Source organism: Coccinella septempunctata, chromosome 4, assembly GCF_907165205.1.
Source record: "Coccinella septempunctata chromosome 4, icCocSept1.1, whole genome shotgun sequence".
NCBI lineage: Eukaryota > Metazoa > Arthropoda > Insecta > Coleoptera > Coccinellidae > Coccinella > Coccinella septempunctata.
In genome coordinates this window covers 29,820,227-29,953,352 of record NC_058192.1, presented here as the reverse complement: position 1 = coordinate 29,953,352, position 133,126 = coordinate 29,820,227, and the positions used below count along the sequence as shown (strand labels likewise).

Genomic DNA, 133,126 nt, shown 5'->3' with positions numbered 1-133,126 from the left:
ATACTACAGTCATCGGATGAACTTCAGACATATCAGTTGCCATGTTGTTATAACGATTTAGGCATTTGGTGGCTGCTATGGCTGAGCAACCAAATTAAAGGTGCTGCAACGATTCCTCCGCGTTGTTACACAGTCTACATTTTATCGTGTCTATCTGTTGTTTCAGGTATGTTTCATGTAATTGAGTGTTAACACTACCTGATCCTGTGTATCCCTTAGGTTGTGGATACAGATAACATTGTTTCAGTAAGATGTTTGATACCAGCAGGTCCACTTCTTCCTAGTGAAGGCTCTAGTATGAAATCTCGCATGCATGAATTTGCTTTTCATCTCTTGTCTTGTCTCTTGAGAAGCCGTGCGGATCGCTAGCCGAATTGGTGCATAAGATTGTTGTTATGTTGGAAATAGAACTTTATTTCATCTTCTTTTTTGTAGGCATGCTTTATCCAAGCAGATCAGCCCATGGCCGCCTTCTCAGTTGATATAGCCTTTCGGTCGCCGAGTTTGCGTGTATTATTGGGTGTTAATTGTACTAGGGTGGTTAAAATTTCTCTGTCCAAATGCAGTAGATCTGTGTTTAACCATGTCGAGACACCGGCGGTGTATTTAAATACTAGAAGTGCCCAGATGTTTAGCTTTCAGTTTGTTTGCACCTATATATAACTAAGTGCCAGCTATGCAACAACGTTGAAGAAACAATTTAACAACTCTCATCAGGATGCTCACAAATTGCTGGAACCAATTTTATCTGTTACGGCATAATGATATGGGAAAGGTAGTTCATCAGTTGATATGTCTCTGAGAAGGACTCCTTCAACACTTCACTCCACACCACTTGTATACCTCACACGCATTACCAGAGAGCGATAACATCTGTATACTGGGATTCAACGGTGGTGACGATTAGGGTGACCGGCCACTGAATGCGAAGTTGAGCGAAGCTGAGAGTTTTCAATGCTAATATAATCGACAAGCTACGAATCGAGTGACGTAGCTCATCATTTAACATTGAAAACGCTGAGCTTCGCTCAACTTCGCATTCGGTGGCCGATCACCCTTATGCATAATCAAAGATATCTTTGGCATAATCCCATAATCGACCAGACATGGTGGTGTGGAACAAAAAGAAAAGACAGCTTTGCTCATTGACTTCGCTGTGCCACAACTTATTGAGAGCTTATGGAAAGGAGACCATGGTTACATATAACTCAACTGAAATCACCTCTGAGGAGCGTAGTTTCCAATATTACGGCGATTGTGTTTGGACTCCAAACATAATCACGTGGATGCAGAAGACCGTCATATTGGAAACTACGCTTCTCAGGTTATTTCAGTTGAGTTTTGGAGGCAGATTGAGTTCTTCAATGTGTGCAACTGTTTTTCGATTAACTAGACCATGGCATTTATAATTGGAGGTATTATTCTAACAGATTTTAACTTCCACTTATGCCTCTCACCTGCCGAGCAAGGGCTTCGTATTTCGCGTATATCTCCTTTCCATAAGCTCTCAATAAGTTGTGGCACAGCAAAGTAAATGAGCAAACCTGTCTTTTCTTCTTGTTCCACACCACCCTGTCTGGTCGATTAAGATATCTTTGATTATGCATATTATCAAATATTCATAATCATTTAGCTTCTAATCTGTATTTAGAATTGCGGCAGTCTTATTTTGGCGAAAATAAGAATAGGCCCACGCCACTGCCGGCTATCCCTACTTCGAGCATCTTCGGGATTCCGCCACCTAGAAACATTGAACCAGAGACAAGAGAGTTTGTCTCTGATTGAACTCAACTTGTTTAATGCCTAGTCAGCCAACTTCACACCGGCAATCTAATCCACATACAACTAGTAGATCTAATCTAAAAATGGATCGTCAACGCCACGGGTATCGCGATCTAACCTATGACCTATGGCCGTGATAACATTGAAACCTCAGATTGGAAGAAATAACAAACACAAGGAATGGAATAATGGAAAATGAACATTTGTTGTTGGCTGTGGTTGTTGGAGTGAAATAATTGCTTAGTGTCGCCTATCAGGGTCATATTATACAGGATGGTCCAACGAAAACTCAACACCTTGATATTCCAACTTTAAAATGAATATGTATAAAATCGCTCGGATCCGTCAATTTCTGATTAGAGGGGGAACAACTATTCCGCTTTTTTCATCCCAGTAACTTCAATTCCTAAACGGGGGTGAGCAGAACCCCTTGATTTAGAATAGGGATTAGGAGTATTTCGATAACTAATTAGCTATCGCAAGATCGTATCGAGTACTATATGACCCTAAAATTTCACTTCAAAATATCTATCCATAATGAAATAACAGCAAAAATAGTGAAAGAGGCAATGTGGAATTTATCTCGAGAATATTGTTCGTATCCGACACATTTCAAAATTGTTTAGTGGTTATGTTGTCAGTTTTCTGTCCAAAAAATGTATTGAAATATTAATGGAAACAACAATTCCGAAGGAATTGTCGTTCCAATAATGTGAGTTTTTATCAAAAAAGAAATATCTTATTGATTTGTTTTTCCCAAAAGATCATGTTTTTGATTCACCTAAGTCTATCGTGAGTTTTTAAGAACGTTACAAGTGTATCAAAGCGATTGTAAATTTGAAGTAAAATTAAAATGGTATAGGTATCCCGAAGAAAAAAACTAGGGTGGAAATGATCAAATCATTTTTTAGAAATAACGACTATCTGCGCGAACAACAGCTGCTATTTTCAATGAAAGACATCCTGGAAAAAAATTATCCACTGCTTACAGTTACCAAATTCGGCGCTACTGGTTCAGTCGGAAACACAATGAGAGTGAATGAAAAAGAAGCGAGGGACGTGGCTGTCTTAGGTCATGTAGCATTGGATCCGATCTTCATTACTAGGAAATTGTTCGATATATCTGATGTACTATGCACTACAATTGTGAGAATCTTGAAACAACAAAAATTCCATCCTAATAAGATACGATTGGTTCAGGAACCGAATGGGGATGATCCCGTTCGCCGACTCCAGTTCTGTGAAGTGGTCAGTAAAATGATTAACTGTAGAGTCATTCGGGGTAACTGAGCGCAGTGGGTAAGTGTGCGCAGTGCGTATATCTCGACCATGCAATGTATGAAAGAGGGGTTCATTTGGGTGAAGCAAGGGCGCAGAATCGCCATATTAGTTTTTCATAGGAGTGCGCCGTGCCACGTTCCTTTAACTTTTTATTTGCAATCAATCAAATTCACTAGTTTCTTGTTAATTTTTAGCCTCTCTGCAAATTCTTCCAGGTCCAAATTCCGAGTCCGACAGTGTTAAGCAATATTTTATTCGATCATGGGCATATTAATCTAAATATATAATAAAAAATTTTAGGTTTCCTTAGATGCTTAACTCTATAAGAACGTCAATTCAAATTTTGGCTTACTGGGGAAAGTGTGCGCGGGTAAGTGTGCGCCTAGATTCATTATATGGGCATTAGTTCAGTGAGGAATAAATTATGACATTGTTGATTTTCTTGGTTAAGACTCGATCAATATTGTCCTATTTGTTCAGAAAAATATGAAGAGCCACCAACAGGGGCACTGCTTGTAAAAAGGCGCTTCTGAATTGACAATAAACAGCATTTCTCTAATATTGTAACATTTTGATGACATTATTTTGTAATTTGTCTTGATTGTGTGGTTCACAAAGCACTGCGTTCACTTACCCCGTGAGGGTGCGCACACTTACCCGCAATACGGGGCATGTGAACGCACTCCGACACTCTCTACTAAATTCTTTTTTGCGGAAATATAATTTTGTTTGTTTGCTTTTTGATGTTTTTTTATACATTAAAAAATTCTCTATCTTATGAGTATGTTTTAATTTTCCTAGCTTCAACATTTGAAACAGGGTATGGCTTGAAAGGCAAAAGTGCGCACAGTTGCCCCGAATGACTCTAATCAAAACTACATGTTCGATATCTGTTTTTCGGAGTGTTCATTTTACCTTAACGGCATTTTAAAACATAACTGCCGGTATTGGTCAGTATAAATCAAAGAGTATTTCGTGAGGTGCATACTCATCCTCCACAAAAATTAAATGTTTGGTCGGTATTTACGGAAATCGCATAATCGGTGCATCAGTTCTTAGATAAAAATTTTCCTCACGCTTGGATTGGAATATGCGGACACCCAGATCACCTGATCTGGCTCCACTGGACTATTTTCTATGCGGTCACCTGTAATCCAAGATTTACGCAACCCAGTCTGAGTCACTGGACGATTTGCGATCTTGGATCATTAATGAATGCCGTCAATTTACACCAGAAATCTCGAGTAATGTACGTAACGTTTTTAGCAAAACTTATTTCACTGCATCGAAGCGAATGGTGCCTATTTTCAGCATTAGACTAGTTTTCACCATGCACACTAAGTGTTAATTGTCCCTTAAAATGGACCCTTAACTTAAATTACATTGCGCATTTAACTGTCATTTAAATGGCTAAGCTAACACTAAATTTGAATGCTCCTGTAATGAATATTTGAGGGCAGGATTCTAACCTAAAATAATTTCTTGAACTGGCTGCAGAACTTCCCACTTTGGATTTTGAGAATTGAATGATGAATTCATTACTGAATACCAATCCTTTACTTTTACCTTTATTGTAATGCCATAAGTATTTTTATTTTCAAAGTTGTGTGTCAAATCATACTAAACTAAGGTTAACAACAAACTTTGTCGATTAGCACCACCTGCTTAGCAATCATTCACCGTATTCGCACTAACAGACATTTTTTTCACGTTCCTCTTTAACATTAATAAAACAAATTCGCATAAGACGTAGGTACCTACCTTACAAGGAAAGTGTTGTATATAAACTTAGGTACCTTTTGCTTGACAATCCTTATCATTATCAATAATAATGCTGATTTAATAACAAAGAGTTATTACTCGTTGATAATAATTAACTTTAAACGACGTTTAATTATGAGTTAAGTATACACCACAGAGAAAGTCTTCTGTCTCTGGTATACTCCAAAAGAGTCTCTTCCACTGTTTTACCTATCATTTCGTTAGAACTAGTCAAAATAAAGCGTTTGACAAAAAATCACATACAAAAAACTTTCAAAATCATTACTGATCCTAATACGGCCCTAGATCATTTGTTATTTGAATTATCGCAAATCAATAGGCTAAATGAAATTATTCCGTGATGCCGTGATGAGTTACTCAACCTCTGCAATCATATGGTTTCGTTTAGGATATTGGCCCGTTCTATATATACTAAGTTCGAAAAATACACTCCGTCGCCTCTCTCAACTCCTATTGTTCTTTTTATCGAGTTTAGTGGAAAAGATTCCATTAAAAGAACGGTATAGGAGTAGAGAGAGGCGATATGGAGTGTATTTTTCGAACATAGTAATAGAAGTTGCAATGAAAAGGGAAACTTAGAATTGCTGAATATGCCAAATTATTAATTAACTTGAACGATTTTATTTAATTAATTCTTGTTGGGTGTTCAGAAGCCTTTCTGTGGTGTCAAATTTTGCCATTTTGTTTATGTCCAATTTCACTTACACCCTGTTGTCGTTTCTTATAGTTTCAGGCTTAATATTATAATTCCCGAGAACCTACGTCTTTTTCTATACGAAACCAACCTGAAAACGCCTATTATTAATAGCACGAAAATCATTCTGCATATCCCGTAGGACGATCCGCAACCCACATTCGGTGCAAAATATAGTGAATTTTCAAAAATTCAAGATCAATTCGTTCCGTTTCCTCTAGTCGATAATGTTCATTTTCGCAAAACAGCCAAGCAAGATCAGCTGAAATTGACGTTACGAATAGTCTCTAAGTTCACTGCCAGCCGGTAACCGCCTGATTTGTACTTGATAGACTTATAATTACATTATTATCAACTTCAAATCCTTTTCATTGCTCAACTTTTGTTTTCCCAATTATCATGCCAGTTCGATACCAGGAGTTAAAAATGAGAATCTTTCAAAAGTTAGAGATATAGGCTATCAGCTGTTGCTGCCGTTAAGTGTCGTCCCTCACTTCACACGCTCAAGGGCCATTAAAGCACAGTATAGACACCATGGTGTCTATACTGTGATTAAAGCTACATTCACAATCAATTCACGTGCCGAAGTGCACTTCGGCACGGAAGCTTAGCAGATGGCGTTTTCCGTTACCATTCATAATGAAATTCAAGACAAAATTTCTTGCAAGTTGCAAACTATCAATTTGGCAAGGGATTTCGTGCCGGCTATAGATGATGCTGATGCTTATGTTTTGATCAGTTACATTTTTGATTCATTTGAGTATTTGGTTCCAAGATTATTGCGAATGGTGAATTTCGTGCCGAAGTGCACTTCGGCCCGCGAATTGATTGTGAATGCAGCTTTACACGGGGATATTTTCTCTCCTGTTTTTGGTCGAGAAATCGTATGCCATACTCGCAGGCGATAGAGGATCTGAAACTTATAGTTGTAATTTTTGACAAATGTGTTAGCATGACTCAAGTTCGATCATCGTATATTTGACAGAAGAAACTCTTCCCGTGTAAACGAGCCTTCAGCCTTTTTTGGGTTTTACATAAATGTTGGACCTAAAAATACAATATTGAATAAGATCAACTTCGAATCTGTCATATTTTCATGCCAGTTCGATACAGAAAGTTCATAATAATGAGGTATGGAGGCTCTACCCTCCATATAATGAGGATTCTTCAAATTTCAAAAGTGACTTAAGTGAGAGGTTATGTTAAGTTTAGTAAAATATCGAGCAATGAAATTCGTGATCAATTTACCTACTGTTCAAATTCAGAATTATTTTCAATACGCAAATTGTCCGGATTTGAAAAATGCGGTATAGGGCATAGTTCTAAATGTGTTTTAAATTTTTTTAGACTGAAATACTGCTCACAAATTCTTCAATTTTTATTAAAAACTAGCTGACCCGGCAAACCTAGTTTTGCCATTTAAATTATTTCTAGGGTAGATAATAATAACTAACTCATCGTGATTGCTCGATTGGTCGTAAAAAAAAGGAATGCCTTTTTTTCTGTTCTATACAATTTTTTGTGGGAATATTTTGTTATATAAACCTTGCCCTAACAATAATAAACAAAACAAAAAAAGAATTGTCCAATTTGGTGCGATCGTTTGAACAATAAAGCATTTTGAAGTAAACCATGGATCCTCTTTTATTAATATACATAGATACAATTGGAATGAACTGACTTGTTTGCATTATTCCATTCTGAAATTCTACTTTAAGATCGAAAAAAAATGTTTTTAGTTTTTGACTCCGTTTAATTTTTCGTTGCACAATTTAGAATGCATGAAAGCTTAAATGTTAATGATGCCATACCTACTGATCAATGACAATAGGTGCTAAGAAGTAAAAAATAACACTTACCCTTAACTATACTTACGTTTCACTTAAATCTGAAGGAGCTACAATGGAATGAAAAGATATAGTAAGCTCCTATCCACTTTTAGACTCCACGATTGCGCCCCAAAATTCATATTTAAATTCAAATATTACAACAGAATAATATGTGCCTTTTCAATCTGATAATAAATGAATTAAACTTTTAGATAAAATTGATATATATTCACTGGAAGAAATGAACCCACGTACAGGGTCACAGGGTGGGCAAATTTCGATGTTTTAGCACTACAGCTTTTAAACCAGTTTAGATAGACACAATCTGATACCTCATTCTCGTTCTCTTTTTCTGAGAAACTAACAAGAGTAGTAGTCATTTTTGGCCACCTTCTTTCGTTTCGAGTTATAAGCGAAAATTGAAAAAATGGCGATACCGAAATGAATTTATATCTCCGCTAATACTGATGATAGAGCTCTGAAATGAAAACATTATACAGGCACTTTTTTAAGTAGAATCCAGTGGCGTGCTTGCCTTTTAAGCAGGATTTTCAATTACGAGGCTATGACCCAAAGTTATGTTTTTTAAAAGGGAACACTAGATTTCTATGCAATTTTTTTAAAGCTTAATTTTCACTGATTTCAAAAATATATATCATCATATGGTTTGTATCAATATAAATATTAGAAAATGGTCAAATATCTATTTTTTCAATATTTCTATGGTTTCAACTTTTGACGAACACAGGAAAATAGAAATTCCCATAACAAGAGCAGTCTACTTCCGGCAATGTCGTTCTTTCTATGCTTTTTACCAATTTACACAAAATTTGAATTTTTGAGAAATTGAGTGAAAAGCATAGAAATGAAAGAACTAATAGAAGGAGACTGTGGTAATCATAAGATGCTACATTTTTCTATTCTCATCAAAAGTAGAAACCATAGAAATATTGAGAAACTAGGTTTTTGTCCATTTTCTATTATTGATATTGATAGAAACCATATGATGATATATATTTTTGGAATCAGTAAAAAATAAGCTTTCAAAAAATTGCACAGAAATCTAGATTCCTATTTAAAAAAACATAACTTTGGGTCATAGCTTCGTAATTAAAAATCCTGCTGAAAAGGCAGTCACGCCAATGGATTCTACTTAAAAAAGTGCCTGTATAATGTTTTCATTTCAGAGCTATATAATCAGTATTAGCGGAGATATAAATTTATTTCGAAATCGAATTTTTCACTTATCACTCGAAAACAAAAGAATGTGACCAGAAATGAATACTACTCTTGCTAGTTTCTCAGAAAAAGAGAACGAGAATGGGGTATCAGATTTTGTCTATCTTTACTGGTTTGAAAGCTGTAGTGCTAAAACATCGAAATTTGCCCACCCTGTACAATGCAATAAAAAACACAGGGAAAGTGTTAAATTAATTAAAGAAACACTAGAAAGCTATGAGAAGAACTTGAATCACTTGTGATTCTTCTGAAGTTCTGAAAATACAACAGAAAGCGAAAGAATATTTAGGTTATGTTATTTCGAAAACAAGAATCGATTTCAAGCGAATAACCCGTAATAACCGCGGTTATTGCTGGTTTTGCCCTTGGTTATGGCCCTTCACAACTTCTAACCTGACTTCAATAACCAGAAGTTTAACCCAGCTCTCGAGTATGGTTATCTCCGGTTATCTGCGGTTCAAAATGATGACGTTGAAGGGCTAGTTCATGACGTCACGATATTATAACCAATCATTATTGGTTATAATGATACCAAAAGCGCTTGAATGGCTGGTTATCTCGAGAATGAAAATCTCAATGCTCCCAAAATACCAACGAAAGCCAAAGTATCTAAGAGAGCGCCTTCAAATCTCCAAACTACAAAACCCTTCTACAAAAGAAAGATTCACATCTGCCGTCAAAGATAGCCTAACACCACCGGATTATAATGACGACATTGAGAGTCATTGGCTCCGCTTCAAGACATCTCTTACAAATACAGCAAAAGAAATACTGGGCACAGAACGCTCCCGGAAATCCCCAGACTGGTTCGCCGACAGCGAAACTCATACCGCACCTCTTTTGGAGGCAAAACACAAAGCGATGAGAACGGCAATTAACAAGCCCGGCGATGTTGCAGCCCAAAAGAGTCTTACAAACATAAAACGCGGGGTCCGTCAAGAAATAAGAAAAATCAAGGATAGCTGGTGGAAAGAAAAAGCTGGGGAAATACAAGCTTACGCCGATAACCATGATAACAGGCGTTTTTTCGAAGCTATCAAAACTGTTTATGGTCCAAGCAGAAGAGCTAACTTTCCTATAAGAGATGCTCATGGAGCTCTACTACCTGATGATAGAAAAATTCTAGAAAGATGGAAGGAGCATTACTCGCAGGTCCTGAATCAAAATAACGACTCGGATTTATTCATTTTAGACCTGCTCCCCGCGTATAGTCCGATGACATCGCTTGATGACGAAATCTCAATGTCGGAAATAATAAGTGCGATAAAAATTATGAAAAATGATGAGTCACCAGGTCTAGACAGCATTCCAGTGGAGGTATTCAAAGCCCTGGATGAAGATGTCAATAATCTACTAGCACTATTCAGCAAGATCTGGGAACAAGGAGATGTGCCACAAGACTTCAGAGACGCTTTAGTCATCAACCTCTATTAGAACAAAGGCGATAGGTCAAATTGCAACAATTACAGGGGCATATAGTTGCTTAGCGTGGCCGGCAAAATACTCTCGAAGATTATGGCTAATCGTCTGATTTCACCCTTAGAAAAGATTTTAGCTGAATCCCAGTGCGGCTTTCGACCAAATCGAGGTACTGTGGACCTAATTTTCACACTGCGACAGCTGCAAGAGAAGGCCCGTGAACAACAATCAAGGATCTATACAGCCTACATCGATTTAAGTAAGGCCTTCAACTCGGTGAATCGGAGAGCGCTATGGAAAATCATGGCCCGCCTTGGAGTACCCGAAAAATTCTTAGCAGTGTGTAAAAGCCTTCATACCAACAACACCGCTAGAATACAGCATAATGGCTCTACAACCGACCATTTCTCAACCAACTCTGGAATAAAACAAGGCTGCGCGTTAGCGCCTTTACTGTTCAATATTTTCGCCATTGCTGTATCGATAATTGCTGACATGAGTATGCCCGTAAGAGGTGTTGGGATGAGATTCAGATTTGATGAAGGTCTGTTTAACCTGAAGCGCCTCAGAGCAAAAACCCGTACCAAGTTTATCACGGAACTTCAATACGCAGACGACTGTTCACTCATCGCTAGCAGCCCAGAGGTTCCACAGATAATGCTGGACACCTATATACGAAGCCTTAGGCCTTAGACTCAATATCGACAAAACCAAAATCCTGGTAAGTCCGCCAGAAAGCCTTCAAACACATATCACCCTGGAGAATGAAACCCTAGAACAGGTCGAGCAGTTCAAATACTTGGGAAGCTTCATAAATACTAGGGCTAATCTAGACACGGAAATACAAAACCGTATCAATTCGGCATCACGGGCATTCTGAAAGCTAAAGGACAGAGTGTTTCAAAATCACGACCTCAATCTGAAGACCAAGACAGCTGTTTACAAAGCAGTGGTCCTCCCAACGCTTCTTTACGGAAGCGAAAGCTTCCTACAGGCGACATATTAGGCAGCTTGAACAAACGCAACAACGTCATCTAAGACAGATAATGCACATCAGATGGTTTCGAATGCAGAAGTCTTGCAACGGGCGAGTTGTACAACAATTGAGACTCAAATAACGAAGGCAGACTCAGATGGAGCGGCCACATTCTGAGGATGCAAGACACAAGACTCCCCAAAATAGCTCTATATGGCGAATTCACTGAGGGAGCCCGGAAACCAGGAGGCCAGTATAAGCGGTTTGAGGATACACTACATCAATCCCTAAAATTAGTTAATGCCAATCATAACTGGGAACAACTAGCGTTAGACAGGTCACAGTGGAGGTCTTTGGTACACAGTTATAATGCAGAATCGAGAAGGATACATTGGCGACCAGATCTGGTTGGTGCCTTGAGTGTGGAAGGATCTGCAGGTCTCGGTTAGATCTTTTTAGTCACAGGAGGGCACACAGTCGCAACTAGCCCTAAGAAATTACTTCTGTTCGCAATTTTTTTTTTTTTGTTCTTCTTTCTGTAGATTTATTCCCGGTAACGGGATGCAGTAATGGAATGGAATGGAATGTGTAAAAATCTCTGTATTGGATGAGAAATATATAAATTTACTCCATTTTTCCATCTAGCTATCTATTTCGATTAGTTTATATTTGATACTGTTTTTCTAGCGACCGTGGGGACGAGGCCGCGGAAGAGGACGAGGTTGAAGGGGACAAGGAAGACAGGTCCCTCTCGCCCCACTGAAGAGCCGTCTCCGCCAGCACCTGAAAACCCCGGTCTAGGGATAAGATTTTTTCAAATAAGCACCCCATTTTTTTTAGCCATAATGGTATCTACGTTGAAAAATAATATAGGTGTGCAAATAACATTATTGGCCTAAAATGAATTTTTTCATTCATATTCAGAATGGACCTTTTTCCGATCACATGCCGAATTTGAATTTTCTTTTTAATTGACGCTGTAAATTAATTGATCTGATAATGTTCAGTCAATGTTGTTTTTCACACCCAGATACATTACTTACGAACACCTTGAACATCTGAGATATGATGTTCATTCGTGCTTTATCAAAACTGCAGCTCTTGTTATTATTCCAAATATTTCGAAATTTCGAATTGGAATATTATCCGAATAATGTAATTTGCGCTCTATTTGTTATTTATTGTGGAAGTGGAAGGATTGTTGAAAGAACATATCGAAATTTCATCATTAAATATACCGAGTTACATAGAATGACGAAAGGTGAACTCAGAATTAATCGAATTCTGATGAAAATATGGGAGAATAGTTTAGCCGCACAAGAAGTTCAAAATTATTACTGCAAACAGACAACATTGGCATAGGTTATATTGAGAATATAAGAATAAAAAACCTTTAAAAAACTCTTGATCTGACCTTCGAATATTCATAATATATTGAGTATTAGTTGAGGAACTAATACTCAATGGTCTGACGAAGCGAAATTTACCCAACAAGGAATTTTCAACCGTCGGAATGAGCATTTTTAATATCAAATCAATCCTTCAGAGAAATTCAAAATCGATTTTCAATTTCGATTGAATATATTCTGCCTAATAATGGGTGACGAAGTTAGATATGTATTTCATTTAGGGAGAAAATTTAAACGCAAAGGGTTCTTCAGAATTTCAGTTGACGTTCGAAAATTTCTTAGATCAATTGGATTGCCTCTTGTGAAGGCATTCTATCGGTGGTTCCAAATGGATGGCGATCTAGCCCATCAATCAGATGTAAAATACATTATTTGAAGACCGTTGAAGGGGAAATAGGGTTTAATTTCTTTGACCATCTCGATCTCCGGATCTTACCCCACCAAATTTCTAATAATGGACTAGAATTGAGGAGAAAGTTTGCGCGGAAACGCAGTCTGTCCAATATTGAACATTTTTTCTGAATACGACTCACGTCCCGTTACCTTATGAAATAAGTGACTTATCACGACAATTCAATCACTAGTGGTATTACTACTTGTAATTTTTGAAAGAACGACAACTTCACCTTTATCAAGGAGCGATAAGGGAACCTGTGGTACGGAGAAATCCACTTTAAACTTACTCCAGACAATGCCGCCCTGAGAAGTTCATAAACTGATGGTGGGTTTAAGCTTAGGTACTAAGAAATCAGACCTAGGGAAGGAACCAATGAAAATTGCTACTTTTTTCAAGTATTAGTTCTCAGTAACTCCGCAAAAACCCATCAACAGCTCATGAACATCTCAGTGCACCATTGTCTAGTGGAAGTTCAGAGCAGAGTGGTAGCCTCGTTTACCTCTTTATTAAAGTAGTTCCCCTCGAAAAGGTGGAGAGGTTGTCGTTCCTTCAAGAACTTATCACGAATCACGAACATACCACTGGCCACTAAAAACGCAATTCGTATTTGCAACAACTAAAACCCAATCCTGTAAAAAAAATGTTTCTTTACTGATAATTTCATCTTGATTCAAATGACCTAAGAAATAAGAAAAATTACTACTTTTACAACTAAAACTGTTACATATACGAATATGTAAAAAATCATTTTTGTTTGGAACTCAATGTAGATTATTTTTATGGGTATATAATCATTGAGATCAATACTCAATGATAAAGATGTCTAAAAACATGGTGTATGCACTCGTCAATTTTTTAACGGAATGACATTAGACCAAATCGAAAATAAGAGATTCGTTTCGTGGCGGCGCCTCCATGTTCTATCCTTGTTCTATGAAAGAAAATCTAATGATACTCTCTCGCTTTATTTTGTTCTGCGTTGATATCGAACACAGATTACAGTCATCTTTGTGTTCCTGACCAATCAAAAAATCAAAAAGAAATAAACCAGACTATTTTCTCAGCTGTTAACGAATATTTGTGATTTACACTTGAGTTTTCGTTGTAAAAACGAATCTGCAGATATTTCAACACTATCGAAGGAGTACTTACTATTTTTCTTCAAGATAATTTCTGTTTGACAAATTGTATTCGTGAGGAAGGTGTGTAATTCAATATTTCCACAATCAGAAAGATTGTGAATGAAGAGTATGACAAAGAATTTCCTTCTATTGGGAGACCCAAAAAAGTGGTGGCATTTGAGAATTTCATGTTTGAGTGAATTAATGCGAAAAGTTTACTGCAGGATTTTCGATAAATGTCATCGGAGAATAAGTTCCCTAAAATGGATTTTTCTATTTTTCATTTGACTTGTCCTATACAATGTAAATGTCTTAAGGTACTAATAAATACCTAATTATTATAATTACATCAATGTATTAAGATGAATAGCCACAAATACGCGCAAGATGCCCTGTTACTTGTTTATTCATGTGAAATTTTTGTTCAACGGTGAAGTTGCATCTTTACATGAAACTTCCTTCAACTCCTTTTACTTATATTGATGCATTCTTGTAATTATCTGTTAATTCCTTTGGGAGATACCCATTCCCAACCACTGCATCATATGCATTTCATCTTCGGGTTGATTTTTTTTTAAATCTACAGCTGATGTAACCTCTTCCATCTTTGGCCAAAGAAGACATTCTTGTAATTATCTGTTAATTCTTTCGGAAGATATACCCACTGCATCATATGCATTTCATTCTCTAGTTAATATTTTTGAAATCTCCTCAAGCTACTGCATATTATGATATTATACTGATCTCTTATATTTTCCATGCAAATAACTGGATTTGGTATGACTTCAATCAGTTTGTATAAACTTCAATTATGTTTGTCACATATTTTCCGAAGAGATTCGACATTATGATAAAATACGTAATAACAGAAACTTTTACGTAGAACGGGCAACATAGCGTTGATTTAAAACCCAAAAATGTTTTGACAAGCTTCATAACCCCACATTTTCGTACTATACAGAGTGAAATGTGTCAAATTTCCATGGCCAACCGACTGCTAAAATAAAGTTGAATGAAGTATACCTTTCTCGAAAGTAATATACTTCATTCACTTATATTTTAGCAGTCGGTTGGCCATGGAAATTTGACACATTTCACTCTGTATAGTACGAAAATGTGGGGTTATGAAGCTTGTCAAAACATTTTTGGGTTTTAAATCAACGCTATGTTGCCCGTTCTACGTAAAAGTTTCTGTTATTACGTATTTTATCATAATGTCGAATCTCTTCGGAAAATATGTGACAAACATAATTGAAGTTTATACAAACTGATTGAAGTCATACCAAATCCAGTTATTTGCATGGAAAATATAAGAGATCAGTATAATATCATAATATGCAGTAGCTTGAGGAGATTTCAAAAATATTAACTAGAGAATGAAATGCATATGATGCAGTGGTTGGGGTATCTCCCGAAGGAATAAACAGATAATTACAAGAATGTTACATTCTTTAACAAAAATCATCTTGCATCAATATAAGTAAAAGGAATTGAAGGAACTTTCAAGTTAAGATGAACTTCACCTTTGAACAAAAATTTCACATGAATAAACAAATAACAGGGCGCGTATTTGTGGCTATTCATCTTAATACATTGATGTAATAATAATAATTATAGGTATTTATTAGTACCTTAAGACATTTACATTGTATAAGACAAGTCAAATGAAAAATAGAAAAATCCATTTTAGGGAACTTATTCTCCGATGACATTTATCGAAAATCCTGTAGTAAACTTGTCGCATTATTTCACTCAAACATAAAATTCTCAAATGCCACCACTTTTTTGGGTCCCCCAATAGAAGGAAATTCTTTGTCATCCTCTTCATTCACAATCTTTCTGATTGTGGAAATATCCAGCTGAAATATATGTCGTTTAGATTCAGATGAAACATTATAAAAATTCTCTTACATTGAATATGTTCGCTACCGTCTCACGTATTGTGGATTTTAGAATATCAGGGTATAACTATTTGAATGAGCGGACCTGAATTCTAAATAGCACTTCCCGAAACCCTGTCTTCTCTCTTTTTCAATCACTTTCGGCATTTTCGTAATGAAAATTTATATTAGTGGTGGCAACGGCGTTATGACATTAACGACATTTCATGAGTGGCAACCTAACTTCGTTCTAGTTACAAAAACTTGAGGAAATTATTTCATGGCCAACCGACTGCTAAAATAAATTTGAATGAAGTATACATTTTCACACATCAATAAGGGCCACGATACAATGAAAAGTTCTTTTCATTGTATCGTGAATAAGGGTTTATAAATAAAGCACATTCGCAAGTCGTAGGAATGCATTAAAATTATTTTCAAATATCAATTGACAACTGTCAATTCCTAAACAGCGCTACCTACAGTGGGAAGAACGAAACTTATCTTTTATTTTCGAAACGGAAAAAACAAAATCTAATCAGTGCATACACCATGTTTTTAGACATCTTATCAATGATATAACACTGTCCGAACTAAACCGCATCGTATTAGTTTTAGAGATAGTTAAGGAAAAGAAAAGCTACTCATAATGCGTTTTTATTGCTATCTGAAAATTCCACCTCTTGAGTGATGAACGGAATCTTAACGATTTGAACAATCGATTTGTTAACAGACATTATAGGGTCATCAGAGATTCACAAGGTCATGGCCTTAATGCGAAAAGTGTTGAATTATGTTCTTGCATTCTTGTAACTTCACCACCGCAAGTTACCGAAATTACAGATGCGGACACAGGATTCGAGTTTGGGAGGCGCACAACCCTCCCCCAATTTCTCACAATCCAAACTTCTGTTCTATTATAAAAAAGCACTTTTTTGCTGAGGCGCAGATATCTTTACGCTTTTTTTATTCTCAAGATATAGTAAAAAAACGGTTACCTGTCAATAACAAGAAAATAAAACAATATTTTCGTATTTAGAAATGTCTTCCAGATTCGAGATTTGGTGGACTAATCAAATCCACTGCTGAAAATTTTCTGGAAAGGGTGATATCATACGAAAATTTATTGCAAGCGAGGGATGAGCTTTTGGTCTTAGGGGAGGCACAACCCCCTGCACCATCCTGGATCCACTAACATCATGAGAGATATTGATAGTGTAATAAAACCACTATAGAAGGCGGCAATCTCAGATTGTGTTATATCTGCTTTCGTTAAGCTGAAGATGAAAGATTTTTCACTTTTTTTCAAAATAGTGCGCGTTAAGATATCTATATATCTTAACATCATACTGATTTCATGATCGGTTTGGAATATATATTTTATCAAAAAACTTGGAAATTAAAACAGTCCTTCATATTTCATGATTTCGAGTTTTATTTGCTAGTGGAAAGACAACAATGATGAAAACAAGTTTTTCCATTTCAAATATTCAACAATTCGAATACTCCTTATCAGTATTGACATCATATAAATCAACTATGTACAATAACATATTTTCTCTACCTGTTGTAATCCAACTTCATCCTGAATTATTTCTAGGTGAATCCTCAGCCACTAACTGATGTTTGTACGATGAGCTGAAAACAATTAAATGTTACTATGACCAACATTTGATGACAAAATTTGTGTTTTGAAAAAACATGTATTAATTACAATTAATAAGAACTAGCATGGCCAGGAGATCCACCTTGGAGGTAGATTCACCTTTACTGGCAGATTCGCCTTTCGTCTGTAGCTCGGGCCTACGGCCCTCGCGATACGCCTTTTGTTCGTAGCTCGATTCCCCTTTTATAAATATCTAGGCCAAAAACGTTTTTTCAAGAGTCCGATCGATTAAAGGCACCTCGTTCTGTGATCGCTGCCAAGATAATTCCGTCAAAACTGACGTTAACCTTTAAATCACACTCTGACATCGATTGTCAAAGTGCACTCACTTAATTTTCTCTGATAATCAATAGAAAATAATTTTTTCTACAAGCGTGCGCGTTCAACCTTTTTCCCGCACGCATTCCAAGTTGCAAAGAGTCACTTTCCCAAAACGTGCGGGAAAAACGCCTGCTATTTCTTTCCCGCACGCATTTGCGTGCGGGAATGGATTAGCAGGGGTTTTTCCCACACGCAAATATTATAGAATAAATTAAATTCTATCATGTTTCTATGCACAGAACGTCAACGATGAGAAACCCATAGTAATGACATGCAGAATTACGTCTGTCATTATATATGAATTAATCAAATGAGATATGATATGTTTCGTGAAATGGATACATTAATATATTTCAAGCGCTTGTAGAAAAAATATTGTTCCTAACTCTTGCGGAAAGCGTCTTGCCCGCACTCAACTGCTTACCCGAACTCTGCTTCGCATCGTTCGGGCAACGGCAGTTTCGTGCGGGCAAGTATCACTTTCCGCACTTGATAGGAAAATAACTATAATTTTGTTGAATGTCACTCGATTTTTAATAGACGTCAAAAATTTTCAAATTTCTTACGCTTTTTTAGGTAATTTCGTTCGGGCTCCGGGAAAAGAACAGGCCTATTTTAATTTCGAGTCCTTCGAGCTTAGTTCTACACCCGTCCTGGCTCTCGAGCTACCGCGGATCTCTCAAGCTAATCAAATCAGTTTGGTACCTTTTCGCGAAAATCGTGAATTTCGCGATTTTCTCACGAAATTTTCGGACACTTTTAGACGGGGTAAAAATACGATCTTGGCATTTTTGGAAAGCTTGATTCTTCCTCTAGATATTTACAGCCAGCATGTCCACGCGTCGCGCCTTCGGCGCTCGCCATTTCAAATTTCCCATACCCTCCCCCGACACTTCAACATGGCAAAAAATTTGATACGATTCAGTGATCATTTTTATCAACGTTATTATATTGATGATGATTTTTAAGATACAAAACGCAAATTTTTTAACACTATGACGAGATCATGAGCCTTTTGATGGCAAAAAAGTAATTTTCTTCGATAACAGAAAGTTTATGGCGGGATAATTAAAACTAACACACCAATATAGGATACAATACCAAATGAAATATGCTATGGAGAATTAAAATATTGAGGACTCTGAGTGCTTTCATTTTAATATTCCAAAGTAAATAAATTCCGCCTTATATTCCACTAGTTCTACCAAAATATCTTCTGTGCTCAGCAAGCGTAGGTATTAATCAGATTCTTGCTGTTTAGACCAGTTTTCATTATCCTTCTCAGTCTTCTAGTGAACTTCTCAGCTAATTCTTTCTTCATTCAATAGTTTTTTCACCATAGCAAGACAGAAGCCATGTGAGCTTATCAATTTACTATGATCATTTCAAACAATTGACAGAATTAACGACTAGGTTACGATTAGGTGGGGCGCAATTCTTGAGATTTGTAATAAAATTACGATACACATTTTTTTCCAACGAAAACAGATATTTTTCAGAGAGCCGAGGGCCACCTCATGTAACTGGAGGCATAAAACGGATGAGAAAGCAGAAGGGTTGGGTGCAATTATTATGATCTGTAATGAAATTATGCCCGAAACGGGATATTTTTCGAGGAGCCCACTCTTAAGCACGCGCTTCTGAGATAATCCGCCACAGAGTACTGTGAATCAAATAAAAAGGATTTTCCGAAATGGTTTTTTACTTCACTAGGGAAAATTAATTGATTTTTGGATAGAACTATCAGGGCGTAAAGACAACAACGACATGAGCAAAAATTACACCACATGCAGTGAGCAGTGCAATACTACAAATCAATTGAGAATTTTTCATCCACGAAAATTGTTATATGCGGGAAGCATCTCTTGCATGAAGAGCCGATTAAGAGGAAAATATGATATATGATGATATTACATGATTCTCCATTGCTATTTCTTCGATATATTCAGAAATGAAAAGGTCAAATCGTTGATCGGCGAGTCAAAGTTTTGTGAAACCTGCTCTGAATCTATTGTTCAGTTGATTAATGAACTGTATATTGTGCCATAAAGAAACCATATCATGAAGGAATAATAAAAAAGCATAAAGAAACTGCAAATACTCATTCTAGGCTAACATATAGGTCTTGTGAGGTTTTTTCAATTGTGGTTCTGAAAATTCTGTAACTAATATAATGGTATATTGATAAAATTGGTTCAGATTAATTTCTGATATAAATTGTACAAACCCACTAATCTTATCAATTCAAAACAATGAATAGTACAGAAATAAACTACTCCACATGAGTTAGGGATATCGACTTAAATTGCAAAAAATAAAGTTAAAATAAGATTTTTGTGATGAAAATTCATATTATTTCAAGTTCGAGTAAAATAACGAAATTTCATTCCCAGAGAATTCAAGCATTTTAAGACTATCAATACAATGTATGGCCTCCACAGGCATCAATAACAGCTTGATATCTTCTTTGTATACTACACACGAGGTTGTTGAACATTTCTTGAGGAATTTGGTTCCATAAACGGGGCAGAAGCTCTCTCAGATCATTTAAGGATTCTGGGGTAGGTTGATGATTACCTAATCTTTTTTGGAGCATATCCCATGCATGTTCTATGCGATTCAAATCTAGTGAGTGCGGAGGTATTGGTAAATGTGGAATACCAAGCTCCTCGCGAGCATTCTCAACTATGGCTGCACGGTGCGGTCTAGCGTTATCGTCTAGAAATTGAAAAGTTTCACCAATAGCACCGTGAAAATTTGGCACAACATTGTCAATGACATGCTCCCTATAGTGTAAGGCGGTCATATTCTCAGGACAAATGTGTAGATCTGTGCGCCCGTTGAAACATACCATAACGCTACCCCCTCAGAATGGATGGACTTCTTGGACACAGCGACGATTACGGGGTATGCGTGGGATTATCCATACCCATATTCTTCGAGCATCTGAAAATAGTCCATATCTGGATTCATCAGTGAAAAGGACACTACGCCATTGATCGTTCCAATTGATATGTTGCCTTGCCCATTACAGTCTTTGACGCTTATGGTCACGTGTTAACGGAACTCCTCTTAATGCACGTCTAGAACCTAGATTCACCTCTCTCAAACGTCGTCTTGATGGTTTCGATGGAAACTTGGACCCCATCTGCATTGAAGAGTATTCCGTAGCATTCTACAGATGTAGATGTAGAGTTTCTTCTCGCCGAAACGGTGATGAAACAATCTTGAGCAGGTAGGTGTTGTTTTTCGTCGCCCACCAAGCCTTGGTCTTTCCAACACGGAACCTGTCTCCCTGAACCTATTCCAAAGTCCAGATATCCCTAACTCTTGTGGAGCAGTTTAATACCTATGACTTATAACAGATCACCGTGAAGTTTTGTGTCCTATCCTATCTATGTCCTATGTCTATTCGTCGTCCATAATCATCAATTTCAAATAAAAAATATAGTAAATCCTATATATGCATACATATCCTAGAGATATTAGTGCGTTTCCTAACTCTATAATCTTTGTTGAATGTTCGATCGAGTCGCTCTTCACTTGATAGAAATTTATTTTAAATCGATAAGATATATTAAAACTACAACTTCCACTGAATACTATTAAGGTTCTGCAACAGTTGTTTCGTTAACAACAGGGACGGATCTGATATTTTTATGAGCGAGACGATTTAGAAATAACATCAATAATTCTTGATAAATCCTTTTATATAAAGATACTTATTGCACGAAGAGCAGAAGAACAACATAGTCGAAAAATAAAAAAAAAAACATATAACTGGTAGTCTATAATAATACCAGCCTGAATAAAAAACATCATAATATCTGTAATGAACGCTAACAGCAGATAAATCAGTTCTGTAAAATAGAGAGTGAAAACAATACATAATAATCAGAGTCTCTTATCTTCTACGATCCTTGTAAAATCTATTGATCACCTTCCCAATTTCAATGTCCCTATGGATATGCAAAAGGGCCAATCCAAATAAACCTAGGGTGACCAACAGGCTGACCGCGAAAGGTTGAATATTGGACCGTCAAATATTGTTGAGTTTTTTATTTTCATTTTGAACTTAGTGGCAATATTGCCGTTGAAAGTTTACACTCCAGGAAAAGATTTATTCAAAACATTTGATGAATTCATCACAGAATCCAACTTGAGTTATGATAAAATGGTATCGATTTCAATCGACATCGACAACGGTGCCCCAGCGATGATTGGCAAAGAAAAAGGATTGGTAAAGCGAATCCGGGATAAGAACGCAGGTCTCACATCTTATCAGTGCATAATTCACCAAACAGCCATTTGTGGAAAACTTTGTGCTTCACTGAAAGAAGTGATGGACAGCTTAATCAAATGGGGGCTACCGTTTTTTTGCTCACCAGTTGGCGCCTTTGTAGAGTGAGGTCCTGAACATAGACTAACTAATGCAAGATTTGTTTATCTACGATGACGGGGACTTGTCATTTCACAGATCATAATATTGGAGAAATTGAATATATGAATATTTGGTTACTAATCAATATCTTGTTCGTCATGTGTGTAAGTCCCTTTCTGACAATGATTTGACTTCACTTCTTTTATAGCATTAAACACGTAATATCAATAAAAGTATTATAGATATATGAAGACCACAAACTTAATATTAATCATATAGTTGAGTCTATGATTTGGACCTCACGCTACACTAGCACATCTAGCGGCGAATTCACACGCGGTAGCCCTCATTGATAAATTTTATGCTATCTCGTTCTGCTCTTCAGCACCGTCAGTTCAAGTAGTATGTCGACGCATACTGACTTACTGCAACACAACAATAATGTTCGTAGGCTGAGTACAGGTCAGGTTATTGAAAGGTTTTGGTGGATAAAAGAACAAGTGATCTCCTTTTTACAAGAATTGAATACACAGGAAGCAAGAAAGCTCCTGAACATTATAACAAACGAGCGCAATATGCTCTAAAAGACATTCGCAAATATTTGAATGCGCAAAACACAGAGTTACAAGGAAATGGGAAATTATTATGTGATCTCATACAAAGTGTTTCTCTTTGTTGTCGCAAGCTGGATATCTTTGAAGAAGATATTCCCAACAATTCTTGAATACAAAAAACAAGAACTCTGAAGGGGACATTGCAGTGTTCTTGAGGTTTCTGTCTGATCTCAAAAATGAATTTGCAACGGGATTCCAGGACTTTGTAGAGGTAGGGAAACTGTCTCAATTCCTCAAATCACCTATATTGGAATTGATTTTTCCATCGGAGAAGAAGCTATTTTGCTCTGACGAGGTCAAATGACACCGGAACCATGGTCAGCATCTGCTTTATTTCGGTGGAACTTACTCCATTTGGGGGCCCTGACGATGGCAAATTGTCTAGTTCAATTCAGATCGTAACACTTGATGATATTTATATCGGCGGGTGGTATGCATCTGAATTAATTGCCTTAAGCTACATTCACAATCAATTCGCGGGTCGAAGTGCAATTCCGTGCCAGTCTTGAATTTCATTATGAATGGTAACAGAGAACGCTATCTTCCAAGCTTCCATGCCAAGTGCACTTCGGCCCGCGAATTAATTGTGAATGCAGCGTGATCTTTCGATTATTCAATATTATATTTTGGCGAACCAGCCAGGGTATACGAAGTTCGGGAATTATCTGACTTGTCAACACTTCCACAAGATCCTTTGTTGCCTTCATCATTTAACTCCTTCAATATTGCAAAACGTAGAGCTTATCACGAATTATAATAAGATAACTAGGACAGTGGCGGCTCGAGCATATTTATCGCCAAAATTTTTGTTTCTCTTTCAATAATCTCTGAAGATAATCCAGAAAATAAAAAATGATTGAGAAATAACTATTTTAGCCCTGCATACCACTTGAAAAATAAACATGATTTCGGAACAAATATGAAAATAAGAACCGAAAATATGTATATATATATATATCAAATAAAAATACTCTAAAAATGCTTATCCATAAAATAAAATTGGAAAAACAAACAAAAGTGCATTCTAACGAAATTGAGAATTGCGAGAAATTAACATCAACTCGAGCGCAAACGATAGAATCGAGATATCCCGAACGATCATTCTTCGAGTCACCGAAGAGAGGCATTCTAGGGCATGGACCTATAATACCAAGTTAGTATTATACATCTATGTTCTAGGGTCGGCAGGGTCGGTGCCAGCCGGACCTACATGTCCTACACCGTGCGAAGTATTGAGCCAACAATATCAACTTTCATCATAGTTTTGGTCTTTATTCTTTGAAAAGTTCTTAAAAAATTGTCGGAATTTCATTAGTAGTATATATTCAGCACTCACGTTTATAAAAATTAACAAATACGATAAAAAATCGTTTTAAAAAACAGCGATCTCTTGTAATTTGTTATGTGAAACTGAAATTATCGGATATTGGCGGAGAAAATATTAAATAAGAGGCTTATTTAATTTTAATTGTTATCCGAATGAAATTCCAACAAAAATTATTCAAGTTTGAAGCAATTTGACTCATTGATATTAGCGCTCCTTCGATATGTTTACAATGCAGATCCTGCATGCCGTACTAGAATGAACAGAACGAACGGTCGGTCACTCGGTCGCTAGAGAAGGCGTCTGCGGCGCTGTCTTCATAGCTCGATTGGAGATGAGCGTATTTTGTCTACGGACCGAGTAGGATTTAAATTGAAACAGCGTATTTCAAAGAGTTCCATATTCCATTGATATCAGATATCATATACCTAATCTAATATATAAAATTCTCGTGTCATAGTTTTCGTTACCGTACTCCTCCGAAACGGCTTGACCGATTTTGATGAAATTTTTTGTGCTTATCCGGTATCTATGAGAATCGGCCAACATCTATTTTTCATCCCCCTAAATGTTAGGGGTAGTCAACCCCTAAATTTTTTTTTTATTTTTTAGACAAAATTTTTAATTTCTATTTTTTTATGATACAACATGGAAATTATTTATATGGCAAAACAACGTTTTCCGGGTCAGCTAGTATTTTCATAAAATTTATTGAGAGCTATGTAATGTTTGGAGAATTTCTAATACATTATTATTTTACACAAGTGAGAATTCACATTTTTGCTGCTCGCGAAATTTTGGGTCGGCACTGCCGACCCTGCCGTCCCTGACGGGCCGCCACTGAACTAGGAAGACCCTGATGTGACACTTTTTAGTAACCGTAGCGATCACCGATAATGAATTCGAAAGTTCTTCAATTTCATATCATTTCATAATTTTGGAAATTCCAGAGTCCTACTCTACTTTCGCCTTTTACCTTACTCTTCACTTCCTCTCCTATCTATAAGTATGTTAGATTGTTGAAGGAATATTATTTTTTCTAATAACGCGACGATGCTACAGTATTAGCGAAACAAATGTAAAAATATTCAAGTATTTTGTGGAAGTTATAGTTTTATGATTAATATTATTTCGTAAGGCAAAATCAACTACTAGCACCAGAGGAAGTTTAATATATTATCAAAATATATTACCGACTTATTCGTCTAGAACTAGTACATAGTTTTATTTCAACATAACAAAATTATGTGACTTACGAGTGGCAGACCTCTTGCTGATCAAATATTGTTCAGTTAAAACTCACCAGTTTTAGGTAACCTTAAGCTTTCATTATCCTGGACGGTGACCTCGTGCTGTAATTGCTTATAAGAGTATATAATATGCAATAACTTATCTTCTCCAACAGCTGGGTCAAAAAAACCTGGTAGCTGACTCTAAAAATAAATTGATATGAGGTTATGCTAATTCATTCGCAAACTATGTAACTGGATTTCTAGGAAGATATTTCTGTACCTTTGTATTCTCATGCAATACAATTTTGCTATCTTTCACTAAACATTGTACTGGTATGGTGACGTCAAGTATCTGAGTGTTCATTTCATTTGTTCTAGCATTTCTATCTGTAAAAATGAAAGTACATATTATCTCTATATTAATAAAAGAGGATCTATGGTTTACTTCAAAATGCTTTATTGTTCAAACGATCGCACCAAATTGGACAATTCTTTTTTTGTTGTGTTTATTATTGTTAGGGCAAGGTTTATATAACAAAATATTTCCAAAAAAAATTGTACAGAACAGAAAAAAAGGCATTCCTTTTTCTTACGACCAATCGAGCAATCACGATGAGTTAGTAATTATTATCTACCCTAGAAATAATTTAAATGGCAAAACTAGGTTTGCCGGGTCAGCTAGTAAATAATAATAAGAGGCATTCAGCCACGACTGCTGTCCGCAGTGCCGTTCCCCAATCTCTCGCATATCCTATATTAGGGTGATCTTTCTGCTCACATTTCTCTACCCCTCACCTTAACGGAGAAAGGGGAGCACAAACCCATGAAAATGGTGAGAAGCTTCGGAATGAAGTCGTTACATGGGGGTCGTCAGGGCATGTCTGGAGCCGGCGCTAGACAAAAACATGCGGGACTTCGGTGAGCCTGAAAACAATGACGGCAGGAAAGAGCTCTGACGACAAATTGATTTTGACTTGAGAAGATATATTGCCGAGTATGAAGAAACAATTTCTCTTCCTCGAATAGCAATTCTCCGACTCTAACATCCAAGGAACTATCAGTCGTGATTGACATCTTGAATAAGGATGTTTTAACCTTTACAGTACGAAAATTCATTGGAATATCTAAATCTAGTTTTTTACTATGCAGCACTAACAACAGCAGAAACCTTAGGGGTAAAAATTGACCGAAGAGACACTGATCATCCAATTATATATAAATTACATATGCCACGCCCAACTGAAGAAATCCTGAATAGGAAAAGGACACGCACAGAACAAGAGATGAATAATACTACAGCTCACCACTGTCTCGACACAGCAAAGCAGAAACAAACCCTGTATGCGTAACGTCTGAGGAGATATAAGAGCAATTTTAGCCGGAAAAGGGACAATAATTCAATTGAAAAGTAGGAAGAAACTTTCTACCTACTACTCACATCGCCTGATGGAGAAAATTAAAAGTTAATACCACAGACAACTCTCCAAAATACTCACGAATGATATAAATTTACATATGTCAAAAAAAAAAAGCTCACGATGAATGTGCATGAACGAAATGTCTGAATTGCTCAATATTTAATATTGTATAGCTTGAACTTCTCCAGACAGTGTGAACTGTCTTCATCAAATTTCAACCATTCATTACTTTCGGTACCAAAATAGAATAAGACCTTGTATATATGGCCACTAGGGCGTTAAAAAAAAACAAAAAAATTATTCTTTCTCGGAACCACGTTCAAAAGTTTCGTTTGAATGCCGAAATATGCCTTTGAAAATATGAGCCCTTAATATTAATATCGATTGAAATTTATTCTGGGAGGATTCTTCATTTCTTCATAAACTTAATATTAATATTTAGGTTGTCCGCAACGCACTTCTCGATTTTCCATTAGAATGACATTTTCATAACTTTTATTAACTATCAATTGCATTGCAATATCCTTTCTATATTTTGTAGACAATTTAACGCTCTACAAAAAAGGTCTGATGTCATTTTTCGATAAATGAACTCGAAAGTTATTCAAGGTCGAAGTTTAATTTACCCTCAATTAAGCCGTTTTTCTTAATGATTTTCCAAAATATTATGTTTTTTTGAAAAAAAGAGACCAAAACATTCGACAAAATATGAATTAGACTGTTAACCATTAATTGAAACGAATTTTATCAATGACAGTCCAAATTGGAAAATTCTTGTTTTTGAGAATATTAGCATCAATTGTTCAATTGGAATCATTTTTTTTTAACTCTGAGAATTTGGAAATAAACTTTGAGTTTGTTTTAAAACCTGTAATCTTATGAATTTGGGAGTATTATAAAGAAAACGGCTAAATTTGGGGTAAATTGAACTTTGCTCTTAAATAACTTTCGAGTTCATTTATCGCAAATGACATCTGCCTTTTTGTTTAGCCATAAATTCCCTAAAAAATATAGAGAGGATATTGCAATGAAATTTATCGTTCATTAGTTATAAAAATCAGAAGAAATTATTTTTCCTTGTGTTATTCTTATGGGAAATCGGAAAGTGCGATGCAGACAACCTAAACATTGATTTGAATGATTTTTTCAGAATTTGTAACGCTTTTTAGCATTTGTTGGATTATGTAGGTATACCTATTTCCAGTGCCGTACTCAGAAAAATCAATTTTGTCTGCTGATGTGAAAATGACCATTTTTTTTACATTAATTCGAAAGGCATAAACACAGGAATAGAATTCAATCGTTCAAATTTTTGAAAGTGTTATAATGATCAAAAAAATCATCTATGGGAACGCATGATCCTATTGCTTGGCCAGCAAGATCACCAGACCTCAGTCCGTTGGATTTTTTCCTATGGGGATATGCTAAAAATAAAATTCTCAAGATATCAGTCTTATATAGGGCTGATTTGGAGCAGAGAGTCAAAAACGCCATTAGGAGCATTTCCCGCCTTATCTTTTCATTTTATTTTATTTTAAAATTGATTATTCTTCTACAATGTGTTCGACAGTTTGGTTTTCACCGCACTCGAAGGAGGGGCTTGGACTCTTGCCCCATTTTTGTAAAGTGTAAGCGCATCTACCATGCTGCATGCTGAAGCACACTAGAATGTTCCGCACAATTTTTGTATTATATTATTTCTTGTTTTCAGTTTCTCTACTGTTTGTAATAAGCGCTCCTTAAACACACCTAGGTACTTTGGGTTTTTGTATGTATTAAAGTTGAACAAGTTTTATGCTCCTTTAATTTTTGTAAATTTAATATAAAATTAATATTTTTGAATTTGTGCATCTATGTGCATTTTTCCTTTTGGCAATATTACCGATGTTTGTTTTTTTCTTAGGGTAATTGGAAATTATAAATTATTAAATGGGTTTTTTTTTATTGTTATTTTCGCGCATCTTATGAGATAAAGGTGCGACAATGTCTTGAGATGGAATTGTGGACATATGTACCAGTATCGCCGCTGACTTAGCCAAGAAAGTGTGTTCGATTTATTCCGCTGTTCTCTTAAAGTTAAACTGATCTGAATTTCTCGCTAATGAAACAAATTCAAGTGTGGAGCAATTGGATTTCGCTACTCAACGCTGGCCAGCTCAACTCTTCACAGCACTCCATAGAGGTAAGTCGCATCTTTATTGCCGCTTTGTTTCACATTTTTTCCACCCAAGCAATTTCCAGTTGCCCTACAATTTATTCAAAAACATTACAGTTCGCTAACTCTTCTCGAGCAATCGAGTGGTCCTTCAGAATTCGCATTTTATTTTTGAGTTCGAAATCAGACCACTGAATATTTTTATACATTGGTCCCGATTCGAGCCGGATTAGCCAAAAGGCAAAATTAATACTTTTACCATCAGAAAAGTAGAATTTAATCTCGAATTTAATTTCAATTCCTTAATACAAAATTCAATTAGATTAAGGACTCATTCTTCAGGAGCCATATTCCACATATGTTCCTTATCAAAACTTGTTCGTTCCGTTCGGCCAAAATTTAAATCAAGCATCACGCATTTCGAGTTACTGTACCTGCGTGTTTCTATTGCTGCGTCAAATACATTTCTGCAACTAACCTGTTTCATGGTTTTGTTTATTACTGATACGTCAGAATTCGCAGATCGTGGATATCGAAACATCCCTTTGTTTGAGGTTTTGATTTCTTGAATGAAATCAAAATGGCTACAGCACTTAAAAAGATAGAAGCGCTTCGCAGTCTTCAGCTTAATCGTATGATCGGTCTTCATCGATTGGCTAAATTGTGTGAAGAGGATGAAACAAAAAGGTCGATATTTCAGGCTAGAATTTTGGATATTTCTGACATAAAAGAAACCTACGTGATGTATCAAAGTCAAATTATCGAGTTGCAGGCGCAAAGCGCAGAAAAATTAGACGAAGAGGTTAAAGCTTTTCAAGCCTTCGAAGATCTTTATTACGAGATTCAAGAAATAAATACGAGACTATTTGAATTTAAGGAGGAACCTCAGCGAAATTTGTCTCACACTTCCCCTTCCGCAGATTCAGATCGCTTCATGGCCTCTATAATGCCTAAGTTACGCTTAGTAGAATTTGATGGAGACATTACGAAATTCTCCACTTTCATAGATATGTATAACAGTTCGGTTCATAACAACCCCGCTATTCCCACGCACGCTAAATTTAATTTACTTCTTTCCTATCTCAAAGGATCGCCCCTAAATGTTGTGAAACATTTACCGATTACTGACTCAAATTATCAAATTGCTTATGATATTCTTCATAAACGTTATAACAATCCCCGCTTAACTGCACAAACTTATTGGCGCAGCATTATCAGTTTTCCGCCGCTAAAAAATGATGATCCAGAATCATTACGTACACTGTTAGATATTTTTTCTGAAAACTTAGAAGCTCTTAAACGACTTGATTACAACATTAAACATTGGTGTTTTCCGCTGGCTAATATTCTTCTAGATAAATTGCCTGATGTTTTATTATCTCGCTTTGAACTCGCTAACCAAACAGCTAATGTAATGCCAACTTATCAAAAAATATATGATTTTCTGGAGACTCAGTGTCATTCACTCTATTCACTTCATTCACGAAACAAACTTGGCAGCTCAAAAGTTAGTTCGCCCAAAACCTTTCATTCTACGAACACAAAAACCTTTCTTAGAGCTCAGTCGCCCCAAACTGGTATACGCGAAACAGAAAAATGTGTCTATTGCAAAGGCTTTCATTCAATCTACACATGTGCCGCTTTCAAAAATAAGACTGCTCATGAACGATATGAGATATCCAAAAATCAAAAACTTTGTCTTAATTGCCTCAGTAATAAACATGATACAAAAAATTGTCAAAGTTCAAACTTTTGTCGTCATTGTCCTGGAAATAAACGCCACCATACATTACTCCACTTTGAACGCCAAAATGCCCACAATAGTGTTCCTACTCAAAATCATCAAGTTACTCAAAGTCAGTCTTCGTCAACTTCCTCTGAATGTGGAGTTTCGAAAATCAATACCTCGAATACTTCTCAATCGCCTGCACAAAGCTTCACTCAATGTGGATTCACGTCAGCTCAATCACAAGTCTTATTATCCACAATACTGGTGAATATTCAGGATGTTCGCGGTAATTATCAATCAGTTAAAGCAGTTTTAGATTGTGGTTCTCAAACTACTTTCTGTAGTCAAAAACTAGCTCAACGTTTAGGTTTTCCAAAACGATCTAATCAAGTCAATATACAGGGTGTAGGTGGAAAAAATTTGTCATCCAATCTGGGATCTATTTTTATCAAAATTCGAAACATTTATCAGCCTGATATTTTTGTTACTACTCAAGCTACAATTCTGCAAAGAGTATGTCCTGATTTACCAGCAGAAAAAATTAATATTGAAAATTGGCATTTCATAAATGACTTACAATTAGCTGATCCAACTTTTTTCAAACCCTCGCAAATACATTTGCTCATCGGCATGGATTTGTTTCCGCAAATCATAAAAGGTGAAAAGATAATCAGTACCGATTCGAGTCATCCTATCGCCATGAACACGATTTTCGGTTATGTGTTAATGGGTCCTATGCCTTTGCAAACTCCTCTAAAGTCATATAACGCCGTGAATTCGTTTTTCTGTCATACTGACAACCAGTTGCTCACAAATTTGATTTCACAATTCTGGGATGTAGATTCAGCGCCGCAAACAATGTTGATGAGTCCAGAAGATGAAATTTGTGAAAAATATTACATTAAGACCGTATCTAGACATGAAAACGGTGTTTACACTGTTTCTTTGCCATTTAGAGATAATTTTCAGAAATCACCCCTCTTTCCTGATATGGAGCAGGTGGCTCTCGGTAGATTCTTGTCATTGGAAAAACGTCTCTTAAAAGATCCTGAAATGTATTCAGAATATTCCAAATTTATGCAAGAATATTTAGATTTAGGTCATATGGAACCTGTCATTGCAGATGAGCATGATCTCGATGATTATTTCATTCCACATTTCGCCGTGGTGAAACAAGAAGCTGTAACCACAAAATTACGTGTAGTTTTCAACGCAAGTGTACCTGATCCCACAACTCATTTGTCTCTCAATGATACTTTATTGCCGGGACGTAAATTACAGAAAGATATTGTCGAAATTTTACTTTTCTTTCGTATTCATCCTGTAGCTCTTACATGTGATATACAAAAAATGTATCGTGGTATTATGGTTGCACCGGAACATCAAAAATATCAAAAAATATTTTGGCGTTTCAATCCGTCCGAAAAAATATCGGTGTATAAGTTGCTCACCGTTACTTATGGTTTAAACTGTTCCCCATTTCTTGCACTACGTACGCTTCAACATTTAGCTGAATCAGAAATTTCTAACTTTCCTCTGGCCGCTGAGGTAATTCTTAACGAAACCTATATCGATGATATCACAACATCATGTGAGTCAACAGACAAAGCAATTGAGTTACAGAAGCAGCTCACTCTTCTTTTGAGCCAAGCTGGTTTTAAGCTTCATAAATGGGGTAGTAATGCACCAGAAGTTTTATCTCATTTAGATCCTTCACTTATTAATCCTCACATTTTAGATCTTGATTCTGATGACGTCACTAAAGTTCTCGGTCTCTGTTGGAATCCTTCAAGTGACGAACTCAGATTTAAAATTGTTACTGTTAAAGAGAATTGTAGCAAAAGAAATCTATTATCGCTCTTAGCTCGTTGCTATGATCCTCACGGTTACCTCACGCCTATAACTTTCACACTGAAGTATTTGATACAACAAATTTGGATATTGGGTCTAGAATGGGACCAAAGTCCTACTCCTGACATTATAAGGCAGTGGGATCTCTACCGTACAGAATTTCAATGTTTAGATAATTTCAAATTATCGCGGCATATCGATTTAACTAATGCGGATTCTATTGATTTGTGTGGTTTCTGCGATGGTAGCGAGAAAGGCTACGCCAGTATTATTTATCTTCGCGTTATAAAGGGTAGTCAATGTTATATATCGTTCGTAATGGCAAAAAGCCGCATAGCTCCTCTTAAAAAAGTTTTAACTATTCCTAGAATTGAACTCCTTGCCGCTGCTTTATTAGCAAAACTTCTGAAATATACTTATGAATGCTTAAAGAAAAAAATCCACATAAATAATATATATGCATTTTCTGACGCTTATATTGTCTTGCATTGGATCAAATCTCATCCAAGTAAGTGGAAAACATTTGTAGCTAATAGAATTGTTCTCATTCAGGAAAATATTAACGCAGAGCACTGGCATTACGTTCCTTCGTTCTTGAACCCAGCTGACGTCGCTAGTCGGGGGTGTTCACCCAGTGAACTTCTTAACCATTCGCTATGGTGGGCCGGACCTCCATTTCTGATGAAGTCATGTGATAAGTGGCCAACGATGTCTAATAAAAATTTAGATGTTTCGGAACATTCAGACAATGAAAAAAGAAAGCAAGTAGCTTTGATCGCTACTGAAATATCCACAAACTTCTTGGATAATTTACTTGAAAATAAATCAGATTTTTATGAAATTCAATATATTTTGGCTTCCGTACTACGCTTTTTAAAAAATTGTAAATTGCCTAAACTGGATCGAAAAGTATCTAATATTGATTCTCAAGATCTTTTTGATGCTTTGAAATGTTTGGCGAAACATGAACAATATAAATACTTTTCAGACATTATTTCTAACATAAGCGCAAATAAGAAATTCCCTAAACCTATTCGGAAATTAAATGTTTTTCTTGATAATGATGGACTTCTGAGGGTTGGAGGTAGAATTCAGTATGCATCTATTTCCTACAATAAGAAGCATCCAATTCTGATGTCTCGTGATAGTTTACTCGCTGTCCGCTATGTTGAATACCTGCATAAAAAGTATCTACACGTAGGAGTCCAGACTCTTCAATATTTGATATCAGACGTATTCTGGATAGTATCAGGTAAAAAACTCATTAAAAATATAGTGTCACGATGTATCAGGTGTTTCAAAGTCAAGCCACGCAGTTATGAGCCTCTTATGGGTACACTTCCTTCTTGTCGTGTTATTCCGCAAAAACCATTCGCGGTTAGTGGAGTGGATTTTAGTGGAGCTATATCCTTAACGTTAAGTAAACATAGAGGAGTAAAATCACAAAAAGGTTATATATGTTTATTTGTTTGCTTAGTCACAAAAGCTATACACCTAGAACTGGTCTCTGATTTAACAGCTGAGGCTTTTCTGGCCGCCCTTCGTAGATTTGTAGCTCGCCGCGGTTACGTAAAGCAACTTTTCTCTGACAACGGTACTAATTTCGTTAAATCCAGTAAGGAACTACTGAAAATCGCAAAAAGAGCCTGTCATCAAGAGGCTATCTCTTGGAGTTTCATTCCACCTTCGGCACCCCACTTTGGCGGTATATGGGAGTCAAGTATAAAATCTGTGAAGCATCATTTGATTCGCACTATTGGCTCACAAATATTAACATACGAAGAATTAAACACAGTTCTATGCCAGATTGAAGCAGTTTTAAACTCGCGCCCTCTAACTCCTCTTTCAGCCGATCCAAGTGATATGCAAGCTCTTACTCCTGGTCACTTTTTGACTCAAGGACCGCTAGTATCGCTACCTGACGAAGATTTTTCAGACAAGCCGTTAAATAGGTTAAACCGTTGGAACCTTGTTCAACGATTGCAGCGCGATTTTTGGCGTCGCTGGACGCAAGAATATCTCCGTACCCTTCAGGTCAGACAAAAGTGGTTGAAATCCGGGATGGAACCCTCCATAGGCACTTTAGTATTAATTCAAGATGATACTTGCCCTCCACTAGAATGGCGCCTAGGACGTATCATTGAAGTGTTTAAAGGTCCTGATGGACAAGTTCGCGTTGTAACAGTGAGAACTATACATGGCGATTTCAAACGCCCGTTAGTGAAACTATATCCTCTTCCACTTGAAAATGATTCTCATTTTGGTGGGCCGGAATGAACAAGTTTTATGCTCCTTTAATTTTTGTAAATTTAATATAAAATTAATATTTTTGAGTTTGTGCATCTATGTGCATTTTTCCTTTTGGCAATATTACCGATGTTTGTTTTTTTCTTAGGGTAATTGGAAATTATAAATTATTAAATGGGTTTTTTTTTATTGTTATTTTCGCGCATCTTATGAGATAAAGGTGCGACAATGTCTTGAGATGGAATTGTGGACATATGTACCAGTATCGCCGCTGACTTAGCCAAGAAAGTGTGTTCGATTTATTCCGCTGTTCTCTTAAAGTTAAACTGATCTGAATTTCTCGCTAATGAAACAAATTCAAGTGTGGAGCAATTGGATTTCGCTACTCAACGCTGGCCAGCTCAACTCTTCACAGCACTCCATAGAGGTAAGTCGCATCTTTATTGCCGCTTTGTTTCCATTTTTTCCAGTTCGTAGAGCGCCCGAATCCAGGACCGATCTCGGATTCTCAGTGGTGGGGGAACGCCAGTTGTGGATTAGTTGGGAATTGCCACTACGAACAAACCTATTATTTTGGATCTTTTAAATACCATGGATAGATTTCCCGTCTGTAGTAGGTCGGTGAATGTCGGTGATGTTCCTAGTGAAAGAATCTATACATTTATCAAGATTCGAAAACAAAAAATTACTCTCACAATAATGGCCTTATACGTTCGAATCACTTTGGAGGTCAACAAAGTACAGCAGAAAACTAATCCTCATGAACAATTTGTACTCGGAGCATCACGTCCCGTTTTCATACCCCTCACCCCTGATTCACCACCCGAATTTCTGGAGCTTCACGCAGTGACAGCTGTGAAACGTGGGACTTGTCATATTTACTCAGGTTTGGTTAGATTAATTTGACAGCAGCGAGAGCGTGAAGCTCCAGTGCGTCAAGCTCCGGGCTTTCGTGCACCCGACTGGAAAGCAGCAAAAAAATAGGAACATGCAGTACCAAAAACACCTTCCAATGTTGTTTATGCATACAGGCTGGGCTTTTTAAAACGAAACAGACGAGATAACGGGCGGAATAAATTTATTTCGAAAAAATCCTCGGACACGTCGACTTTTGTTTCGAGGGGGACCACTTTTAAGGTCAAATTCACAACTATATCGCTTCAACCCTTAGTGTTAGAACACCAACCCCTAAATTTTGAATAGAAAAGATAGGGTGAGTGATACCTCATTTGAAAGGTCTTTTTATGCTGAATTCAGCGTATAATTTTTTTACAAAAAGAAAGAGTACTGTATAGTGTACAGTACTCCAAGCGCCTAACCGGGCGCATCGGAAGAATGATATATTAATTTAAACAACAATTCCGAAGGAATTGTCATTCCAATAGTGTGAGTTAGTCATGAACTATCATAGGAAATCCCAGAGAATTCGAAAAATTCAAGTGCAACTGTAGACCGGTTTCGGGATCATTTTCCCTCGTCAGTACAGTATAGCACTGAATCTCTCGAGTGGAGGATGGTGGTCTTATGCGATCTTGGGACGTCGCTTTGAGATATTCTCATCACGATACGCCAACTATCACGCAAAGACTGAACCAAACCTCACTTTCTCTGCAGACTCCTACAACAGTTCATGGCTCCCAAGTTCAACTACTTCCCGCAGTCATCGAATGTGCAAACATTCCTCAAGGACCACGGGCGAATTGAGGGGGTTCGCTCACTATGCCGTACTCTGGTACGGAGAATATAATACAAAAAGAAAGAGTACTGTATAGTGTACAGTACTCCGCCTAACCGGGCGCATCGGAAGAATGATATATTAATGGAAACAACAATTCCGAAGGAATTGTCGTTCCAATAGTGTGAGGAGTCTGCAGAGAAAGTGAGGTTTGGTTCAGTCTTTGCGTGATAGGTGGCGTATCGTGATGAGAAATCTCAAAGCGACGTCCCAAGATCGCATAAGACCACCATCCTCCACTCGAGAGATTCAGTGCTATACTGTACTGACGAGGGAAAGTGATCCCAAAACCGGTCTACAGTTGCACTTGAATTTTTCGAATTCTCTGGGATTTCCTATGATAGTTCATGACTAACTCACACTATTAGGCACCTTTACACTAACGCTCTTTCCTGCGCGACTAGAACGCCCCGTGCCAATCGTTTGGGAAAGAATGCTAGTGTAAGGGCAAATCATTCTCCCGATTTTTGGACGTGTAAAAACTCGCGAGCGACTAGCCCGAGTTTTTTTGGATTCGGGGCGTTTGTGTATTCGCGCGGGTTTCTAATTGAAGAAGTATATACGTTCAAAATTCGTACATGTATTAATTGCATTAATTAATGATTATTCATGCAAGTTTTCAATTTATAAGGAACATGGGAAATTCAAGCTTCCGGAGCAGGGATTTTATGGAATCGGCATCCATTCTCAAATAGTTCCTGAAGCCCATAGGAAAATTTTCACGCAACTCATTCAAGAGAGGCATATGTCCATATGTACGATTTTTCATACATTCTTTTACTCAACATCTTCTGTTTCTCTTCTTTGGAATATTCAGATACATTGCCAAGCACAAATCCACTTTCAGTTTGCATTTTTTATTTGATTTGTCCATTTCAAGCTATGGAGTGCCGCTAAAACCGTTGAAAAATTCAACATGCCACGAGTCACACCAACCGCTCGCTTATAATGAGAGATTTCGAATTGGACGCTTCAAAGCACACGCCAGAAAAAGCCGTTGCGACCTCAAGACACAAAATAGTTAACACGCGCCACTCCATATCGCGCGAAAACACGAGTGACTGGTACTCGCGATTCGATCGCGCGCGAAAAAGCGTTAGTGTAAAGGTACCTATGGGAACGACAATTCCTTCGGAATTGTTGTTTCCATTAATATATTATAATTTTGTTGTCATTTAATTCATTCGTTTTTGAGATATTCAATTTTGAATTTCGTACAGTACCAGTCGTTCCGCTAACTATGCTATGTGAAATCATCAATTATTTGACTAATTCATTCTGTGGTTACGATAGTAACCGTTAATTGTCAACATTAGACAACGAAATAATTATTATTGGTTCTTTCTTTCTTCAACAATTAAGGTGAAAATGGTTTATTCTTTGGCAGAAAAAAATGAAATTATTTCTTTATTTTCCATTGTTGATGAGAGAAATTAACATTATTTGTATGTTTGGTATATGACAGTTATGGAGTTTCATCAAATCTACGAAATAAATGAATAAATTCGGTTGATTCAGACAGCTTGCTTGACGACAATACCATAGTTGTTTCAAACTAAAATGTCAATATTTCAAGAATCAATGAATCAAATGAAGAAAAAGCCAATATGCTGAACTCAGGATGAGTAGACCTTCTAAATGAGGTTAAATTTACCCCATCTTCCTCATTGAAAATTTAGGGGTTGTTGTTCTAACACTAAGGGTTGAAGCGATATAGTTGTGAATTTGAAAATCGACGTGTCCGAGCATTTTTTCGAAATAAATTTATTCCGCCCGTTATCTCGTCTGTTTCGTTTGAAAAAGCCCACCCCGTATAAGGAAAAGCAGTGGACCAAGATGGGAACCCCGTGGAATTCAAGTACTGAAAAACTTCTTTGATTTATAACCGTCGACCGACACATACTGACTTCTACCCACAAGATATGAAATCAACCACGACCCCAAACTTCCACTAATTCCGACCTCAGTAAGCCGCGTCGTCATAACAGCATCGCACAGCTTGTCAAAGGCTTTTTTGAAATCTGCATACACAACATCTGTCTGAACATAGGATTCAGGAGTTCAGGATCGCCCTCAAGAAAAAAAACTTTCACATTTTATAATGAAATTGGTAGTGAGGTTTTTCCCCAAAAAATGACGTGCCCAGTCACAGGGGAAAAAAAGGTTATTTCACTATCTTATAAGATCCCTTCATCTCGATTAGTTAGTACTCGTATTAATATGAATATTTTCCAACATGCAATAAAAAAATAAGATCTTGGAAATTTTATAGGCAATATGATTATGCTACAAGTAAAAGCTTCAACTTTCAGTGGAGGGTAAAATCATCGTCTTAGTTCACGCTAGAAAGTAATTAAGGTTGAAGAAGTATCATGACGGTTTTATCACATTCAAGTGCAAGCAATTGGTGAAACGTCCAAGCAATTGGTCAAACATACCTGTAATTAATTTTCCGTAAACAGCCTGCAATATAATAAGTCCGTTTTTATTTTCCTCCTCAGCTTTAATCCTGTTATAAGAAGCCATCATTAATTCTTGAGCAGCTTGTGCTTCCTTCCTTCGTTCCAGTAGGTTATTTAAGTTATTTTGTCTTTGTTTTTCAGCTTTCGAAGCCTTCTGTTCTTTTAGGAATGGTTCCACAACTCCTTTCTTCACTATAGTGTACAGTACAACAGGTACGACAGTAGCATAAAAAATTGGTGATGGAAGAATTTCCTCACATAAATGAATTGGAAAACTGTACACTTGATTAGCTCTTGTTAATCTTATTTTGAGTTTAACACCAGTAGGAACACCAACTACTACAGCAAACGATAGGTTGCTGTGTTTTGAAACTTTTTTTTCTGCGCCATATTCAACCATACCTCCGAAAGTGCCTATTCTGTAATGATATCGCAAAGTACAAGGAAATCATAAGAGTTATTAAAATTTTACTCACTTTACAACAAGTCGGAATTTCATTTCCTGGCTTATCATTTTCCTGGTATAGTTGAAAGTTACATGAGAATGAGGAAGACCCAACTGAATGGCAAAATTAAAGTGGTTAAACTCTGAAAAAATTAAGAGTCCTTCGGAAAAACATCGAAACGATTCGCATTTAAGGCAGCAATTCTACTCAAAATTTTATTATTTACCAATATGCAGGTGTTCATGACAGATCCGATAGAGTTGAAATCTGGTGCATGGCTCCAAAATAACGTTTTGAAGACAAGTGCAAATTTTGAGAGCCAGTTCCTGAGATACAATTTTTTTGAGTTTTTCTTACCGATACGGTCCTCACGAATTATGTCACAGGCCTTCGTATCGGTAGGTACTTTAACAACTTGTTATTGGGTTTCAATTCAAATGGATTGTTAATTTTTTAAATATTGAGGAAAAATATTTCAGACACCTCTAACTCCGAAACCTTATTCTCCTTATTTACGAACTCAATCTGCGAATGCGTCCCCTAAAACTACCCTGAAAATTTTAAGCTTTTAGCTCTTTTCTTTCGAAAGTTACAGTGTTTACGGACCAACGAGTTCAACCCAATCGTTCAGAATCATTTTTGACTCAAAATTACAAACATTTGGGCAAAATGATAACGCTTTCCTAGGAACAAGCGAGCAAAAACGTATACGCATCAGTAGGATGCACCATTTTCAGAAAAAACCCTGTTTTGATTTATTTTCTGTAAAAGATATCATTGAAATAGCGGAGGGCTGTTATTGTGTCTTCTCAAAGTAACTTCGAGTGATCTACCATATCTCAGTTCTCAGTGTTCCACACCACTAATGACCGTTTGCCCCAACCTTTCAGGCTTAGCTGAGCAAAATTTTTAGAAATCGCCTAAATCTACTTCGTTCAATATTCGTATCGAATATTGGAGGCAAGGCCGCAGAAAATGTTCGAAGGATCACGTTATGATGAAAACGTTTTCATGGAAAGACAATCTTCAATAAAATCATTCGGAAACTAGAGAATGTGATTATGTGAGTGGTTAACTGGTAGTTCTAGTTAATTGGGCAACCACATTTTGGTGATAACTATGTATAGTCCATTCAAGAATGATTATCCCAGTAGGCTTTGAAAGTCCAGACGTAGTTTCAATCATAGAACTGGAATGTATAAGAAGAAATATTCAAGTTCGGAGCATATTGATCAGCATTCAAAATTGATACAATTATAATTCCAATTTGTTCGAGAATTGAGCAATACAAAATTCGAATTATCTTCGGTTACTGCATACCTATAACAGGGCCTATAGATCACTGTTTATTCTCAATACCAACCTGAATTCCGCAACACAAAATCTCAACTTATGGGCTATTACCAGCAAATTCGACTTTGCATAGCCACTCGAGATGTCAATCATTCTTGAATGGACTATACAGGGTGAACAGAGATAACAAAACAAAAAACACACTTCTTTCAAAGTTATACTCTTTGGCGATCGATTTCGGTTGTCAAACCATCATCAGGGTGAATCATTGACTCGCAGAAATATTTTAACAGTAGATTTTTGAGGTCAATAGAAAGACTTTCCTATACCATTTTTTCCGATTCGGTCCAGATAAAAAGATATAGCCAGTTTTCATAATGATCTATGCCACCCCTGGAGAAACAAAATGCCCTTCAGAATAACAAGCTAAATCTTTGACACTAAACATTCGTGGATCTTTTAAACAGAGTTGTATTTAGCCAAAGTACCCAATTTTTCGAATATCACAAATATTTTTTTAATTTTTGAACCTCAAATTACTCGAAAACGACGCATTATACGAGTAAATATGAAGAATACTTTTATTTATCTATTTTTAAGATGCATATTGAAGGTGCATTTCCAAAAATATCGTCGGGATTTTAAATTCATTTCAAGTTTAAGATCTGCAGAGTGTAATCGTTTTCGAGGGGACAAAATCGAATTCATTTCACTTTCTTGATATTTATTAATATTTTCCAATAGCATGCTTGATTCAATAATATACCCCAGGAAATCGAATAATACTTATTCTGATAGTAATCTTGTGGAACGCAACACTATGGCTATCAACTCCAGGTTAGTTCTGGATTATTTGTGATAAAACATCATGGAACAGATCGCAAATAAACAAAATGCTGCATTGGTTCATTCCTCTCAGTTCTTTATTTTAATGTGAATTCAAAGCAATTCGGAATGGAGGACTTCCCTACATGTTTGCCAACCTAGAAAAAGGTCTACCATCAGGGAACGATTGCTTTCTAACGAAACCTACTTCATTCTTTCCGCAATGATCAAATATATTTATGAAATTCTATCGAGCTTTCTAGAGTTTACTGTTAAAAAGAAAAAAAGATTTTCATAACCTCGATTGCTGATTGGTTGAAATTTATGTTGGTATCACTACTTCTTGTGACAATCGACATATTTCATTGGCAAATGTCATTTTTACTGATATATATAATATTAATATTGTCTGCTGTATAGCTTACAAAATACAAGAAAACAAGAATGCGTTCAAGCAAAGATTGTGCACATAACCAAAACTTTGCCCATAACCTAACAGATTACTTTTTTCTTCTTGACATTTGCCAACGAAACATGTCAATTGTCACAAGAAGTAGTAATACCAACATAAATTTCAACCAATCAGCAATCGAGGTTATGAAAATCTTTTTTTCTTTTCAACAGTAAACTCTAGAAAGCTCGATAGAATTTCATAAATATATTTGATCATTGCGGAAAGAATGAAGTAGGTTTCGTTAGAAAGCAATCATTCCCTGATGGTAGACCTTTTAGACCTTTTTCTAGGTTGGCCAACATGTAGGGAAGTCCTCCATTAGATCGAAAACTGTTGAAGTTTTCTATTGAATCCGTACCTAACCATAATTCGTGACAGTTCGATGGTAACGTCTAACGGTTTCCTTCGTTTCTAGTAGGCTATGGTTTCGGATTGACCATTATTTGTGTTCTGTGGTCGCCAGTTTGTACATAACAAGCATGACTGCTGTTACTCCAAGTGAAGCATTTGGAATTATGATGATAATTCGAATCATAATGATTTGGATCATTATGATTCCCCATCATAATACTGCAATCATGGTAATGTTATGATTGATGATATCAATTCATGGACAGAATCCTTATTTTATTAGACAAACAAAGATCCTCATCACCTACCTGTATCTCTCACTATGGAAGTTGAAAACAATGACCTGATACCTCCATGATAGGTTATGTAACCTACTGAATGCCTATCAATTTGCATCGCAAGTGCTGAAATGAAGAATTATTGTTTATATTCAAAATTCAAATAAAACTTATGTATACGGAAGAAGGTAGAAAAGTATTGCACTTGTTTATGTACACACTTTTGTAAATAATATTACAGCAATAAAGAGTTCATAATAATAATAATAATATATAAGATGTATTCCCTTTCATCGATGGAGGAGCATCGAGGTGGTCAAAAATTTGAAAAGTATTGTGAAACTGATTCTCGAGAGTGCATGATTTTGACACAGTATACCCTAGGTGTCTCTGACAGTTTGCATGGGGAGAGGGAGCTGTATGGAAGGATTTGAAACGGTAAGAAAAAAAAATATTCGAGGGTATCTAATTCTAAAATATGCCAATATAAATTTAAAATGAAATAATAATAAAATTCGAAACCTGCTGAAATTGAAAAAGACGTTCGTTAAATGCTGCTATCTTTTCAACGAATTGGAAACTATTGTAATATTCGCAACTTCTACTGATCGTAGAATTGTTCTGGCAACACCCCACATTAGGGTAGTCTTTCCTTTAAGGCTAATACGGATGGCGAGAAAGCCCCGTGATATAAACTGCTCTAACAGCAAGCACTTTAATGCAGTGGTCATATCAGCTGCTATTTCTTAAGATTTTCACAAGTGTCTTCATTTTTATATTTCCCAAATTACAAGACAAATGTAAGCTCTTATAGCCTTACATTTTATAATGGGTTGACCACCGTGTATTACCAATATGAACTTCGCAAAAAACAAACTAATTATTTACTTTTTATTTATAACATTCTAACATATATTGAATACTTGTGGTAGATTTGAAAATCACTGACTAACAGATAAAAATATGTTGGAAGCTTCGCCCATTTGATAACTACCAGTGGAAAAGAATCTTAATGCAATATGTAACTGAAAATTTAAGAATATACAGGGTGTCCAAAGATATTGCATACAGTCAATATCTCAGCTCTCAGACAAGGTAGGAAAGTTCAAACAACAAGTTTTAACTTAATGGCATCAGGAACTATAACAGAATACGTCATTATTTTTTTTTTCTAAGAACCACCCCGAAAAAACTACTCCCAAATATTTTCTTCAAATTGCACCCTTATATTTTTTCAACTCTAAACGATTCTCCAGTGAAAAAAAAATATGTTTATACAATTTTTCATTTTCTTGCTTAAATTCGACCCTTAAAAATTATAATTATAAATTCTCTCATATCTACCATTCTTGAGATTTATGATGAAACGTTTACTATTAGGAAATCGTTTAGAGTGAACATATGAACAAAATATAAGGGTAAAATTTAAAGAAAAAAGGGTTGTTTTTAGAGAGGTGGTGATTAGAAACAAACTTTTAACGACGGATTCTGTTGGAGCCGAGATTTTACTCGGAATATTATGAATGTGAGCTTAAGGATTTCCTGCAAGTAAAAGCATAATCTTTTCTCATGAATACGGCTCATTGACTGTATGGAACATCTTGGGACAACCCGTATAGTACAGCAAATAACTTGACAAGATATTATCGAATATTTTGCCCTCAGTTGGAAAAATATGCTATACAAACGTACGTAGATAAATATTCCATTCGTGAATTATTGTGAAAAATAATAAACAAACACCGGATTCTGAATTTTCATAATACTAGTTGTCCTGAGGGCGACTAAAATAATAATATTATGGCTAACAGCCTTCAATGGTAAACAGTAAAGAAAAGAAAATTCCCAAACCTTTCGCCAGAAATAAATGAAAATTCACCAATTGAAACCAGCAATAGATTCCAATATCTCAACAAGGAAAACGAGAGTGATGATATTACAGAATCACCACCGAAAATACCAAAACCACCACCCATTTTTATACACGGAGTTACAAACTTCCCAGAAATGATCAACCGCTATTGCTGATGATCAATATTATTCAAAAACTTTGACCAACAATTGTGTAAAGATAAACGTCACAAATCCAGAAACCTACAGACAACTAGTAAAACTCCTGAGAGAAAAAAACATAATTTTTCATAACTACCAAATTAAACAAGACAGAGCCTACAGGTTAGTTGTCAGACACCTTCATCCCAGTATTCCAACAACTGACATAAAAGCAGACATAGAAAAACACGGACATAAAGTCAGGAACATCAGTATTATAAGAGATCGAATGAAAAATCCACTTCCGCTTTTTTATGTGGACTTGGAACCAAACGAAAACAATAAAGATATATACAAATTGGAGTTCATCTTAAATCAGAAAATAAGCATCGAACCACCAAAAAGAAAAAAAGAAATTATTTAATGCACTAGATGCCAAGAATATGGACACTCCAAAACTTATTGCAATAGACCATACATGTGCGTAAAATGTGGTAATCAGCATGAAACTAAAACTTGCCAGAAACCAAAATCGACTCCAGCAAGATGTGCATTATGTGGGGCTGATCATCCGTCCAACTACAAAGGATGCTAGGTATATAAACACATATCAAAAACGAAAAACAACAATAAAAACCCCCTGCAATATGACAGACAACAGAACATTTCAGAAACAATTCAAGAAACAGAACAACAACCAACAAACAAACAACCAAACAAACAACCAACAAACAAACAACCAAAAGGAATGTCTTACGCCCAAGCCCTTCAGCGAAATAACGAACATGAAGATCCACCCTCTCAGAGACAAAACTCTTCCTTAGAAACCATGATGAATAGTTCCCTTTCCGACCTGAAATCCATGATCACGCAGATGATGAACCAGAATCAGATTATGCTCAATCTGCTCACAACACTCGTGAATAAACTTCATTAAAATTCAACAGCTTCATCCGCATAGCTTCATGGAACGCGAACGGCCTTCCAAACCACAAAAATGAGCTTAAAGCTTTTATGAACCTATATAAAATTGACATAATGCTGATATCAGAAACCCACTTCACTGAAAGAACGTATTTCCAGATCCCACACTATACTACATATTCTGCCGAACATCCAAGTGATAGAGCGCAGGGTGGGTCAGCTATACTTATTCGGAGCAATATCAAACACCATACACTGCCAAATTTTGTCACAGAAAAAATACAAGCTACAAATATAACAGTACACACAGAAACGTGGAGCTTCGACATATCAGCAATTTATTCACCACCACGACACAATATAACCGAGAACCAATATACGGAGTTTTTCCAAAACTTCAGGCGAAGATTCATAATTGGAGGAGATTGGAATGCGAAGCATAATCACTGGGGATCACGGCTAATAAACCCTAAAGGACGCAACCTGAAGGAGGTGATAACAAGAAGAAATCTTCAAGTGGTTTCGTACGGAACACCAACATACTGGCCAACTGACCTGAACAAAATACCAGACATCTTAGACTTCTTCGTCACAAATGGAATAAATAGGAATTATATGCAGGCTGAACCAAATGCAGACCTATCATCGGATCACTCACCAATCTTGATGACCTTGAGTACAACTGCAATGTTCCGGGAGAAAAAAAGTACACTCACAACATCTAAAACCAACTGGAAACTATTCCAACAAATAGTAAGTGACAACATAAGACTAGACATTGAACTCAAAGAAACTGAAGAATTAGAAGAAGCTGCAAGGTATATAACAGAAATAATCCAGAGAGCAGCCTGGGAATCCACACCAACCCCATCAGAACAGGATGATATCAAAAAGAAATTACCACTGCGAATTCGAGAACTGGTAATTGAAAAACGACAAGCTAGAAGTAGATGGCAAAGATCCCGTAACCCAGCAGATAAAACAATTTATAATCACTTATGCAGAAAACTACACAAAACTCTTGAAGATTACTACAACTCCCAATTTGAACACCACATTCAAAATATAGACAACAACAGTGAGCACAACATCTGGAAAGCCACGAAAAAGTATAAGAGACCTATAACACGAAAACCTCCAATCCGAAAGACAACTGGGGAATGGGCCAACTCCGACGAGGAAAAATCAAAAACCTTCGCTCTACACTTGTCAACAGTACTCAAACCGAATGATCCGCACCCAGGCTACAACGACACAGAAATTGAATCTTTCCTCGATGTTGCGTGCCAGATGTCTCTCCCCATAAAGCCTTTCAAACCCAAGGAAGTTCTTCAAGAAATAAGAAGACTAAAAAATAAGAAAGCCCCTGGTTTCGATTTTATTACTGCAGAAATTTTGAAGAAACTGCCACAAAAGGCTATACTACTCCTCAACATTATATTCAACCGTATGATGAGCCTTTCCTACTTCCCGACTATCTGGAAATATGCCGAGATAATAATGATCCATAAACCGAACAAACCTGAAAACGACGTGGGATCTTACAGGCCCATAAGCCTTCTACCAATTTTGGGCAAATTATTGGAAAAACTTCTACTCAAAAGATTGAAGAGGGATATAGATTTTTTCACAATACTACCCAACCATCAACTTGGATTCAGGGAAACCATTCGGCAAGCCATCAAATACATCGTGTGATGAACACCATATCAAGAAGCCTTGAAGACAATAAATACTGTACAGCTGTATTCCTGGACTCATCCCAAGCGTTTGACAAGGTTTGGCATAATGGCTTACTCTTCAAACTGAAAAAACTTCTCCCTATTTAATTATGAAATCATACCTTACCAACCGATATTTTGCTGTGAAACAGGGTGATGCTCTATCTGAACCAACTGAAATAAAAGCAGGAGTACCACAGGGAAGTATACGCGGTCCACTGCCTTATCTGATATATGTAGAAGATGAACAATTGTGAATGACATTTTTCTATGTTTAAAAGTAGGTTAAGACACTTTTGACATGACATTTTTAATAATATAGTAGTAGCCGATGAGGTTAGTGTGTATTGTATTTTCAAATACCGAATTAAAAGGATTGCTAAACTTCTGGAAGTATTTTATTCAAAAATATTAAGCAACCTGGAAAACGATCTACTTTCAATAGGTTATGGGCCCAGATCAACAACGGATTGCTTGAATTTGAGGAGATATAGGAAGGAAAACTGATCTACAAAAGCATGGCAGGAAACAATCAACTTGGAACTGTGAAACCATTCGACGGAACTGGATACTCGAATTGGGAATTTCGTGTTAAGTTGATACTGGAACAAGGTGGGGTATTGCAAGTTCTAACTGAAGAACCTCCGACGGATGCTGCACAACGTGCTGTCTTCTTGAAGAACGATGCTAAAGCTCGAAATATAATAGTTCAGTGTCTATCAGACAATTTGCTAGACATGGTAAAAACCAAGAATACTGCAAAGAATATCATGGAAACATTGCAAGGAACATATATGAAGAAAGGTATTGCAACGCAGGTACTACTCCAAAGAAAACTTCGTAGTTTGAAGTACAATCAAGGAACAACGTTAACTATGTTTCTGACGGAGTATGACCAAGTCGTCTGTGAGTTGAAAGCTGCCGGTTGTGAAATAAAAGACAATGAAATTGTGTGCCAGCTGTTATCAGCGATGCCAAAAAGTTTTCAAGAGGTCACAACGGCTATCGACATCATGTTTTGCCAAGATGAAACCAAAGTAACACTTGATTTTGTCAAGAATAAATTATTAATGGAGGAAGCAAGACAGAACAAAAATGAAGGAGCTGAAAACAATGATGTAGCTTTTTCAGGAAGTAGAAACAAGAAATGGCCAAGAAAGGCGGGAAAACCATCAAATGTAAACCCCGGAAACTTTCCATTTCGTTGCCATTTTTGTCATGAGATTGGACATATGAGGAAGCACTGTCCAAAGAGTAAAGATAAATATAGAAAACAATCTAATGTAACTGAACATGAAGAAGAGGTTACATTTATGACTGGAAATGTGGAATGTCTACAGTCAGGTGGGAGGAAAATCAAATTTGTAAATGATAGTGGTGCAACACACCATTTATTGAAGAAGGAATTCATGCATTACTTAACAAATATGAGAGAAGTGAATCAAACCATAAGTGTTGCCAAGAAGGGACAAAACATGAAAATCATCAAAGAGGGAGATTTGCCTCTGAAAGGTAAAAGACAAATCACAGTGAAAAATGTATGGGTGTGCGAGGATCTAGCACATAATTTGCTGTCGGTGAGAAAATTGGAAGAATCTGGTTTTGAAGTCCTATTTAAGAACAGAGAAGTATTTGTCAGAAATGGGAATCTGAATTTACTCATAGGTAAGAGAATTGGAAATCTGTACATGTTTGAATTTGAAATTGAATGTTTTGATACAATGATCGCAATGAATAATGAAATGCTTGTGCACAGAAAGATGGGGCATTCTGGTGAATACCCTGCACCTCACCTATGTGAAATCTGTTTAAAAGGTAAACAGACAAGATTGCCATTTTTTGAAGTAGGTAAAGATCAAAAAGCTCGACGAATTTTGGAAATAATATCAACTGATGTGTGTGGTCCCATAAACCCCCCAACATATGATGGAAAAAGATATTTTGTCACTTTTATAGACCATTTCTCACACTTTTGCATTTGTTACTTAATAACTAATAAAAATGAAGTTTTAGGAAAATTCAGAGACTATGTAAAACTTGTAGAAGCAAAGTTTGGCTGCAAGATTGAAAGACTAAGGTGTGATAATGGTGGAGAGTATAATTCCCATGAGTTCAAGTATTTCTGTAGAAAACGAGGAATCAAATGCCAGTATACAGTGCCGCGGAATTCTGAGCAGAATGGGATCTCAGAGAGATATAACAGGACAATCATGGAAAAAGCAAGATGTCTCATATTTGACTCAAACCTTGATAGAAACTTTTGGGGAGAGGCTGTGAGAGTTGCAGTTTACTTGACAAACAGACTCAAAACGAGAGCTATATCAGAAAGTAAACTACCTGCGGAAATATGGTATGGGTATAAGCCAAATCTGGAGAAGATCAAACTGTTTGGGTGTGATGCCTATAATTTTATTCCTAAAGAAGACAGAAAAACAAAATTGGACAGCAGAAGTGAAAAACTAACCATGGTAGGTTACACAGACAATGGATATAGACTTTGGAACCCAATGATGAAGAAGATTGTTCGAGCAAGACATGTAGTATTTGATGAAGATTCGAAAAACCAGAGGAGAATTATTGAAATGGAAATTGAGAAGAAAGAAAAAGAGAAAAGATTTGAAGGTGAAGATGGGAATGAGAACCAAGAAAGAATAGATGTAGAACAGAAAACTGAAGAGGAAGATAAAGGACAAAATCTGAGAAGAGGGGAAAGAATTAAAAAATTACCAAAGTATTTACAAGAATATGTAATAGATGATGAAACAGATGATGAAGCAAACTTATTGATAGCTTTATCAGCTGGAAATCTACCATCAGAAGTTCCGAAAAATTTTACAGAGGCTTGGGAAGACCCAGGCTGGCGAAGAGCAATTAAAGAAGAACTAAGCTCACTGGAAGAGTGTAAAACTTGGGTTTTGGTGGAACCACCTGAAAACACAAAGATAATTGATTCTAAATGGATGTTCCGAGAAAAGGAACTGAACAGTAACATTATGAAGAAAGCTCGACTGGTGGCTAGAGGCTTTCATCAAGATATGTTAAGTGATGACGTATATGCTCCTGTAGCTCGGATGGTGACAATAAGGTTACTTTTATCATTGTATTTGCAATATGATCTATGTATATGTATTGCAGCTTGATGTCAAATCAGCATTTCTCTATGGTACCTTGGAAGAACCAGTGTATATGTACCCACCAGAAGGACTAGACGAAGTGCCACCTTATCTGGTATGTAAACTTGAAAGATCATTGTATGGCTTAAGACAAGCTCCAAAATGTTGGAATTCCTTGTTTCATAAAAATCTAATATCCTTAGGTTTTCAACGTTCTAAAAAGGATGCATGTCTTTACTTTAAAGGAAAAACGTATTTATTGATTTATGTTGATGATCTAATATTGTTTTCTATTGATCTGGCATATTTGACATTTGTAAAAGATGGTCTGTCTAAAAATTTTAAAATGAAAGAATATAATAATGAGAAGTTATCATTTTTAGGGTTAGAAATAGAAAATTGAATAATGAACTTTTTATTGGCCAGTCAAAGTTAATTAAAAGGACATTGATGAAATTTGGAATGTATGACTGTAAATTTTCTGATATACCTATACAACCGAAACTTCAAATTGTATTGAATGATGAACATAGTAATGAGAAGAAACTGATAAATTGTGAAAAATTGCCATACAGGGAATTAATTGGATGTTTGATGTATATCATGTTGGATAGTAGACCAGATCTTTGTTTTAGTGTTACCTATTTCAGTCAGTTTCAGAGTAATTTTAGTGAAGTTCACTGGAACTATCTTAAGAATGTTCTTAGGTATTTGAAGTCAACTGAAAATCATAAACTTAAATTTGTTAAAAGTAAGAATACAGACATTCAAGTAAATTGCTATGTTGACTCGGATTTTGCTAATGATCCAGTGGATAGAAAAAGTATTTCAGGGTATGTCATAAAGATTAATGATAATAATATTTGTTGGAGATCTAAGAAACAGAATGTTGTTGCACTTTCTAGTGCAGAATCAGAATACTTGGCATTATCTTTATGTGTTACTGAAAGTTTGTATCATGCTCAATTGTTGTTTGAAATTTTGAAAATTGATGTATCACCTGTAAAGATTTATGAGGATAATCAATCATGCATAAGAATGGCATCCACTCTTGAGTCTAAACGTACGAAACATATTGATGTTAAGTATCACCATGTTCGAGAATGTATCAATGAAGGAAAAATTAGTTTGGAATATTTGAATACAGGACAACAACAAGCTGATATATTTACTAAACCTTTGAGTAAAACTAAATTTGAGTATTTTAGAGAACTGTTGAATGTTAAGTCTTTAAATGCCAGGATTCACGAATTGAGGGGGAGTGTAGAAGATGAACAATTGTGAATGACATTTTTCTATGTTTAAAAGTAGGTTAAGACACTTTTGACATGACATTTTTAATAATATAGTAGTAGTCGATGAGGTTAGTGTGTATTGTATTTTCAAATACCGAATTAAAAGGATTGCTAAACTTCTGGAAGTATTTTATTCAAAAATATTAAGCAACCTGGAAAACGATCTACTTTCAATAATATGTACATCAGACATTCCAGAAAATCAGAACACTACGATAGCCTCATTTGCAGACGACATAGCAACACTCACAGCCCACGAAAACGCAGCTACAGCTTCCGAAAAGCTCCAAGAACATCTGAATGAACTGGAGAAATGGTATCGAAAATGGCGCCTTACCATCAATGAAACAAAATCAGTCCAAGTCACATTCACCAACAAACGAAACATATGTCCACCAGTTAAGATAAATGAGAACCAAATCCCAGTTAGAACAGAAGCCAAATATCTAGGAATCCACTTAGACCAACGACTCACCTGGAAACCACACATTCAAGCTAAGAAGACCCAAATCAATATGAAATTTCGACAAATGTACTGGCTAATAGGCAGAAAATCCAAGCTATCTCTCCAAAATAAAGTATTGATTTACAAAGCCATAATTAAACCCATATGGACAAACGGGATTCAATTTTGGGGATGTGCCAAAACATCCAATTAATACAGAGAGTCCAATCCAAAATCCTTCGAGCTTTAACAGATGCTCCATGGTACGTCTCAAACTTCACCATACATAATGATTTGAAAATTCCCTTCATTATTGATGAGATAAAAAAACGCTCAAAAAAATATCTACAAAATCTGGGAGGACATGAAAACAGCTGCATAGACCAACTACCGGAAAACCCGTTCAACAGAAGAAGGTTGCAGAAAACATGGTCAATTGACTTCAATTGAAGTGTGAATAAGAAGTTTCAATAAGTTTGATAACTTCTACATGACATTTTAATATCACCATATTTACTTATTACTTGTGAAAAGTAGATTGTAAATTTCAATAAAGGTTATAAAAAAAAAAAGTTGGAAAAATGGATCAACCAGCTCGTGAAATGTGTGAGGTGGTCATTGAAAATTTGAAATTGAAATTCTGTCGCATCTAGAACTTCAAGCTATTAAATTCGAAGATGCAGTATTAATCTATTAATCACAATTGAGATTTCTAATGTAATTAAATCACTTTCAGCTTTTTCACAATAAAAACCAATGTTTCGTTCGAATGGTCTGATAGATCATTTCCTTGTAGAGACATGTTGATTGATTTTCACGGAACTTTGAGGAAAGCAGTTGGTCAAAAAACTACATTCAACTAATGCCAACGTTTCGTAGATATATTTCTACTTCTTCTGTAAAACATAAGTTCGACTTTGCCCTGAAGAAGTAGAAATATATCTACGAAACGTTGGCATTAGTTGAATGTAGTTTTTTGACCAACTGCTTTCCTCAAAGTTCCGTGAAAATCAATCTAACGTTTCGTTCGAATTTCATGCGACGGAACACTAGTCGCCCACTTATAAGTTATAACCACACTTTGCTAGACGCACTACTCTGTAATCTGTGGCTAGACGCACGCTTTTAACGCACATAATATTCGTATACGGCAAGGTCGCCGGCTCAAGAATTGCTATTTGAGAATTCTGACCGTTACGACGTTACTAGCGTATATACTCCATTCACTTTTATTTCAGCACTCGGTTGGCGATGGAAATTTGACATTTTCCACTCTGTATAGTACAAAAATGTGAGATTATAATGCTTGTAAAAAAATTTTGAATTTCAAATCAGCGCTATGTTGTCCTTTCTACGTTAAAGTCTCAGTAATTACGTATTTCATCACAATGTCGAATCATTTCGGAAAATATGAAATCGAGAATATATGATGAACATAATTGACATTTATACAAACTGATTGAAGGGATTCCAAAAATTTATATGCAACATATGCAATTGCATGTTGGTTATCTTCTTTGGCTAAAAGTTGAAGACATCAGTTATAGAATTTAAAAAAATCAGCCCAAAGATGAAATGCATTCGATTCAGTGGTAGAAAATAGGTATCTCTTAAAGAAATTAACGTTAAATTCTTCAACAGAAATCATCTTGCATCAAGAGAAACTTCACCTTTAAACAAAAATTTCATATAAATTAACAATAAATTGACAAGACAACTGGCTCGTATTTATGACTGTTTATTTTAATTTGATATAATAATAATGATATATTTAATGATCCCTTAAGTCATTCACAATGTATGGATCAAGTCAAATGAAAAATATAAAAATTAATGTTCTAGAACTTATTCTACGATGACTTTCATCGAAAATCCTGTGTAGTAACTTTTCGTTCACCCTTAAACGAAGTCCTCAAATGCCTTAATTTTTTTGGGTCTCCCAATGGAAGGAAATCTTTTGTCATCCCCTTCATTCAAAATCTTTCCGATTGTTGAAACATTCCGCTAAAATATTAGTCATTTAGATTCAATAACTTGAAACATAATATATATTTACTCACATTGAATATGTTCGCTACCGTCTGATGTATTGTAGATATGTATTAGAATATCAGGGTTACCTACTATATTTGAATGGTTGGACCTGAATTTTGAATAGCACTTCCTGAAACCCTGCCTTCTCTTCTCTTTTTCAATCACTTCCGGCATTTTTGTGATATTAATCAGGGGGGGTTAACTCCCTTGCAATTATTTTGTTCGGGAAGAAGTAGTGCCGTCTATCGAGTTTTTTCCTTTTAACTATCGACGAATAGATATTTTAGAGTAGATTTCTTCACGAATATCTATTTAATAGCAGCAACTTTGATTGAGAAAGAAGAAAAATAATAAAAACAACAACAATGTGGTGGAAGCAAAGAGGAAAGGTTCCTCTTTGATGAAAGTCAAAACTTTTGACGTAAAAATGTAAAAAATGATTCGAGGAAACCGTATGTAACGGGATATTTAGCCAGAAAAACGATGAATGATATTATAATAAATGTTCGGATTGCTTGGAAGTAATTCAGGCTAAATGAAGCCAACACAAAATCGGTGAGACCCTTCTGAACATTTAATACTATTTTTCATCGCTCAACTCTAAATATCCTCGCCAAAATAACTCCTTTTAATAACCCAATTCAAAATTAGGGAAGAACTCAGGGGGCAAGTAGATGTTGAGGAGTTTCAAGCCCAATATGAGGAGGTATTATCTTCTTTTATTCCGTTAGATTAATTTTTCCAATCAGATGTTACCAAATCTACAAATTGAAATTTTTTGGCGAGTTTCAAATCTTCTGCGCATCATTACTAATTTATGTCGGAAATTAAATTACTTTCGGCATAAATTTGTGATGGTACGCGACCGAAATTTCAATCTTGATGTATTGAAATTTAAACCAAATGAGTTGGCAGTTCAGTAGGCATCTGTAATTCTGGTAGCAATGCTGCCAAAATCATGCCGGCGAAAAAGGAAAAAACTCGATAGATGTCGCTCTATAAGGACACAAATTCAGACAGAGAGTTGCGCATCTATAGGTTATCTATGATATTAATTAAAGCTACATTCACAATCAATTCACGGGTCGAAGTGCACTTCGGCACGGAAGCTTAGCAGATGGCGTTCTCCGTTACCATTCACAATGAAATTCAAGACAAAATTTCTTGCAAGTTGCAAACTATCACTTCGGCAAGGAATTTTGTGCCGGCTATAGATGATGCTGATGCTTATGTTTTGATCAGTTACATTTTTGATTCATTTGAGTATTTGGTACCAAGATTATTGCGAATGGTAAATTTCGTGCTGAAGTGCACTTCGGCCCGCGAATTGATTGTGAATGCAGCTTAATAGAAGTTGTCGTAACGTCGTTATGACATTAACGATATTTCATGAGTGCCAACCTTAATCCGTTCTAGTTACAAAAATTCGAGAAAATTATTTCATGGCCAACCGAGTGCTAAAATAAATGTGAATGGAGTATACTTTTTCGAGTCGCCTAATTCGAGAATTGCCTGCCAGGTGTCACTAGGCAAACTCCACAAGTTCGCAGGTATTCAAAGCACATGAGACTACTGAGATCCTAGTTTTATCTGTGTGAAAATAAGTTATGTCTGATCGATCTTGGATCTTACTCTATGAGAGCTATGCTGAGTTAGGTTAAGAACTCTTGGTTCTTTCAAGCTGAGTCTAGAGGAGCTCAGGGACCACTCTTCAGTTGACATAAAACTGACAGGAAAAAGGTCAGGTTTATAGAACAAGAACCTCTTCTTGAAACAATGCTGACTAGTTTCAATTTTTGTAGTTTCAAAATGGTCTGGGTCATGTGATGAAAAAATGGAGAGAAATGCACCACACAAAACATAGAGAGAAGACAGTTGGAAATCAAGTTGTTTTCCATCTTTTCATTACATGACTCACACCATTTCAAAACCATCCTTGAAGATGATTTCAAAATGAAATCGAAACTAATCGGCCTTGTAATATGTTTCAGTTCATTGTCAGGCAACTTTACTGAGAAATATTGCGAGCGCCAAGCCGCGCGTGTAAGCTAGTTCGCTATAAAAATAGAGTTTCAAAATCTAACCTTCTTCTCAAACAATTCCAGCTCTCTCACATGCTATCCCCCAAAATATAATATTGGCATATCCAAACTACAAAAATGGAGCAAGTTCACTGATGATTCGATAATTTTAACTGTCAAATCTGGCAACTTTTTTCCGGATATCCAGATCCGAATCTTGGTGTATCGAGAACAAGGTCAGCAGTATACTAAACACTTCATGACGCCAAATACTCTTTTCGTTGGTGGCTTAGTATTCGTTTGGGGAGGTATTTGTTTCAATGGGAGCACATGAATATATTATTATCCTCATAACCTCAACCATGTTAAAGGTAGGGTTTCTTGATTTGATGGTAGAACCTGTTATTGTTCCCTTTATGGCAACCATCGGCGAAAATGCTCGGCCAGAAACTCAAAGACCTCATAGAAATGCATGTCATTAACTGTATGGATCCTGCTCCCCAGACACAAATTCGATTGAACAAGTCTGGTCTGCAATTTCACCTCAATTACACTGCTTACCTGAACCACCGCAGACAGTACAACAGCTCGCCTATGCTTTGACGGACATTTGGCAAAACAGTTTTGTTGACAACTTCATGTACGCAATGTCCGATGGAGTAAGAAGAGCTCAATATTAAACTTTGATTTCAAGGTGTAACAAAAAAAAAGGAACCTTTTTTATAGCTGCAGACTGCACCAAATTTTATTTTTATCATTTCTCACCTATGTTGTTGCTCTAATGCAGTCTAGCTTAATGTTGCCATTTCAAGCAGGTTGACCATATGTGGACACCTAACTTAATATATCAGTACATATTTGGAATATTTCCTCTTTCTTTTCATTCACTTTTCATATTTCATAGAAACTCACAAAAGTAAATGAGTGGTTTCTGATAAACCACCCATATTTTATACTTTTCTGTTTCTCACTAGCCTTGAAAGTTTTGGAAGTCTTCAACATGTTAAGGCATCAGATTTTGTGCTCTGACTGAACAGTAATTGGTTTGCTAGGTTCGAAAATAGATGAGGGGTGACAATGTCTCTGGCTTATGAGAAAAGCTCGTTTCTGTTAATATCTAGGTGTTCTGAGTGATACTTTGATGCAGCATCTCTGAGAAATTTTATACAAAATACTTCATTTGCATCTGAGGGATTCCCTGTTGTATATAGCTGCCTTCTAAAATATCTCATCTCCTCTTCAACAATATATGTATACATTTCAAAATGTCAAGACTTGCTAGACCACATGCTGACATTTCACAATGTAGCAATATCTCGTGTTCAGTGTGACTTTTAGCACTCTTATGGATAGATACGATATCCAACAAAAATAGGGTCCAAAAATGCTCCTGATTGGTTCATTATTCAGAATTTCAAATTAATCAACCAAATTAAACAAATGGGGCATTTTCAGATCATTCTATCATTGGATATTGTATCTATAAACGGAAGTTCTTATTTAGGCCCCAGTCGCTCCAAGTCAAGTTGTCTATGTTTGAGACCACAAATGTCATCATGACTGTGGTTGCGATCATGAAGTTACATAGACCAGACTCATTAATCTCAGAAAGAATTTATGAAAGTCAATATGCTAGAGGAATTAGATAATCACATAACGGCCAGTTTCATAATCAAACTTCAATTCCCTTTCATTTTAAAGCTTCCTTCAACCCTTCTAAAAATGACACTAAAGGAAACTTGTTAGAAATGAAAAACTGGCATAATTGACTTACTCGACATTAGTCCAGGTTTGATACCTTCTGGTGTGAATTGTAATATAGTACCCCCATTCAAAAAGAACCTTTTGGTAAGGGTTCTAAATCCTCTGAATGATAAGGCTGGTCCATTACCTAGTGAAAAAAATTTTATTCAACTGGTAAACATTTTCATTAGCAATTAATTACCAGCAGTCACTTCAACTTCTGCCCAACTACGATGAGAGAATATATGTCTCCAACTACAATTAATTCCACCCCCTCCTGTTCCATTCTGTGTATGTAACTGACCTGATAAAGTACAAGTATCTTTTTGTGTAAGTGGAAAATCAATAGATTGTGAAAACTGCATCAAGGACACTTCAATATTTGGTAAGCTAAAAACACTAATTATTTCAATTAATTAAATGAATTCAATGTCATGTACAGTTGGGACTTATACAAATTACCTACTCCTCATAATCATCTTCTAATGACGATTCATCATAAGTATTGAAAAAATCTGTAGCATTCACAGCAATAGTAACATTCCCAGTAGGATTTGTTCTTTGCTGTTTCAATCTTTCTGCTCTCTCCTCGGCTAGTTGCTCATATTCTGCCTTTATTTCAGCAGGAGTTTTTTGCCTTTTCACAATTTCCCAACCTTCAGTTTCCAGTCCTTTGACACCTAGCGAATCATATATAGCTCGTCGATGAGGATCAGAAAGAACTAAAAAAAAAGGCGGATAAAATTGTGATGAACTGAGTTTATGAATTCCTAATGATGAAAAATACATTGAAATATTCTTTAAAAATCAGTGGTATACCTTCATAGGCTTTTTTGGTTTTATTGAATAAAATCTCAGCTTTGCTCTTGAGATTGGGATCCAAATGTTTATCGGGATGATAAATGCGACTAAGACGTCTGTAAGCATTATTTATTTCTTCTTTGGTGGCCTACAAAATAATTCGAATTGCATAATTTTGATATTAAGATTTAACCGGATATTTTCATAAAGTAATCTGCTAAAAATAAACTGTTCAAACGTTAAAGTAGATATTCTTTATTATAAACTGCTCACCTCTCTGGGAATATTTAAAAATGCATAGTAGTCTTCTGCGCTCTCATCCCAATTTTCTTCAGCAGAATCAAAATCCGCGTTGCCCATCGTATCTTACTGACTAGTGACAGATTTTTGCATTTTGGTTTGATTTGAATTGACATTGGCACTTCGCTGCTTTTCACCTACAAAACACAGAGCACATATCACAGAACAATGATGAATGATGGATTTATTTGATATTGCGTGATTGATTCTATGATCTGTGCTTTGAAGTAAATATGGCGTTATAGAAAAATCAGATGTCTACAAAAATAAAACTGTATAGTTTATAGTTAATTTGGACCAATATTTTATTTTCGGTAAAGAACTATAACTGGAGAAGTGTATCAGAATTACTTTTGTGATTATTAATTCTGTTTTCGGGCGTAATCAGTGGAATATTTTACGTGATGATTTGTCCTATAATCAGATTGTTGATTTCCAACGAACAGGAAAATTATTGAAGCAACTTCATGGAATAAAGTGTTCCTATTATCGAAACCCATAATATTGGTGGGATTTCGGTGTAAATTAGCAGTAACCTGGAGAATCTATTAATCTATTTGGGAGTGAAGACGTCAAATTACCTTCACTATGGCCTTCAATGAGGTATGTCGATGTTCACATATTGTCCTATGAACTTCTATCAAAATCGTATTAATTCCATTTATTATTCAAAATCGACTGTCATGAAAAACTCATAGGTTGTCTATTTGTCAATCAAACAATTCTTCTATTTTTGACTCGTGTAAGATTCAACATAAATTTCTTATTATTCAAAACAAATCCATGAAGTATGAAGTATTTTGAATTAATTTTGAATACTTGGAATTGTTGTTTTTTAATGTTGGTCAAGATTCTTTGGTAACAATAAACATTGATGTTTTAAATTCATCTTTTTATTTGATCTAAAACAAGATTGAAAACAATTTAGGAACAATAATACTGTTGATATAAGTATGATATATCACATTCAATAGTGAAATAATCCAGATAAACTCCACAGTGTCTTGAAAATACTACTATAGCCTGATGGTTCAATATAATGGAATTTTATTGTATGTTGTGAAGACAATACTTAATTTGATTATATGATTTAGTGATTTATTATTTAGTATGAACGATATAGACATTTCACAGAACTACATGAGTGGCTCAGAGGAAAAGTGATCTAACTACAATTGAGTGAAATGTTGGAAATGAAGGTTTTACGTTTCAATTGATTGAAAAATCGCATTGATAGGTATGGAAAATTTTGTTGAGAGGAAAAACATTAAATGGGTATAACTCGGTCAAAACGACGATTTGACTCATACCACTCATAAGAAGAATAATATGCAACCTTTGGTACCCAAATATCGGTATAACTCAAAAATCGGAATTTGTGACTTATACCACTTTTCCTCTGACCGGCTCACATAACCTCAGTATGGAAATAACTATCTTATTCAATAATTATTAAATATTTCAATACACTTCGAACTTATATATCAGGCTTACCTGTTTCACCCTACCTAAACAAAGAAAAACACCTACCTAAAAGAAATTAACATACACTTGCAACCTATAGAATCTGATTCAAGAATCCAAGTAAATTAATATTATTAAAATTTATCGGCTAAATGAATCTATACTTGTGATTGGGATTTAGGAAGCTCTACTTTCTAAAGCAAATACTACATATATGCACTGTGTTTCCCATAATGTTCTGATATCATGAATAATTCAAACTCTTGATATCATTTCAACATTTTTTTGATCATGATCGGGTAAGGTAGTACAGGGTATTTATATATATATATATATACAGGGTGTTTCCAATTAGACGTGAACCTTGGAGGAGGTGTTAGTATCACTCATTTGCTATTGTTTGAGCCATATTTATTGATAACCAAAAATCAACAGTTTCCGCGATATTTGAGTTCTTGTGTTTTTCAAAAAATTTCTCACCTTTATTTTTCGTCAATTTTTTTAAGTTTACCAAGTTTGATTATAATTTTGGATTATTTTCATCAGAAAAAGATATGATACTTATGAAAAAAGCAAAACTATCCTGTATTAGATGTTGGAAAAGAATAAGTATGATTGAAAATTTGGTATATGAAGAAAAAAAAAAATCAATTTCTCATATCAATTTGCCTGCAACTTTCGAATTCCAAAATTCATGTATGAAACAATTATTTTAAAAACTTGCCAAATTCCTTCTTCATTCCCTAAAAAAGTTTTCATTAGAATGCAGTCACTAGTTTCGTTTCAGCAGATTTTTTTATGAACAACCTTTTGAATGTCCAATATGAAAAATAGTGAATGAGTAATCAAAACGGATCTTTTTCAACATCTTATACATGATAGTTTTCCTTTTTTATACGTATCATACCTTTTTATGATGAAAATAATCCAAAATTATAATTAAACTTGGTCAACGTAGAAAAAATTGACGAAAAATGAAGTATAAGGTGAGAAATTTTTCGAAAAACACTAGAACTCAAATATCTCTGTTTATTTTTGGTTATCAATAAATATGGCTCAAACGACGGCAAATGAGTGATACTTACACCTCCTCCAAGGTTCACATCTAATTGGGAAACACCCTCTATATGAATGTAACATCGCAAATCGCTTCGAATTATTCTGAGTTGCTCTTACCCTCCTAGAAGAACAGGTGTGAAGGCAGCAACGGTTTTTTCGATTTCACACAACTAGTGTGAACGCAGTACCGATTTTTTTAAATTTCGCTTATACTTTATGTAAAAATCCCTCTTGCTAGGTGTTTTTTGATGGAGATGGGTTTTTCCACACATGCTGAACACACTCTATAGGGTGAAATATTTTGTGCATCAAAAACTACCCCCTACCACTCCTTTGAATTGAACTAGCCTGTTACAGTAAAATCTGTAAAAAATACCTATCACTTGAGATGTTTTCGATGAAAATGTGTTGTCCCTAACATACTGAATATGGTCTATTGGGTGAAATATTTTTTGCATCAAAAAGTACCCCCACCAATTCTTCGAAGTTGAACTTACCTCAAAAAATATGAAAATATCTTTTGCTCAGGGTTTCTAATGGAAATCAAGAATGTTCGGAACAATCTTTTTCCATAATAAAAACTGAAAAACCCCGATCAACAAGTATTTTTTACACTTTTCACTATAATCACAAGTAACGGATATTTTGATGCACAAAATATTTCACCCTCGATTTCACCTTATATAACGTGTTCAGCATGTTTGGAACAACCCATTTCCATCAAAAAACTCTGAGTAACTGGTATTTTTAGTCACATGGTAGTTCAACTTCGCAGGATTGATGGGGTAGTTTTTGATGCACTAATTATTTCACTCTATAGAGTGTGTTCAGCATGTTCGGAATAAACTATTTCTATCAAGAAACCCCGATCAAAAAAGTTTGAAAAATACCCGTTGCTTGGTCTTTTGATGGAAAAGGGTTGTTTCGAACATGCTGAACACAATCTATAGGGAAATATTTTGTGCATTAAAAACTACCCCTACCAATCCTTCGAAGTTGAGCGAAGCTGAGCGCTTTCAATGCTAATATAAGTGACAAGCTACGAATCGAGTGACGTAGCTTGTCATTTAGCATTGAAAACGCTCGGCTTCGCTCAACTTCGCATTCGGTGGCCGGACCGTCTTAATAAATAAATAAAATACAGTTTTTTTTTTTTTATTAAAATGGGTTGTTCCGAACTTACTGAACACAGGGTGTACAGGGTGAAATATTTTGTGCGTCAAAATTGCCCCCTACTAGTTCTTCGAAGTTGAATCATCATGTTGCAGTTAGTTTAAAAATAACCGTTGCTCAGGGGTTTTTGTTAGAAATGACTTAATTCGAACAGGCTGAACACAGTTTATAAGGTGAAATAATTTGTGCATCAAAAACTACCCCCCCTCAACCCTCCGAAGTTTAACTATCATGTCACTGTAAAAAGTGTAAAAATAACCGTTTCTCGGAATTTTTTATGGAAAAGGGGTTGTTCCCAACATGCTGATATATAGGATGAAATCATAAGTGCATCAAAAACTACCCCTTACCAACCTTTGAACTATCATGTTACATTAAAAAGTGTAAAAATACCTGTTGTTCTGGGAATGAGGAACTTTATTTATGGGAATACATATTTCGATCAATTACTCTATTCAAAATGAGATTACATATTGAAATATTTATTTATGGTATTGGACCTAAGAAACTCATGTTTTCAATTGATAATTCAAAAATCTCTTATGTGTGATTTTTTTGTAGCAGGTTGATCCAGAACTAATCTTCACAAAACAAGAAAGGATTGGTAAAGGCTCATTTGGCGAAGTATTCAAAGGTATCGACAATAGAACAACACAAGTTGTTGCTATTAAAATTATCGATCTGGAAGAGGCCGAAGATGAGATTGAGGATATACAACAAGAAATTATGGTTTTATCTCAGTGTGATTCCCCCTATGTTACTAAATATTATGGATCACACTTAAAGGTATGATTGAAGCAATGGTTTTAATATTCTGTGTGTTGAACCGAATATTAACAGAGTAAGATTCTAGGGCCTCATAATATAACTTGTTTTCTGAGAGCGCATGCGTACCTGCTAATTTGAGACAGAAGGTATTTAGTGAGCAAAGATAGAATTAGAATAACTTTCTTAAATTCTGATTTCTGATTTTTGTGCAATATACATACCAATGTGGAAGATTCAGATGGAAACATAGGAGTTTCAGTATTATATTCGAATAGGCTCGGAGTCATGTGGAACAGTGGAAGAATCGAAACATCGAAGCGATGCGATATAGAAAAAACGGCTGGTATAGTATAATGCCAGAGTATCGCTCTTTGGTTTCGATTCTTCCACTATTCCACTAGACTCCGAGCCTATTCGAATTTAATACTGAAACTCCTATGTTTCCATCTGAATCTTCCACATCGGTATATAGTGAATCCGGGACTTTTACCAGACATGATCTCCTTCCTTGAGGTCATCCGAGTTTGACTCCAAACTGTATATGTTATATCGCTTCCTATACGCAATATCTTCTCCCGGACATGGTCATGGACTCCTGCTCTTTCTACCATTCCATCAGACTGTTCTGGTTTCATTTCTAGGACTATCCTGAACATTACATTCTCCAACTATTTCACAAATGCAGACTGCATTTTCTATAACATGATTCATTGTCTTAATGACAGTTCCGCCCAGTAGTTTCTTACTATTATTTTGATTCCAAAATGGACTCTCTGCCATCAAAACTTATCAATTCATTTTCTCAGATCAGTGACTAGAGAGTCTTTTTGTGCCCATTACACCTTTAACATAGAACTCATTTTTATTATCATAATAAAATATGTATGATGTATTTCCGAAAGTTTATATTACGATAATATTTCGTTAAAAAAAAATCGAATTCTTAAAATGCTGAAGGGCATCTATTATCGTCGTACCAACAGTCATATTTGCGCTGCTTCCAAACATGCTGTGTTCAAACCTATACCTCCACCTACTTTGATATGGTAATACGGGCTTATTGTTTTGTAACCATTGAACTCGTGTCATCGTGGCTGTCATGAATATTTGACCACTAAAAGCCCTACTGTCGTTATGAGAATCCTCTGCACTCCTAATATTTTGCCATGCAGCCTCTATTTGGGTTCTTGACTAGAAAGCCATTCCTTCCTTTATTCTAGCTCCTTTTATACATCTATATAAAGGAAAGAAGACATCTTTATTTGCTAATTTACAAACTGTTTATACAAATTGTTTATAGTCCTGTTTTTCCAGTTGTCGTTTTTTAACAATATGTCTATTCCAGTTTCTGCTCTAATTTCATATTAACTAATGTCGTTGCAGGATCTTCAATTATAATTTAATCGTCCCTTAAAATTTCACTCCTACGTTAAACGGGGTTAATTTTCAAAAATGATGATTCAAAAAAAATCAAGAACTCACACCTTTAGTGAATCTTAATATTCCATGTAGCATATGCAAATTGTATTCTCGGTTCACTCAAATTATACCTAGAATTGGAATATATTATGGTTCTCCTTTTGAGAGTTATTCTTAAAAACCCGATTATCAATAGGCCCGTAAGGGTTGTTGCAGCTTCAATAGGCAAATTTCGATGGGATTGAATGGCAGCTCTGTTACCGTAAGATAAGAGGTAGATAAAATTAATGGTATGTTTCCGACTTCTATTTTCAGTAGATGTATGATGTCCAAAACCGCATCCTTCTACCTTCTTTGTTTTTCAAGTTATAAGTGAAAACTCATTTTGGGCTCTTTGAATGGGGGCTACCGCGTGTGAATTCGCCGCTAGATGTGCTAGTGTAGCGTGAGGTCCACATCATAGATGCATTTATATGATTAATATCGAGTTCATTGTCTCCATAATATATCTATTATAATTATATTCATATCACAAGTTTTATGTTATGAACGGAGTGAAGCCAAATCGTTGTCAGAAAAGGACTTACACACGTGTTAATTAAAAATCCAAAAATGATGAACAAGGTATTGATTAGTAACCAAATATTTCTGTACTCAAAATCTCCAATATAATGATCTGTGAAATGACAAGTTTCCGTCATCGTAGACAAACAAATCTGGCATTAGTTTGTCTATGTTCAGGACCTCACTCTACAGAGGCGCCAACTGGTGAGCACAAAAACGGTAGCCCTCATTGATTTCGTTGAGTCTCAGTGATGTCGAAATACAGGGCCGGATTAATCCCAGGGCAAAAAGGGCGAATTCAGTATTGGGGGCGAATAAATTGTTAGTAACAGTATCTAAATACGGAAATCCCTGAAACCGAGAAAACCGATTCCAAATAATAGAAACATACGGTTTCGATCGATATCAGTCGTCATATACTTTCGGTGTACTTTCCTAACCTAACGAACCGTTGCCTATTTCCCCACCGCCTCTTCGATGCCCAAGCTCCAGCGCATTCTATTCATTCGGGAATATTGTGACTAGTTAGCAATACAGGGTGAATAGAAAGCGCACGCATCGAAAACGAATTTTTGCGGTATGGAAATAGACGCTTCTCTGAATGCCGATTGCGGAATTCACAGAAGCATTGGCCGGGAATGTGATTTTATTTTATTGTTTCTGTTTTTATATTTCTAATAGTACTGTCGATTTACGTCATAATATATTTCATTGAAGGGTGTTCATTGTGCAAAGATAGAAGTGAATGGAATAAGAGTGCTTAGACCAAGTGGAGCAATCAATCACAAAGGCACACAAAGCTCAATTCAACAGTTGATTAAATAATTCTTTAAAAATTTTGATGCACCAAGTGAATTTCGACCTCCATTCCACTCTCTTCTGGTTGCAGGGATTATTTTGCGATACATTTTTTTAAAAAATGTTGTTTTTCATAACTACCAACTTTTCTGTCTGAAAAATATAAGAAACGTTTTGTTTTTTTTAAATTGAATATTCTTGAATTTTTAATCATGTTCAGGCGCGTACCCACTGAAAAACGGTTCGTTCAACATCAATGAAAATCCCAACCCCGGATTTTATGACTTTTTTGTCAGTGTGGACGTATTGCGAACTGAACCCCTGCGTCGTTCGGAGCGATCCGATAGTTGTCAGTTTTAAACGCAGGCTCAAAGGAAATAACACTTGATCGGTGGACGAGTATTTTGAATGTTCGTTAGTGAGTACGACTGACGAACAAGTTGAAATGGCCCAGTCAGAACGAGGGAGTTTGATAGAATTTTATTTTGGGAACATATAGTATACCACAAACAAAGATCTAATAAAAACATTTTGAATTTGATGATTAGGAAGAAATAGGAAGAGCTGCAGAAATTTTGAGAATACATATGTATTTTCATTCCGTAATCTCAAATGCTGAAAAATAGAGAAAAAATATAATTTTTCGGATATTATAGCGAATAAAAAATAAAATCGCGATTGTTTTCAGAAATTCAGTCTCGTGAAACACAAAAAAACTGCTGTATAAAAAAAATTCAAATTTTGCAGGATTTTCTTGCGAATATTGAACTGTCTAATGCATTCTTAACATTGGTTTACTCTTAACTTTTGACTCAGCGATACCTAGTTCATAGTTTTTTTTTACCTGTATCATATGTTCTTCATAATTTTTGCTGGCTTTTACTTTTCGATGAAAAAACTTCATTATGAAAATTTCTCTAGAGGTTTTTTTTAATTAAATGATCATTATTGTAATATGGGGGAGGCGGAGCGAAAAAATATCTTGTGCCCTGGCGCCAAGCGGTCTTAATCCGGCCCTGTCGAAATACAAATATAACATTCTAGTAGGGACACTTTTTCATGTAGATACAAAGAGATTTTTTTAGTCCGCCACTTCAGAGATATAATAGTAGTTTTCATTTTTAAATATAAACCCCATGTGTTTTTCACATATTGCAGTCCCATATTTTTTTTCTGATTCAGAATATATAGTGTACATTTTGTCTCTAATTGAAACTTTGAAGATCACTATCATTCCTAATATTGGGGAACATGCTCGAAAATGAGGAAATAACGAGAATTTCCATGAGTACTTCATATTTACTATCTCAGCCGTCTTTATCTGTGAAGGTGTTTGAAAAGGCTATGGTACTAGTATATAGATTATCTACTAGTTGAAAAGGTTTCGAAACATAGTCATTTGAATTCAGGTTTACAAAATTTCCTAAAATTCATGCATTCCATATTGGAAAATTTTTCGTATTTTCAAATATCTGGAATGAAAGTGATATTCAAAGTCTGACTGACACAACATATAAGCATATTATGGACTACATCTACCCAAAGTATTATTTAACAATTTCCCAGAAGAAGATGGATAACAATTCACTACCAAACAGAATGAAAACTTTAAAAAATAATATCAAAACATTTAAAAAGGAATTATTTATTTATTTATTTATTTATTAGAAATAAGGAATACAACGGACTATTTAAAGTCCACTACTGTATCCACATGTACATAAATTGAGGTATAACATCATATAATAATGAATAAAAGAAAAACAACTCAATTGAACTCAATCCAAAAATGAAACATCAAGAAAGAGAGAGAAGAAAAAAAAATAGCATAGTACAAAAAAAAACATATATATAATCAAAGAAAACAAGAAACGATACATTCATCGAACTATTATAATGAATAATGATTTTTCAAGGATTTCTTTAACTGTTTAGATTTATTGGAAAATAAATTGAAATGATCATTCACACCGTTACACAAATGAGTCATTCTCTGAAGTGGCGAATTCTGTGCGCATCTGGTATTTCGAAACTTGAGATGGAAAATATCTGGACGTCTGAGTCTCCTATCGGGTACATTAATATCAATTTGACGCAAAAGGTTACTATCATGAAGCTCGAAGTTAAGGAGTTTGACGGAGAATAAGATGTCATTAACCTTCCTGCGATCCTCAAGACTGATCATGTTGAAAAATTTGAGCCTGATATTATAATTTTCAGTATTTCCAGGAACAAGGCGAAAAGTACATTTAAAGCTTAGAAATCTGAGAAACCTTTTCTGAACATTTTCAATGCGATTAATGTATGTCAAATACTGGGGGCACCATACAGTTGAAGCGAAGTTTAATTTGGAGAAAATGAAGGAGTAGTAAAGAGTTCTCAGAGTAGTCAAATCACTAAATGGGCGACATTGACGAATCAAGTACCCAAGCAGTCTATTAGAGGAATTGACTACTGCCTCCACCTGAGCGTCAAAAATCAGTTTAGAGTCGAAAATTACTCCAAGATCTCTAACTTGGCTTACTCTACACAGTTCTTCACCACCAAGACAGTACGGGTATTTTATAGGGTACTTATTTCTTGTAAATGTAATAACCTGACATTTTGAAATATTTAAGACCAGATGATTTTCACGACAAAAACGTATTAGGTTATTAAGCTCACGCTGGAGCTGAACACAGTCCTCAAGGCTCCTCACCCTCATAAACAACTTAAGGTCGTCAGCAAAAATTAAAAATTTGCAACTCTCGAAGCATTTTGATATATTGTTTATATAAATCAAAAAAAAAATGGCCCAAGATGGGACCCTTGAGGAACCCCAGAATTGGTTTCGAAAACTCCAGAGGAATAACCGCTAACTGACACAAACTGTCGTCTCTTCGTCAGATAGGATTTGAACCATCGCAACACGACACCACACACACCGACACCAGCAAGAGCCGATACGAGCCGTTCAATACTAATTTTATCAAATGCCTTACTGAAGTCAGTATATATGGCATCGACTTGAATGCGAAGGTCCAAGGAATCATGGAGAAACTCAGCAAAATCAACAAGATTGGTCTCAACCGATCACCCCTTCAGAAATCCATGCCTGGATTATTTGGTCACCAACTAAATATGAAAGTGAAGTATAAATAAGCTGCTCAAACACTTTTTCAAAAATACACAATTTGCTTATCGGTCTATAATTCATTACGTTACTTCTGTCCCCACTTTTAAATATGGGAACAATACATGACTCCTTCCATCTGTCAGGAAACACACCACTTCGTAAAGACTGATTAAAAATTAAAGTTAGTGGATACTTTAACGAAGAAGAACAAAAAAAGACAAAGTATGAGGGAATGCCGTCGGGTCCAGCTCCCTTATTTTTATTTAGTTTTCTCAGAGCCTGTTCAACCTCGTCTACAGAGAACTGAAGACCACAAAAATTTCGAGAACAATGTGAACTCTGAGTTAATTTCGATGATACCTGTGAGCTAGAAGATGGTTCAACGTAAACACTTTTGAAATATTTCGCAAAAAGCTCACATGATTCATGACCTCCATTAGAGATTTCGCCGTTCAAAGTCATAGCGCTGGGAAAACTAACATTTTTTTCTTTAGTGGTAATGAACGAAAAGAGCTTCTTAGGGTTAACAACGATTTCAGATTGTATTTTGTTAACGTATTCATGAAAATCTTCTTTAATATGAATCTTACAGAGTTTTCTCAACCTTTTAAATTCAATGTAATGCCGCTGGTCTTTATACACCTTCCATTTATTATGAAGCTTTTGCTTACGTTTCAACAGCTTAATTGTCCTGTGACTGAAAAAGCTTGAATATTTTTTGCGAACTTTTACTTTAGGGACACCTTCGTTAAGTACATCTTGAAGACGTTTATAAAAGACATCAACATTAGTGTTAACGTCATCACTATTCAGTACCACATTCCAATTAATGTTATCAATTTTTGAATTAATCAGATCGTAATCTGCTCTCTTGAAATTATAGCAATCACTCTTATTACCTCTCAAATCTCTCGAATGATGAGCAGTGCGGACGAAGAACTCAAGTGACGGGTGAAAACCGTCCTCCGGCGTCAATGGACTGCAACAATGTGAAACGCTGCGTATCAGAGTCCTATTACAAAACACTAAATCCAAAATCTTATCCTTGAAATTTCTAATAGTGTTAAATTGCTGTAACTCTAAAAATGAAAACATGTCGATAAGACCCTGATATTTAGGCTCAACATTTGCAGCCTCCAAACAATCGTCAGCATCGCCAGGGATCCAAGACACCGAAGAACAATTGAAGTCGCCAGCAATTAGAAGTGAGCAACCTTCGAACTTTTTCTGTAGAGATTCAAGTTTCGAAGTAAAATATAAGGCAGATTCTTTATTACCTGGTGGAAGGTAAACACAACATAATAAGATTTTTTGATTTCCAAGAGAGATCTGAGCCCACACATCTTCAGCGTCACTCTGAAAACCCCGAGCAGGTGAGGGCTGAAGATAGTTTTTTACTGCGATGAATACACCTCCACCCTCAAGCTTTTCACTAGAAGTTGAACCTCTGTCGCGCCGAAAAATTGAATATTCACTCAGATCAACAATTTCCGAATCTAATATACCAGAATGAAGCCAGGACTCAGTTATAAAAATGATATCGTGACTATTAGCATGTACATTAAGTTTAAAATCCTTGAGTTTAGTTCGAAGACCACGGACATTTTGGTAATAAATGTTCAAATCCATAATAGTTAAATAGAATTAAAAAAAAAAAAAAGAACTTAAACGAGTCTAAAGCCTGGACAAATCAAAGTCGTGATGAACGTGGATTATCCTTGATGTATCATCCTTTCGTAACATGATATTACCATTCTGAACCCATACATACTTATAGGACCTCTCTTTCGCAGCAGAACGTACTTCTTTGAACAATATTTTATTTTCCATGGTCAGGTGTTCATTTATGTAAATCTTATCAGCGATATCCTTAACGGAGATTCCTGAATGCCCGCCATCACTTTGCTTTTTGGCCTTGTATGCAGCCAAAAAGTTATCACGATTCGACTTAGAGACAAATCTGACAACAATATTTTTAGGCTTGTTCGTAAGTTTAGATTGAACTCTCGAAATAGAGTCGATCATTGACATATTGAGGTCGGTATTAATATGAGAAGCAACTTTGAGGCCCGGTACTTTCACCTTCGAATAAATTTTATTCACTGTCAATAACTATCCGTCAAATAATTTCCTATCTGAAGGATACCTTATTTCGGTGCTTTCAGATGAAATTATTTGACGAATAACAATTCTGTGAAAACACGGTTTACTACTTTTCACTGATTAATGTAAAATAAGAGATCGCATTGTAGAAATTGTCATAATTCCAACTACAAATCAAATATTCCGTGAAAATCACACAAAAAATAACCATACATCCAGAATCTTAAAAATTCAACCAATAATGACGTACCGACATTCGATCTATGACAAATAAAATCTTATTAACAAGTTTCAATGACAGCTTTATTCGATGAATAACACTATCTGAAAGTGAAAAGACTGCATTTTTACTTATCCTAAGAATAAGACTTATTTATCGAATAAATTTATTTATTCGCACGTGAAAGTACCGGGCCTAAGTATAACATCATGAAGATTTTCTTTAGTTTTTTCAGGAATATTTTGAATTTCTAAGTTATTCGAACGACTTTGTTGTTCAATTAGACCTATTCTTCTATTAAGAACAGATACCTGTTTCTTTAAAGATTCATTCTCCTTCTCTAACTTGTTAACTTTGGCAACCATCTCGCTGAAACCATTGAGCTTAATCTCGAAGTCGCTCACCTTGTCTGAGCAGAAGTTGACGGAATCGCGAAGTCTCTGGATCTCATCAACCAACCGGCCCATCGTATCCAAATCATCCTCACGAACAGTTCTCACATCAACATCAGCTGGATATCTCCGAGGAGTAGAGGAACCGCGGGAATCGGCAGTAAATTTTGGGACAGCTGTGCAGTCGGTTTGATCCGATGTGTTATCTCTGCACTCAATACACCTCCACATTGTACCGGGCATGTTCTTCAATACCGACACCTGATTTTTTGCAATATCGCAGCAAATTCCATTCACATGGAAATATTCATGGCATCCCCCGCATATGACACTAGCCGATTTCCGAGTTGTCGCCAACTGATTACAATGTTTACATATCGACATTATTAACGATTTCTTTCGAACTATTAGTTTCAAAAAATAAAAACGATCCGGAACTTCACAAGTTGAACCACCAAATCTTCGAACTATGGAAATTCAAACGAGAAAAGAAAAATATCTACCTCAGATTCAAACAATTTTAGGAACGGGCGGAATGTTGTTCACAGTTTCACGCTCGGTCATGCAAAAATGAATATCTTCTCGATTTAGAGCCATACGGTTCAGAAGAGTTATTGAACTGTACATAGACTTTTTTGTTTTTCTTTTGATGTTGTTTCATTTCACTTTTGTGCACGGTTAACCAATAGCGCCAAAATGATTCGATTATAATACTTATGTTTGAGAAATCCAAGAAAACAACAGTTGAGGAAAAAAAACAGTTCTGAAGTAATAAATTGGAAGATTTTTCTCATTAATTTTCAATACAGAAGTTTCAGTTGTAATTGTCAATAAGTTGAAAGGAGTGGGGGGTTATTCCTCCCGAATACAGCAGATGGAATCCGATGAATGAATGAATCTTGACCTTTAATAGATATATATTTGTCCCCTCTAAGATTTTGAACAAGTTTCATATGATACATTTAGTAGGTATATGTTTTCAAGTATATTAAGTTTTAAGTTTTATTATGCATCTTAATGCCCCGTAATTTTAATTAACTCTTGTTTTAACTTCTTTGGTCAATGATGACATGTTAGATACTGAAATTTTTCATGTTCATTCCAATATTCTTCGCAGAAGTTGTTGTCTGTTTTGACATAGAATTTATCCCTGGAGGTATGAATTTGAACGGGCTTCCACGTATGAAAAATTTATGTAGAGTATGAATTCGCAAATTACTGAAATTGAAACTTTCAACGTCATTAGCATAAAAGTTGCCCCTGTCATTTCGGAGTTATAAAGGAATATTCTGGATAATCACTCTGGGGGAAGTTGAATCTGCTAGTTCTGTGCTGACTACGACATATTTCTTCAGTTTTGCATAAGTATTTGGTATACCTTAGCTTAAATATATATGACTATATATAGTCACAAAAAGTCTAGTCAGTGCACTAAACGAACGACTGGAGCGTGCGTAGAGGAGCCTCCTAAATCCTCCGTGCTGTTGGATTCATTGAAGGAACAATACTATTGAGAATTTCTAAATTATTTCAATCCTTTTCTAAAAGATGTTTAACCACATATCAATAATTCATTGAAAATAGAAGAAATGCCACCAAAGATTAAATAATTCTGAGTCAACAATGTATTCAGATTCACCCTGAATAATTATACAGTCAAAACCGGTTATAACGACATTGAAGGGACTGAAAAATATGGACGCTATATCCGGTAGTCGTTTTAAGCAGTATTTCTTCATTTCAATGAACATTTATTTTGAACCGGTATTTTCTATACGGACCATTTTCCGAATAAAAGAACAGAAGTCAAAACGAAGAATTATTTCGAAAAACAAACAATATACATACATAATTATTTTTCCAAATAATCGGTAATTTTGGTTTGATTATTTTTTAGCTTAGTCTCGAAAGCATTTTGCATTTTGAGTTTCATTTCCTTTATGATTAACATCAGAATTGAACTGGTTTTTGAAAGTAATAAATAATAACTGCTGCAGGATCGGACCACCTATTGGATCGTTCAAGTTTCACTGAATTGTTTTCAAATAGAGCTTTTATTTTATTTTTATTCTTCCAAATCGTTGGTATTGTAGAGTGTGAGACGCCACATTTCTTAGCAATATTCCCATTCTGCTCACCATTTTCTAATCTCCATATAATGTAATTTTTCTTCAGTATTAAAAGCTTTTCTCTTTTTTTGCGACATCTCGCGACTCATAAACCTTGAGTCAAAATCAATTCAACGAGTTCTACGATGGCTCTCGTGATGCGCACTAAATCAGTCCGATCTTGTCGCAAAACATCAACTGACCTGCATAGAGCAGTAGAGCATGCGTGGTGTGGACTGTGGAGATGGAGTGAAGTGATACATACCTATTATTCATTAGAATAAGGTTCAAAATGATGATGGATTTAATAAGAAAGTATGATGGTTGGTCGTTATAGCCGATGAATTTCGAGGAATTCTGATGACTTTCCGTCGCTTTATCCGATGTCGTTATAAACGGTAAATTATTTATAGAGGGATTCGGTCGGGATCCTTGCATATAGACGTTATAACCGATTCGTCGTTGTAAACGGTGTCGTTATATTCGGTTTTGACTGTAATAAGAAACTATTTACAGGGAGTTTTTGTCAGTTTGAATTGAAATACCTCATTCATTAAGGTTCTGTTTTTCAGAAATTTTATTATATAGGTGTAAACAACATAGGCCTAAAAACAATTTTTGTTGTAAAAAACGTGGTACATAAAATACCCAAGTGGCAGTGACGGCTCGTGCCCTTAACACGGTCGGCCAGCACGAGTTGGGCCTACCTTGCTATGGTTTGGGCGTTTACTTTTCATATTTCCAGATTTCCTCATTGTCTGTTCCAAGATATTATATTATAAAATGAATAGTTAATCATTAAATATTATGTCTATTTTAGAAAAGAGCGTATTCGTACCGTTTAAGGGTTAGGTCAATGAAAATATAATATATCGCTAATTATAAAATTATAGTTTGATTTTTTTAATGATAAGTGAATAGTTAATTTTTGAAAATTATGTCTATTTTAGAAAAAGGATATTAGTACCGTATAAAAGTAGTTTACTGATTTTTTTTGACCATAAAAATTCGTAATTCATAGGGAATTTATAAGAGGACGGTGATTTCAAAGCTTCTTGAATACGCTTAAGATCGGTCAGTCGAGCCTCGGAGTGGGGATATTGGAATCGCATCCGCATCGCTGTTCCATATACATATTATGAATTGAATTAGGTCAGTGTCATAGTAGATTTATTCCCGGTAACGGGATACAGCAATGATGATGATGAGTTTTCTTCAATTCATTTCGTGAATTTTGATAATCTGACTGGATTCTAAATTTCTTGGATTATTGAATAATTGGGGTAGTAGCAAATCGGAACAAACTTTTCATCTTATCGCAAGATCATGTGACAGTGGAAGGAGGAATGGTGAAATAAAGGAAGGAAAAATAATATGTACATTATCACTCCAAATCAAAATTGTAGATGTGTTTCAGTGAACTTAAAATTGTGATTCGTATTGACGTTGATGTTCTGTGTTGTAATGAAATTTTTATCGGTATTCACAGAGAGACCCCGAAGAAGAATAAAACTATTATTCAAAAGCTTGGCAAAAACAAACAAGTGTGGCACATCCTTTCTCCTAAAACAAGCCTATGTATCGCATTGAAAACGAAACTTTTATACAGTGCGGTTGTATATCAACAGGGTGGGGCATAAGTCTGGAATAAAATTGATATTTCTTAAATATTAATCATGCACTCGAAATTTTTTTTTTTTTTTTTTTTTTTGGTGTAGCAGGGGGAAAATCTGCAAACAGACGAACACACCCTCTCCTGAGGGGGAACAGTGTGGGGATTCTCACTCTCCGAGCTCGAGACCCACTAAAAACCCTTAACTGCTTCTTCATAGGTTCCGGGCATTTTGCCTATTAACCAGTTGACTCTTATGGTTTCTGGACTCTCACACGATCATAGTCGTGTTGATATTTGTATGCTGCCTATAGCTTTTATAGGTTAAGCTCTTCTTTGGTTACATTTAAATCCTTACCTGATCTTTGGGTCTTCGGTAGTAGGTTCTTGACCTTCTAGCTTCTTCCGTTGGATCGTAGTCGACTAATCTTCGTAGTTCCTCATTTGGATGTTGTTTGGCTTTGTCGAATATCCTTTCCGCCTTTCTCTTCATAAATTCTGTAACTGGTTCCCATTCCAAGTCCTTGTAGATTTGTTTGTTCCTAACAAACCAGGGTACGTCCATCGCCATTCTAAGGAGTTTATTCTCAGTGGCCTGTATTTTCTTGATGTGGGTCTTGGCTGCGAAGCCCCATGCCGCCGATCCATATGTGAGTTGTGGTCGCGCAATTGTTTTAATCATCGTCAACTTGATGTTCTTATTCATATGACTTCTTCTGCCTATGAGTGGATAAAGTTTACTCATTGCGGCTTTTGTTTTATCAACTGCACATTTGATGTGGTTTTTCCATGTAAGTCCTCTGTCAAGCGTCACTCCTAGGTATGTTGCTTCATTTTTCCATTCAACCTCTTCTCCATCAACTTCAAGGTTTTCTTCCATCCTCAATCTTCTCTTTTGCAGTAATATTGCTTGAGTCTTTCTTCCATTGATTTGGATTTTCCATTTGATGCACCATTTGAGTAATTCATCTATGGCTTCCTGCAGTCTCCGGTGTATGATCTCTGGGCGTCGATGTCTGAACGCTATTCCTGTGTCATCTGCGTACAATGTGAGCATATTTCTAGTATTCTTCGGGATATCATAGACGTATATTACATAAAGCAGAGGTCCAAGTACCGATCCTTGAGGCACTCCCGCTTCTAATTGTCTGATTTGAGAGGTTGCTCCATCTATTTTCACATAAAAGTTTCTATTCCTCAGATAGTTCCTTATAATCTTGCATAGCTTGGTCGAATATCCTGCTTTTTTCATCTTGTAGATTAGGCCTTCGTGCCATACTCTATCAAAAGCTCTCTCGATATCCATCAGAACTAATCCTGTGGCCTGTTTGGTCTGCATTCCTTCGGTGACGTATTCTATGAGCCGTAGTAATTGGAGTTCAGTCGAGTGTTCTCGTCGAAATCCAAATTGTTCGGGTGGAATTATCTTCAACATTTCTGTTTCCTCATTCAGCCTTTTGGCGATAACCCTCTCGACGACTTTTCCTAGTGCTGATAATAGGCTGATTGGTCTATAATTTTGAGGAAATTTCCGTTCCTTTCCAGGCTTGTTGAAAACTATCATTTCTGCAGTTTTCCATCTCTTTGGGTAGTATTCGGTCCTCATCACTCCGTTTGTTATATTCGTCAAGGCTGCTATTCCTTTTCTAGGCAATTTCTTCAACATATAATTCGTTATCCTATCTTCTCCCGGTGCTTTCCGGTTTTTCAGTTTCATTATTATCTCTTTGATTTCTGTTGGTGAAGCCGGTTTTGGAATGATTTCGGTTTCCGGTGGTTTCATCATCAGTTCTTCGTTTGCCTCCACTTCTTCTTCTAGATCTTCATTGTCATCATCATTTCTGTAATTTATTCTGGCTTCTCTCTCAATTGTGTCGGCAAGTGCTTCGGCTTTTTCAAGTCTCGTATAAACCATTCCGTTTGCTCCATGCAGTGGAGGTATAACTGTCTGTTCTCGTCGTAAGCGTTTTTGCATTTTCCAAGCCGAGTGATCTATTGTATTCAGTTCCCTTAATCTCTGGTGCCATCTGTTATTACGCAGTTCTGTTAAAGCATTTTTCAATATCTGACTATGCTTATTCAGTTTCTTCTTGTCTTCTTCTCTTTTTGTTGTTCTGTAGATTTTCCTGAGTCTTCTGTTCTTTTTTATAAGTTCCTTTATATCCCTTGGCGTATCTCCATGTGAATGTTTCGGAATTGGTTTCCTTATTCTCTTGGTGCTTTCTTCATAGGCTTCTTTTATTTGATTTTCCAATTTTTCAACTGCTTCATCTAATTCATCCCGGGTGTTTATTTGGGGAATTTCCGTGATTTTCTCCTGAAGTAAATTCTTATATTTCTCCCAGTCTGTGCGATCCTTGGTTTGTGTCTCTTCTTCGTTTCTTGGGCCATGTCCCACTATGAATTCTATGGGATTGTGGTCTGAAGTTCCGTCTTCTATTGTATCAATGCTGATTTCTTCAGTGATGTCTTTCATTACGACAATGTCCAGTACATCGGGTAGTCCATTTACTCTTGGTATGTAGGTCGGTATATCAGGTCCTATCACAACTGCATTAAGTTTTTCAGCATAAATCTTCAGTCTTCTCCCATTGGTATTTTCCACCCTACTGTTCCATTCCTGCGATTTGCAGTTAAGATCACCAATTATGATTTTCGGGTGTCTTCCTACTAGTAGCATTTTTAGATCCTCTTCCAGCATGTCCTTATCCTGTGATTTATAAGTCGAAATAATCTTCACTTGTCCTCGATTGGTATTCACAATAATCGATATTGCTTCTACTTCTTGACCATTGAATATTTGGTCGAAATGGTGATCCATATTCCTTCTAGCCAGTATAGCAACGCCACCTGTGCTGTTAGGTCTATCATTTCTGTAGATATCGTAATTGGGAAATGTTATCCGAACGTTGGGGTTAAGTCTCGTTTCTTGGAGAGCTATGACATCCGGTTTCTTCTCTTCAATCAGTTCTTCGAATTCTGGTCTGCGGGCTCTCAATCCTTCGACGTTCCAAGAGACGATTATGAGATTGTTCTTTATCGTCGTATCAGCCATTAAATATTCTTAATAATTTGCTGCATCTTCTTTTCAATCTCTTTCTCCAGATTCTGCATCATCGTGCTGAGGAGGTTTTTCGTGAACTTATCCAGTTCCTCAGTGATTCCAGAAATTCCTTTTCTGGTTTCGGCTTTTTTGACGGTTTTTGCCTTTTCCGTCTTTTTCTCTGGTTTCTTCGTCTCTTTGACTGCTTTGGTTGCAGTTTCCTGGGGTTTCTTCACTTCCGAAGAGTTTTGGGATGGCCTCGGTGTATTTTGTGTTGGCCTCGAGCTGGTCTGGTTCGATCTTGGCGATCTCTTGGTCTTTTTAGTGACCAATTTCCATTCGCTACATCCCTTGTAGCTGGCTGGATGTCCTTGCTCTCCGCAGAGAACACAAGAGGCATTTCGCTCCTCGTTCTCCCTGGTAAGCGTACACTCCTTGGAGCTGTGATTACCGGAGCATTTCACGCACCTCCATGGAAAAGTGCACTTACTTTGGGCATGTCCATATCGCTGACAGCGGTAACATTGTCCAGGCCCAATCGTCCTTCTCTTAGGTTCAACAACACAGTTCATGTTGTAGAGCCTTTTCACCTCGAAGATATCCTTATTCTGGGTTTTAACCAGCAATAAGGGCATCGGCTGTTTTGTTTTATTTGAGGTCATCCTTATGACCTCAGCATCGACGATCCCTTGATCCTTGAGGTCGTCAAGGATCGTCGGGATATCTGCATCCAGCGGTAGGTATCTCACTACCGCGTATATTTTCTTTTCTTCCTCCCGTTGAAGAGTGTAAAACTCCCTATTTATTTTATGAAGGAAGTCCGTCATCCTTCTATGATCATCGGCGCTTTGTGGGACGATTCTTATACCGTCCTTTACTGTCGTCGCTCTTTGGTATTTAATACCGTTTCGCATTAACGCGTTCGAAATTGAAGTCCATTCGGACGTACCTCTCAGGGTCACAGGGGGGATTTTTTCTTTTCTCTCCACTGGAGTGGTTTTCTCTTGGTCTGGGGTTTCCAAGACTCTTTTCTTGTTTGTATCTTCATTTGACGAGGAGCTATCCTTTCTCACTCTTTTGGCGGGTGGGGAAATTTTGGTTTGAGGGGTTTTGACCACCTCCATCTTCTGTTTTTGAACCGGTAAGTTCACTTCTTGGACATTTTTCAAAATAATGTTCTTCTTGAGTGCTTTGGAGTAACTTTCCTTATTTCCCTCCTGCAACTCGAGCCTCTCCCTGAGATTTTTAATCTCAGCAACTAAGCTAGATACGCATCTATCTAACTCATTCACCCTCGCTTTCAAACTTGCGTTCTCCTCTCTCAAAATATCGTGTTCGGACACGACATTAGCGATTTCTGGCGCGTCTTCTTCCATTACGGAATCGCAGTCCGAATGGTCAGACATTTTAGAATCTAATTAATAATTACTTTGCTACTCAAAGAAATTGGAAATAAAATTTTTCAAGACAAAAGAAAAATGGCTAAGTTATATATTTTCTATACTATGAGAAAAATAAATCGACTCACCAGTGATATCCGTGGAACCAGCGATCTTGGAGGTGATCTGGACTCTACACTGAACACACTGAATTTGAACGAATTTCCGCTCTATAACGCATACACTTATAGAACTTACAAAAAACTTCGGAAGTTTCGTAGACGGAATCAAAAATTCCGTAGCTTCGCTAGTGTCAACTTTCACTTCGACTTTCTCTTTTACAACACGAGAGATGACGTATCGCACTGCATCGCTAGTGTACACTTTCACTTCGACTTTCTCTTTTACAACACGAGAGATGACGTATCGCACTGGTATCATTCAACACATCTACCTGCTTCAACGTCTCGGGGTTGACTATGCACTCGAAATGAAGACGCGGAAACCCACCAATCGATTTTCAATTACCTCTTCTTTCTGTCAATTTAGTTTCTCTATCAATAACTTAACATCAAGATGCTGAAAAACATATCAATTGAGTTTTAATTGGACTTATTTTTGGAAAATAAAATTGAATATTTTTCTTCAACCCTTTAGCCATTCAACTCAATTGACAAAAAATGTATCAATATTTAATTTTAGAAAAACAAAGATCATTGTGGGATTCCACGTTTTCATTTCCAGTTATTAGTTGAAAAAATAGATAATAATTTCATTCCAGGATATTTCCCTGCATATGCTGGGTCTGGCCGACCTACACCTTATGGGCACGAGCCGTCACTGTGCAACGTATTCCATCTTTAGACAATTTTCTTCCACAGCAAAAATAAATATATTTAAAAACTGATCTCTTGTATTTTCCATGCAAATAACTATACTTCATTCAACTTTATTTTAGCAGTCGGTTGGCCATGGAAATTTGACACATTTCACTCTGTATGGTACGAAAATGTAGGGTTATGAAGCTTGTCAAAACATTTTTGGGTTTTAAATCAACGCTATGTTGCCCGTTCTACGTAAAAGTTTCTGTTATTACGTATTTTATCACAATGTCGTATCTCTTCGGAAAATATGTGACGAACATAATTGAAGTTTATACAAACTGATTGAAGACATACCAAATCCAGTTATTTGCATGGAAAATACAAGAGATCAGTATAATGTCATAATATGCACTAGCTTGAGGAGAGTTAATGTTCTTTATCTTCTTTGGCTTACATCATTTGTAGATTTCAAAAATATTAACCCGAAGATGAAATGCATATGATGCAGTGGTTGGGAATGGGTATCACTCGAAGGAATTAACAGATAATTACAAGAATGTTATATTCTTCAACAAAAATCATCTTGCTTCAATATAAGTAAAAGGAGCAGTGGCGGCTGGTCTGTGAGGGCTATAGGGCTACAGCCCCCCATACAAGAAATCACAAGAAATCAATCCTTTTATGCTATTTACCTTTCCATACGATTTTCAATGAAAATATTACTTTCCACGGTTATTTATATAATTTATTAACGTAAAACTTTCATGCGACTCCTGCAGTTTTGTTTATTTCAATCATAATCTAGCAGTTCGTCCCTGTATGGGCGATGAATCGTATATCCCCGAATTCTTGCATTCGGACAGTCATTCGGCTCCAGCCGCAACTCTTCGTGTCGGTTGTTTTAAGGAGTAAAAGGGCTACGATAAAAGTCGCCCCTATCCGCTTCATTCTAGCCGCTGCCGGCTAGCGTATAGACAACCTAGTGTGCGTTCGTATTTGTTTACGTTTTGAAATCACGGCGGACAATAGTGTTCAAAATATTTTAAAAACTGATTTCGCGAGGCTTTCGCTGGCGGAAAAAAGCCGTATTAAACTGCTGGGTAGACCGACTCCCGATTTAAATTTAACCCAGGCAGATAAAACTCCAAAAACTTCTTAAGCAAGACGATTCTCAAGACAAGTGTATAACAATTGATAACGTATGGGCAAGGGCAGGATTTAGAGATTTGAAGCACCTTAATGAAAAAATTAAGAAGCATGAGCTATCTGCCAAGCATGTAAATTGTTCTACAGAATTAGCTTTTCTGGTTACGACTAATATCGCTGCTCAATTAGAATATCGGAATAATATTATTAAGCACAACGAGCAAGTAGATAAGAACAGGTATGTTTCAAAAAGAATTATAAATTGCATAAAATTTTGCGGAAAACTGGTTTTAAAATTTCATATTTTTATTATTATTCTAAAAGTAGCCCCCTAGTGAACTAGATCACGAGCCGCCACTGAAAAGGAGTTGAAGGAAGTTTCAAGTTAAGATGCAACTTCACCGTTGAACAAAAATTTCACATGAATAAACAAGTAACAGGGCAACTTGCGCGTATTTGTGGCTATTCATCTTAATACATTGATGTAATTATAATAATTAGGTATTTATTAGTACCTTAAGACATTTACATCGTATAGGACAAGTCAAATGAAAAATAGAAAAATCAATTTTCGGAAACTTATTCTACGATGACATTTATCGAAAATCCTGTAGTAAACTTTTCGCATTTATTCACTCAAACATAAAATTCCCAAATGCCACCACTTTTTCGGGTCTGCCAATAGAAGGAAATTCTTTGTCATACTCTTCATTCACAATCTTTCTGATTGTGGAAATATTCAGCTGAAATATAAGTCGTTTAGATTCAGATGAAACATTATATAAATTCTCTTACATTGAATATGTTCGCTATCGACTGACGTATTGTGGATTTCAGAATATCAGGGTATAACTGTTTGAATGAGCGGACCTAAATTCTAAATAGCACTTCCTCAAACCCTGTCTCTTTTTTCAATCACTTTCGGCATTTTCGAATTTTCGTAATAAGAACTGATATTAGTTGTGGCAACGGCGTTATGACATTAACGACATTTCATGAGTGCCAACCTAACTTCGTTCTAGTTACAAAAACTTGAGAAAATTATTTCATGGCCAACCGACTGCTAAAATAAATTTGAATGAAGTATAGATTTGGTATCAGTTTGTGTAAACGTCAATTATGTTCGTCACATATTTTCGACTTCATATTTTCCGAAGGGATTTGACATTGTGATGAAATATAAATATACAGGGTGTCCGGGGAATAACTGTACATACTCTTACCAGAGATAGAGTTGGAATAGCTGGTTACGGATTGACTATGAAAAATTAATTTAGGGATTTCCCTAGAAAGCTACAGGGTGGTTCTCCAACTTCATGGAAATACTTAGACCATCATAAAATCCAAAATTATTGACGGATATTATTTAAACTTGGGAGGTTATTGACACATGCTAAGGTCAAGTCAGAAAGATATCAATTTTTTCATTATTCCAGGGCCAGACTCATTAATATTCATTTAAAGTTTTCAGGGTAAAAAAATACATTGTATTTCGAATTACGAATAATTGATTCGTTTTTTAGGAAGAAGCTGAATTATGCTTCAATTATTGGTATCATTCAAAGTTGTCACATCAATAATAATTTTTTTTTATGAATTTTTGAATTTGGATAAAGTTCGAAAAATTGAATGTTTCACCATGAAGAGAACTGAAAATCTCATGTTTGAATATAAAATGCGAAAGTATCAGTAGAAAATTTACAAAAAAGTTCAGAGCTTTAATAAGCACTTCAATAACGAAACAATAACAAATGAAAAAAACTAAAATACAGTAAAGAGTACCTAATAAAAATAGGAACAAATGAATTGTTGAGTCAACGATATTTGAAAAGTGGTTCGAAATGGAAACCAATAGCTTGTATACATTTCTCTTGCCAAATTTTCAAATTGGAGACAGCCTTCCGAATCATATCGCCATTATTTCTTCAAATATCGCAACAGCTGATTATTCTGTTCATCAGCTGTTCTCTTGACTGGAAGAAGTGCAACTTTGGTCTATTCATTGTTGTCGAACACCCGGTATACATAAGAATAATCTTGAAATATGCTTCTGTATAACCTATACACATCACCATTTTTTTTTTTTAAATACCATCATTTACTCCCTCAAAGTGAAATTCGCGTCGGTGGGGGCCACCCAGTACATATATCAACAAATTATTATAGTCTTCTTCACCTTCAGTGACTTTTTTAAGAAAATTTATTATTTATTTTCGACCTGCACAAGATGACCAAGTCCTGTTCAGATGAATAAATTGCAGTTTTTGAACTTTATCCAAATTAAGAAATTCATAAAAAAATAATTGATGATGTGACAGCTTTGAGCGGTACCAAAAATTGAAGCATAATTTAGCTTCTTTCTAAAAAGGGAATCAATTATTTGTAATTCGAGATACAAAGTGTTTTTTTTACCCTGAACACTTTAAATGAAGATTAATGAGTCCGGCCCTGGAATAATGGAATAATTGATATCTTTCTAACTCAACCTTAGCATGTGTCAAGAACCTCCTAAGTTTCAATAATATCCGTCAATAAGTTTGGATTTTATGATGGTCTAAGAATTTCCATGAAGTTGGAAAATCCCTCTGTAGCTTTCTAGGGAAATCCAGAAATTAATTTTGTATAGTCAATCCGTAACCAGCTAGTCCAACTCTATCTCTGGTATGAGTATGTACAGTTACTCCCCGGACACCCGTATATAAATTACTGAGTCTTTTACGTAGAGCGGACAACATAGCGCTGATTTGAGACCCTAAAATGTTTTGACAAGCATTATAACCCCACATTTCCGTACTGTAGGGTTGACGATTTGTCAAAATCAGCTGATTGTCCGTTAACGTGGGGCACACAAAGCTTTTTATTATCACTATAAAGAGGCATTTCTGAGAAAGTTATGGTCTTATCACTCTAATCTAACGTCGGAAAGAACAAAAACATGCACAAATCACAATACTCGACCAAAACAGTATGCGAATCAATGAAGGGAAAAGCTTGTATGTCCCTCAGCAACGAACGCTTAGCTGATTTTGATTTTCGTTAGAGTTCCCTATACAGAGTGAAATGTGTCAAATTTCCATGGCCAACCGAGTGCTAAAATGAAAGTGATTGGAGTATATACATATATCTAATTCACTAGTCACTATATCTGGGCGTATGTACTTATATTATTTTTTTGAAAATTCATATTCAATATGGTATTTATATTCAGGGAACCAAGCTATGGATTATAATGGAATATCTCGGCGGTGGATCGGCACTTGACTTGATGAAGGCAGGTAACTTCGAAGAAATGCATATCGCTATTATTCTTCGAGAAGTGCTGAAAGGACTAGATTATCTTCACAGTGAGCGTAAACTTCATAGGGACATAAAAGCGGCGAATGTTCTGCTGAGCGAAATGGGTGACGTCAAATTGGCAGATTTTGGAGTTGCAGGTCAGTTAACCAATACAACAAGTAAAAGGAACACTTTTGTGGGGACACCCTTTTGGATGGCTCCAGAGGTAATTTCCATGTTTCTAATGTAAACTCATATTTATTCACATCATGAACTCGTTACAGTCATCAAGGTAATTTTATGTTTCTGGATAATTAGTCCAAGTATGTCCTCAACCTTTACTACAGATTATAACGTAATTAAATTTGGTGAAATATCCGACTTCACTTCTCCCTGGAATTAATCGGCAGAAATAAAACAAAAATATAAATATATAATAATATAAAAATATTACCTAAAGTTAATATAATACTAAATCTTTTCGTTAACCAATTACATAGAAGGTGATGCATTGCACTCCGAGAAATAAGCAGTTTCTAAACTGTGCACCCTAAGGCAGGGCCGTAGCGAAGAGCTTTTCTGAGGGGGGGGGAATTCGAATTTTGGCGCCCCTCTTTAAAAAAAATTCACAGGATATCGAAAAAAACAAGAATATGGAAAAGGTGTATTATGATATGTAATACAAATATGTACCTACAGTTTTTTAAAGAGTTAATTATAAATGAACATGAGTATAAATGAAAATACCTTACAAATATTTTAAGTAACAAGTGTAATAATAAATCTGTGATTAATTAAACTAATCTACGAAACAAGAAAATATTCTCATAAATATTGCTATTCAAATCACACTTAAATTCTTCGTTCTTTTAATAGGCTCCAAGAAGTCACTATTGACTCAAGAGAAAGAGTTGCTGCGATTTTTTTTTTCGCATTTCAGTAGAAGCAAATCGTTCAGACGCTGATCAGACATTGTTGTTCTGAGAACATTTTTTACTAACTTAAGTTGACTAAACGTTCTCTCGTTAGTACTGGTACCATAACCAGCGGTTACGACAAATCTTAAAATGTAATCGGCCAGTTTTAACATTTTATATTTCGTTGCCAATACACCAGCTACTTCAGTTAATGATTTACATGATTCGCAATCAGAAAATAAAATCATGAGTTCGGTAAGTAATGCTTGTGGGACTGGCCTATCTAGCTTTGGCGGAATCATATTGATCAATGCTTCTAAGTACTCCAGTTTCAAATTTTGTGATTTCAGCGGAAAATGGAAAACTTTAAATATTGGATCTAACGTTTCTATTACTGACATCACGTTCAATGATAAATTATTAATGAGCGTGTCTAATACTTGTTTGAACTCTTTTCTATAAAATGTATATAAACCTAAAATTGTCGCATTTGCATTTCTGCTATCGAATTTTTGGGGTCCTCATCGACGCCGATGAAATTTTTTAAAGTCTTCTTCAACATTGATGTCGAATTTTTCAGCAAACTGCTTTGCGCTGCCGATCAAATCATCGATAGATGAGCTATTTTCATTCATTGTTTTCAAAATTTGAATGTGTAATTTTGATATATAATTGCAATCGATCACATTTATTTCGGGAGTCTCGATAGATTCAATTAAATTTTTTAGTTTGAACATCACATTTTTCATGAAATAAAGGGTTACAATGAAGTCAAAATTCAAAATTTTCTTTCTCAATCCTGAACTTTTTGTTCTAGAGGTGCTGTCAAAGTCAGTATTTTCGGCAATTTCTTGGAGGAGTTGAACTATCTCTTCGTAGGAAATATTGACGGCCTTTATGCTTTCGGCTCTAGCAACCCAGCGTGTTCTAGACAAATTTCTGAGTTTCAAAGAGTTTTCAATTTTATGTTATGTTTATTTTATTCATGTATCCATCACATTTGCGGCTTTTTCCGTCTCAATTTTCCTTTTCTGCGCCCTTTTTCTGAATTCCGCTCCAGACGGTTTGAGCTTTTTTTGGCAGGGATCCATAATACGATAAAATGCTTTTAAATGGTTAAACTCATGTGTTCACACCGCTGACCGCTCTGACAACGAGACTTCACAATGCCGCCACTGTAGTTCCCATGAATCGACTAGATGGCGGGGCACGCAGTTTGTTATGATTTCGCGCCTGCGCGGCCTATTTGGCGCCCTTTCGAATGTGTTCCGGGAGGGGGGACGCTCCCCCCCCCTATAGCGACGGCCCTGCCCTAAGGCTAACCGCACATTGAGGGCAGTTCAGCACAGTACAGCAGAGCCTAGCCTAGTAGAAGATTTTGTAAAAAATGCAATTAAATAGAACGCCGCATATTGGACGTAGCAGAGCAGAGGCCTACGCGACATAGTAAAAGAATACTGTGTCTACCCTGCGTCGGTTGTGGAGTTCGCACAGTTTCTTCTGCAGAGTGACCACGTTGTTTTAAATGTAACCGTTAAATTTTATGAAAATGGAATTTACGATACGAGTAACAACCACTAAGTACATGCGTACAAAGCACAAAGATGTAATCTGGGAGGAGATTAGCAAAAATTTGGACAAACCTATTAACAAAATATTTCCATTTTCTGAATTTGATTTCGAATCAAAAAGTAGGTTCATCTGATCGGCTGGATCCACATTTTTGTAAGGAACTAATTAAGGGCACAGAAACTAACTATATATATACTATATAACAGTATATATGTGCGCATTCCTCTATAGTTCCATGGTACTTTCCCTATGCTTTGCTAGGCTACGCTACTCTGAATATGCGGGGATTGTTCAGGTAGAGCACAGGAATAGTTTTCCTATGTACATAAGTACTCCGCTGTGCTGTGCTAGGCTACACTGCCTTCAATGTGCAGCTAGCCTAATGGAGTGTTTTCACGGTTTTTCAATTATATGTCGAGTGGGACTCAAAATTTTAAAATTTATTGATATTGAAGTTGTGAAGCATCAAATTTTGCTTCCAATGATATTAGACGCATGAATTTTGGACTAGCCGTTTTTGTTATACAGATATTCAAAGTTTGACTAATTTTGCAGAATAAGGAAAAATACTGTGCTTTCGAAATGTATGATGAGTGAGAATTTTTCGATAATGGGGAATTCTCCTCAATTTGGGTTATCACTGCATATTCAAGTTTAAACTGAACAATTATGAGTTTGTTTCATGCTTTCTTCAAATTCAGCGCGAAAACTATTCAAAATCATCCTTCAAATATGGGGTTTTAAAATTTAAATCGCTTTGTGCGGAGTTTACTATTTGGCAACAGCGCATACAAGACAATGAAAAGAACAATGTCCGATCAGCTTGTTTATAAAATAACAGCTGTTGATCTACAGGCGCGTGCTTACTGGGGAGCTTCAACTGCAACCGGCCATAAAAATCCCATAAAATTTTACGACCTTCCTCGTTCGTCGCAGACTTCATAGACAGCCATCTTTGTCTATCTCATCAAGATGATGCATTTGTTGTCCTTTATTATCCAGGCATATTTCAGTCGATGTTGCCAGCTTGTGCAATTCTCACAAAACGCTTTAAACTTAGAATACTCATTTTAATTTTTCATTTTTAAGTGCTTAAAATAATTTTTTTTGGGAAACGGTTGAAATGGTTATTCCAAATTGTGACGTTTCAAAGATATTTCATAAAAAATACATCATTTTCGTCAGAAGCAGTATTGCCTATTGGAAGTTGTATTCAGTTTTTCGTTACATGCTTACATATTAATATTTTAATGTTGATCATTGTTGTTGATTATTTATTATTGTTACTTTTCTGTTTCATTTCCCTTCAATTTTATGAAATTAGGTTTTTTGATTTTCTGTTGTTCATTTTCTTGAATTACTGTAATTATATCTTTACTAACATTTTTTAACGAAATATTGCGCGTCTCGCTTGCGAGGCCTCACTTTGAGCTAGTTTATTCCATAAAAGTTTTCCTTGTCTCTTATTTAAATAATTAATTGCACAAAAGAAACCAGATCCCCATTTTAGTAATTGCAAAATAGGAAAACTGAATAATTTCACCTAACTTCTTTGAATCGACTGATACTAACAGTTGCTAAGAGTGGTGGATAAGAACAGAAGTTTTTAAATTGAGCAATTCATTGCAGGTTATAAAACAATCTGCATATGACTCCAAAGCGGATATTTGGAGTTTGGGCATTACGGCCATTGAATTGGCGAAAGGAGAACCTCCAAACTCAGAAATGCATCCAATGCGTGTCTTATTCCTCATTCCGAAAAATAACCCACCTCAATTAACAGGCAGTTATTCAAAAATGTTCAAAGATTTTGTTGAAGCATGTCTAAACAAAGATCCTGAGAATAGGCCTACAGCTAAGGAATTGCTAAAATACCCGTTCATTAGGAAAGCAAAGAAAAATTCGTACCTGATTGATCTTATAGATAGATATAAAAAATGGAAGTGTACCAGGAATGAAGAAAGCGAACCAGACTCAGAGAGTTCAGATTCGTAAGTATTTTTAAAGCTTTTTTTTATTGATATATGTATATGATATTATGATATATAATTTAGAATTGTAGAATTCATCAAAAATTGAAAATGGCGGAAATCTAGAAATCCTGCAAAATTAACGATTTTTTCGCTATCGTCGAATAAGATTTCATTCTTCGAATGCACTTTCATAAAAATGGAATTTTTCGCCAGCTCAATTTAAAAATTTTGGGCCTTAAACCCCAATCAGTTTTATTTTTTTATTATGTTAGAGGTTCCTGCAGTAAAGAAACGGTTTGATATTTTTCGATTCTGTTTCCATATTCGTATAGGGTATAAAAGGAAGTAAAATCGGGAAACATTTCAACAATTTCAGGTGATTTTTTTTGCCGCTGTAGACATGTAAAAAAAAGTTGTGTTTCATTTCTGAAAAAGTTTCTTCACAGAAACTGTTCGAAAATTGTGTTCTTTCAGAAAATGTAATTCAATTTGGGAATCGACAAAAATTACGAACATTGAAGGTTTTTCACCATTTTGAATTTTTTTTTTGTCGGAGTTCTTCATCTTTTCTGAATTGAGCACTCAAAAATACTCCGATGTGACCAGAAACCGTTACTTTGAGGTTTATATATAACTGAGCACACTCATCAGAATATTGCTTAAATACGACGTTGAACACCCTAAATCTCGCTTATGCGTCGAAAACGGGGTATAAGTCATAAGGCAAAAGTGATTCTCCCGGTGTCATTTACCCACTATATATGTTTGTCCAGTTTATGATGAAACACCCTGTATAAACAAGTAATTGTTATGTACACTCGATAAATAATCGTCAGCCGGCACGATGCCAGTGAAATATGCGTCAGTCGAACTGCATAAGATGAAGCGCGCCAAAAAAATCTAGTCACTGCCCTTTGACTGACGATGTTTCCACCATCGGGAACGTGACTGACGCCCATTTTCACTCATAAGCATGAATAATTTACATTGTTACAAAGTTTCACGTGGAGATCAATCACTTTTTTTTTGAGATTTTTCCGGTTAGTTTCACCGCCTCCCACGTCCACACCCACCGCTATTGAACTGACTGACTCGCGGACCTCATATGTACAAGTGTAGAACTACTCATGCTAAAAAATTCGTATGAAGATCGATCACTAGTTCAAAAGTGACGCCACCTTCCGGACTAGAGGTCCTTACAGTTCTTGTAGAGTTCACTGTGTTGACCATATTGACACCCGGTTGTTCAGTTGGAGTTTATTATTTTCAGTTTAGTGTGTTGTTGAAAACGTCGCGTCGGCGTCGTAATGAAAATAAAGACATAGCTAGCTATCTGCGTATTACCTTTCACACTGACTTTCGAATAACAAATAATGGATTCTTTCAAAAACATTATAGTATAGATTATGAGTGGACTAAATTGAAAATAACATATATAGTCCATTCAAGAATGATTGACATCCTAGTAGTAGACTAGGCGAAGCTTAATATCTGGTCACAAAAGATATTTAAAGATTTCTGTACTTTCAATCACAGAACTGGAATATATTAATATAACCTAGAAAAGTATATGGAAATAAGAAATATTCAGATTTGCAGCATATTAATCAGCATTCAAAATTAACACAATTATGTTTCCAATTCAGACCCGTTTCCACCAAACGCACTTAGTGTTAAGTGTCCCTTAAAATGAACCCTTAACTTAAATTACGTTGCACCAACTGTTAAGTGACATTTACATGGCTAAAGCTAGCCTTAAATTTAAGCGCTCCTGTACTGACCACTTAGGTATTTAAGGGCGGGATTCTAACCTGAAATAATTTGTTGAACTGGCTGCAGAACATCCCATTTTTGATGGATTTTGAAAATTGAATGAATTCATTACTGAATACCAAGCCTTTTTTTGCCTTTATTGTAATGCCATCAGTGTTTTTTAACTTTCAATTTGGTGTCACAAATCATTATAATTAGCAACAAACTATTTTCTTCTGTTGAGAAGTTGAGTGTCCTTCGTAAATTACTACCAATTGCTTGGCAATCATTCACCGTATTCGTACAAGGACAATATAGTTATTTTCCTATCAAGTGCGGAAAGTGATGCTTGCCCGCACGAAACTGCCGTTGCCCGAACGATGCGAAGCAGAGTTCGGGTAAGCAGTTGAGTGCGGGCAAGACACTTTACGCAAGAGTTAGGAACAATATTTTTTCTACAAGCACTTGAAATATATAAATATATCCATTTCACGAAACAGATCATATCTCATTTGATTAATTCATATATAATGACTAAGATGTCTAAAATACTGGTGTATGCACTTGTCACTATTTGCAAGCATCAACATTTCAGAAAATCGGGGATATGGGATCAGTTTCGTGGCGGTGCCACCTTGTCATTTGCTTCGTTCTATCCTTGTTCTACCAGAGGAAGTAGAATGATACTCTCTCGTTTTATTTTGTTTTGCGTTGATATCGAACATCGATCAACGAGTTCAAAATATGAACTGGCCCATTTTGTCAGCTGTTAAGGAATATTTGTGATTTACAGTTTAATTTTCGTTGTAAAAACAAATCTGTCAATATTTCAACACTATCGAATAAGGGTTTGAAGGAGTATTCACTATTCTTCTTCAAGGTAATTACTGTTTGACAAATTGTATTCATGAGGAGGGTAATTCAATTTGATTTTAATAAAACACAGTTGATTGGTCAAATAAATTCAGTTGACGGAAATGGAATTTTCAGTACATCTACTCAGGAAGAATATTTAAAGAACAGACTCGAATAGAGATATGTATTTTTGATTCTCAATACATGCTCACAATTTACATTACGTATTTCCAATACAGTTTCTTTGAAATATTGCTGAAGTTGCCATAAAACTTAGCTATATTCGTCCCGAATGTTCGTTCATCTGATTTGGTTCTGCCTCAAATTCCAACAACACCGAATTCTTAGCTATAATAGTTCTTGATTGTCCATACAGTAAACAGAACTTACTGAACGACATGTTGAATAAATGAATATTCTACACCCTTTCTCGAAACTAATACATTTTCACACACCAATAATCGCTTATAAATACAACATATTCGTAAGTCGTAGTAAAGTATTCAAATTATTTTCAAATATCAATTGACAATGCTCTGTCAAATTCTAAACAGCGCTACCTACAGTGGAAAAAACGAAACTGATCCCATATCCCCACGAAATTAAAAACAAAATCGAATCAGTGAATACACCAGAGTTTTAGACATCTTAATAATGACAGACATAATTCTGCATGTCATTACTATGGGTTTCTCATCGTTGACGTTCTATGCATAGAAACATGATAGAATTTAATTTACTCTATAATATTTGCGTGCGGGAAAAACCCCTGCTAATCCATTCCCGCACGCAAATGCGTGCGGGAAAGAAATAGCAGGCGTTTTTCCCGCACGTTTTGGGAAAGTGACTCTTTGCAACTTGGAATGCGTGCGGGAAAAAGGTTGAACGCGCACGCTTGTAGAAAAAGGACATTTTCATCACGTTCCTCTTCAACATTAGTAAAACAAATTCACACAGGACCTCACAAAGAAAGTGTTGTACTTATATAAACTTAGGTACCTTTTATTTGACAATTATTATCAATGTTAATGCTAATTCAACAGCAAAAAAATGTTACTCTTTGATAATAATATAATCAAAGATTATAGAGTTAACTCTATAATCTTTGAATCTATCTTTGAATTGAATAATTTACTTGAAACTGACTAACAGGACAATAAAGTTAGGTTAATAAAATGACAACGATCATAGGCAACCGTCCAACCAATGAAATGGCTTTATTGGATTAGGATGAAGTTGCACCAAAATAAAAAAACAGAAATATCACTAGATATAAAAACTTAAGGGCCCCTTAAGATTCTTTTAAGCCACAGTCGTGCAACTGGTAATAAAATTAAGCGTCCCTTAACTTTAAACGACACTTAGGCCCAGTTGCAGGAAAGTCCATTAGATTTGATGTCCTATCAAAATTTAAAACTGTCATTTTTGAAGGGGAAATGAAGTATTAAATTTTAATGGACTTTCCTGCAACTGGACGTTAGTCAGGTACTCATTTTAAGGGGTATTGGTGCAAACGGGCCTCATACGATTAAATTAAGAGCATAAATAACTGTACAAAATTCAAATAACCGTCAGTAAGTGCATAGATTCACATATAATAGGTCTATAGATCAATGATTATCCACAATATCAACATGAATTCCTCAACACAAAATCTCAACTTATGGGCAATTACCAACTTAAATTCGATTTTCCATAGCCACCCGTGATGTCAATCATTCTTGAATGGACTATATTTTGTTTATTGAAGAAAAAATTATCAGTTCGAAATATCATTTTCATGGACTTCGATATATCCATCCAGGAAATATCCTATTTTTCTGAATTTCACCATTAGCAATAATTTCTATTTACAGTGAGGAGCCTAAACAAGATCATGATCTCGATGATCCTTGGATTATGACTGTGAAAGGAAATATGTCTGTGAAAGGAAACATGGCTATAAAGGTTTCAGTCAATGATAACAGCATAAGTAGCCTTTACTCTAAACAACTGCAACAACATAATAACCAATCTCAGAATGGAAGTTCTGACGGAATGTATGTATCAAAATCTCCTCCCAGAGACTCCAATCTTAATCACCACAGAACAGATCGGCCTGCTCCATCTCGACCAAAATCTCTTGTATCTTCGCCGGAAAGAGATATGGAATATAAAAGAGAAAGAAAGGAGACTGACTCAGAGAAGAAGATTTCCAGGGAAATACCACCAAATTCTTCAGATCCTAGAGAAAGAGGAGATGCTGATAAAGAAAAGAAACTAAACAAGAAGAGTGGGACACGTGAGAGGACAAACAGTGTTAAAATGGGTTATAGGTCGATATGGTTATCAAATATCATTTATCCTATTATATCAGATGTAAGTTTTTAATAGTTTTTTATTTCTTTGCGCTCGTGAGACATTCAGTGTACACTAAATTTATCTCTCAAAAATAACGTTGTTCGTGATCTATATCTTGTATAATCTTTAAAAACGCGGGTGATTAACAGGTCCATGTTTCCATGTTTTAGAGTTCAACATTTTTTTCTTAACAACGCAAATTTTAATTTTGCAATTGGACAGATTCCATGGTAAATGACCATTTTTCAACTCTGGTAACGAGAGTTTTATGCAAGGGAAACAAACAACATGTCATCAACTAATAACACCAAATGTTTTTCAGTTACAAAAGAAACCTCACCACAATGGCAGAGGGATAGATGCCCCTCACAAGTCTAACGACGTATTAGATGAGCTGAAAAACGCATTCGAAATCGCAGAGCAAACAAGTCCTGGGATCAGCGAAATTTTCGTCAGTGAAATGGTGCAAAAATTAGTGCCGTCTTCCACAGAATCACGGCTTAAAAATCTTATGGATAAATTATTGAGGTGAGTGTTGCTTGTATTCTTTCTTGGAACTTATCATGAGTGTTCTCTCCAAATACCTGAAACACAAGGTGTTGTTAAAAATAAAACGCAAACATTTTCAAGATAATATCTTATTTACGTCATTAATGAGAATAGGCATCTTTTCGGAACTTATTGAGGGTTTTCTCTCCAAATACCTGAAACACAAGATTTTGTTAGAAATGAAACGCAAACATTTCCGACTTAGGCCCGGTACTTTCACGTGCGAGTAAATAAATTTATTCGCTAGATGAGTCTCATTCTTAGGATAAGTAAAAATACTGTCTTTTCACTTTTAGATAGTGTTATTCATCGAATAAATCTGTCATTGAAACTTAATAATATGGAGAGTAGAGAAAAGGAGAACGATCGCCGTACTTAAAATGTGTCCCCGAAAACGGGGAACGTAGAATAGGAGTCGCTGCGATCGCTACTTTTATAGATAAGGAGTGGGGATTCAAGCGTCAATTTGAAATGAACAGCTTTCGTTTTATTTTAGGTTATGTGTCATCGTGGTTTTTCTGATGATTTTTCAAATACCTTTCTTCAAATCTATATTAAATATGAGTTCTCTGAATTATATGCATTAAAATACTAGTCGAAATCAATGAAATTCAAAAGAAATCATTGATCAAAAAAATTTTACCTACTTTTTTTATCATTGTTTATTGAAAGAAGGTATGTTAGTTGGTTAGATTTATCACTGAGGATTTAGAGTAGATTCTGTTTTCAATACTCAGCTGAGAACCGATATAAACCATATATTATGCTATGCCAACAAAATTCTTCAAGAATATTCACTTCTGAACCATGTAGATTTATTGGTTAGATATTCTTATTCAGAACAGTCAACTTCTCACTAGGGATGACAATTTCGATTTCGTTATAATGAATCCATCATCTTTTTGATATCTTCATCGCAAAAGTTCTCTTGACACACAAATGGATTCGGTGTCGATTCTTGAGGTAAGGTTTCTTTCCAATTTTCTCTCAGAAATGCTCTCGGAAATTTAATCTATTCTCCTTTTCTTTCCGATGCCAAAAACACTCTTACACTAGCGCACCCTTCATCATTTCACCATGGTCATAATATGTTGTTCTCAAAGATTATAGAGTAGAAAGATGGGAAACGGGGCGACTAAAGCGATTTGAGCGCCATCTGTGTGTCACGCGTGTTTTTAAGATGCTAGGACTGGTTAAAATATTAATTTGAGTGCCATTTGCAGAAATATATGAAATTTTTTCAGACGTCAATTTTGATCGAAGAGATTTTGAATGTTTTGATTCTCATTCCGCTTTTTGTTTATCTGGCTCGTTCTAGTTGCTGATTTTTGAATTTTTTGTCTTATTTCTTGGTGAAAACATCGAAATATTGTTCGAAAATTATTGAATGGTGAAGAACGGTGGATCAAATAATAAAATGTATTTTACGTGATTTAAGTTTTTCACTCAACTAAGAAAAATGGAAGCGTAAGTAAGTAAAGTCGTAACATGTGAATCGGTCATTCATTGATTCTAATTTTCAGTGCTCCGAAGTGGATAAAATTCTCAGAGTTTTAAGACAATTAATTCAGCAAACACTACTAACTACACCATGTGCAATGAACATTTTACTGCAGGTCAATTGAGAACTGTTCATCGACGTAAATTGTTGTATGCAGAAAGCATCCCTTGCATGAACGGCCTATTAAGGGAAAATGATGATCTTTATAGCTCCATTCAATGATTCTCAATTGCTACTCTTTCAATATATTCAGAAATGCAGAGGTTTTATTGATTTAAATTTGGGAACCGAGTGACTGTCAAATTGTTGTTTAGAAAGTAATAGTTTTATGAAACCTGCTGTGAGTGTTTTGTTCATACATTAATCAATTTGTATATTGTGTCATGAAGAGACCATATCATAAGTAAATAATAAAAAAAGCACCAAGAAACTATACTGACATACAGGTCTTGCATATGTCTGTAAGGTTTTTTTATGATTGGTTCTGAAAATTCTTTAAATAATGCCTACATATGTAAGTAACTGGAATATGTATGCTATGATGGTATGTTGAATATTGGTTCATATTAATTTCTGATATATATATATATATATATATATATATATATATATATATATATATATATATATATATATATATATATATATATATATATATATATATATATATATATATATATATATATATATATATATTTTACAAATTCAACTAAGTTCATTAATTCAGAACAACCTATTGTACAGAAACAACACCCTCGACGTATAGCAGATCACCATATACTTTAGTGTCCTAGTTAAAGCTTCATTTATTGCCCACTATTTCAATTTTTGTAAATTTTTTATGAATTGCAAATAAACATATAGCACATCCAATAGCGTTTTTCGATTATATCAATTGATTCCAAACATTGTTTAGATGAAAACTAACATCCTGATCACAAAGCAAAACCATACAACTTAACTGTTACCAAAAAGTTTTCCTGTATTGACAGTGCGTTTTTAGCGCCATCTCATTGTCACGCGTGTTTTCACTGGCCAAAATGTAGTCGGTTTTTAGTACTAGCGATATGAGGGCGTTTCCTATCTTTCTACTCTATAATCTTTGGTTGTTCTCTTATCAAAAATCGAAAATAATAATATTCCTATCATCTGTCACCAGGGAAACAGTTCACTCAGCCAACTTCAACTAGTTGAAATCAAAATTTCGCCATCAAGTGATGGCGAGCGCGCCTGTTGGCAAAAACATGAACTACCCTCTTGGTACATATTTTAGGGGACAAAAAAATCTATGGTCTCAAAGCAGCGATCGTTCTCCTTCTCTCTACTCTCCATACTTAATAAAGTGTTTATTTGTCATAGATCGAATGTCGGTACGTCATTCTTGACAGAATTTTTTAAATTCTGGATGTATGTTTATTCTTTGTGTGATTTTCACGAAATATTTGCGTTCTAGTTCGAATTATGACAATTTCCACAATGTGGTGTCTTATTTTACTGTAATCAGTGAAAAGTAGTATACCGTGCTTTCATGGAATTATTATTCGTCGAATTATGGAGAGTAGAGAGAGGAAAAACGATCGCTGCTTTGAGACCATAGATTTTTGTCCCCTAAAATATGTACCAATATGGTAGTTTATGTTTTTGCCAACAGGCGCGCTGGCCATCACTAGAGTGCGAAATTTTGATTTAAACTAGTTGAAGTTGGCTGAGTTTTCCTGGTGGCAGATGACAGGAATCAAAGATTATAGAGTAGAGAGACAGGAAACGCCCTCATATCGGTAGTACTAAGAACCGACTACATTTTGGCCAGTGAAAACACATTTGACAATGAGAAGGCGCTGAAAACGTATTATCAGTACAGAAAAACTGTTTAATAACAGTTTTCTGTTTTATAATTGAGGGGCGCGAAATTCGAACTCTATTCCTTGTATTTAATTTTAATATTGACCTTGTTGAGACTAGAAAACAAACATCCTGAGCGACAAAACAAAAGAAAGGTTTTGTTTTGTGTGACCAGGATGCTAGTTTTCATCTGAACATTGCTTGTAATCGATTAATATCAATGAAATACGCTGTTGGATGTGATAAATTTTTATTTGCAATCTATAAAAAATTTACAAAAATTTGAAATTATGGACAACGAATAGAACTTTGACTAGGATACAAGAGTACCTACATGATTATCTGCTATAGGTAGAGATACGTCAAAGGTGTTTTTTCTGTGAAAACGTTTTGAATTAATAAACTGTGTTGAATATGTACAATTCATATCAGAAATTGATATGAACCAATATTCAATTTGCGTCATAGGATACACATTCCCGTTACTTACATATTATTTACAAAATTTTCAGAACCTCAATTGAAAAAAATCTTACAAAGGTATACAAGACCTATATTCAAGCCCGTCAGTATAATTTCTTCATGCTTTTTTATGATTTCTTCATGGTTTGTTCTTTTTATGACACAATATACAAATTGATTGACGAATGTACAAAACACTCACAGAAGGTTTCATAAAACATTGAATTTCCAAACAACAATTTGACAGTCACCCGATTCCCAAATCGAAATCAATAAAACTTTTGCATTTCTGAATATATTGAAGGCAATTGGGAATCTTTGAATGGACGCATAAAAGTCATAATTCCCCCTAAATGGGCCCTTCATGCAAGGGATGCTTCCTGCATACAACAATTTACGTGTATGAACAGTTCTCAATCGACTAGCAGTAAAATGTTCATTGCACGTGGTATAGTCAGTAGTGTTTGCAGGCCTTTACGCCCTGAACATTTTTTATCCACTTCGTAGCACTGAAAATAAAAATCAATGAATGACCGAATCACATGTTACCAGTTTTAATACTTACATTCTCATTTTCCTTAGTGAAATTCGTTTCATTTGATCCATAGTTCTTCACCATTTCAATAATCAGCAACTAGAACGGGCTTGAAAAACAAAAGCCGATACGAGGTTGTCTATGGATTCGAGAATCAAAACATTCAAAACCTGTTTGATCAAAATGGCCATATGACTCTGACATCTCGCAAAATTTCATATGTTCCTCGAATTGAAATTTTAACCAGTCTTAGGGTCTTAAAAACACATTTGAAACACAGATGGCGCTCACATCACTTTAGTCGCTTCGTTTCCTATCTTTCTACTCTATAATCTTTGGATAGGAATATTATTATTTTCGATTTTTAATAAGAGAACAACATATGACCATGGTGAAATGTTGAAGCGTGCGTTAGTGTAAGAGTGTTTTGGCATCGGAAAGAAAAGGAGAAGAGATAAAATCTCCGAGAGAATTTTTGAGAGAAAATTGGAAAAAACCTCCCCTCAAGAATCGACTCCGAATCAATTTGTGTGTCAAGAACACTTTTGCGATGAAGATATCAAGAAGATGATGTATTCATTATAAACGAAATCGAATTTGTCATCCCTCGTGAGAAGTTGACTCTTCTGAATAAGAATATATAACCAATACATGGTTCAGAAGTGAATATTCTTGAAGAATTTTGTTGGCATAACATAATATATGGTTTATATCGGTTCTCAGCTGACTATTGAAAACATAATCTACTCTAATACCCAAGTGATAAATCTGAGATTGCTACCTTTTGTTGTCTTGATGTGTACTACTCCTCACTGCAAATTTATAGAATTTTTAAGATTACGGTTAACCAACTAACATACCTGTTTTCAATAAACAATGTTCAACAAAAGTAGGTACAATTTTTTTGATCAGTGATTTCTTTTGAATTTCATTGATTTCGTCATTCATTATGAATTAATAAATATGATATAATGATCTATAATTTGACTTGTATTTTATTGCATATAATTCAGAGAACTCATATTCAATATAGATCTGAAGAGAGGTGTTTGAAAATCAGAAAAACCACGATGACAGATAACCTAAAATAAAATGAAGGCTGTTCACATTTTTAGTACGGCGATCGTTCTCCTTCTCTCTACTCTCCATACGTCAAATAATTTCATCTGCACCGAAGCACCGAAATAAGGTATCCATCAGATAGGAAATTATTTGACAGATACTTATTGACATTGAATAAACTTTATTCGAAGGTGAAAGTACCGGGCCTTAATATCTTATTTACGTTAGTAATGAGAATAATCACTCGGCTTGTTCACCCGAGTGCCGAAAGATCTTAAATCCTAATCGTCTGAGTATCACAGCTTGAAAATCTCGGCTGTCGCGTATGTTGACTCTTTAGCCGCGTACACATCTGAGCAAAACAGCCGAATGAGCACATCGCGCCGAATGAGCATTCAGATGTAGACGGACAAAACACACAGCACCGAACGCGCTCATGTTGCGCGGAGCCGATCCGCAATTTGTCGGTCCATCAAAGGAAATTCGTGCTCAGTGTGGACGGGTTTATTTGACATCTTTTCCTCGAACCGAACGCACACATTTAAATATAGATTTCTCGCAAGAACCGTGTTTGAATTTAATAAAATAGTATGAAAACCGCCCAATTTTGTCGCCCTCACTCTGAATGTCTTGCAAAAAAAAAGTGCTGTTGAGGCTTCGGTCTCGACTTCTTTGTAGATATAATTGTGAAGACCTTCTAGTACGCCGTCGTCTCTTCTTCTTTAGCAACTCGTACAGAATTATGAAAGAGGCACTAGCACTAACCCAAGTTTTCCATCCGTAGAACATAGAATACATAGAATGATTCTTTCCATCGTTTACGTTCGTAAGCACTGAAATGACACATCCGTCGGAAAGAAAAATTGTCCGCATAAACGCTCATTCGGCTATTTTGCTCAGATGTATACGCGCCTTTTGACTGGCAGCGGTTCACCATATTTCTCTATTCGATTTCATGCACGGCCTTCCTGACCAGTGGCGGCTGCTCCCCCAACTAATATTTTCATCTAAAGGAATTTACGTAACGTCACGTTTTTTATTTGGGTATTTAATTTTCTTTTTTACTTCCGATTTAGTTCAGACTCCAGACGGCGCCGGCGTGCGAACTTGACAACTACTTTGAACGCCAATGCAAATATACGCGTAGGACGTTAGATGCCACGTACACTGCTCTCTCGAACTCATATTTGATTGGTGCAGCAGCTACCCCTCGCGCCACACACGTCCCGTAACAGTCCACATTATTTAGCTGGCAAAAATGGTACACAAACACATCCAGCACGTGTACGTCGTATGTGGACGTGGGTGAGCTTCTGTATACCGTGTTTGTTGTATTCGCTCAATTATGGCCGAAAATTTGGAGAATCCTATTTGCATTAACGTACAATATTTGAATTATATTCGTTTTTCTTCGCTGTTATTAGAAGAAAAACAAAAAATCAAAAGTGTCGGTCGTCCAAAACCGAATTTATCGATCACTCATGTAACGTAATGTAAAACACGCGATAATAAAAGAACCTTTAAGATAGACACTTATGAAAAATGTTTGTTTATGACAACAATTTGGAAGGAAACATATATAGAAAGTTTTGTATACGAACAATCCACTAAAGCAAGCAAACATTAATGAAGGGTAAGGGAAAAAATAAGATCGAACAAATTAACAACTTGGTTACATATATATAAATATAAAAAGAGTATTTATTATATAATGTTTGCTTGCTTTAGTGGATTGTTCATACAAAACTCTCGAATCGAAACGTCGGCATTTTGTTAAATTGAGTCTCTTTAACCCAGACCAACAAGGACCTTTTCTGAATATTGTCCCGAGATAATTTTCAAAATTTTTTCCAATTTGGAGAACCTTCAGAAATCTTATTTAGCCCTCTGAAAGGTAAGATTTCTGAAGGTTCTCCAAATTGGCATTTGTTCGGGTGATGACGTCCCCGTTAGACAAGAACCGTTGTCCGCCGATCCATTTTTCAAGTTTGGAAATGGGAAGTAGTCACTGGGGACCAAATAAAGTGAATGCGGTGGGTGTGGTAATAATTGAAACTTTAATTCCATGAATTTGCCATTGCAAATTTTTCTTTTTTCAAATTAGGACGTTTCTTCCAGATTTATTCTCTGAATCTTTTCAATAACGACGCATAGTACATTCCAGTTATTGTTTTTCCTTTTTCCATGTCATCAATGCAGAATATCCTGTGTGCAACCCAAAAAACTGTGGCCATAACCTTATCGGCCGATTCAACCGTTTTTGCCCGCTCTCTTTTCAAAATCCACTGTTCTTACCGTTCCTTCTTCTCCGAAGTGTAAAAAGAAATCCATGCTTCGTCTATAGTTATGTAATTGCGCAGACACTCTGCAGGATTGCAACGAAAAATCCACAAAATCGTCTGAGAATCGAATATACGTTTGCGTTTATTCTCCGCTGAGGGCGAACGCGGCCGAAATACTTTTTACAGCCAAATTTTCATACGAAATTGAGAACACTGCATCTTGTGATATGCCTATATCGTCAACTATCTCACGCACTTTGATTCGTCGATCACTTAAAACTATATCATGGATTTTGTCAATAAATTCTTGTGTATACTCCATTCACTTTTATTTTTGCAGTCGGTTGGCCATGGAAATTCGGCACATTTCACTCTGCATAGTACGAAAATGTGGGGTTATGACGGTTGTCAAAACATTTTTGGGTTTTAAATCAACGCTATATTGTCCGTTCTACGAATCTCTTTGGAAAATATGTGACGAGCATAATTGAAGTTTATAATGAGGATAAATTCAGATGCATACTACCCGTTGATATGAATATCAACAATTGTTACGATCTGAATTGAAATAGCCAATTTGCCATCGTCAAGGCCCCAAAATGGAGTACGCTCCACCGAAGAAAAGCAGATGCTGACCATGGCTTTTCTTCGGAGGAGCGTACTCCATTTTGGGGCCTTGACGATGGCAAATTGGCTAGTTCAATTCAGATCGTAACACTTGTTGATATTCAGCGGGTAGTATGCATCTGAATTTATCCTCATTATTGTATTCATTGCCTCCCCGTTTAGGCGTGATCATTCTTTATTGAAGTTTATCTTGATTGAAGGCATACCAAATCTAGTTATTGGCATGGAAAATACAAGAGGTCAGTATAATATTGTAACCAGTCCGGCCCTTGCGGTCGGACCTTTCGAGAAACAGAGCGGTCGAGAAATTCCAGAATAACCGCGAATCTACCTGAATGTTTCCGGCGCCTATATAAGCCCAGCGGAGGAGCAGGTAGGAAGTACAAGTACAGTTACAGTGCAAGCGACTAGTGGAAATAAACAAGAGTGCAAATAAATAGTAGTGTAATAGTTAGTTTGTGAGTTATATGTGTATTAAGTGTAAATAAATAATTTTAATAAGTTGGACGTTTTAATTAAGCGAAGAAAACGTTACATTGGTGTCAAGTGTGCGGTTCAACATCGCTCGAATTAAATAAATAATTTTGGATATTTGAAGTTCATGCCAGTGACCACAAGACTGCAGAACGCGATGGAGACTCAAGCGGTAATGGACTTTTTGAGTAAGATGAACGAAAGAATGGAAGAAAATTCTCGAAAATTGAATGAGAAAATGGAGGAGAACTCTTGTAAGTTGAATGAGAAAATGGACGAGATTAAGGAAAATTGTAATGATGTGGTGAGTCAACTTACAGACAAATTGGACGAGAAACTGGAAATCATAAATGGAAAATTCGATAAAGTGGACGAGAGATTCGATATAGTGAGTGGAAAATTTGACGAAGTTGATGAAAAGTTTGACAAGGTTAACGGCAAGTTTGAAGAAATGGCAGGAATAATTGAACATCATTCCAAGTTGATAGATTCCTTGAAAAGAATGTCAAACAGAACAGATATTCTGGCTTCAACACCCTACAGCACAGCGAAAGCGGAAAATGACGGCGAAGGTAGTAGAATGAAGATCAAGCCTCCAACTTTTGATGGAAAAATACCTTGGTCGACATATCAAAAACAGTTTGAAGCTGCTGCCCTGGTAAATAATTGGAACGACAACGAAAAAGCCACGGCATTAATTATAGCTCTACGAGGAGAGGCACTCAACATTCTCCAGACGATCCCGGAGAGTCAACAAGCCTGTTACGAAGTTCTTACATCGAAACTTCAGATGAGATATGGTGATGCCCATCTACAACAAGTATACCATGCACAAATAAAGAACCGAGTGCAGAAAACAGGGGAAAATCTCCAGGAGTTTGAAGCTGATGTGGCGAGATTAGTCAGGCTGGCTTATCCATCTGCTCCAGATAGCTTCCTGGAACAGCTATCAATCCAGACATTCGTGGATGGGATAAAGGATGGGGAAATACAACAAGCCCTGAGACTAGCACGCCCTAGAACCGTAGATGATGCCTTAGCCCAGGCTTTGGAAATTGAAGCAGCGAAGCAAGCGTCGCATAGGGAACACCTTCGTGTAAGACAAGTCCAAGAAACAGACCGATCTATTGAGGACATTGTCAGAGAAGAAATCCGCAGAATATCACAAGTTAGGAAAAAGGATGCTGTGTGCTGGAACTGCAACAAAAGTGGGCATTTCAAGCGAAACTGTCCAGAATTGGAAAAAGAGTCACAGAAGGGAAACTAAAAGGGGTCGGTGATAAGGGGCATAAATCGACCCAAGCCAAAAATGCCCCCGAAGTGATAATCCGAGGAATAATGTCTAAGGATTTATCAAGCATAGTTATCCCTGGAAAGATAAATGATCGAAATGTGAAAATACTGGTAGACACTGGCTCGACCAAAACCATTGTGCGTCCAGAAATTGCTGAAGGACTCAAGACTCGCCCAGTTAGGATCAAACTCCGAACTGCGTCTGGACAAGAAATACCGACTTATGGATCGATCGTCTCCACTATTGAATTGGGAAACACAACAATTAGCCACGAAGTTCTGGTAGCTGGAATCACGGAAGAAGTTATTCTGGGATTGGATCTTGTTAAGAAGCTTGGATGCCAATTGGATTTGAAGAGTGATGTACTTCGGCTAGGAAGTGAAGAGATTCCATTCAATGATGTGGAGGACAAGATATATCGGATTCGACTGACCGAGGACATCACGTTGCCAGGGCGAACTGAAGGCATAGTGACTGGTAGATGTGACGATGTAACGAGGAGTGGCTGCGTGAGAGTAATTGAGCCCTCTGACGATATAACCTTAGCTAAAGGACTATTACTTGGGAAGACCTTGGTAAGGGTAAGAGACAGCATTCCCATCCGATTGCTAAATGTCAACATGTTTCCAGTCACCCTGAAGAAGGATACCTTGATTGGACGTGGTGTACCTGTGTACCATATTTCGGGTGGGATAAGTACTGCAGAAGTCTCAAAATCGCAAAGAAATTCTGAAGAACTGGTGTCCCTCCTCACTTCAAAATGTCAAGAGCTCGACCGATACCAACTACTCGAAGTGAGAAAATTGGTTCAAACGTTCTCCGACGTTTTTGCTACGGACGGAAAAGCAGGGAAGACTGATGTTGTGCAGCATAAAATCAATACTGGTGATGCACAACCTATCCGACAGCATCCTAGACGTCTTCCTCTGGCAAAAAGAGAAGAAGCTGAAAGGATTATTGAAGACATGGCGAGAGAAGGTGTAATCGAACCGTCCGATAGCCCCTGGACATCGCCCGTTGTATTAGTGAAGAAGAAGGATGGAACCACTAGATTCTGCGTAGACTACAGGCAGCTCAATCAGGCCACGAAAAAGGACAGCTATCCCTTACCGAGAATTGACGATACCCTGGACACACTCTCGGGATCACGTTGGTTTTCCACCTTGGATCTGAAGAGTGGGTATTGGCAGGTTGGCTTGGATCCAAAGGATAAAGAAAAAACTGCCTTCAGTATTGGAACAGGTCTGTGGCAGTTTGAAGTTATGCCTTTTGGTCTATGTAATGCTCCTGCCACATTTGAACGTCTGATGGAGACAATATTGAGAGGACTCTCCTGGAAAACTTGTCTGGTGTATCTGGATGATGTGATAGTGGTGGGAAAATCATTCCAAGATCACCTACACAACCTATCCGAGGTTTTCCAGCGACTTCGCGATGCCAACCTAAAGCTTAGTCCTAAAAAGTGTAATCTGTTTCGAACAGAAGTGAAATATTTGGGACACGTAGTTTCACGGGGAGGTGTGAAAGTTGATCCGGATAAGATCAAGGCAGTGCAGGAATGGCCTATACCGAAAGACAAGAGTGAGTTGCGGAGTTTCTTAGGCCTTTGCACTTATTATAGAAGATTTGTATCTGGTTTTGCCAACGTTGCCAAGCCACTGACGAAATTGACGGAAGATGGACAGGAGTACATATGGTCCGATGATTGCGCTGAAGCCTTCGAACGATTGAAAAAGGCTCTGGTCACAGCTCCAGTTCTGAGTTACGCAAGGGCTGAAGGTAAATTTGTGCTCGACACCGACGCCAGTAATACAGCCATTGGCGGCGTTCTATCGCAAGTCCAGGATGGACAGGAAAGAGTCATCGGGTACTTCAGCAAGGTGTTGTCCAAACCAGAACGGAATTATTGCATGACCAGGAGGGAACTTTTAGCAGTCATCAAGTCCGTAGAACATTTCTACAAATATTCGTACGGAAGGAAATTCTTACTAAGAACGGACCATGCTGCTTTGAAATGGCTCCTGAGTTTCAAGAACCCGGAAGGACAAGTGGCTAGATGGATTGAGAGGCTGCAAGAGTATGACTTTGACACTGAACACAGAGCGGGGACTAGCCATCGCAATGCAGACGCGTTATCTAGAAGACCTTGTCCCGAGAATTGCCGCCATTGTTCGCGCCTGGAAGAAAAGATCGATTTGAGGCGGACCACCGTAATCGAAGACGACTGGCTACCTGAAGAAATTCAAAAGGCACAAGAGGAAGATAACGACTTAAAAGTAATCCTGAGTTGGAAGAAGAGCGGTAGACGACCTACTTGGGAAGAAGTATCCAGACTGAGCCAGAATGTAAAGTCATATTGGGCACAATGGGAAACATTGAAGATTGATGGAGGTCTTCTGAAACGTTGTTGGGAAAATGAAGATGGAACTGAGCAGAGACTTCAGTTGATTGTGCCAAAGAGCCGTGTGACAGACATTCTGACCAGACTACATAATGGAACTTCAGGTGGACATTTCGGGATAACCAAGACGTTGGAAAAAGTCAGGCAGCGATTTTATTGGCTAAATTGTAAGAGGGACGTTAAAAATTGGTGTAGAAGATGCAAGGTTTGCGCTGCTGCTAACGGACCTTATGGTAGAGGAAAAGCACCAATGAAGCAATATAACGTCGGATCTCCCATGAAACGAGTAGCTATCGACATCGCTGGCCCCTTTCCCGAAACAGACCATGGGAACAAGTACATTTTGGTAGCGATGGACTATTTCACGAAATGGGTGGAAGCCTACGGTATTCCCAATCAAGAGGCAAGTACAGTAGCTGATAAATTGGTCAGAGAATTCTTCTGCAGATTTGGAATACCTCTGGAGCTGCATTGTGATCAAGGCCGAAATTTTGAATCGAAGTTATTCCAAGAAGTATGCAGCAAATTGGGGATTCACAAAACAAGGACTACACCTCTTCATCCACAATCAGACGGCATGGTCGAACGAATGAATCGGACCATGGGAAAACATCTAGCCAAAGTAGTTTCTGATCACCAGCGGGATTGGGATGAATATTTACATCTATTCACCATGGCATATAGATCTTCGGTTCAAGAATCTACCAAGGAAACTCCAACCAGTATAATGTTCGGCCGAGAAATAAGACTGCCTTGCGACTAAGAGTTTGGATGTAAGCCTGGAGAAGACGTAGCTGGGGAGGACTACGTTAGTAAATTAAGGAACAAGCTGGATTACATTCATGGCAAGGTGCGCAATCAAATGCAGCAAGCAAGTGACCGAATGAAAATGCGCTACGACATCAAGGCTATTGAAGGTGGATTCACCACTGGGGATCTGGTGTGGCTACATAATCCACAAAGGAAGAAAGGTTTTTCACCAAAGCTGCAGAGACAGTGGGAGGGACCGTATGAAATAATCAAGAGGATAAATGATGTAGTTTACCGGATAAGGAAGCTCCCCAAAGGAAAACCAAAGGTTGTCCATTTCAACCGATTAGCCCCGTACGCGCAGGACGAAGAAGAAGTACGTCTTGTGGAAGCCCCGATGCAAGGTAGCAGCGATTACCAGAAGTTTATGGATTGTTATGGTGAGACACGCGTTGCACGGTTCGGCGTTACACAGGAAGTACATCAAGATCTCTTTACCGTCTCTAAGGAATACTCTCTCGCTCATTGCGTAGCGGAGGACCTTCGTATGAGCAAAGGAATAGCAAGAGTATTCAGAAATAAATTTGGACGTCAGGAACAACTATTGCGACAGCAGCCAAGAATCGGAAAAGTTTTGAAATTGAAGGCTGAAGGTCGGTTCATTTATCACCTAGTCACGAAGCAACATTCCTATCAGAAGCCAACCTATCAGAATCTATGGACGGCACTGCATAGCTTGAAAGAAGACCTTCAACGCTTTGGGGTTAGGAAATTAGCTGTTCCCAAGCTCGGTTGTGGATTGGACCAGCTAAATTGGCGAGTTGTGCGAAGCATGCTGGAGGTGGTATTTCAGGGGACTGGTATACGGATCCTGGTGTGCAGTTTCAACCCAAAGCAGGCCAGGGAGCCTGGAAAAACTGTGGAGTGCTACTTCCATCAGAATGGCTACTGTAGGAATGGTGATGAGTGCAAGTTTCGCCGCGGTCCTCGGAGGAATTCACTAAATCTGTTCTGGGACAGAACAGGCTTAAGGAGGGGACAGTGTAACCAGTCCGGCCCTTGCGGTCGGACCTTTCGAGAAACAGAGCGGTCGAGAAATTCCAGAATAACCGCGAATCTACCTGAATGTTTCCGGCGCCTATATAAGCCCAGCGGAGGAGCAGGTAGGAAGTACAAGTACAGTTACAGTGCAAGCGACTAGTGGAAATAAACAAGAGTGCAAATAAATAGTAGTGTAATAGTTAGTTTGTGAGTTATATGTGTATTAAGTGTAAATAAATAATTTTAATAAGTTGGACGTTTTAATTAAGCGAAGAAAACGTTACAATATCATAATAAGCACTAGCTGGAGGAGAGGTAATAGTCCGGGAGGTGGTGTCACTTTTTTATAAGTGATTTATCTGCAACTCAAATGTGATCAATTAGAGAGTTGCACTATTACTGTACTCGAAATCGAAAGTCAGTCAGCGCGACCGTGGTGAGCGTGGGCGTGGGAGGCGGTGGAACTCGCCGGAAAAATCTCAAAAAAAAGTGATTGATCTCCACGTGAAACTTACCCTGTATAAACATTACTTGTTTATACAGGGTGATTCATCATAAACTGGACAAACATATATAGTGGGTAAATGACACCGGGAGAATCACTTTTGCCTTATGACATATACCCTGTTTTCGATGCATGAGCGAGAAATAAGGTGTTCAACGTCGTATTTGAGCAATATTCTATTGAGTGTGCTCAGTTATGTATAAGCCACAAAGTAACGGTTTCTGGTCACATCGGAGTATTTTTGAGTGCGCAATTCAGCAAAGATGAAGAAATCCGAAAAAAAAAATTTCAGAATGGCGGAAAACCTTCGATTTTGTTTTGTTTCTAAATTGAATTTCATTTTCTGAATGAACACAATTTTCGAACAATATCCTTGTAGTTTCCTACAATCAGGAAACATTTCAACAATTTCGAGTTTTCATTTCTTAGAAACGTGTCATAAGGCTTATATTCAAACTTCGGTCACGTGATTCATGTCGTCCGATTTTCAGATAGTTTCGTATTCTTCCCTTCTCTTGTAAATTCCTTAATTGTCTTGTTTATGTCCACATGAACATCGGAAAATACAGAAAATGCTCTGATTTTCATGGGTACGAAACATGACACACTGATACCATAGCCTTCCCCAGGCATACAGTTAAATATGAGTCCCCACCGAGTTATATAGGTATCAAATTATATAACCATTTGCCCAGTCGCTTGAAATCAATGAGTGGAAAATCTTTCGAGGGAGAAATTAATTTCCTTTCAACTAACAGGTGTTACTATAGTGTGGAGGAGTTCCTTAAGGACTCCATTTGTTGAATTTGTTATTTTTTTTTCTCTTGTATTTATCATAATATATGACTTGTCCTATACATTTCTTACATTTCTTAAGGGTCCAAAAGGATCAATAAATTTTATTTATTTATTTATATGATGAAACACCCTGTATGAACAAGTAATTGTTATGTACACTCAATAAATAATTGACGTCCATTTTTACGTTTAATTTGATTGAAATAATCATTTTTCAAAATTTCAAGTGAAGATCGGTCACTTGTCAATTTTCAGATTTTTCCGACCACTTCAACCGCCTGACTGACGATGTTTCCACCATCGGGAAAGTGACTGACGCCCATTTTCACTCATAATCATGAATAATTACATTATTACAAAGTTTCACGTGCAGATCAATCACTTTTTTTTGAGATTTTTCCTGCGAGTTTCACCGCCTCCTACGCCCACGCCCACCGCTATTGGACTGACTGACGCGCGGACCTCAAATGTACAAGTGGAGAACTACTCATCCTAAAAAATTCGTGTGAAAATCGATCACTAGTTCAAAAGTGACGCCACCTCCCGGACTATAATGTTCGTTATCTTTTTTGGCTAAAGTTTGAAAGTTACATCAGTTGTAGATTTCAAAAGTATTAACCCGAAGATGAAATGCATGTGATGCAGTGTTTGGGAATGAGTATCTCTCGAAGGAATAAGATAATTACAAGAATGTTGAATTCTTCAACAAATAATCATCTTGCATCAATGGATGTCAAAATATTTAAAGGAAGTTTCAAGTCAAGCTGAACTTCACCTTCGAACAAAAATTTCACATGAATGAACAATTAACAGGACAACTGGCTCGTATTTGGGGCTGTTCATCTTGATACATTGATATAATGATAATAATTAGGTATTTATACTTCCTTAATAAATAATTAATACCTTAAGGTATTTACAATGTATAGGACAAGTCAAATGAAAAATAGAAAAATCAATTTTCGAGAACTTATTCTACGATGAGATTCATCGAAAATCCTGTAGTAAACTTGTCGCATTAATTCACTCAAACATAAAATTCTCAAATGCCTCAAATTTTTGGGTCTCCCAATAGAAGGAAATTCTTTGTCATCCTCTTCATTCACAATCTTTCTGATTGTGGAAACATTCAGCTGAAATATAAGTCGTTTAGAATCAGATGAAACATTATATAAATTCACTTACTCGATACCGTCTGACGTATTGTGGATTTCAGAATATCAGGGTAACTTTGGGTTATATATATGAATGAGCCATAGACATAGAGACATGGACTGAGCAATGTCAGCATGAAATTGGCTTTTTTTATAGAAAGAGAGAAATGATCGTCGGGAATTTACCTGTCTCTTTTTTGTTCACATGAGGTGAGTGTAGACCAATCAAAATTCTAGAAAGAGACAACTGCATTCCCGACGTGCGTTTCTCTCTGTCACTTTTTTGGACCGTATTTCATGCACAGATAGAAAGGGAAGGCACAGTCCATGTCTATATGTCTATGGAATGAGCGGACCTGAATTCTAAATAGCACCATAGAAATACCAAAAGAAAAGAAGTCCGACTCCGGTACTAAATTTATTGACACTGTTTGTAATCTATGATTTCTAGGCACTACAACAGCGCTGCTCCAAAATCGCACCGACGGAAATCGGAACTAATGCTCTGCGGCATCGGTCGTAGGTGGCGGGCCAAAACCTATTCATTCGAATTGAAATTTTGAACCCCAGTAGACTTTGCGTCGTCTTACTTGTAATTCACAAATGAAACTATTTCATTCATTTGCAACAAAACTAAAGATACTACATTAGGTACAGATAAATCGATCACAAATTTGTTGATTGAAAAATGAATCGGGATTTTTTTTCAACTATTGAATTGTAGGTACAGAAACAATTAAAATTGAAGACTGAAATTACCCACCATGGAACTAAAAAGGTACCACCTAATAAAACGACTGCATTGCAGGGGGTGTTGTAAAAGTATTCAAGTACAAATTATTGCAAAATAAAATAAGAGCAGTTTAGGAAGGAGCGGAATTTTTATTAACCCTTAAACCATATCTCTAAGAAGTTGTTCTGCAGAAAATGATATTGGTTAGGAATATAACGAAATAACTATTACAGTAAACCAGCAATGAATTATAGGTAATCTTGTAATTGCTCCTGTTGACTGGATATTCGAAGTATTCTCTTCGGTAAACTCTCTGTTTCTTCTGGTAAACCATTTTCGAGAAAAATTTGTTGAAGGAATGTTGAGTTTTCAAATACTGAAAATACATCCATAAATAAGTAGGTACTCAGTTGCAAAATTGTACTTCATCTCAAATTAGTAGGATTTTAAGAAAATAACGCTTGGTTTTGTATGAACTTTGGGTATTCAACTCGGTCGTATTCAAACTCAATGGTATTATTTTTTGAACCAATATGATATAGAATCATATTTTCCACCTTTTTCGACAACCCAAAAAGCACTCCTTGTGGCCAAGCGGCCTGTTATGAGATCTAAAGAATAGCCACGATTGAGTTGGAGTGATTTTGGCGACAGCGGTCTCATCGAACAGCTGGCCTTAAACCAAGTCAACTTTAAACGTGTTAAAATACAATTTTTCTTTGAAGAACTTATACTTTCTCAAGCCAACGGTGAGCAGACAAATTCCAAGCTTCATGATTACACAAACATAATTATCAAAAAACCAATCACTTACCAGTAAAGCAAGAAACGGAACTAGAAGAACGTATATGATTCCCACTAGTCAAACAAATTATTGAAAAAATAAGAACATTTCTTGAAAAAACTTCGCCAAAATAAATCTGTCATCAGAACAGTATTTCATAGATTGAAAATCTATGTAGGATTTCTATCAAAGATATTATTTTTGATTTCTATAGTAACACGACTCGACGCTAGCGCCCCAAAGTAATCGCACCGGCTGAAGGGCGAACTAAAGCGGTTGCATATCTGCCTATATAAGTTGGAAGGGGTTGATAGCACTTCCCGAAACCCTGTCTTCTCTCTTTTTCAATCACTTTCTGCATTTTCGTAATAAAAATTGATATTAGTTGTGGCAACGGCGTTATGACATTGACGACATTTCATGAGTACCAACTTTACTCCGTTCTAGTTACAAAAACTTGAAAAAATTATTTCATGGTCAACCGACTGCTAAAATAATTTTGAATGGAGTATAGTTACTTTCACTGGACTTTCCTAACGATGTTCATCTTTTGTGGATCCGTTTATTCATTTACCATTGTAAACAGTTGCAAACATAGGAGCATATATGCCACGAACTTCGTCCAGCTGAGCTTTAATCTCTTTCGGTGTTAAGCCTTTTAAATACAAGTGTTTTATCACCAGCAAGAATTCACTTTTTTCAAATTCACAAAAGCTTACTTTCTTCAATCGACAATCAAAATGAAACCATGTGATGGATATGAATGAAACTTTGACAGATATACAACATGTCCCAAGATTCAACGATGAGCCGGCGTCGTAGGGTGGACATGGTCATAACTACTTCAGGAAAAATGAGAGAAAAAATCCAGCTCAATTTTTTATTTAATTACAAAATAAATTATGAAATTCTTCGAAAATTAACACCCTTCATAATATTTCAAGTTAGCACGGCGACAATTTTTCAAAAATTTTTGATTCTTTTTGCATCGGCAACTTAATTAGTACTGCTGCCCACCACAACTGCTGAAACTCCCAGAATGCTCATAGTTTTCACACAAAAAATCAAAATATGTTTTTCCCATAAAATTTTGAAAGATGTTTACTTTCAACCCACTTTCCCTCATTGTTTTGTGAAAAAAGTATGGACACTATGGCGGCAAGTTTTTTTTTGAAAATTTATACAACTAACCAAGAGTCTGAAATGGTATAATACCCCAAGAGAAGTAGACGCAAAAAGATCCATATTATTAGAAACAATAATGAAATTTCTTAATTGCTCTTGTTGGTAGTCATCAGCTATGTGCCGAAAATGGGTTTTTGTTGTTGAATTTATTAAAAAATGATATTTATTTATTGATTCGATAATAAACCTTATAATAAATGTTCAAATTGCTTGCCACCAGCATCAATACACGCATGACATCGCCTTAAAAATGACCTTTTAATGCTTCGTGCATATCTTCTTCCACCGATATGAGCCGCAGCTTGACTGATTTTTTGCCGAAGTTCATCCAATGTCAGTCTCTAATCTTTGCCATTACGGAAAATAAAGGTGCAAAACAGAACACTAATACTCATTGGTACTGAATTTGCGGAGAATAGGAACTTCTTTGTCAGCGCTATTCATATAAAACAAAGAACATCTACTATCCTTCTCTAAGGTGTATCTCTCGGAATCTTTCTCTCTTCAATTTCTAAATTTTATCAACTACACACGTGTCCCATTGAAAAACCAAGAAATGACTATACACAATCTCATTTCGGCACATAATAAAAATTGTCACTATGAACGAGAACAATTAAGTAATTTAGTCTTTCTAAGAAATGGTACGCATATTTTTTTTGCTACTTGTTTTCTTGGATTATTATATAATACTATTTTGGAATCTTGATTAGTTGGGTAAATTTTTAATTGCTGCCATAATGTCCATGCTTTTTTGCAGAAATCAATGAGGTAAAGTGGGCTCAACGAAAAAATCTTTCGAATTTTTATGGAAAAAACATATTTTGATTATTTTTTGTGTAAAAACTATGAGTATTCTGGGAGTTTCAGGAATTGTGGTGGGCAGCAGTATTACTTTATTTGCCGATACAAAAAAATATCAAAAATTTTTGAAAAATTGTGGCCGTGGTAACTTAAAATATCATGAAGAGTGTTAATTTTCAAAGAATTTCATGAGTTATTCTGTAATTAAATAAAAATTGAGCTGGAGTAGTCATGATCGTGGCCCCCCTACGGCGCCGGCTTATCGTTGAATTTTGGGACACGTTGTATATTGAGTAATAATGCTTACTAAAAATAACATTCTTAGTAGGGTTAAACGAAGCTTTAAAATTAAAGCTACTTTAGGTTTGATTATGAAACCGGCCGTTAGGTTTTCTAAAGATTTATTGAACCATTGAACGATCCTCGTATGATCATCCCGTTTTCAATGAACAATTCTAAACATATGTAGGTATTATTTATTAGTGATTTCTAAGGAATTTTATTTATTTCATTATTATGAATGAATAAAGCTGATAACTAACTACCCCCACTATACGTTTATACTGAAACGTTCGAATTCCCTGAATACGCCCCTGCCGCCGCTCAAAAACATCGGGAACATCGCGTACTTATATCGCCCTCGGTGCTGCGAGAATATTCTCGAACAGAGGTGTAGCGATATAAAAATCAAAATAGTTATTTTTGTATCTAGTGCGCGAAATGCTACTTTGGTGATCGAGAACTGATGAAATAGTCGAGATCACCAAAGTATATCGCGCATGAGATGCAAACAAAATTTTTTCTACAAACGTCAAAAATATTATTCTGAAATAAGTAACATGTTTAGCTTAATATGAAAAAGAGTATTGAAATTTCAGGATCAAGTGCTGTCACCTCTACGGCAGGTGCTTGCAAATCAAAAATGGATAGTCTTATCCAACTCCTAAATCTACGATATCACGAACTGAATCTGAGTTATCTGGTTTAGGAGTACCTAATTATTGGTTCGTGCACTGGCTGCACCATTAATGTTAACATTGTGAATAATAAATAAAATTCGGTAGTGTTAAATTTTCTCACAATTTGAAAGCCTTAATTATTGTTATACATTAATATATGAATGATTTCTTGATTTTTGCTTGATTGAGGAACATAACGGTTATGATATAAAAATCCCATATAGTTCACATGCAGTGTGCGAAGTAAGTATTTCGCACACTACTTCGCGCACGGTGTCATGGTAACGAAGGAAAATGAAAAAAAGGGTCACTTCGCATATCGTTGTCAATGCCCGAACCTTGTCATTTTTTGACGTTTGTAGAAAAAGTTTTTTATTTATTATGGATTTGAATAAACACGTCGATCGTTCTCCTTCTCTCGACACATGCCACAGTCCGATCAGATGGTACGTGTGAGTTATGCCTAACGGTACAGGGACTGAAAAAATCAAAAGTATACCTATAATGACCTCAGCCAATACTCAAATTCGGGGTCTACAAAGAGTAAAGGCTTTAACTTCAGATTTATCAATGACATTCGCCATCTTCTTGCTTCTTTACTTCCGCCTGCTCTTGTACCTATTGAAAGGGTTCATCGGGCGACTTATGCATGCCGTTTTACAAGCGAATTCTGAGACAAATTTCTTGAAATACCCTTCGAGACCCATAAATTGACGAACTTGCTTGACATTTACTGGAATTGATGACTTCACCTGCATTCGACCTTGTCTTTTCCTGGTCACCTAATACATATTTCTTTTTTTTTTTCGTTGAAAAATGTCTTTTTTCATATTCAGAGAAAATCCCGCAGAACTAAGTGCTTCCAGGTCGTGTCTCAAGTAGGTAAGACCTTCTGACGGATGATAGGTAAGGATTACGGACGACTACGGTGATAAGCGTATCTGAAGGCTAGGTTTATTGACCGTGCCTGTTTCATTTCCAGCTGTAATCATGACACTAAAATCGCGAAAAATTATTTGAAAATCATCACTTCTTTTCTAAACGAAACCCTCAGAAACTCCGTTATGGTTAGACACTACTTCGAAAAAACGTATACGACGCTGTCCATCGTTATATCGTGAAGGATTAGCCAAAGATGACAAGGAAACTAACAACTCTGAAATAGTGGGACAGCCAGCATTACGTATATCTAGCTCTGAAATTACGTAAACACTCAATTGAATTTCACTCAATCCCCTTCACTTCACTTAACGCGTAAATTATTATTATTAACATGACTGACTTCTCATGCATATAATGGTTTCAAAAACAGATTTGATGCATGGAATGCTCAACGCCGCTGGTTTCATTTCTGTTTTCGTGGTTAGCTGAGATTTTTGAGGCCTTGGTTTCGCCGTCTATTACCTGATAATTGGAATGATATGCAATGCTGAAAACTAATACTTATGTTTTGTTACAGAGATTCCTAGGAGGATCTGGATGGAACAGAGATAAGATTTGTTAACAAGATTACAGTGATTTTATTATATTGATTTGTTGAAATCCTAATCAGTTACTAATGTTTATACCTATATGACAATATTTCAATCCTATTGGGCTTAGGAAGACATTGTAGACCTTGCATTTTCATTTGTACTACTAGTAGTTAAACTCTTCTCCGTGGTACAGGGTTTAAAACTTATCCTTTGATTTACCAAAATAAATTGTAAGGAGCCTGTAAAACTGATATTGATTTGATTATATGAAAATAGTTGGAATGAAATCTATGTATGAGTTATTCATCAGTAGGACATGATGAATTTCGATATCATTTAGTCCCCACAAAATATCGGTTCAGATCCATTAAGTTATATTATTGTATATAGTACTGAAAATCTACAGATAATTCAAAGCCAAGATCAGTATTCCGAAGAATTATCCTGTACCATTTGGCCATTTTGAAATCACTATGATAGAAATAGGAATTGCCAATAACATCCTTCAATTGTCTTGTATATATGTAAATCTAGATCGACTTGTATGAAAATCTTAATGTAGTTCTCTTGCAATGTATTTTTTTAGATGTGTATATACTATATATTAAAATCCAACCGATTTTACTTTCAAAATTTGTTATTTTCTTTCATTACTGTTTTCAATGGAGAGTGGAAATCAATTCAAAACATCTCTATGCATTTTTCTGTCGGTGATCATTTTTTGTTGAACTTATGGTATAACAACAAGATACATTTTTAGCATATTTTTGAAATTGTTACAAATGGTTTGTTTAGGTTTTTATTTTATTTATAAATATATAGTACTAATTTTGTTGAACAAATGAAATATTTCGTTTTATTTCATGCAATAAGTTAACAAGTAAACTTTTGTACTGCCATTGTACAGTATTATCCACTCAACCCATATAAACAACTTACTTGTGGTAATCCTGCAGAAGCCACAAGCGGCTTCTTCCAGTAGGCATTTTCATGGCGATTACAAAATAACTTTCATCGACTTAGTTTCTTCTTTCTCAAACACAAAGTAATGAAATATTTACGACATTTGCAATAGTACGATCACATAGTTAATTATGAACTTGACTTTTTTCTTATTATCTAGGTGCTAGGGGAGCTTTTCATCTTTGATATAAATGTTATGATTTGAAGGGATTTATTTGAATTTCTCACAAGCTTGGTATGAGCAGCTTAAAAGAAAGCTTTGCACTAGAGAAAACATCCACTAGAGTGCTTTCTCAAATTTACAAAAAATATACTTTTTTATATTTCACATTGAGAAAGAATATAAATTTACATTCTTCAAATACCGGAATCATTTCCCGATCCAGCAACATAGCTGCGAATTTGACCTAACACCAAAGAATAGGCTTGTTTATAGAGTGGTTCACAACGGTTGTGAACTGTACAGAACAGGCGCAAAGGGATTTTCGCTACCCTAAAATGGAATTGCGCTTGCTCTGTACCGTTGTTTTCAAAGGTGAGGCTTTTTTGTGACAGAAGGTAAAACTCGTCAAAATAAGTCGTTGAACCAAAAATTGTCTATATAAAATATCCAAGATGGCTGAGGTACAACCCTTAGAGGTTCGACAAAATTTCATTGAATTTCAAGTACGGACTCTGGCATCTCAAAAACGAAACAAAACATAAACATATGGCTGGACAATGAATGGTACCAAGTTAATCGGATTAGATGCATCAGGTCACTTTTTGAGAGAATCATAATTGTTGTATCATGCAATTTAGGATGAAAAAAAAATTAGAAAATCGAGACAGTTTCTTGAAAGTGCTATGTTAGTTATGTTGAAAAAGTGCTATGATGTTTCCCCATTTCATCCCATTTTTACGACGATTGTTGGAAAGTCGTGAATAATTTAGACGAATTTGATTGGTGAGATTTTGAAGTATTTTTTACACTCAAGTCCTAAGTCTCTTCTGTCAGTTGGTATCGAAATGGGCCATTCCATAAAATCGTGTAAGTTACTAAAAAATAATGAAAACAATTCGGCAGTCTTACCATTTTCATTGCCACGTAAAAATAACCTGAACGAAACCACATGATCGAATCGGAAGATAAGTTGGTCCGCTAAATCAAGGCAAGCTCACAGAGAAAAATCACCCGGGCAAAGATTATAGACTAACTCTATATAATCTTTGAGCCAGGGTGCATCGAGACTAACGGGAGATGGATAAGGAATACGTTTAGGCAGTGGCGGATTATCCCAGAAGCGCACTAAGCGCGCGCTTAGGGCCCCCAACTAAAGAGGGGCCCCCCGGCTGTCCGAAAAATATCCGTTTCCGTCGGACCGAAAAAATTTGTCAGAATTTCATTACAGATCATAAGAATTGCACTCCACCCGACCCTGCTTTCTTATCCGTTTGGGGCCTCCTACTATAGGGGGCCCCCCCGGCTCTGTGAAAAATCCCCGAACTTTTTCTCATATTTTTTAACATTTTTGAGTGTGTGAGTGAGGGAAGCCGCGGCCCGTCCGCCGCACATATAATATAATAATAATAATAAGCACATCACCGGGGGATGTCAGAAGTTCGCGGGCACGGAGTACAAAAATAGACATGATGCTGTTGCCAAGATTCTTCACCAAGAATTGGCACTAAAACACCAACTTCTAAGTTCGAAAAAGTTTTCTTATTACGATTACCATACGGAAAATGAACATCACAAGCTCTACTGCGATCGCACGGTTCTCACAGACCGGAAAATAACCCACAATAGACCAGACCTCATATTGCTCAATAAGGATGAGGACAGAGCACTATTCATCGATGTGGCGATTCCAAATAATAACAATCTTCTAGATAGGCACACTGAAAAAATTTCAAAATACAGAGATCTCGACTAACAAACCAGAAGACAGTGGAAGCTGAAAGATATCAAGACCATCCCCATTGTAATTTCATCTACAGGCCTGATACCGAAGAAACTACTGGAGAACTTGAGGAAACTTCAGTTGGACGAAAATATCTATAGAGTCATGCAGAAGGCGGTACTGCTCGGAACAGCGAGAACTGTACGCAAGTACATGGGGAATGCAGAGGAACACCGTCTGCGCCGACAGGAAGTACGGGTGGAGCAGGAATCCAACCTACAGCAGGGAGGCGAGGAGCGACCCGGACCCGACCACCACCACGATCCCGAAAACCTGAAAAGGGCTCCAACAGAGCTTAATCCTTTTGATATCTGAGATATCTGGGATAAGTGAATTTTCCTCTAGAGAGGAGTGTGAAAGCCTCAAGGCTAAAGTCATAATAATAATAAAGGTCTTTATTCACATGATTTTAACTAGTTGATAAAAAATACTGTAAGTTTGAGTAGTGAAAAGGCGAGATCCAGCACACTATAAAAGTGCACTGTTCAATCTAACAATCTAACTATTTCCTGACTTTCTGGTTTCTGCGGTCTATTATTTGTCTACATGGTTGAGTCCTTTTTATTTTGTTTTTGTTGCATAAATCAACTTTGTACGTGCATGTATTGCTGTCTTGTCGTTTAATAATTGGGAATGCTTCCTTCAGAACCGTCAAGAACGAACTGACCTAGCAAATAATCGTCACAAACTTTATTTTCGACGAAATTCCTCCATTTATGTATCATTACCAATGCAAACTTCAATAATCTCAAAAAAAATAATGCAGGAAAAAATGACCAGTTATCTAGTTATCTTGGTGGATGATGTAATAAAAATTAATTTTCGAGTTTAACTCGCGTTTAACCTTTTTCCCCCACGCATCTCAAGATGCAAAGAGTCGCTTTCCCAAAAGGTGCGGGAAAACGCCTGCTATTCCTTTCCCGCGCGCATTTTTGTGCAGGGATTTTTCCGGCACATAATATTATAGAATAATAGTTATTTTCCTATCAGTGCGGAAAGTGATACTTGCGGGCAATACACTTCCCGCAAGAGTTAGGAACAATGTTTTTTCTAAAAGCGCTTGAAATATATAAAAATATCCATTTTACACAGGTTGTTAAGAGGGCTGTGGAACAAGTGACGAAGTGGCCCCACAGAGGCGGAAATAAGTGCTGCATTACAAGTGGAAATGTAATAAAATATATGGTGAACTACAAGTGTTGCATTCGTAATCAATTCGCTGGCTGAAGTGCACTTCGGCACGGACGTCTAAGTTGTCAAAATTTCTTGCAAGCTACAAATTATCACTTCGGCATGGAATTTCAGGCCGGCTACGGATAATGAGCTATGCTTATGTTTTGATCAGTTACATATAACTCATTAGTTTTTTTTTACTGAAGTTTGTGAATGGTAAACTTCGTGTCGAAGTGCACTTCGGCCACCGAATTCTCAACTCAATAAAAGCCCTTCTCCGGGATCGAATAAGAGTATAGATATAGAACACTAATCAATCGATACTAAAGCAATTTACAGTTAGCATTTCAATTACATAAAATAAAAATCCAGTTCATCATTTCAATTGGTATCTTTCCCAATAGTACTCCTCTTCAGAATGCCATTCACGATAGAAATAATTAATAAGAAAACAACTCAATCGCGATATTCTTGGTATCCAGCGCTAGCTCTAGCGAAGCTTGAAGGCGCTCTTACATAAAAAATTACTTTTTTGAAAGATCATCACGAAATCCGTTCCGAAGGACGTAGATTCACCGTCTGTTCCGATATTCCTGAACAGTACGGTCAGTATTTCAGAGACGATGCCTATTGGCCCAGTCGTTCGAGTTCTATTGTTATTCGATTGCGGGCCAGTAAAACCAGCAATATCGGAACAGGCCCATAGAATCATTAAAAAATTTCCTTCTGTGTGTTAGTGTAACGCTTTGTTGTGGATACGCCGTTAGACGCAATTTTGAATTTGCCGGGTTCAATTTCGACAGGCTCCGTATTCACGGCTACTTATTTTGGTCTAAATCCAAATGCGGGTTCTCGAACTATTCGAATTGAAAAAAAACACGGTTCGTAAGATTGGAATTTACGTGTGATATTTTGCTCGTCTAAAGCATGACGAAGATTATTGATTTTGGTCGGCATAGATCCAGCTGCAGTTGTGCAGTTTTTCAAATTTATCGGAATTTTAGGTCCCGATCCAAAAATTTTTCGCTCGTCAGGTATGGAGTTCTATTTTATAGAAATTCATAAATAGAAGGGTAATTACAGGACTTATACAGCAACAATCCAACAAGCATTGTTCTAAGAAATAAACTCTATACTTTTGGATATTACTATTCATTTAGACTTTATTGAATATTCAATTCTATAATTCACAAAAAATAAATGGCATATCTTGCTATAATAACAACACAAAAAATATATTTATATTCAGTATGAATAATAAATATTGTAACCAGTTCAATTGAACCACTTATTCTCTAACTGGTTCAATTGAACATTATGCCTCATTATCAAATAAGTCAAACTGAATAATGATATCCACCTATATTCACAATTTGGCCAACTTTAGATCTTACAGGTAATTCTGAAATAAATGCTGATGGCCTTTTATCATCACTTCTCATATAACCAACACTCATGGTTTCTGTACTATGGCCCCACATGAATGAAACTTCATCATTCTTTTTACTCAGAACAAGAACACCACACAATTTGTTATCTACATTCTTCAGAAACTTTGAATTGATAAATTTATCTGTTAGACATTTATATAAACCAGTTGTGGGACATTCAACTTCTGTTAAGTCATTAGCAATTTCTTTCGCTAGTTGAGTTCTAACAAGATGTTCACCACAACCACTTGTGCAAACTGCAATGGATGGCTCATTATCTTTACAACTACTATCTGCCCAAGTTCCACTAGCATAAAGGGCACCCTGACCAACTCTACCAGATTTCTTTAGTAAAATTCCACCAGAGCTACTAGCAGCAGCAAAATTACCATTGGCATCCATGCAAACAGCTCCTACAGTATCCAATAGCAGATTTTGTTCTTTATCTCTAGTTGCCTCCTGATACACTTCCAAATACTTCTTGTGTCTTTTTGCAGAACTTACACTGATCATAGTTTTATTACTAACAGTTTTCAATCCAATACTCTTGGCATAATTCAAAGCTCCACTTCCTACTAATAGAGAAGGGGGAATGAGTCCTAGTACATTTTCTTGTGTTTGCTTTGTACAGAGATCATATGCTAACTGTATAGGATTCTTAAGTCTTTTGACAGCACCACAACCTCCATATAATAAAGTCTCTCCGTTCATTATTGATGCATCATTTTCTACTTCACCATCTATAGTTAAATTTGACCCATAACCGCAGTTTGTTCTTGGATGATTTTCTAGGGTGATTATAGAATCCCTTACTGCTTCCAAAGCTGATCCACCGTTTTTCAATGATTCTAGACCTCTCAGACAAGCTTGTTTACACAATTTGTTGTATTCTGAACGGTAATCTGAGCAATGAACCCCAGCCCCACAGTGCACCGCTATTATTGAAGGAAACATTCTTTAAAAAAACAAATTATTATACGAAAATTACATCCTATTAAACCAATAGACTCATCAAGTCTATGTTGAAACCAAAAATTTTTCAAACCTTCTTTTTAATAAAACTCTTCACTATCAAAACTTAAAGTGTTCATGAAGACTTTCTGTTTGACTTCTTTGTTTACTATCAAAAATCAAAGAGGAGGATGCAAAAATTAACCTGTACCAGGGCTCTCGCTCTCCCTGTACCATAGACCTAATCAATCAATTAGATTGTCTATGGACCTAATCCATAGACCTAATAATACATATTTTATTAGGTCTATGACCTAATCAGAGACAAGAGACTTTCTCTATGTCAGAGACAAGTTATCTCTGGACCAGAGATATATATATATATATATATATATATATATATATATATATATATATATATATATATATATATATATATAGATATATTATATATATATATATCTGAGCCATATTTTCGCGATTAAGACGCGTGAAGCGTCTTTAAGGGGTGCTATTCGAGCGAATAAGTCATGACGTCAGTCTTTAAGACGCTTTAAGCGGAACCTGGCGGTCTGTGGAGAGCGCCTGTGTCATAGAGTCATCTTGTCTCTGGCCTGTGTTTTCTTAAGCGGAAAGGGGTGATTTATTTATTTATTTATTTATTTATTGCACATTTAGGATACAAACAGTAAAAAGATTACCAACAAAGTATCCACTTAAAGATATTGAAAGTTCGAGTTCACCGAGCAAAACAACTCGTCGAAATCAAGGAAAAAAAAAACAAAAACTTCTCTCTCACAAACCCGATACAAAAAAATGTTTCAAGGTTTTTTTAAATCTAACAAAATTGTCTGAGAAGATATCCATGCCACCATCCAATTCAAGACCGTTAAAAGTAGCCTGAAAGCGCCGCATCGGTGATATAAAGAAGAAGAGAGAATATGTTGTTTATATCGAATTTGATTTGAATTCCTACTAGGGAAGAGTGCTTTTATTGCCAATAATGCAGTTTCTGCATTATCATTTAAAATAAATAAATATTTTTCAAATAATAGCCAAAGAACAGAAATTGAAAAATTCACAATTCGATTCGCTGTCTAATGACAACGACAGATGACTCAACCATCAGCGATATTCTATTTTTGCGACAACAAAATTGATGACGTCACGCTTAAAGACGCTTCAAGACATCGATTAAGACGCTTAATCGCCAAAATATGGCTCTGCTCTGGACCTAATCAAAGAGTAACTCTTTGACCTAGGTCTATGCATGTCCACAGAAGACATTGATGATCTACTCTGTAATCTGTGACATTGATGGTCAATGTCATATTCCGATATTTCTCAGAGGTTGTCTCTGATATTTCTTGTTTACAAAAGTTTCAAAAAAGTTGAGAGAATATGCCAAAGACCGAAGATTTTCCGGCACTAACTACAGAATTAGCCATTGAAATTCTTAATAGAACTTTAGAAACACTTCAAACTCCAGAAAATACCCAAAAACTTGATGAGGCCAGAGATAATGTTGGAAATGAAATGTTGAAAATGATGCAGTTCTTATTTCCCATAGTGATGCAAATTCAGATGGACGTCATCACAGAATTTGGATTCCCTGAAGGCAGAGAAGGCATTGTGAAGTTTGCTCAGATGTTGAGAAGTTTAGAAGTGGAAAATTCAGAAGTTGCCCAATTACACAGTATTGTTCGATCATATTATTTACCCTCAGTTGCTGTAAATGCATCCCCACCCGAAGAAAGATTGAATAGTAGTTAGCATATCCCCAGGATAGAAGTATTTTATTTATAAATACATATATAATTTTAGTAATTTCGCTTTTAAAACTAATTTTGTGTTGAAAAATGTACTTCCATAATATATACAATTTCATTAAGGCCCGGTACTTTCACGTGCGAATAAATAAATTTATTCGATAGATAAGTCTTATTCGTAGAATAACTGTAAATGCTGTCTTTTCACTTTCAGATAGTGTTATTCATCGAATAAATCTGTCATTGAAACTCGTTAATAAGATTGTATTTGTCATAAATCGAATGTCTTTACGTCATCATTGGTTGAATTTTTAAGATTCTGGATGTATGGTTATTTTTTGTGTGATTTTCACGAAATATTTGATTTGTAGTTGGAATTATGACAATTTCTACAATGCGGTCTCTTATTTTACATTAATCAGTGAAAAGTAGTAAACCGTGTTTTCACAGAATTGTTATTCGTCAAATAATTTCATCTGAAAGCACCGAAATAATAAGGTATCCTTCAGATAAGAAATTATTTGACGGATACTTATTGACAGTGAATAAAATTTATTCGAAGGTGAAAGTACCGGGCCTTATTGGAATAATAATTGACAATTACTTCCAACATAAATCTCCAAAGATGTTGCATGTTACTGCTGATCAGAAACAATTTTATCAGATATATCAGTTTGTTTGGAAGAGAATGGACAATTCAATATTTTGTTAGAAATCTCAATTTTGTCATTTGAACTATCTTTTATATGTGCTTTTGCCACCGTGACATTTTGTGAATATAATGTTGCCCCCTGCATTGGCTAGAAGAGTTACAGAGCTTCTCCTGAAACAGTAACCTCTTATAAATATCTTTTCCCAGGCATTTTGCAATCAAGTGGGGAATTCCTACTATTTTATTCTTCCCCAAAAAATTAGGACAACCTATTAATGAAAAACATTGAAATTACTACTAATCTTACAAAATTATGATTATCTGTACCTCATAAAGTAATTTTTTTTAGTTATCAGCATCTTGAATAAATTTTTTTATATCATCCCTTCAGTGGCGGATTATTTCAAAAGCGGAGACCTGTCGGCTCTCCGAAAAATTTCCGTTTTCATTGGAAATAATTATGCATCGTTATTTCATTACAAACCTCAAGAATTGCGCCCCACCCTATCGTGCTTTCTTATCCATTTTTGCGACGCTGTTCCAATCCAACGATTTTTACCCATCATTCGCATTCCATTTATATTGATAATTTCACGCAGATGGTCTTGTGACTAACATTTGAAAGAATCACTTGCTACTGCAGCATTCCTTTTCTTCCTCAGCATTTCCTTTCTTTCGACGTTTTACTCGAATATTCGATATCACCCCTTGTCCATAGCGGAAAGCTACTCTTCCATTGATCAAGACACATGATGTATTATTATAATGAATTTATGCATATTCGAAACCTAGACACATTTAATAGAACTTTTTCTTATTATGTTATTCGTGAATCGTGTGAGAAGACATTCAAAAAAATTTTAATGGTGTTCCTGTATGATTGAAAGGGGTAGAAAAATTCATCCCTGAACCTTGTTTCGCAAGAAATTTTTTTGGATAGCTTGATCTATTCTTAACAATTAAGGGGTCAGTTCTAATTTCTTGCTAAAATTCAAGGATTTGGCGAAAAAAAATTATCATCACCAAAGCGTGAGTCGTAGAGGCTGGAATTATTTCCGAACTAGAATTTATCTAGTGAGCGGTCACTCTGTTATGACAACTGACTAGGTTTGATTAACTTTGAATCGGTAAAGAAACATTTTTCGATTTAGCTTATCCTTATCATTTTGAGATTTTTGTCACATAGGTGTGCAGGTACTCATTAAGATGACAGTGTACCTCATTCTGTAAAAGCATCCAACAAATATGTAGAAAATTTCCCTAAACGTGTGTGGCTCCACATGACGCTCTATTTACACGGATTCTCCAACGACTACGAGAAAGTGGTACAATTAAAATAAGAATGAGTGTTGTCGCCAGCGAAAGATAAGAATTCCAGCAATAGAAGAAGCTGTGCTGAATCTTGTCGACGAGCAACTTGAAATCGGTACTAGTAAAGCTGCTCAGCAAATCCCCCATATGACGGTGTTTGCCAGAGACAAGAGACCCTTTCTCTATGGTGTTTGCGATCTTAAACTAACAACTTTATATATCCAAATCACATTCAACGTCTGCAGCACGGGTTTTTCCGAATCGTCCCTGATTCTCTACTTGAAGGTTGGGAATGATTGCACAATATCCTAAATTTTTGATCCATTCCAATAATCAATTCTCATATATATTATACAGGGTGTTCTACAAGCTCTATGACAAACTTTGACAGAAGGTAGATAGTAGGTCGACAGAAAATATCGGTTGGTATGCATTGAACTAAAGAAACTTTAGGCACTGCAGAATCCATATATGCCAACGATATGTCAGCAACGTTTCATTGACGTTGATTGAAGTATAACTTCAATCAACGGTTTCAGTGTAAACGTTTGGGGTGGGATTTTCAGCAATGATTTGATGAAAGTACATACGGTATAAATGATTGTTTAAATGAAGATTTGTATAAAATTTTTGGAGCACAACCTTTTTGACTTCAATGATGCAAACGGGCTTAAAGCCCGTTTGCAACAGCCTAGAATTCTGTGGAGAATTCTCTACAAAATTCTCGCAAGAAAACGGCAGCGATTATTTTGTATGCAACTAAACAGAGAATTCTACCGAAAGTGCGTATGTAACGGTACAAAATTCACGACGCATGAATTCTCTAGAGAATTTAGTCGAAAATTCATGCGCCGTGAATTATATACCTACCGTTACATACGCACTTTCGGTAGAATTCTCTGTTCAGTTGCGTACAAAATAATCTCTGCCGTTTTCTTGCGAGAATTTTGTAGAGAATTCTTGGCTGTTGCAAACGGGCTTTAGAGCTCAACATTGTTGGAAATATGTGGTATCAGTAAGATGGAGACATAGAGGGAGAGTCAGTTGCCTGACTGAACATTTCCGGAAAAAATGGATAGGTCAGGAATTCCTGACTGGTTCTTAAGAACCAATACAATGGCCATCTAGTTCACATAATCTAAATCGCTTAGATTTTTATTTATATAGTCATATGAAGAAGGTTGATTATCATGTTGAAATCAAATCTCATAATTACTTGATAGAATTCAAGATGCAGCAAACTAAATACGAAACGACCCAAATCTGATTCGCCACTTAACGGCATCTTTAATTCATCGATGTGAAGCTTGCATTCAAGCCGAAGGTGGACAATATTGAAATTAATAATATTCCAAATCTTGTTTGCTTACCAAATAGGCAAATCAGTAGATTCTGCTCTTCACTCGGTGGTTAACTGCATTGAGAACGGACTACATCACAAAGAATGAACACTGGCTGTATTCCTGGATATAGAGGGTGCATTCAACAACACTGCGTTTGGCGCGATGCAAGCTGCGTTGTCCAAACATGGCGTGGAACAGACACTTTGTCGTTGGGCGAGGTCTCTGCTGAGGGATCGCAGCATAACTGCTCGGCTAGGCGGCTCGACAATCTGGGGCTCACCGGGAAGGGGATGTCCGCAGGGAGGTGTTTTATCAACTCTACTGTGAAATCTTGTCCTGAATGGGCTCCTGGTCGAGCTGACGAGGGCTGGGCTTGTTGTTGTGGCCTATACGGATGACCTTGTCCTACTGATCAAAGGTAAGGTAATCTGATGCAGAATGCTCTGCGTCAATATGCATATTGAACGATGGTGCTTAGAGAACGAACTCTCGGTCAACCCTAAAACCTAAAACAGAGATGGTTCTTTTTACTAGGAGAAGGGTGCCCCACACAATCAAGCTTCCTAGCTTGTTTGGGATTGGGCTCAACCTATCCGAGCAAGTTCGATATCTCGGTGTGACACTGGACCACAAGTTATTGTGGAACAAACACACTGAGACTCAATCGAGCAAGGCTAATGTAATTTTTTGGTCTACTCGGAGAGTGCTTGTTAAAGGATGGGGCTTCAAACCAGACATTATGCACTGGTTGTACACTGTAGTGGTGAGGCCTATCCTTATCTACGCATCTCTGGTGTGGTGGATCCCGAGATCCATCCCTACGGCAGCTATCGAGTGTCTGCTGGGCTCACCTCCTTAGGACTTTGTAGTTACACAGGTGGCTATGAAGATGCTCTTATAGTTTGGGAACAGGGACAATGGCGCGATAGAGGACTATTCAGGGGGCTCTTAAGATGGTGTTCTCCACAGAGGGGATCGAGCCGACAACAGCTCTTCTACTTTGCCGAACCCTACAGGGTGATTGTCCCTGACAGAGACCTATGATCTACACCAAACAGGCTTCTTGGCCTGAAGGTCCCACTTGGTGGGCTCTATGATGCCCACAGGGACTGGAATGGAAATTGTGGGACCTCGTTTCAATCTGTCCATCCCCCTAGGGAAGGATATTGTTCTATAGTGCAGGCTGAACTGTATGCTGTTTTGGCCTGCACACCGGAGGAAGAAAACCTACGTTCAATTTCTATAAGAAGAAATTCCTTTAGTTTTTCAAAATATTGTCTAAAAGTCTAGCATAAAGTAAATAAAGGGGGAGGGGGGTGTTTCCGTGTGGTCTAGACTCTTCTGTAACGGCCGAAGGTGGTCACTTTGAACATTTAGTACGATTACAAATACCAAGAAAGAAATATTTATCGAAAGTAATCAACAAATATTTTGATCATTTCATTTTCATTTCGACATATAAGTCGGGATCTCGAGATACCGAAATATAAGTCGTAGCGTGTTCAAAGTACAAAATAATACCGACTTAAATATAACGATGATTCTTTTGGTAAATAAGTGGATACTTTGTTGGTAATCTTTTTTGTTTGTATCCTAAATGTGCAATAAATAAATAAATAAGTAAATAGATAGAAGAAATATAATAACTCGAAATGGTATAATCAGTCATGTTATTTTAATTACATTGCAATTGATTTAAGTATATTTTCTCCTAGAGAACTTAGTTTAAGTATGTGCTCTTTTATTGAGAATCTGCACATACAGATATATTGTATTGCAAATCGACCAAAAAATTGGTGACTTCCTTTGGAAATTAGGAGTAGGCATAGGATTTCCTCCCCTTTAATTGACTTGAAACCATTAGTGGTGGTAAAATTGGTAAATTCATTGTATATTCTATTTCCATCAGTTTGAAACATTCACTACAAAGTTTCGACAATCATTCGCCAGCCGTATTCAGAAATTAACAGCATTACCACAGTACAGCTTTAAAAAAAAAGCTGGTAAGTCCGCCAGATAGGCTTCAAACAGATATCAGCCAGGAGTGAAACCAGGAATGAAACTCTAGAACAGGTCAAGCAGTTCAAATACTTGGGCAGCTTCATAAATACTAGGGCTAACCTGGACACGGAAATACAAAACCGTTTCAGTTCAGCATCACGGGCATTCTGGATGCTAAAGGACAGAGTGTAAGACACAAGACTCCCTAAAATAGCTCTGTAAGGCGAATTCACAGAAGGAACTCGGAAACCAGAGGAGGCCAGTTTTAAGGATATACTGCATCAATCCCTAAAATCCGTCAATGATAACAAATCATTGCATTCAGTGCAGGGCACGCAGTAGCAACTAGCCCTAAGAAATTATAAGTCTGTTCGCACCGACAGTTTTTTTTCTTTTTGTGTCTTTTTGTAGATTTATTCTCGGTAACGGGATACAGCAATGAAATGGATGGATCAAATTTACAATGAGGTAAGTACAACAATAACGATAGAACTCTACATAGTGTACGTAAAATAAAGCATTGATTTCGACTACTCAATAGCTGAAATAGGGAAGGTCAAGGCATTGGATATAAATGCTCATGTCAGAGAGGAAACCTCTAACATACTGCTATGTATAGATCACCACATTGTTCAATTGAAGAATTTGATAAAAAATGTAGCAGGCATATTATTACTGGTGACATAAACACAAATTTATTGTCACATGACTACTGTATAGAGGAATATACCCAGAGATATAGAATCTATTCTATATCTCTGAATATACCTTGCTCGTTCGGATTTACATCGCTTATAAATGATTACACACGATTACCGATAGCCGAACATGTTTAGATCACTTTTTTGTTAAGGGTATGCATCCGGAAAATTCAAATATAAGTGGCATTATCTTGCAGAATCTAATCACGGATCACTACCCAATATTATTATGTACCAAAATGAATATCAATCGAAATATATTGGATAAAGGGCAAACAAAACAATATATAAACTATTATAAACTAAAGGAAATGTTGAAAAATGAAGATTGGAAACAATGTTATGATATCGCCGAATCCATGTATTTTGATCCCATCACCCCCCTGGCGAAATACACGAACTTCAATCAATGCGCTACCAAATAAGCGTTCTACAGGCGTAGACGAGATTCCGGTGTCTGTTCTGAAGTATTCCGTTGATGTGATTAGTCATCATATTGCGGATGCTATCATAATTCTTCCGTGTTGAGTGGTGCTTTTCCCGAACATATTGAAGACCGGGCGCACAATTCCTCTGCTTAAAAAGCATAGTCCTACTGATATTAACAACTATCGGCCTATTACAACGGTTGGAATTTTTTCCAAGATTTTTGAGAAAACAATGGCTCGTCGGCTTATGAAGTTCTTTGAAAGAGGTAGGTTACTATCGGAGTCTCAACACGGCTTTAGGCCAAACCGATCGACAAACACGGCGATAGCCGACATTGTGCAACATATATCCTCAAGTATGGACAGGGGAGAATTTGTGATAATGCTCTGCT

At 36.3% G+C, this 133,126-nt stretch overlaps 5 protein-coding genes across 7 annotated transcripts; 3 read left to right on the top strand and 2 right to left on the bottom strand.

The window, feature by feature from the left end:
* Positions 1-1,346: 1,346 nt before the first annotated feature.
* On the top strand, positions 1,347-11,956 carry LOC123311975. 2 transcript variants are annotated; one of them, XM_044896119.1, is made up of 3 exons: positions 1,347-1,415; positions 2,774-3,030; positions 11,690-11,956. In XM_044896119.1, exons 1-3 carry the CDS (start codon positions 1,397-1,399, stop codon positions 11,726-11,728), a joined length of 315 nt encoding a protein of 104 aa, XP_044752054.1. In that variant the 5' UTR covers positions 1,347-1,396; the 3' UTR covers positions 11,729-11,956. The 2 variants fall into 2 exon arrangements, with proteins under 2 accessions (XP_044752054.1, XP_044752053.1); XM_044896118.1 differs by lacking the exon at positions 1,347-1,415 and having other exon boundaries at positions 2,582-3,030.
* A 5,264-nt stretch (positions 11,957-17,220) lies between these two features.
* Positions 17,221-59,103, bottom strand: LOC123311228 (dnaJ homolog subfamily C member 11). The gene is made up of 11 exons (XM_044895065.1): positions 58,954-59,103; positions 58,699-58,828; positions 58,346-58,601; positions 58,082-58,278; positions 57,911-58,027; positions 42,622-42,717; positions 39,421-39,532; positions 38,921-39,363; positions 25,628-25,734; positions 25,419-25,548; positions 17,221-17,447 (listed from the first exon to the last, which is right to left on the bottom strand). The coding sequence occupies exons 1-11, from the start codon at positions 59,038-59,040 to the stop codon at positions 17,425-17,427; spliced, it is 1,698 nt and encodes a 565-aa protein (XP_044751000.1). The 5' UTR covers positions 59,041-59,103; the 3' UTR covers positions 17,221-17,424.
* A 77-nt stretch (positions 59,104-59,180) lies between these two features.
* LOC123311294 (serine/threonine-protein kinase 26) lies at positions 59,181-118,697 on the top strand. 2 transcript variants are annotated; one of them, XM_044895179.1, is made up of 7 exons: positions 59,181-59,583; positions 63,241-63,462; positions 85,376-85,669; positions 89,562-89,923; positions 94,369-94,870; positions 95,175-95,380; positions 118,054-118,697. In XM_044895179.1, the coding sequence occupies exons 1-7, from the start codon at positions 59,569-59,571 to the stop codon at positions 118,061-118,063; spliced, it is 1,611 nt and encodes a 536-aa protein (XP_044751114.1). In that variant the 5' UTR covers positions 59,181-59,568; the 3' UTR covers positions 118,064-118,697. The 2 variants fall into 2 exon arrangements, with proteins under 2 accessions (XP_044751114.1, XP_044751113.1); XM_044895178.1 differs by having other exon boundaries at positions 59,182-59,583; positions 63,238-63,462.
* Positions 118,698-123,281: 4,584 nt separating this feature from the next.
* LOC123312180 (threonine aspartase 1) lies at positions 123,282-124,725 on the bottom strand. Its single transcript, XM_044896443.1, has one exon. It carries the CDS (start codon positions 124,530-124,532, stop codon positions 123,486-123,488), a length of 1,047 nt encoding a protein of 348 aa, XP_044752378.1. The 5' UTR covers positions 124,533-124,725; the 3' UTR covers positions 123,282-123,485.
* Positions 124,726-125,843: 1,118 nt separating this feature from the next.
* Positions 125,844-126,418, top strand: LOC123311288 (protein C10). The gene has a single exon (XM_044895173.1). It carries the CDS (start codon positions 125,931-125,933, stop codon positions 126,300-126,302), a length of 372 nt encoding a protein of 123 aa, XP_044751108.1. The 5' UTR covers positions 125,844-125,930; the 3' UTR covers positions 126,303-126,418.
* Positions 126,419-133,126: the final 6,708 nt, after the last annotated feature.

Bases quoted from the DNA above. Each gene is read 5' to 3' on its own strand.
- LOC123311288 (XM_044895173.1), top strand. From the start codon at position 125,931: ATGCCAAAGACCGAAGATTTTCCGGCACTAACTACAGAATTAGCCATT.
- LOC123312180 (XM_044896443.1), bottom strand. From the start codon at position 124,532: ATGTTTCCTTCAATAATAGCGGTGCACTGTGGGGCTGGGGTTCATTGC.
- LOC123311975 (XM_044896118.1), top strand. From the start codon at position 2,674: ATGATCAAATCATTTTTTAGAAATAACGACTATCTGCGCGAACAACAG. The intron at 3,031-11,689 runs GTCAGTAAAATG...CTGTTTTTCTAG, and splicing joins GACTCCAGTTCTGTGAAGTG to CGACCGTGGGGACGAGGCCG.
- LOC123311294 (XM_044895178.1), top strand. The intron at 63,463-85,375 runs GTATGATTGAAG...ATTTATATTCAG, and splicing joins ATTATGGATCACACTTAAAG to GGAACCAAGCTATGGATTAT. The intron at 85,670-89,561 runs GTAATTTCCATG...AATTCATTGCAG, and splicing joins CCTTTTGGATGGCTCCAGAG to GTTATAAAACAATCTGCATA.
- LOC123311228 (XM_044895065.1), bottom strand. From the start codon at position 59,040: ATGGGCAACGCGGATTTTGATTCTGCTGAAGAAAATTGGGATGAGAGC. The intron at 39,364-39,420 runs GTGAGTAAAATT...ATATCATTACAG, and splicing joins AAATTCCGACTTGTTGTAAA to AATAGGCACTTTCGGAGGTA. The intron at 25,735-38,920 runs GTATGTTTGACC...TCATTTTTACAG, and splicing joins TTACGGAAAATTAATTACAG to ATAGAAATGCTAGAACAAAT.